Source organism: Lycorma delicatula, chromosome 5 (assembly GCF_047948215.1).
Source record: "Lycorma delicatula isolate Av1 chromosome 5, ASM4794821v1, whole genome shotgun sequence".
Lineage (NCBI taxonomy): Eukaryota > Metazoa > Arthropoda > Insecta > Hemiptera > Fulgoridae > Lycorma > Lycorma delicatula.
Window position 1 is genome coordinate 88023164 of NC_134459.1, and position 114267 is coordinate 88137430.

The following is a 114267-nucleotide window of genomic DNA, read 5'->3' on the forward strand; positions in this document are numbered from 1 at the left end:
GGGACCCACGATAAAACTTGGATTAGAGCAGCGTCACAAAAACACAATTTATTATAAAATAAAATATAAAAGTGGTTAAAGTTCATATTAATAATTTAAAATACAAATACATCAGGTAGCAGTGATTAAATATTTGAAAATAAAAAATAAATAATTTATAAGGCAGTAGAGCAAGTCAGGGCTCGCTTCGTTCGCCCTTCCCGTCCAACCAGGGGTCTCCACTCCCTGGACCCCGACTGTGCTCATTATCCTAATGCTTGGGAAGATAATGTTGATGAATAACAATTAAAGTTTGTTCAATTTATAGAAATTATCAGTATATTGTAAGTTCTTCAGAGTTACAGTTTGGTCAGCACAGAACTCGAAACTTTGAACGATCTGAACTGTGCGGGTTTGAGAATAGTCGGCCCGCATCTTAAGGCTACGGCCACACGAGCCTTTTTTCATACTATAAACGCAGCTTCTATTCACGCTGCTTGAAAATCCAACCCACAGCCGGTCACACGTACATGTTTTTTAATGCTCAGTCGTTTGTTTGGGCTCTCCAATACAACATGAATCCATTTTCAATAAATAAAAATGCTGGTAACACTTTAAGTGTTTATTAATTGTTCACCGACAACATTTTCGACGTCAAAGAACGTACTGGGTACGTTCCTAGTAACCAGACGTGCCTGTTTAAGTAACAGATCAGTAAAGGGAAAATTTACACTTCTACACAGTAAACTGAAAGGATAGCCAGACCAAAATCCAAAGACAAGTTCTTTGAGTATTATAAAATGTCCATATCATCATTTGAAACACTACTATCCAAGGTTGAAGATGCAATCAGAGAAGGTGATACTGTAATGCGGGACTGTATAAGTGCAGAAGAAAAGCTATCGGTAACTTTAAGGTGAGTGTTAGGTTTTTACAACACAGTATTTTTACAATACTGGCGACCACCGTCGTGTCTTCGCTTATGTATGCCGTTCCGGCCTGGTGGCACTCTATCGCCATCAGGCGCAACAAGGAGAGACCAGCGAAGACGCACAGGCGTGTGCTCCTAGGTGTCCTGTCCGCATACAGTACTGTGTCCTATGCCGCCCTGTGCGTGTTATCGGGTGCACCTCCTAATCGCAATTGACCTAATCGCAAAAAAGAGGGTGGAGAGGGCACAAGGCAAGCCAGAACAAGAAGTCAGAGGTGCTGTTTATAATATCTGGCAGGAAAGATGGTCGCAGGAAGGTGTGGGTCGATGGACGAGAACCCTCATCCCCAACATCAAACCATGGTTGTCGAGAAGATTTGGTGATGTTGATCATCACCTATCGCAGTTTTTTACAGGACATGGTTCCTTCAATAACCATCTGCACAAAATAGGCAAGAGAGAAGAGCCAATTTGCAACTACTGCAACGAGATAGATGATGCTGAGCACACCTTTTTTGAGTGCAATAGGTGGGACACACTTAGACATAGTAAGGCACTCACAGGTATAACTTCAGAGACAACAATTGAATACATGATAAAGAAGAGAGTTAAACTGGAATAATATTGCTAGATTTGTTAGACAAGTCGTACTACAGAAATACTCCGATGAGAGAAGACAAGGTGTTGGCTAGAATAGCCAGAGGACTGGGTGTGTCCACCCAGTCCTATTCTTGCCTTGCCGGTGAGGTCCAACATGCTGCGGTGTGTTGGCACTGATGAGCCACCAAGGACTCCATGGGTAACAGTCAGGTAACAGCACATTGAATACCGAAAAGACCCGGCATCATGTCACGCCACATTAGGTATGGCGTGATGTCCAAAAGGGCAATACTCTCAAAAAGAGCTAACCGGTAGGCCGACCTGCCATGCCGGTATATAGCCGGTAGGTGGGGAGGCCTATTTGAGTTTAAAGACACTCCCCTGAGTGGCGTAATACCAACAAGTCGGTCCAGCCCAGGGGAGCTGAGAAAAAAAAAAAAGAAAAAAAAAGTATTTTTACAATGTAGTTTATTTTTCATAAATTACAATTATCAGTTAATTCTAAAGATTAAGGAAGGACAAAACAGAATCCTCATCTTCTTCAAACAACTGTCTATCTGTTGTTGATGGTGCCCTCGACTTGGCCGATGATGATGGTATGCTGCTGTTAACAGAGGATGGAGTTGATGTGGAAGTACTACCGCACGAATTAGGATTCGGATTGCTGTACCTCTGAATAAGTTGCATGAATTGAATTTGAAGCTGAAGTTTGTCATCTGGTTTCATCTTTTTTATGCGTGGTAACTGATACATCAAACATTTCATCTGGGTCCACACAACCAACTGCGAATGAGTGGAAGGCAATCAGTGATCAATACGAAAAAGGTCAAATTTCCTTATTGCTAGGGGAAATTGATGGCAAACGTATAAGAATTATAAGACCGTGGGTTCAGGGATTGAATATTTTTAACTACAAGAAGTTTTTTTTATTCTGGTAATGGCTGAAGTAATGGTTTACGATATTATCGTAGGATCTTTTGGTCACAAAGGAGACTGAAATATATTGAAAACAACTGAGCTAGGTAAAAACTTTTACCAACAAACTTTAAACTTGCCACGTCTGTACCTTTACCTAACGATCCGTTTGGATAACCAGTGTCCTACGTTTTTGTAGCTGACGAAGCTTTTGCTATGTGTTAAAATGTCATGAGGTTATATCCTGCAAGAAAATTGACTTGGCAAAGAGTTTATAACTACAGGCTGTCCAGAGCACTGGGTTGCGTTGAATGTAGATTTGGCATATTAACAAATAAACGGAACATTCTTCACCGACCAATCGATGTTAGTATTGATATTTCCGATATCATTATCCAAGCATGGTGTGTGCTTCACAATTTTGTAAGACACCGAAATGGTTACAATTTTGAAGACCACTCTGTCATTCCCATTACAAAGTATTCCTGCAATTGGAACAAGAGGAAAGAGTACTGAAGTTGAAACTGGAGACAATTTTAAAAGTTGCTTCTGTTCTCCTGCAGGCTCAGTGCCCTGGAAATATCGTTCTTGTACCATTGCAGCATAGAAACTTTATTGGTACAGTACAAGCTACTACTAGTAAAAACAATAATTTTGTGTCAAATTAATAATAACTGATATTGTTTTTTAGAAAGGTTGCAGATTCATAATTTTAAGGAAATGGATATGAAAGAAGTTTTAGATTACTAAATATTAATTTACACAATTCATATTCGATGCGAAACAATAATCTGACAATCCACTTTTACATCTTGAATACTTCTTCTGATTTTTTGAGAGCGTTCCAAGAGATGATATATTTTAAACAGAAATGTATGTAGGCATAATTACTATTTAATAATGATGACAGACTTAGCGTTTTATTATGGCATTTCAAAGCTAAACAATATGATTAGTTTTTTGTCGAAATCAATTTGATTGCCCCATATTCCTACAAATCATCTAGAAATCTCCACTATATGCACAGAAATGTTATCATTAATGAAAATTCTATACTCGAGTTTAACAATATTATTTCTACCTAAGAAACACAATGTAACAGTTTTATTCAATTTATTTAGTTTTATTGTGTTACCAGAGGTTTAAATAATTTCAATTACCAGCTTTTAATCGACTAGTACGGTCCAACACTACAATCTGTGCATAAATACCAATTTAATTAGGTTTTTGTAAAGCTTCAAAACCATACCTCTTTCCTAATAAAATTAGTTATTTATAATGAATCCAGTGAATAGGTTTTTGACAACTACGTAGAATCTTCAGGTCTTTTTTTTAATGAATATTCTTTCAGCCATATTTATTACGTTATTTATTCACTTAGTTCATAAATTTGCATACCTTGGATGATATCCGTAGTATATTCAGTCAAAAGATATTGCAATTAGGTTAGAGAAATTTCATTTCGAGAAATTTATTTATAAATTTTGGAAAATCGTATTAGGAAAGAGGTACGGTTTTGAAGATATTCAAAAACTTAATTAAATGGGTATTTGTGTTATTAGTGTATTTGTGGGTATTAGAATGGAGTGTTGGACCAAACTGTTCGGCAACAGTCAAGATTAGAAGCTGGTGATTGAAATTATTGAAACCTTTGTTAAGACAATTCGTTAGATCACAAGAAAAATGTTAATAACCAGCAAGAATATAATGTACCAGGTTTGGAAGCGTCATTCAGAATTACATCTGGAATTAGTGCACTAATATTACGGATTTCTTGTTCACGTCGTCAATTGCATGGTGGAGAACGTAATACCTGGCCATCCCTGAAAAGTTGTCTTTGCAAATTACATAAGAAAGGAGTTCTTTAAAATGATTTAGGCTACTATGTTTTGAAATCTGAACAGCCCTAGAAGTCTAATCCGTGTTGACCTATAATAATAATTATTATTATAACTTCCGTTTTTATTTCTTATAGCCACACTAGTGGTTCCTTGCTGCTCCTCATCGTTAATATTACAAAATGTTACACATGTTTTAAAAAATCGGTTAAAAACGTATTCCATTTACAACACATCTTACCCCCAACCCCCTTTTTTCTCCCTTTCCTTTGTTACTACAGGTAAAATGCATGCTCAAAAACCTATTTCCAGTCCGTCCATATGTTCCACTGGACGGATCGGGCTGATTTTTTTTGTTCGGAATGGCCCGTAAATATGTTATCAAGCATTGACAGACCTTCAAAGAGATTTTCCTGAAAGTGATAACCTGGGAAAGTTGCTTAATTAATGAATAAATGAGATTTTTTTGAAAATTTCTCAGAGAAGACTCAAGTTTGGGGTCCGATGACGCTATATGGCACATCTGTGGATCATTCCGAGCAGAATAAAAAAAAATAAGACCAATCAGCCCAAATGAACTGGAAGTAGGTATTTAGTCCAATTTTTTTAATATACATGATGTTTTTTCTTTTGGGTTTTTCTCAGTATCAACGTTGAATTATTCTTTTTTAAATAATTTCAAGTGATGATCTTATATAAATTTGCTTTAAACTAACTTCTAACTCTCACATTTCTTTTTTATAAAGAAATTTTGATTCTGATCGGAATATAGAAATACTCTAAATAGATCACATCGATATAAGAGAAATTATAAATATAAAAACAAATTATATGATAAAAATAAGTGTAAGTAACGTCCACATTAATTATTTAAATACATATACATTGAGTAATGTTAAAAGTAAATATAAACAATTTAAAAAACCTACTATAAAGTAATTTACACTTCAAAATCCGCAATTGAAAACTAATTTGAACACACATATTTATGTACATATTGAAAGAAATGCAGATAAATCATGTTTTTTTGTTTGTTTTTAATTGTTATTAATTAAAAATTCATCAACAGAGTAATGTTGTTTCTGTAAAAGAAAATCTTTTAATTGTATTTGTTAATAAATTGGTAGGAAGATTTATTGAATGATTCAGAAATTTATTAAAATTAGCAGTAGAAACATAATAGGTCCTTTCTCATAAGTCGAAAGTTAAACAACGAAGCTTGGTTAAACGGCTACGTTAAATGATGAAAGTGAAACGAACAATTAGTTGCACATTGTCTGATGTGGTAAAGGTGAATCTTGTTGTTTTTTAACAAAAAGTGACAATTCTTTTAAGCAAAAATTGCGCATTCATAAATATAAACATAACGATAACTTAACATATTTAATTATCTAAATACAGGTCTACATGATTCATACATATGGGCACCAGATATTGTTCTGACAGCTCATTTTTATATTTTAAATTGTTCTGATTTTTTGTGAGCCCAAGAGATGACGTACTTTATACAGGAATATATATGTAGACATAATAAATATTTAATAATAATGACAACCTTAGCGTTTTAGTAAACCGCTTCAGAACAAAATAGTATGGCTTAATTTTGTTACAAACAAAATCAGTTTGATCATCCCACGAAAACTTGTCATCTAATAAAACAACCAGAAATCTCGTTTTTTTGGAAACACAAATACTATCGTTTTCATTAATGGGAAATCTACCCTTACGATCAAAATCTACCTGAGAAACACAATGCAGCGGTTTTATCCATATTTAGAGTTAGATGTTATAATTCACCTAATGAATAAGTTTTTGAGCTATTGTCATGCATTTTCAATACCTTTGACATTTTGTATTTGTTTACTTGTATTTATTGTTAAAACAGAATGCAATTTTAAACAGAGATAGAGTGAACACTTACAAACACTTATACACAACAAAAAACAATCTACACTAATTGATAAAAATAACATTATAATCATATATAACATCAAATACTTTTACAAGATTTTACGTTGAACAGAGTGGTTTTAGTTTTATTTATTAGGAAGGAAGAATTACAACAGATTTGTATCGTCAATTATAACAAATTTTCAAAAAGGTCACCATTAGTAAAAATGCAGGCAGTCGCTCTCCTGAAAACAACATTAACAGCTTTCAACAATGTGTTGTGATGGATTTTTTACAAAATTTCTACTAACTTAATGGTTATTTCTTCCATTGAAGCATACAGAGATGTGTACAATCGGTACTTCACATATCCTCACAGAAAATAATCTAACGAGGAAAGGTCTGGACTTTTCACTGTCCAAGCAGTAGCTCCATGGTTAGCAATCCACCTGTTTTGGAATGAGCATTTAAAATTCCTTTATCTCACCATAGTTAAGAACTGCAGCTTCATCGTATTGGAAATACATTTGCATTCGCAAATCTAAAGGAAAGTCAACAACAGAAGGCAGTAGAACGTCTTCAGCAACTGACGGTATGAACTACCGTAAGATTTCCTTTGTAGAAATGCAAGTTTGCTGATGTAGAAAATTTGATTGCTGATGATAGCACACCAGCAGTGTATGAAATACCTCACTTGATTGTATCCTTTTCGGACAATTAAACAATTAAATGCATTTTTTTTTTACCAGTAATTGTTGTGTTTTCTATTGTGCATTTCATTATTGAAAGAATTGGTTTCATCGCACCAAATAATATTAGACAAGGATAATTTACAACCTATTCTGCAACGCAGGTGGTTAATTCAAACCTTCTTCCTTAATCACCAAGCATCATAGTGTGAAGAACCACAGGTTTATATGGTAACTGCATTTCTGCAGTACACTTGCTATTGAGCCATAAAATTAAGCAATTGCGCTGCTTCCCGTATGGAAGCTGTAGGATATGCTTCAAAGAAAGTCAGAATATCAATCTCAATATGTTCAGTTACAACTCTGTTCTAGCAATGTCATTTTTTCTGAAATGACCCATTATTTGTAGATTTCTAACTAATCAAACAGTTTGCAGTAAGATGGATGTCTATCAGGGTATTGCTGTACACATATGTATTTTGTTATGACACAATTGAAATGTTAGTTACTAAACTATCGTTTTGGTTTATATCATCGATCGTATAACTGTCGATAGCGAGTGAGTGTCAATAGCAAGCATAGATAGAAAAAACAACATAAGTGAAAGCATGCTGTATATGAAAGTTTTTTTCAGTTATATTAAACTATATGTAAAGTAAACTGCTGGTCATCATTGTGTATTTATTTAAAGCACTCTACATACAACATATTTCACTTTAATGTTGAATTAATTTAATTAAAAAATAAATTTCCAGGATACCCACTTTTTCATTATTATCAAACTGCATTATTAAAATAAAATATATACCAACTGATAAATAAACATAAATAAAGATTAGTAAAACTAAATTATTTATTTAATTCTTGATAAGTCAAACGACTAATGAATAAGGATAAAATATTAACAATCAATGAGGAGGATATTGTTAAATTCAAGAAATTTTTCAACAACGTAGAACAGATAATTATTTAGCATTAAAATAAATTGTATTTATTATTTTTTAAGTTTACGTTATTTAAGTTTCCATTTGTAAAATTTTACAGTTTTAAGTTTGTTAGCTCATACAACCATAAGAGCTGCATTAAAAATATCAAACAATAAAATATCTTTAAAAAAATACAGAGCCTATTATTTCAGCCACTTCAATAACTGATAAATTTACTCTTTACATCTCTTTTATTTCCAAAAATCCTACACGTTAAAAGGTTGCAATTATTGGTCCTTTTGACTGTTCATTCTACTCAGAAATTAAAAGAAATAACAGTTTAATAGTATTTTTCATGTTCCAGTAAATTTATTGCAGAAAATAAAATTTAAAAATAAATGTTTATATAGAAATAAATAATATAACCTCCAACATACAAAATCAATGAAGTTTTTACTGCGAGGATGTTTTTTTCTCACTATTTTTCAGTAAGCTAGAGAGCTAGTATTTAAGCACATCTAGCTCTTGATGAGAATATATTTTTTAATGGTAAGTTTTACCCGCAACCTCATCTCTCCAGCAAGTGAAAGTATACCATCTGCATCACCAAGAAGAAGCAGCTTTAAAATCTGGCATTCTAATAGTTTAAAGTAGGTAAAGTTGCAAAAAAGTAAATAAACTAAATGTTAAGACTGACAGGGACTATGAGCATTTTGAACATACTTTCATTCTCTTGGAATAGAGAAAAATTTTCTAAAGTGAATTTAGAACGAAAATAAATTAGCCCCCAATAGGTCTGTTTTTTACAAGTTTTTTCAGTTCTTTTCCATCCTTTTTTTACAATTTTTCCAAAATATGTTATCCTTTAATTACAATATAGACCTATAAAAATAATTTAAATTTCTTTATTAAGTTCTCCATGAAATGTGTTTTTCAAGGTAGTTTAGTCATATAACAGGTTAAGAAATTAGACTGATAAAAAATCAAACTTATTAGTCATTTTTGGATATAGTATTATTTTGTCTGCACCATCAACATTTTTGTTTTTACTATTTTATGAAAGTATCTCCTAAAGCAAAAAGATTTTTTACCTTATCCATTCCCACATTTTAATTATCTCAAGATAAATTGACACTCAAGGTCAATTAATGTTAAGACAGTTAAAACATGAGAATGATTATTAAACTAATATATTCTGTTTAACATGTATAAATTCAATTAATACTACAGAACGTTCAACTTAAAGAGGCCCCATAACTGAGTAGTTTATACTAAATGCATATTTTTGTTAAAATGCATGTATTGGTGTGAGATGGGTAAAATAATGTGGAAAATGTCAGTATGACTGGAGCTAGAATTGGGAGGACAGTTTATATTGCCTGCACATTTGAGTATTGCCAGTCTGTGTCAAGCATTGGCTTTTGATAAGGTTGCATATTTGTGTGTTGTTGTTTGATAAAATACGATTAACTATTGAAAAACGATGTACTCATGATGGAATCTTATCTAGAGATGAAATCTGATGTGTGTCAGCAAAAGTTTGAAAAAATTTGAAAAAGAAGCAACAGTGAAAAGAGTTATTCAGAAGTTGGTTAAAAAGATTTTGTGAAACAAGTTCAGTATTAGACCAGAAACATGCCTGACACAGGTCAGTCACGTTTCTGGTATAAATAAACTGGGCAGAACAATCAGACTGAGGATGGAAAAATCCAGATTCCTCACTCAAACAATAGTAGAAAATCAATTTCTCAACTATACCACTATACAAATACTTCACATACTAAACATATTTTGGATGTTTTTATTTATTTCAGAGGTAAGTAGGTTATAATAATTTGTAAGAGTTATCAACTTTAAAAAAGAAAAAATGTGTAAATAATATTATATTTTTAAAATTTCCTTTTTGTTCTTTAAAATATAGTCAGATTCACATTGTATAGCTCAAAATGGTAAATTATAATACTATATAACTAACACTACTTTAATGACAAATTTATACAGTTCTTGATTCCAGTGAATAATGCCTTCTTATAATATTCCTTACACAATACATATATAATTATAATTTATTTTATTTACATCATAAGAATAATTACAGACATAAATATTAAAAATATACCTTGTTAATTATATTTTGAGTTAGAATGTCATGTTAGACTTATAAATTATAAAAATCAGTGTAAGAATATCATCATAGGGAAAAGAATAATTTAATTCTATAAAGAATGCTTATACTACTAAACTAATAACTTCCTGAGGTAATGGGTATAACAAGCAAGATTACAATTTGTACATACAATTTGTCCAGGAATACTTTTTTTTTAATTTCTCTGCTTAGGTTTATTATGTTATTTATCAAATTTCACAAGAGCTCAACTTTATAAAAGAAAAAGTAGGACTTGACTTAACATACAATGATATGTTTAAAATGCATTAATAGAGAGCATTACATAGTGCATTCTTACACAATCTTTTTAAATTAATTGGAAGCCATGGTTTTGAAGTATGTGTTTATTTATCTACTTATTTGTCAAACATCATTAGACATTTTATACTTCCCTACGTCTTTCTGCAATTTTACGCTGTAAATTCTGCACAAACCATCTGTTTTCATTATAGTTAATGTTGGTGAATAATGATACTTGATTTACAGTTGCCTTTACATTTGTGCTAACTATACCTTGGATAAAATACTTTCTACCAGATTTAAATACTAATCCTGCTCCACTGTCACCCTGCATTACAGTGGTACCTGAAAATTAATATTACAAGTTTAATTATTTTATCTGTTAATAATTATATGAAAAATATCATTGACTGACTATAAGGTAATATACTTTAAATGATTTAAAATTGTTTAAATTTTATAGTGAGATATAAAAAAAGGCAAACCCGAAATTCTTAATATCATACAATGTCATAAAATTCAATGGATAGTTTATTTTACTCTATAACCTCTGAACAACAACCTAGTGGTTCTTAACTAACAGCTCGGGCTAGCTGTTTGTATTTTAAACCAATTTTAAATACACTAAATAAAACTGACTCAATGGCTTTAAAAACTGAAATATTAAAACGATTCACCTAGATGTAGTGGTTATAGTTTTTTTTACTATATAATATTCAGTAACCATTAATAATAGTGTTCTTCAGTTCTGTTACATTTAAAATTAAGAAGACTACACTTTGCAACCTATCTACATAGTTTTTTCACTTCTGTAACAAAATCCTGAAATTTTAGAAAGTGAATTTGTGTTTAAATAAAGAAATTTTAATTAGAGAAAAAGATACAAATTTAACTGTGTAATACCTTAAGGCATACAGGATTACTCAATTTGTTTATAAAGGAAACAAGGGAAGTAAAAATTACAAAGCAAAACAAACATTAGATGGACAAAAGAGAAAATAATATAGCAGATGTGTATTATGTTAAAATATTGCTATATTAATATATGTTGACAGATTAGTGAAATATTAAACTAATCAAATGAAGGCTAGCAAAAAAAAGTTATAACTTACAAGAGCTCAACAAAGTAATAAGACTAGTATGACTCATGAAAATTAAACCGCTCATTAAAGTACAACACTTCTTAAAATTCTTCATGGATAGCTGATTCCATTTTTCTTACCCACTGCGCTCTTTCTTTTTTTATCAGTACTTGTTTTCAGGGGCTATGTACGACACCCACTTCCTGTCTATAGCAGAAGATGATAAAAATTATTGTTGACAGGTTGTCAAAATGTAACGTCAACATTTTAATTTTATTTTTAATTATTATTGATGTATCTTCAAAATGTACAAAGTAGTATTTCTAGAGAATCTTTTCGGAGCTTGTTTTTTACCATCCCTATATAGATGGACTCCCATCCAAATACTTTGAAAGGGTATTCTGGAAACATAATCCTATAATTATGTATTCTGTAAGCAAGTAATTTTAGATTAAAAAAATAAATTATTTTTTCTTTCCGCTGATGATGAACTAATGTCCAAATACTCTCAATCAATATTTCTGTCCAAAGTTATCAAGGAACTCCAATGACACTAAGAATTTTGCAACCAAGTTCCTACCTTACAAATTCATGAAAGAAGTATTCTAAATTATACAGTTTTCAAGTGAAGTAATCCAATATATACTCCCATTAATTTGTTGATCCAGTTTATCAATCTAAAAAGTGAATGACCCAAAAGTTCTTAATCTTGAACATTCAAGCATTCATTATTAAACATTTATAGTATTTTCTCACATTTACAATATCACCATATCTATATAATCATGATGTGCCTATAAAATACAATTTACAATAAGAGACACATCGTTAAACTTACTTTTGATATACATACACTTGGATTTAAGTTTTGTTTTTAGTGGTTTTAATGTAATATCCTTCTTTCTGCAGAAATCCATTAAATCTTGAGCTGGATTACTCTTTCATTCTGTTTATTTACATGAATTAATTTTGTATAATATTTAGTTATTTACAAATAGTTATTTAGTTTCATATGTATATATTACTGCAGATTTAACCTACAATCTAACACACAAATTTTATTTATTAAATTGTATGAAGTCTCTTCCAAAAATGTAGGGATCAAGGAGAAGTGAATTACTTCATTTGCTTTTGACAATGATTATATTTCATCTCATACATTTTCTTCTAGGTTTCCAAAGCTGTTGAAAATAGTGGTTAATATTCCCTTGAGAGTTGAAGTACAATCATGGCTCACTTAGAATTTTCAATGCTTTACTGCTGTCAAGTAAAATAAATTGTTTATAGTCTCCTTGTTCATCATCACCCACTTTTACTTTATCAGTTTTCACTTCCTCATCCTTGCAATGTACTTCCTAAACAAAATTTCCAATTGTTTTTCAAATAATTATGTTCAAGCTAAACAAATAAATTATATAGTACCTCTGAATTTGAGTGAATTTGAGTGTTAATATTCTCCCACCAATTTAACACACTGGTGTCACTATAAACCACATGGCAAGAACTCCTTATTGTTAATCCCAGTTAAATGTTACCAATATGGATTTTAATCCAAACATAATCTTAGAATTAATATTTCATTTGATGTAATACTCAAAAAGTTACAATCCAATATTAGTAAATTTATTTTTAATTATTGAAAGCATTATTATTATATATGAAGCATTATTATTTACAACTGTTGAATTAATAAATTCTATTTAATTTTTTCTTTTTTGAAAACACTTGTTTGAACAAATATATTAATAATTTTTAATAAGTGGTTTTTTACTGTTATTTTCTGTTCTTTGGTGGTTGGGTTTCAGTTAACCACATATCTCAGGAACGGTCGACCTGACACTGTACAAATACTTGTTTTACATTCATACATATCATCCTCATTCATCCTCTGAAGTAATACCTTATGGTGGTTCCAGAGGCTAAACAGATAAAGAGAGAGAGGATTCATTTACCACTTCTTTAGCTTTTGCATGATCTTACATATCATTTTAATTAAAATAATTTTGTGTTTTTCCTTTTGATAAGTTGCATTTTCTCACAAATATATATTTTTTAGAAGCAAACTGTAAAATTAATTCATACCTATTTTATGTTATTTGTTAGTAACCTAATGCAGCCAGTGCAAAAACTATAGCTCATTATGTACTAACACTATACACATACTGTTGAAATGAATACTATTCCCACTTTTATAAGTTCTATTACATACAACATATGAGGGTTATTTTTTTTTTCAAGGGCCGATCGGTCACGAAATTAGAAATTAAAACTACAGTGAAAATAAAAACTTTTTTATTTGTACAAAGTACTTACATAGATATGCTATTTCTCTACATAGTCGCCACTCCGATATTTATGGTTCCGAATATTTATGGTTTTAAATTAGGATTTAATTTTAAATGTAAAATATATTTTTTTCTTTAATTACTGCCATAAGTACTTTTAAGATAAATTATTTTGGTAATGACAATTAAAAAAAAAATATTTTTTAGAAGCAAACTGTAAAATTAATTCATACCTATTTTATGTTATTTGTTAGTAACCTAATGCAGCCAGTGCAAAAACTATAGCTCATTATGTACTAACACTATACACATACTGTTGAAATGAATACTATTCCCACTTTTATAAGTTCTATTACATACAACATATGAGGGTTATTTTTTTTTTCAAGGGCCGATCGGTCACGAAATTAGAAATTAAAACTACAGTGAAAATAAAAACTTTTTTATTTGTACAAAGTACTTACATAGATATGCTATTTCTCTACATAGTCGCCACTCCGATTTAGACATTTGTTGTAGCGTGGTACCAACTTTCCAATACCCCGTCATAGAACGGAGCTGCCTATGTTTTCAGCCATGTTTCTACGCTGGTCTGCAGCTCGATGTCTGTGCAAAAATGTTGTCCTCCTAGCCAACGTTTCATGTGAGCAAAGTGGTAAAAATCGGATGGAGCCAAGTCCGGTCTGTATGATGAGTGATCAAACACTTCCCAACAAAAACGCTGCAGAAGCTTCTTTGTTACAGCTGCAATGTGCGGCTGAGCATTGTCATGGAGAAAGACAATGCCTGATGACAACATTTCTTTGTGGCTTTTTCACAAAGTTGTCTTTGTGGTAGCGTTTCACTTTGTGAAACGCTAGCTAGGAGGACGATATTTTGGCACAGACATAGAGCTACAGACCAGCGTAGAAACATAGCTGAAAACACAGGCGGCTCCGTTCTATGACGAGGGTATTGGAAGGTTGGTACCACGCTACGACAAATGTTTAAATCAGAGTGGCGACTATGTAGAGAAATAGCGTAACTATGTAAGTACTTGTTACAAATAAAAAATGTTTTATTTTCACTGTGGTTTTAATTTTGTGACCGATCGGACCTTGAAAAAAAATAAACCTCGTACAACAACCAAGTGAAAAAATATCATCTATGACACTGTTACAACTTTTTTATACTTTTAAGTCATATTACACACCCAATCATCAAGTTATGTAGATAAATTTACACATAAAAACTTAAAACATTATTCAAAGTGGACTATCAGTTCTACATACTTAGATGAACATCATCAGTATATGTATCAAGCAAAGAAATGCTGGCTTTATATTACAGAGTACAGAGTATGCAAAAATAAATATTTATAAAGCTATAAGAATAGGTTTGATAGCTATTTAATATCCGTTAACTTTGACTTATAATTAATCACTAATGAAATAAAAGAATAACTGTTATAGTTTTTCCCCTAAAGGGTTCAATGTGAGCAGTTTCATTATGCTGCACACATCCAACCAAAAGAAGAGTTCATCCCATACTTTAACCAGTATGTGTAGAGTAATGAAAGCGACAGCTGCTTCAATATGTGCCTCAAATCGGTAGATCAGTAGATAGCAGAGGCATGTATACACAAAAAATGTTTAAATCAGAGTGGCGACTATGTAGAGAAATAGCGTAACTATGTAAGTACTAGTTACAAATAAAAAATTTTTTATTTTCACTGTGGTTTTAATTTCGTGACCGATCAGACCTTGAAAAAAATAACCCTCATACATACATGTTGTACATATATTATGAGTACACATAGGTCTACATAATATTATCTTGATATTATGCAAGAGTTCCAAGTTTCAATTTAAAAGCTTTTTCATCATAGCTTTCAGTATATAAAAAAAAAAATGTTAAGTCATTTCATTAAAAAGATGAAACAAAAACCAACAGCCTTGCTGTAAATACAAATCATTTCATGTTACTGCAAAGGAACAAACAATCAAACATGGTAATTCACAATAACCATCTTTTCACAAGTGCCAAGGTTCACACCACTTATTTCAGTGATGGGGAAACATTTTTGGAAATGACCAAAGAAAAAAAATAAGATAGGTGGGCCAACAAAATTTATTAAAAAAAGTAAACACATGTACAGCTATATTTTATCTTTATCTTATATTTTATGACATATTGTTATAAAACTCAATTAATGATTGAATGACTATGAAGTGTGTGATGAATAGAACTGTGACTGTAATTCAAAATGTTTTTTAAAATCTGATTGTAACTGGGATGTGCTGACTCTAAGAAGTGAAGCTAAATGGTCATCTGTCAGTCTGTTTCTAACACTACTTTTTCAAAGTTTCATAGTAGAAAACATTTGTTCACAGACATACGATGATGCTAACATGGCAGTTATCTTCTGGAAATGAGATTTCAAATTTGAGAAACTTAATCTCAAGAGGGATTTGTAGAACTCTAATTTTGGGACATTGAGAAACAGCTGCTTCAATTCAGTATTACATTGCAACTCAGTTTGTTCAGGCTGAAATTCCAACTTCACTGTGTCGCAGTCCAAATTAAATCGCATACTGAAAATATCCAAGTCTTGTTCAATAGTTTTGAAGTCTTGAAATCTGTGTTCAAATTCATCATGGAGTCTTCTCACACTTTCCTCGTAGCTCACAAGTTTGTCATCCATTGCTGGACAGGTCTTTCTTAACTAGCTGTTTGGCAGATAGAACTTGATACATTTTAATCTCTCTGAGATGACACCAGAAATCATGGATAAATTGATTTCTTCCTTGCAGCTTAATTAATCATTCAACTTATATGACACAAAAGATCTGTGAAAAATTCAAAGTCCGAAAGCCATGCGGTATTTTCCAGCACTTCACAGACATCAAACATCTGTTTTTCACGCATGAATGAAATTATTTCCTCTTTCAGCTCCCAAACTTGCTTGAAGACACATCCTGCACTAAGTCACCTTACTTTAGTATAGTAGAGTACATCAGTGTTTTCAGACTGCATTGAGTCAAGAAACTCTCGCAATTCTGTGAGAAAGCACTGAAGATCAAATAGTATTAACAAGTTTCATAATGACATCAAGCATGTGTTTCATATCTATTGCACATTTACACAGAATGTCTTGATGTATGATACAATGAAGAAATACGACTTTGTTCTCAGAGTATGCTTAGTTAAACATGCCAACAAAACTAGTTTTCTTCCCTGACATGTTAGGTGCTCCATCAGTTGTAATATTACATATACTGGTTATGGATATTTTCAAAGTTGATAGGCTTTCTTGAAATTCATGAAAAATATCTGATGCTGTCGACCTAACTTTTAATGATCGCATGCATGTTAGTTCTTCAGTAATACAAAATTTATCATCAATACCTCTTATAAATAGTAGTAATTGAACAGTAATATTTATGTCTAGTAACAGGACAGAATTTTAACTAATTCTTGATTCTAGCTGTGACAATAGGTGTTCATCTATTGTTTCAATTCTAGAGGTAATTTTTTTTTAGACAAACTCAGTCTTAAAATTTTATATTGTTTGTGATATTTTGTGTCCTGACACAAACTAGGCGCATGTAATGCTTCACAAACTCCCCATCAGAAAGTGCTTTGTTATTTTTAGCAATATTGTATGCTACAACATAAGTAGCATGTTGTTTTTTTGGTTTTTAAAAATATTTTGCTGACCTTAGAGCTTTTTACGTAGAACTTCTGTTTTTTGTTTCAATCCATTTTCAGTCATGGCTTCATAACTGACATTGTTATGCTTAAATGTAAAGTGCAGAAAAGTTAAATTCATTATAGATTACCACTGTTACATTACAAATAAGGCACAATGGTTCATCTTTAAAAGCTGTGAAAAAGTATTTCCAAGAATACTCATCTTTAAAAACACAGTACCCTGAATCAACTTTAAATTTTTTAGTTGTCAACTTGGCAAATCAGAAACACCTCACAAAAACTCACTGCAATATAGCAAACAATAATAACTGACAAGGATATGCAAGATCAGATTGAGAACTACTGTATAACTAACTAGCCATTTACTGAAAGAATTAGGCCATTAGGCGGCGGCTGGAGTGGTGGGAATAGCAGTCTGTCGAGCACTACTCTTATGAATGCTGTGGCGCCATTCTGTGACCTACCACTGTCCGCAACCCTGCATGTAGAATGCAGGTACAGAAATTCATATGTGATACGATATGAATGTGATTTACAACATGAAATGCATGTACATGTTTGGTTGAGAGTCAGAACATGGTAAAGAATGTGTGTAGGTGGTCACTCAGAACCATGTCATGGGCTCTGGATTAGACCAGTACAGGGGCCACATCTTGTCCCTGGGCCTACTTACCCCATCACTGACTTATTGTAAGTAATTTTTCAAAAAATAATTTAACATGCACCTTCTTTGCATTTCATAATCAAATCACAATTGTACTTATGAGACTTTTTAGTTAAAATTAGATGTAGTTAACTGACCAAGCACAACATAGAATTAATTTAACACTGAATTGGTAGCACTTATTCTCCCATTCAAGTGATATTCTCCCATAAAGATATTATTTTCCATATAAAAAATCTTAGATTTTTATTCATGAAATATCTAGAAATATTTTACCATTTGATAAAGAAGCACAGAATTTATCAACAGGGATATCTTCTGGAGTAATATTCTTTGTTTGAATACAATTTTCTCTTTCAATATAAGGCAAATTTGCTGCTTTCAGTACAACTGTATTGCCACCATTCTCATCTTTACCCCATCCTGCAACCTAAAACAAAAATGAATGTGAATATTTTAGAACATCAAAGTATTTATTAATAAAATCACTATTCACTGGTAACCATGTGAACAGCTTACTTCTTTCATTAGAATGCTGGTTAACAAGGGTAAAATTTGTTTCAAAATAAAAATATAGTTATGCATAAAATCTTCATAAAATAATTCTTATTATTTTCTAGATTGTTTATAATAAGGAAATTAGTTCCTGTATTCAGATTATGTAAATAGATTATGCAATTCTGACATCAGTACTCAGAAGTTAATTTACTAGCTTTTTTAAATTTATTAACCCGCATTATTAATAAATTTTTTAACTGGTGATTTAGAGGCCAGCAGAGAGTTTTGTGGGCCTCTATAATTTTCAGAGAGTTCTGTAAATTTATTTATTTAAAAGAAGGCTTCATATCCTATTTCTTTCTAATTTGTACAGTTACATTGAAAACTTTTCTTATTTTTATGTTATGTGTTAAAAGGTAATATACTGTATCTGTTTTTTCACATGACATAAAATCTGCAATCTGTTGTTCTCTTGACCTAAGAATGAGGTTATCATCCCTGAATGTAGTGGCACAATTTCACAACATGTCTCATTACAAAAGCTAAAGTAACAACCAAATAATACTTTTACTTGAACATTATGTATTTTCTATATTTCTTATTATGTAATTATTTAATTTATTTTATTTAACATTATTAATTAAAAATTAATTTTTTAAACTCTAAAAGAATTTATGAGTATATTGCAGATATTTTTAGTTAAGCAGAGTCAAACTCAACCCCTTGAACACCTTATTAGACATCCATTAAAATAAGTGTGCCAGACAGATGAAGGGAGTTTATAAATATCTGTTGGTCAGTTTTTAAATTCCAAGATGGAAACTACCCATTTAAGATTGTGAAGACACTTGACTACATGACATGATAAGTTTATGGGAAAAATATAAAGATTTTATTTCCTTTTTAATTAAATTAAATTTTTTTTGGGTGTTTTTTTCACTCTCATAAAATTTGAAACAATACCCTGGAGTCAGTTGTCAAAAAACACACACTATATATATATATATATATATATATAGAGGTGTGTGTGTGTGTGTCTATATATATATAGATGGATATAGATAGTAGGTTGTAAAGCTAGTTTGCCATCACATGGTGCACTCTGGGTAATGCTAAATGAGCTAGCAGATGTGGTGGTCAGACAAACCAAGAAGATAGGTTCTCTTGACCACACAGACACAAGCCTACAGAATTACGACCTGCAGACCATGTTGCCGATATACCCAACAGTCCTTTTGGGAACTTGCCTTTTGGGAAGGCATGATTTGTAAGGTCCTCCGTGTAATCTCATGCAAATTCAGCTGCTTAATAACGTGCTGAATGACAGAATGTTCCAAGTTATCATGGAATCCGATATAAGCTCACCAATGAAACTTGCCACAAGGATCGGTACTTGCACCTCTCCTTTTCAGCCTCTATGTTGCAGACACGCCAGAGACAAGATGTAAAAAGCACGGCTACGCCAATGACTGGGTGCTATCAACAAAATGTAGATCATTTGAAAAATTGGAGGAGGTCTTGATGGTCAACCTGGAGAACTGGGAAGGTACTTCTGAAAATGGTCCCTCCAACCATATGCTAGTAAAATAGAGATGTCATGCTTCCATCTAAATAACAAGTTTGTTAATAAGGAGCTTAAAATTCTATTTGAAAATACATGGATCTTTCATAATATGAAACCAAAATACCTAGGCATGACACTTGATAGAACGTTTTCATTTAAGGAGCAACTAATGAAAACTGCAGAGAAATTAAAAACGAGAAACAGCATTATACAAAAGCTATGCGGAACAACATGGGGAGCATCAGCTTCCACTTTGCGCACATCGGCTTTCAACCTCGTCTTCATGGCTGTGGAATATTGTGCACCATTGTGACTTAATTGCTCTTAAGTTCATAGAATTGATGTTCAACTTAATAAAACTATGAGAATGATTGCCGGGGTTATCAGGGGTACTCCTGTGGAATGAATCCCAGTATTGACCCACATACCACCCCCAAATCTACACCGTATGAACACTCTTACAGAAGAGTACAAGAAGATTATGAACAACCGAAACCTACCAGTACATGAGAACACTGAGGATGCCAATCATGGTCGTCTTCGATCTAGAAAGCCACCTATCAAAACAACCACAGAGGAAGAATTCAACCTGACTGACACCTGGCATCAAAAATGGACCACAAAACAGAATAACCAAATTCCATGTATTATTCAAAAGCTGCCGGGTCAATGTTAAATAGAATACGAACTCAGTATGGTAGGAGCGCCTATTTCATGTTTAAATGGGGTAAAACACCGATACCCCTTTGCAAGTGTGGTGAAAATTAAACCGTTAAACACATCACAGAAGTTTGCCCTAGGACAAACTTAGCTTACGAAGGGATTCCTAAAGATTTCCTGATGACGACTCCAGAATCAGTAGCTTATATTAATTTGTTAGATGTTTGTAATTTTTGACTTTAATTGGTGTTGTGTCTTGGTGCCATATGCTAAATTAAATAAGCAAATATATATATATATATATATTATTATTATTATATTATTATGCTTTTACGGCCAACATGGGACCACTTAAGTCAATTTTAGTTGGATCTTTTCTTAGAAAAGCGTGTTATTTTACTCTTTCGAGCTGCCCAGTATTTCTTCATCCGTTCAGATCTTGCTTTCTTTTCTTCATCCGTAAACACCCTCTTCGTTGTATTTTGTCGTTTGTCTGTCTTTTGTTTAAATCTAATGCTTTTATCTTTTAGCTTTGTAATTTTTCCAGTTTTATTCTGTAGGTCAGTCAGGGAAATTCCCAATTCTTTCATATCTTCTCTAATTTCTTTGATCCATCCTACTTCTAGCTTTTGGAACCAGAGCTTTTCAATGATATTTCTTGACAGTCTTGTTTGCGGTGTCCTTATGAGATGACCGAAGAAAGAGATTCTTTTTTTCCGCATAGTATCAGTAACAGGCTCTATTTCTCGATACACCACCTCATTTGGCACAATCCACCATTGGCCTTCTTTTTGGTGTTTTTTATTGATACACGTTCTGACAATTCTCCTCTCTATTTTCAGAATTTTTTCAATTCGGTTTTTCTGAGTGATTTTGAAAAGGGTCTCGCTTCCGTAGGTGACTTCTGGCTGTACTACAGTTTTATAATGTTTAAGTTTTGTTTTAGCAGAAAGGCATTTTTTGTTATATGTTGACCAAGTTAATTTTTGGGATTTAATCATTTTATTTGTCCTGTTTTGCCATGTCACTTTTTCATTTAAATTATAATTTATTATTTCCCCTAGATATTTAAATTGTTTTACTATTTTAATTTTCTGATTGTTTACCGTAATGTGCTCTATTACCAGAGGATCTATGGCCATTAGTTCAGTTTTTTCGAAAGAGATATGAAGCCCTATCTTTTGTGCTAGGTTTTGAAGGCTCATGATTTGTGTTTTGGCTTCTTGAATATTATTTGCTAAAAGAGCGAGGTCATCTGCAAATCCTAGGCAATTTAGTGTGATGGAGTTTTTCTTAGTACCCATTTTTATATTTTTGGGATTTATTTCATACCATTTTCTCATGACAAATTCGAGGGCGCAGTTAAAAAGGAGTGGTGAGAGGCCGTCTCCTTGCCTCAATCCAGTTTTTATGTAGAAGGGTTGAGAGAGTTCACCTCTGAATTTCACTCTGGACTGGGTATTGGTTAAAGTTAATTTTATCATGTTTACGAGTTTAGGGTGAAGGCCCAGGTTTCTCAGAATATTCAGCATGGATGGTCGGTGTACATATATATATATATATATATATATATATATATATATATATATGTATATACATTAAATATTAAATGAAATTTAAACCACCAAAATACAAAGTTTGTACTGGACAGCAGAATTTGCATAATCGTCCAAAATAAATTCAAAATTTATAAAACAGTAATAATTTCAACAAATTCAAAATTTTGAAATTATAAAAACAATTCATTTTAATGTAATTATTGAATTAAATGCCAACTGAAGATGCAGTATCTCATGAAAATTGATTACTGGAATAATATGGTAAGATTAACTTATCTATTTATTGTGTTTTGGTGGTTTAAATTTCATTTAATATTAAATTTTTATTAACACAGGTCAATATGTTAATATGAGGATGTATAATATATATATGTGAGCACTCCAGATTAAATTTTGGTTAAAGATATTGAAATTGGATTTAATTTAATAAGCATTTGGCACTGTTGGTATTAATGCAATTGTATAAATTAAAGTTCCACTTACCAAAAATTTTAAAAGTAAATATCTGAATACTTTCGGAGTCGTTACTCCGTCATCAGGAATTTCCCAAGAGATGTTAATTCAAATTAAAATGTATAATTGTATCTAAATTAAAATTGTTACATTCATAATAGTCGGTTGTCATGAAATAAAATAAAATTGTACGTCAATAAGACAATTATCTATTAGATAATAGTCGAAAACATCTTATCAACATGACATGACGATCTTATTGATGATTGTCATAATCTTATTGATGATGTGACGTCATTTTTTTACAGATATATATATATATATATCTGTAAAAAAATACAATGTATAAAAAATGTACATGTAAGTCTATGCTTGTGTGCAATATTCTATGCTTTTAAAAAGTTAAATTAGCTTCAGTTTGTAATTGTAAATTTTCAATTTTTTTCAGTTTTGCATAATTTATTTTATTACTATATTTACACCAATTAATGAATATTCATTTAATTTCTTAATCTATTTTTTCTTTTACGATTTCAGATAAATTATTAAGAAATATTTTCAGTTTAAGTTTGATTCAGATAAGAATATTTTTTGCCTGAGTTTAAAAAGATTTTTTTCTAAAATAGCATTATAAAAAATTAATTTAAGCTGGATCAGCATCTCAGCATCTAATATATAAATAAATTTATTCTGATCAGAATTTACTTTGTTTTAATTGATAAACTGTTCCTCCAGACATGTACTGGCATCTTCTTATGTTACTAGCAAAATAGTAAATTAAAGCGTTCCTGATTTGATACATAACATCAGGTTAGATATATGGAATAGTATATAGTAAATTGATCCATTTAAAACTGCAATTATTGGCAATTGTATCAAAATTAAAACAGTATGTTTAAGTAGGCTACCATATTTTTATTTGTTAAAAAGTCATCATTCAAAAGAAATACAAAAATGTTTATTATTAAAGTAGTTATACTGAATCTGATGTAAAGTATTGTGTAGTACTATAAACAGGGAGCTAGGAATTAACTGTACAAATAAAAACCAAGCTTATTACAGGTGTTTTTTATACTGGATCCAAGTCAAAAACATATTACAGTCACAGGAAAAATACTCAACTATTCATTTGTAAGTATTATATCTCTAAATACTATAATACTTGTTTATAATAAATATTTTATGGCTGTAGAACTACATATCAAATACAGGCTCTGTAAACTAAATATTTTGTAACATTTCATTGTAATTATTAACTTTTGTAATTTTTCACATTAAACTAATTTTAAACCTAAACAACGCTTTAAAATTTTAGTGAATAAAACCAAATACCATAAACAAGCTTTCACATACATCTACACAATTTGTAATGCCCCTGTAGAATTTTAATTCAATTTACAATAAAAAAATTGACAAATTCAAAAGCCTAAAACAGGCATCAAACAAAATTTAGACCCTACACCAATCAAAATAAATTTAAGTACAACTAATCTGGAATGTAAAAAAGAAATAATTCAGTTATTTCCTTATGAACCTATCAGAGTTTTGTTAGTAAATTTACTCAGAATTTGTAAGAACATATAGTAGCATGCAAATTAATTCAAACAAACGAAATTTTTTTTTTATTTCTACACTGTGGCTACAATGCTTGATGACACCCATTTCAATTGTCTGTGTGATGTGAGGTTATTGTTCTTTAGTTATTTAGAAATTTTAATGTTGTAGGATTTTGTGAAAGTTTATTTAATTTTTTAATAGAAAAAAATATTTTTCAAATGTCTTCTTCTGGGTGTCTTGCATGTATAATAACAGACATGACTTCAAGAAAGAGTTCGAAAATTGTTTCTTTTTCTGAGCATACGAGTATGAAATAATGGCAAATAGCTCCTGAGTGTGGTGTTGGAAGAGGTCAGTGAATGCTATTTTACCCATCGGGTTGGTCTAGTGGTTAACGCGTCTTCCCAAATCAGCTGATTTGGAAAGTCGAGAGTTACAGCGTTCAAGTCCTAGTAAAGCCAGTTATTTTTACACGGATTTGAATACTAGATCGTGAATACCGGTGTTCTTTGGTGGTTGGGTTTCAATTAACCACACATCTCAGGACTGGTCGAACTGAGAATGTACAAGACTACACTACATTTACACTCATACATATCATCCTCACTCATCCTCTGAAGAATTATCTAAACGGTAGTTACCGGAGGCTAAACAGGAAAAAAGAGAGAGAGAGAGAGTGAATGCTATTTTAAAAGAATTTAAAGAAGCTTTAAATTTCCCTTTTTCACTTCTTTTTTTCCTTTTCATCTCAGAGGATAGGCAAATAATGGCTGTAAAAAAGAAAAACTACTCCAACACAATATTAGTTATTAGTGAGAAAAAGTAAACTTGATCCAAAATTATCTTCTGTGGACTTAAATTGAGAATTAGCAGTCAGTCAAACATATTTACACATGACAACTATTTGACATCAACTTCTAACAGGTAGATGGAAAGCTCATTAGCCAGTTAAAAAGCAGCTTTTAACACCAGCAATGTGCAAAAAAGGCTCTTGTGGGCCAAAGCAGTTGCTAACTGGACTAATGTTCATCTTTTTTCAACATGGTATGTTGAAAAGTGATGGACACATCGAGATTCTGAAGGAAAGAGTTGTGATACAACTTCAAAACATCCCCACAAGTCAACATAGTGTTCCAATAAGATGTGGAGCCATGCTATGCTGTTAAAAAATGGAAAACGTTTTTGAAGAATGAAACATTAAAGTGCTCCCACGGCCAGACGATCCCCAGACTTAAACCCAATTGAAAATCTTTGGACAATAGTCAAAAAATGACACTCAAAAATGAATTGTACAACAAAAATTGACTTCATTAAAGCAGTAATATCAGTATGGTTTCCTGATGAAAAAATTAAATTATATTTGTATTACACTTGTTTCATCAATGCTAAATCATGTACATGAAGTGATTAAGAATAAAGGAGAACATATTAATTACCAGATATTTATAAATTGCACAGATATGATTTTTGTTCTATTAAAGTTTTTTTTTCTTAAAAAAGATCTGTGATCAGATTAATTTGCTACTGTAATATTTTTTTACATCACATTAAGAATAATTAATTAAATTCCATTTATTTCAATAATATTTATCTCTCTCAATATATATATATATATATAACATAAAAAAATAATCTCATATTACTCACTATTCCTAAATCATAATTTCTAGGGTTTGTATTCGTATCTGGAACGCAAACTGGCATAATAACTGCACTAAACTTAACAGCAACAGAGAGCTCAATTACAGCAATATCAAATTGATAATTTGTACCAAGTCCATTATATTGATCGTGAAGAAACATTTCGACAACCTGAGTTAAAAAAAAATCACAATATTACAAAATCTGTTAGTATTTTAATCTAATCACATTTTTGTAAAAGCATGGTAAGAACACTTATCAGTATATATAGTAACTTTCATAAATAATTTTGGCTAGACCAAAGCAGTTTAAAAAATGAGTTAATTAGTAGTAGACATGTAAATGGATTTTTTAGATACAGTTGGGTATAAAAATTTGAAAATTATGAACAGTTTACGTTCAAATTACTTGGAAATTGCTCTTTCAGAGGATTTTTTAAAACTAATTAATGAAGAATGATTAATTCATCACTAGCATTAAAAATGGGCACTGCTATTATATCTTAAAAAAGTAAGAAAACATATGTATATACAAGGTGTGATAAAAAAATACACTGAATAATTTTTTATTAAAAAAAGTAATAAGGTTACATAGAATTCAATTTAATCTCCTTCAAAATACTGTCCTTGGCCAGCAATGCACTTATCCCAACGTTGACTCCATGACTGGAGGCATTTCTGGAAGGCGTCTTTCAGAAGGGCTTTCAGCTGCTCGGTCGTGGCCCTCTCAATGTCAGCAATGGTGTCAAAACGTTTTCCTTTAAGCAGAGTTTTAATTTTTGGGAAGAGCCAAAAGTCACATGGTGCTAAATCCGGTGAGTATGGCGGATGTGGACAGACAGGAACACTTTTTTCTGCCAAAAACTCATGAATGAGAAGCGAGGTATGACACGGCACATTGTCATGGTAAAGAAGGAAGCCATTGGTCCATTTTTCTGGTCTGTTCTTCGTACGTCGTTTCACAAATTTTGCAGTACACCCTTATAAAATTCAGAGTTTACAGTTGTTCCCCTTGGAACGAACTCTGATCGCACTATGCACTCACTATCAAAAAAAACAACGAGCATGACCTTGATGTTGGATTTTGACTGACGTGCCTTTTTGGTCAAGGAGATGAACTGGTTTTCCATTGGGAACTCTGCATTTTGGTCTCAGGGTATAGCCATACGAGTAGACCCAACTTTCATCTCCAGTTACAATTTTGGCCATGAAGTCCGGATCTGCATGAAGACGACCCTTCAACTCCGTCCAAATTGACACACGATTTTCCTTCTGTTCATCACTCAAAAGTCTGGGAACAAATTTTGCACTCACTCGTCTCATTTGCAATTCATTAGTTAAATGCTTTGAACGGATCCGTACGAGATGTTAAAGTCTTCCGATAGCTCTCGAATAGTCATTCGCCTGTTTGAACGAACCATTGTTTCCACTTTTTGCACATTTTCAACTGTTTTTGAGGTTACTGGACGTCCCACATGCTGCTCGTCTTCAACAGACTCATTTCCGTTTTTTAAATCGGTCATACCACTTGTACACAGTCTTCAAAGTTACCACATTATCGCCGTACACCGATTCTAACATTTCATGAGCTTCTTTGGCACTCTTTTGCAACTTAAAACAAAACTTAATGTTAATGCGTTGTTCAAAATCCATATTGCACAAAAGACACAATAAACACAACCTCACTCTAGCGGCTCTGGCAGCTGACTGGCAAGCTCGAACGTGTTACAACTTGTCCCTGCCTGTCTCAGTTGATCACGCTATTGGACAAATTACAGCATATGGATGTAGCGTCGGCAGTTGCCGCTATAAAAATTCATTCACCATATTTTTTTATCACACCTCGTATATGTTACTATATATGGAAACATATACATATAACTCTGTTACCACATATGATAACAGAAGTACATGGTCAAATATATGTTCTGTTTCTTCGTTTCTTCATTTAATATACCTTTTCCTAAAATTTAATGAATTTGTAGGTATCACATTGTACAAGAATGTTGAGATTTCGGTTTAGTTATCCTATGTATAAAGTTTGTGGTTGTTATTACTGTCTTTGAAATTTATGGTTTACCTAAGGAAGCCAAAAATACCAGATGGAAATTTTCAAAATGCTAATGTTCATATGGATGTGTGTGTGTGTTTGTTGTTAGCCTCTAAATCACCTTTTTCTCCAGAACTACTGGATCGATTTTAACCAAACTTAGATTACTTCTATGTATGAGGCATTGATGCCATGAAATGGCATAGGCTGCAGAGGAAGTATAACAAGGCTATAGAGGTTCAGTATCTCGAGATTTCGCCTGATTAATGACATATTTTTCTTAGACACATTTGTTAACAATTAAAAAATAACAATATTTTCAAAACTTTTTTTTGCAAAATCGCACACTCACGCCAAAAAATGTTGTGGTCCTCTGCTATGTTGTGACGACACAGGTGAGGGGTACAATTAAATAAATTAATAATATTTAAAGTGTACAAAAGTAACTCAGTCTTCTAGCTGGGTCTCGAACTCGATCGCATGATTGATTCAGTATGTGGTGTGTTAAGACTTGTGGCTACACCATTCTGCTGATCATACAAGCGAAATTTGTTGTAAAATTAGATTAGTGTAGTTAGTGTCGATCGTCGCCATTAGTACCGCCAAACCCGTACAAACTAAATACTGTATGTGCATGCACTTTAGTTAGAATGATTGAATTAAATAAACGAAAAAATATTATACTTAAATAAAATGATAAATACTTTGAATTAAGTGGTGTGTGTAAGCCATGTATCAGAAACAACCCACAGTTGTGTGACTTTCCCAGAACGCCGCTTTAGCCACATGCTGGGAAAGTCCTATAACTGTGTTGTCAGCCTTTTTTTCTACAAGATGTATTATAAAATTTGATTCTGTTGTATTGTTTAATCCCACTGCTGGTTGTGGGCTGATAGCATTGTTGGCCAACTAATATGGTATAATTTTTCATCTGGCCTGAGTTAATGGCTACTCACCCACATATTTTGTAAATGTGTTGCATACATAACAATATCTAAATCATGCTTGTATAGAGATAACATTACTTATCAACATCATATACATATTACTTAACATCACTTATATACATATAATAAACATTATCAACCAGACAATTGTCAACATGTTAAGAAAAAACGCTACTGAGTCACAAATTCATAATGTACACGTAAAATGATCACGTAAAAAATTAATAAAATAAACACTGACAAGCATAGACTTAGAATATAAAAAATTAAATGCAGTGACTGGATTAAACACTATATTGGAAAGACTAAATGCATTGACCCATTGATAAAAAAGAATATCAGTAATCACTGATCAACTTTTTTCAAATCAGAAAAAGGACACACGCACATGGACACTAACCATTATAAGAAAATTTTACACAAAACCCATTAAACCCAAGATCTTAAAATATTTGAATGATATGAAATTTACAAATATAACAAATTTGACAAAAACACAACACAGTAAATAAACAAACACCATACAGATTGTATTTTTCAACAGATCTGAAGAAGTTTCTAATCTTTTTTTATAAAATAAATAAACTTTAAGACAAGACCATTAAAAACAGTGACACTTGTATTGCCACTGAAGAATTAATTGCAAACCTTTCCATAGAACAAGTTTCATGTAATATGAAAGTCTTTTATAATATGTAATAAAGAAAGCAACTTATAATATGTAATAATTAATAGTTTTACCACATTTAACCATGCTGTTCAAAAAATTTGCTTTTATCTTCACACTCTTAACTACTGTAAATATTAGCTAATTAGTTCAAATTTTTCCGCTCTAATACTTCCTAAAAAAAAAAAATATATTTAGAATGTTCAAATTGGTAGATTGAAATGTTAGATTTTTTTAATTTTCAGATTATATATATATATATATATATATATATACATAAATGACATGTGGACATGTGGTCTTGTACAGACTCAGGTAAACCATTTCTGAGTTGTGTAGTTAATTGAATCTCAATCACAGAAATAATTCATTGGTATCCTCTAATATTCAAGACTAGTACTTTAATACTTGTCTGGTATTCAAAATCCATATAAAAGTAACTTACCTTTACTAGTACCTAAACCTCAGAACCTTTGACTAAAAAGCTGCTATTAAACAGCTAATTTGCGAGAACAATTTTACTAATAGACCATTTTTTTTTTTTTTTTTTGGGGGGTTTCTGGGTGAAAAACACTTTTGCATTATCTTCACCCAGTCTACTAGACCAACTCATTGAGTACACATACCTGTAGATTAAAGCATTAAATAATTAAAATAAATTATAAAACTAAGATTTGTTTTCACAAATTATTTTCATAATGGTTTTATTTTCAATGTTTTTTTTTTTTATAATTAAATAAAGTTTATATTAATTGCTACCCCTCATTACAAAAGCAGAACTATGACATAATTGTTAGTGCTGCTCCCTAAAGTCATTATAAACTAAAGAACTAATATAATCATCCCATAGACCACCAACAAGCTACATTCTTGGTGTGAAATAAATAAAATATGTGTACTTCTGTTTGGATGAAAACAGTTTGCATAAACTATACTATAACTAATATTACTTACATCTCTTATTTGTGTTTCAGTTTCTTCTCTGTTCCAATCTCTGTAATATTTTCCTACAGCAAGTTTAATCTGAGACATTTCTAACGTTTTCTCTTTTTTGTCTCTAAGACAGTGAGCAGCTGAAAAATTTAAATACATAAATATTTTTATCTATTTGCTTGTAGGATAAAAAAGGGAAATAAAATACTAGTTTAATGATTCATTCATAAGTACCAAACAAAAAAGGGATATTTCACACTTTCATGTAATTTTTCTTAAGTCATTCAATAGTGTGACAAAACATGAAAGAATTAAAATACCTTCCTTCAATAATAAAAAAAAGATCAGTACCTTCTTCAGTTGATTAACTGGTAATTTTTTTTTAATGTACTCTTCTAAAAGTAATAAGGAAACCCTTAATTATCTAATCAAATAATACATCCCATCTACATTTGTTCATTTAATATATTGTTTTATTAAATTTTGTGTGTTTATGAATTTCATATTATTCAATTATAGTGCAATTTTGGTTTCTGTATATAAATTTTGAATCTTGCGATTAATATATTTTTTATTAATTTCTTTTTTTTCACTTTATTAATAGAAAAAATATTTAAATTCTGACTAAATGTTTCCTATAGTTTTAAAACTTCCATTCTTACAAATTTTTAAATCTCTTTCCCACCAAATCTCTCCAATTCCTTGGCTGTGCAATTCCATATTTGAAAGAGATTCATTTTCATTTATCTATAAAAAAAATTGGAACAAATACACTAAACTATATTACCTGAGTAATTCAATTTTTTTCTAGTTCATTAATAAAAATAAAGGTTTAATATTTTATTTAATCAAGCAATTATTTACCTGTGACAACCATATATGCTGAGATTAAAGAGCCACCACAAGCTTGTATCCATTCTCCATTTTGATTATGATATATGGCAACATTCCACGGGAACATGGAAACATCTGTTGAAACCCCAAATGCAATTTGTGGTTTAATACGTCCAGGTGTAAACAATTTTCCACATTCTGAAATTCGTAACAAAAATTTTTTTTTTAAATTTACATTTAATTTATGCTTACTTTTTTACCATGCACTTGTCCTCCAGTCACAATTGACATAACTACCAAAAACTAACCATCAAAAGGGTTTTAACCATAATTTTTATTAGTTTGAAAACAAAACTTATTTATGTTCAACTATTTACAGATTAGTAATTGCTGTACAATATGCATATTATTTACATACTGCTGGTTCTAGAATACAAAACTGTGAAATTAACTTACACAAGGTTGTAGGCTAGTTAGCCTCTCTTATAATAAGGCAGGTAGATCAATTCAATGTGCAAACCATTTTCCACCCTACCCCTCTCAGCACTAAATAATTGCTATTTGACTTTTATTCCAGCCATTTGATTTCCAAAGAGTTAGTTGCTGCAACAGCCCATCTATTAACCAGGAGGAAATATCAGTCTATGACAGAAAAATCTCGCTTGTGGAATAGATCATTAATTGAAATTTCCAGAAGTCACTATTAATTGAAGTCTTCCTTCTTCCAATATTAACCACTTTTAAGTATATCAACAACTCTTGACTCATTCTACTACCTACCAAAGCATTACTAAACATCCCTTTCCTTTCAGTACAATTTACTACAATAGTTTTGTAATATACATCAACAGGGTTCCATTATTAAATTTACTGATGTAAATTGGTTTAATTGTATAAAGCATTTAGTTTAGAAATATGCTAAGTGTGTTTAGATAACAAGAGTTATGCTAAAAATTAAATACACCTTTATCATATTTGATCAGTAATATTGATGTTAACAGGAACCAACTTAATGTATATAGCATTTACACATGGTAACGCCATAAATAACCTACAATTCTACTTTACACTTCTTTGCAGAAGTACTTTTTGTTTTGTATATTACTCAGTAAAATGTAATAATAAAGCATGGTAAAATATAAAATGTAATAATTGAGGTAATAATTATGTTGAATGCGCTTGCAGATATTTTTTGATCGTGAAGTGATTCAGTATGGAGAAACATTTTAGAGACAAACTTACATAAAATTAAAAATGTTCATATTTTTACTTCCTTATACAAAGGAAAGAAGTACTGTTATCGTGAAAAATTTCAGTTTTCAGATTTTAATGGAAATATACATTTTAACCATCCCTGAATCCATTTTGACTTGTTTCGGCGTGATGTCTGTACGTACATATGTATCTCGCATAACTCAAAAAGGATTAGCCGTAGGCTGTTGAAATTTTGGATTTAGGACTGTTTTGACTTCTACTTGTGCACCTCCCCTTTTGATTGCAATCAACTGAAACAAAAGTGTCCAAAAAAGCCTAAAATCCAAAAAAAAATTGGATTTTGGGCATTTTTTAAATGCAGTAATAGCCCTCATTGAGAGCTTTTCAACGATATATCATAAGTGGTACTTATTTTTATTGGTTCCAGAATTATAGCCAAATAAAATTTTAATTAATGAAATAATTGCATCTTACAAGGGAAAGGATCTTACAGTTCGAATAAGACTTCATCTTTTTTTTAACTTTTTTTTTAATTTGAATGTATTGATTTATTAATAAAATTATTAACCTGTGATTTTAAAGAAAAATTTACAATAAATAATAATTCAGTAACAACAATTAAAAAATTAAAAACTATCAAAAGTAATTAGTGAAATAAGATATTATGTACTTTTCATTTTAAAAAAATGTGTATATTAAATTTAATGGGCGAGCAAGGAATTCATGTGGTGGCCACAACAGATTTTTAATTAAAATATTAGTAATGAACTAAACATATAAAAATTATGAAAACTTGAAAATTGGGATGATTTTAAAATATATTGTCATTAACCTTTCAGCAGATAATAGTTCACAGTAATTTTTTAACATATTTATTGTAAATTTAGAGAAAACCGAACACACTACCTACAACGTCATAATAATATGAAACTGCTAATCATTATTTTTACATCTAATATGAATATATGGACAGCCGCAATATTTACACAAATTACTTCTTTTCCATTAGTACTATGTTGAATTCTTTTAATATTCTCTACAACTACATCTGCATTTATTTTTTCTTAATTGTTCATTCTTTTACAGTCTGCTTATTCAGACTGACTGATTGATGACTTTGTCATCATTCTTATGTTATTAACAATATAAAATTATGAAACACCTTCATCACTTATACCAGGAATTCTTTCTAAATAGTTTAGACTGAAAGGGATATAATTACTCCATTATTTCAATCAGTTTTTTTTTTTGTAATCATTTGTACAAACTGATATTAATCCTGATTACACTGATAATAGAGAAAAGAATACGTTATCGAAGGATTTTTTCCAAGAATCAAACACAAGATTAACAACTGATGTATGTGCAGACGCCGGTTTCTAGATTATTTTACTTGAATCAGGTTATAATAGAATTTTTTTATTCTAAAATAGAAGGTCCTTTGAAACATTCCTTAACCTGCAGTTTTTAGTTGTTCACCCTCTAAACAATCACGAACATGTAATAGCCATTATACCTGCTTTTGATATCTTTATTGCTTTTGACTCATTCAGTTTTTTTTTGTTGAGCTTATTTTTAAAAAATGCCCAACTGATAAGAGGTAATAACTAATTTTTATCCTAATACATTTTAATTTATCACTATATCCTCAGGCAAATTTTGGAATCTATTCATTTTAAAAAAAATGTTAAGAATAAATACAGTTTAAGCTCAACTCATTTGTTAAATTAATTCTAGATTCCTAGAGATTTCGATTGATTAATTAATAAGATGAACTTAACTATCAAAGAAGCACTATCACTTTCACAGTTTCTTTACTTCGTCATTCATGAAGCAGTAAGTAAATGATAAAAGCAATGGAATAACTATTCAACTGAATGAAGCTGCCACCAAGTCATAAAAAAGAAATGGCATTGCCGAGGAAATAATCGTAAGTAGTATTTAAAAAGTGAATAGTCACTTTGAAGATTCTTTGCTGTTTTCATTTAGAACATGCCAAGTAAAAGCCTGGATATTTTTATCTGGTAATGCCAAAAATATTTGTAATGTATAACTTTCATATTCTAGTACTCATATTATAGTACTATATTACTCATATTATAGTGTCATATTATAGTACCTCATGACCTAATTGATTGTATTATGTAGCATTTCAGTATAAACTTACACTGCCATGCAAAATCAGGAATACTTTAGGTAATATTAAGACCAAAGTAAACAAATTATAGAAATCTGCTAGACTATTATTATAATTTTAATCAATCGGTAATAGTGGTTGTTATTCTTCATTCAGGCAGAATTTCTATATTTATTGCTTAATCATGTTATGCATATATTTTTTCATAAGATATGTGATTTTATAAATAATATATGTGAGTTAAAAAATATTGCAGTGGTTGTACCACATTTCATCTACACCCTAATATTTTAGTTTGAAAGTTTTATTGTTTTTTTTTTAGTTTTTTAAGATTTTTTAAAAAATTATATAAAATATCCTTTCAGTATGATTAATCAATTTCTTCATTTTGGTATTGTAGATGCTCTTGTTTTGATGTAGTTAGGAAGTCCATATAGTATGTAGTTAAATAATAAAAATTTGCAATTTTTTATATTCTTGGGTTAGACTTCAATTTTTACATGTTCAATTTGCAAACGTGAGTTCTTCTGTTACAATAATTAATGTTTGTATGAGTTCTTTATACTGTTGGTGAATGTAAACTTGGTCTGCCAAATATAGAATTCAGTGTAATCATGAACTCCATTTGTTACCAGTAATTTCTTTGATTTTGTATGATCTTGGGCATATTTTTTATGGTTTTGAAAGCAGTAAAGAAACATATTTTATTTTGAAAATGTTAGCAGTATCGTACAAATATATTTTGATAAATGATGTCATTCGTTAGTGCTTGTTACTAGATATGTTTTCTGTTTTGTTCTTCATTTTATGTAAGCTTTGTTTACTAATGTACGTGTATAGATATTAACAGTTATTACGATAATATATTATTGTTTTGAGTTCTTCATTGTAGTTGTTAATTGATATGGTTACAAGTAACAAACCAAATAACATGTGGAAAAAAGTTTACACCTTCGTAATATGTGATAAGATTAGATTACAGATAAGTTGTCAGTTTTGTCTTTCTATAAATCTTAAATGCATTCAGATTTGTTGCGATCTAGGTAGTAAGTAATTTCTTTTTTCATATTATACAATAAACAGGAAGTTAACAATGAACAACATCCCAATTTTAGTGATCAGTTCAGTTGAAAAAATTTTATATCAATTTACATTCAACACATGTAAATCTGCAAGTTACATTTATAACTTGCAGATTCACAAGTTATAAATTAACTGCAAAGTCCATTTTTAAATAAAAAAAACTTAAAAAATTAACAAATTTATTTTAGCTAAATAAACTCAGAATAACATCAACTTACGACACCATTGATTTCAACACATTTTCAGATTATATTACTTGCTTCTTAATTCCATCTTAAAAAATTCTTCTGCCAGTGATTTCAGCAGCCCCATTTTGCCATTTTAAAAATCATTTCATCATTTCCAAAGCTTTTTTTGATACCTGGGCAATTCCTTTTAAATGCAGAAAAAAGGGGATATCATTTGAGAGACTGCCAAAGTAAGATCTGTAGCTTGAAGGGTGGTTGAAAATACAATGGGATCAGTATGTTTACCAGTTTATCAGTACACTATATGGTATGGCAGGGAAGTGAAGTGTCCAGTTTAAAATACTGGTATTGTAGCATAAAACAATTTACTTACCAACAATGTTAAAGCAGATGCTATTTTAAGAATTCTACATCATTCATATCATTATCTGATACATTTCATTGTTTAACATGTATTGCTGCATTCATTGCCATTTTATTTGCGTTTAAGTTTATTATATATTATCCTGTTGCTTCATATATCAGGTTCAAAGATTAAATACTTCTTTTCACTTCCTCTACATATTTACACCTTAATAAACAGATTTCTGTATTGAAAGAATATATCTTCTACCTTGCCGAATATATGCAATTATCAAAATTAAATATCATATTTTTTTGTGCTACTAATCCTTTCATGTTTGTCCACCATCCTTTCTTTCAATTATGGCTCATAGTTAGCCAAATCCCAAGAATACTGCCAAGCTTAAAACTTAACAAATATTTAAAAATCACAACCAATGGAAAAACCAAATGAGTGAAACAATTCTTACTAACTGTATGAATTACTTATACTTTTGTTATCAAGCAAACTGGAAGTCTTGCTTGTCCCATCTATTCAAAAATACAGCTTGTTATGAATAAGGATCTTGTGTGAATTTGTACATATATGCGTGTGTGTGTGTGTGTGTGTTTCTGTTTTGTCATTATAAATAACAGGACAGACTTCTTTAATGCTCGAAGATTTTAATGAGAAAATTGGTAGTTTTTTGTCATTTTTGTAATATTAAACTGTGCAATTATCTCACAAAGTATAATTCTTTTAATTACAACATAGAAACTGTTGAAATTACCATTCTTCAATCTTAAAATTAAAAAAAAAGTATTGTTTGTTATAGTTAGTTGCTTGCCGTCAATTAAGATAAACTCGTTAATGATTTGGCACAAAATACATTTTTTGAAATAATCAGAATTTTTTCCTTCTTGGACTGTTTACTTCTTTTTTCGTAAGTTTAAAGACATCATTCAAAATTTCTCAATTTGACTGTGAGGTATGTTTGCCACTAACTTCTTTAGTCTTTGGATAATACAACGGCAGGAAGATATAAGATATTGACTCATTTTTTTCATGAGGTTGAAGTTATAGAAAGGTAATCAAAGATTTCCCAGGAAAATCACTGCATCTCTCAAGCCATTCAATTTTTTGGGTAGGAAAAATATTTGCATAAACATAACTTCACTAAACACTATACCATACTTCTTGCTTTGTCTAGCAAGAACTGACTCAATAACTGAATTAAGAATTACATCATATTTCCATACATTAAACATTTTAAGTGAGTTTTTTAAATATTTTAACCATGCATAAATTACTTACTATATTTACAGATTGGGTTAGTTTTGCTATGTTTTTGTGCTTGGTAGTTGGCACTGAAAATAAATACAAATTATTGAAAGGACAAACTAAACTAAATTTTATAAATTCAAAATTTTTAACAGCTTCCTTGAAATAGTTACAATCAACAAACATAATGACCTTAATGAATAAAACTAAACTCCTCTAACTACATAATAATTACACTGATCACACAGAATCAGCTTCAAATTTTTTCACACACAAAAAAATTTATTCAGAATTAAATTTGTACTTAATAGCAACATAAATTCAATATCTGCCACCCATTTCATAGATGCAAATAACAAATACACTTCCATGAATAACAACCTTCATACTATATACATAAAATATCCAATACATTTTGACCAAATTCTAAATAAGTTCACCTTAATTTAAAAATCCTGCCAATCATAAGATCACCAGATACCCAAATGAATGCAGAAATGACCATTTGATAAAGATGGTTGAAAAGATTATTGAAAATATTTTGGAGTAAGTTATTAAAAATCAAATTTATAAAATTTAGTTTGGTTTGTCATTTCAAAAATTTAAAATTTTAAATGATTCTTAGTTTGCATCATGGTGATCAATAAACAAGTTTTTTCCTGAAGAATAGCAAGTTGTGTATTAATATAAACATACTGTGTTAATATATGCTATATAATAGGTAATCTAAAAAGTATTGAGTCTTTTGCGCACGAGATAATGTTAGCATATTCTGGCAGAATTCAAGGACGACCTGCATGTAAGCAGTCATGACATCGCCAATGACCTAAACATCCATCACCGAACAGTGTTAAACTATTTTGAGAAAGCTGGATACAAAAAGGTGCTTGAAATTTGGTTGCCAATGATCGGACTCAGAAAAATTTACTCAATCAAATTTCTATCTGAGAATCTACTGAAACGTAATGAAATAGAGCCATTTCTGAAGGGGTTGATCACTCACAAACGATAAAAAGTGGATAATCTACGATAACAATGTGCGAAAAAGATTTGCTCACTGTGAGGAGAAGCATCACAGTCTGTGGCATAGCCCACATTGACACCCAGAAAGGTTATGCTGTGCATTTGCCACCAATGTGGATGCCGCAACCGACATTTCCATTGGTGTAATTCTAACAAAGGTGGACACGTAGAAACAAACTAGATCTCAGCTAATCTTAAAGAAGACTGATCCGCAATCTTTGAGTGAAGGAACTGAAATCACCTACACATACCCAAGGAGGTAAAAGAGAGTCTGAACTTAAATTATCTGATTATACAGTCTAATCTCTATATAACGACATCGAGAATCCCGGGAAAATTCTTTAAACAAATGTTTTTGTTACACAGATGTAACAAGAATTGCCAGTCTAATTTTTTTACGAATGTTTTATCCCATTTTATGATGGATTAAAATTAAGTACGGTTATTTTTCTTAATTTTGCTATAGAAAAAAATGTAAATATATTTTTCTATGTCATTTGTTACATAATCATCTAGTACATTATACATACTGTATAAAAAGTATGTATCTCAGGTAAGGACTTACCTCGTACTTAGAATGGATGTAGGCTATACTTAAAAAAGTTTTTTGTACTCAGTTCTAGGTATTTTTATTTCTAGCAAAAAGTTTTTTCACAATGATAACCTAAAAAGTTTTACATTTATTTAAATACTCAAAAATACTTCATCATCCTTAAACTGTAGTCCAAGTCTAATTGTTCTAAATGACTGTAAAACATCATCATCGGTAAGTTTTCTTTCCTCCTGCTGGTCTTCACAATTTTCATCATCATCATCATCTTCTACCGGTTCAGAGGACTTACTAACACTATGAAGTATGTCGTCATCGTCCGAAAAATCAGAGACAACCTGTTCATCAGTAGTGATGAAATCTTCCAATCTAATTTCGTTAATGACATTTCCAGTTGTTTGGAGGAAATTCCAGTGGCTTTTTAACTGTACTAGTGTCATATCATCTTCTTCATTCCATTCTATAGAGGTAGTACTGAAACCAGCTTTACAAAAACAATGGAATATTGTTTCACTGCTAACATCATGGTCCATACTTTTGATAATTCAGAAATGCACTTCCATTATCAACAATATTAATAAGGACAGTTTCGTTGTTCTCTAAAATGATAAGAAATCTTTCAGGATTCTTTTCAGAAGTGCAATTTAAGACTTTTCATTACCCCTTGATCCACTGGTTGTATAATTTACATTAAGTTTGGTGAGAAAAATACGACTGTTACGTTATTTAATACAGAATTAATGTTTTGAGTAAGTGCTGTACAATTATCTATAAAATGTGCAATCTTTCTCTTTTGTCCAGTAGTCAGTTTGTCAACTTTTTCTGCCCAATCTGTAAAAATGTCAGTAGTCATCCATGCCTTTTTGTTAAATGTGTAGTCTACCTCTAGAGACTTACCTCCTCGATAACAACGCAGAGTGTAACTTCTGCCAATTACTAACATTTTACTAACATTACTAACATTACTAACATTTTAAGTCTTTCAGTCCCTAGCATATTTGCAGCCACTAACACCATAATTCTTAGTTTCCTTTGTTTACCACCAAAGCATGGATCATCTTTAAAAGTTAGCGATTTGTTGGGTGTAAACATTTGAAAAATAGACCCATCTCGTCCGCGCTGAATATGTCTTTTCACAGATATTCTTCAAAAATCGGTTTAAACACAGTCTGCTTCCAAGTATCACAGTCACTAGCACTTTCTCGAGAAATTATTTTATGAATAATACAATGTCTTTTTTTAAACTTCTCTAACCACCCATTGCTGGCCTGGAAATCTTTGTGTCCTAATGCGGATCCAAATTCCAGTATTTTTTCTTTAATTAATGTCCCAGATAACATTTTTTTTTCGCATCACTGTTATCTATTTTAAAATAGCTTCATGGATATCATCATATGTGCTAACTTTTAATTTTTTCTCATTAGATTTTCTTTTCATTGGTCTGGTCTAGTATCACATCCTGATCTTTTAAAATTGTTGACAATGAACTTGGTGGAATTTCAAATTTTTCCGCGATATCTTTTTTTAACAATTTTTTTTTAATACTAAGGCACTTCCGTTTTGACATTGCATACAACACACTAAAGAAATAGTACTGTATAACACAAGTAACGTAATCCAAAAACAGAGACCAACTGAATTAATCTCTGGAAAGATAATGCACTGAACAATAGAGGGAGTACATGTTGAATGTTTTCTAAGAATTCTATTTATTAAGTCTACGTACATAAATGTCTCATTTAGATAAACGAATAAAAGTTTGCATAGTAATTTAGTGCTCTGCGTTAGTAAATGGATTTCAGGAAATTCCGCTACTTTAGTGTATAAGCAGACAGTAACAGCAGAACACGTGTTTAAAGCTTTTGTTAAAATTTTATTGTTAATGGGTTATAAGAAAATCATTCTTATCATTCTTGACCGTTGTCAAGAATACTTTGTATTTATATACAGGTAAAATTTAGGTACAGAAATCAAAAGAATAACAACCTTAAACTCACAGAGATGTCAAAAATACTAAATTTAATGTCATTTTCTTCAAAAAAAATGTTGTAAAAATTACTGAATGTTACTAAATATAGTACTGCATATATATAGTGTGTACATATATACTGCACATTATGTTAATATGCAGTATGTCAACATTTTGTAATTAAAATATCACGATGTAGTAAAAAAATGGTAAAATCAAGGTTTCCATAATATAGAGGTTCGAATGTATTATCAAAAAACATTTTATTAGCAAATATTGTACGGAAAGTGAGTTTTTATCACAATAATATATGATGTATTATCCCATTCAAATATTTTAATCCCTATATGTTTTAAAACGTCAACCTCTGTAATTAGATTTAGGAATGGAATTCACAAAACACATATGAGTAAAAACACAGTTTAAATAATTTTTTTATTACAAAAAACACTATAGTACAATCATATACCTACCACATTAATAATTTTGTTTTGTTTAAAAATTTATTTAAAAAGCAGTGTAAAAAACTACTGGACTCAACAAATTAGGAACATTTTTTATTATTACACTTACTAAAAAGAGATAAAAAAATAAAAATACAGTCAAGGACTTAAAGCTTCTTGTAAAATTTTATAAATATTGTACTTCATGTGATAAAATCAAATTTTTTAAATAAAAAATTATGTGACAGATTTTCATAATGTGATATTTTATTAATTGTACTTTTTGGCTTTATCTCTAATAAATCGCTTAAAAGAAAATAACAATAAATACTGTCTTATTTACTGCTTAATCTTGTTAATGACTCCTTCATCTTAATTCTTTCATGATTTAAAAATATTAAAGCAAGTCTTGATTTGTAACTAAAAGGAACTTTATATGTAAAATAATTATCTGTAATTAACATATTACTTGATGATACTTAATACAACTAATACTACTATTTTTATCAATATTTCTACATCATTTTCTACAAAATAATATATATTATAAATTTTGTTTTTAAAACATAGCAAAAAAAGTTGAAAAAATATTTTTTAAGAAATAAGATTAAGAATTAAATTAAGATTTATATTAAGTTATATTTTTAGTAGGAGTAAAAAGATAGCATTAACAAATAACAATCTAAACTACATGTAATTCATTTTATCCTTTTATATTTTTCAGACATATAATCTACATGTTTTTAAGTCCATTATTTTTGTCATTTTTGTTACATATATATTTACTGAAATATTTCTAATTACTAAATATTGTAGCCTCCCATTTTTTGATTCTTTGGTATATCAGTACTTATATTGTATGTTCACTTTTGTACAAAGTACATGTTCTTTATCAATAAGTGAAAGTAGACATAAATAGGAAAAGGATTATTTATAAGGAAAAGAATTAAGTAATGTATTTTATATTTATTTGTTGAGTGATGTCGCATAAATATTGTTTATAAACGAACATATTGATGTTTATAAATAAACACATCTTTTATGAATAGTGAAATTTTATATTTATGACTATATCGAACTATATTTTTAATGATATGTAATTTAAATTTCATGTTAAATGAAAAGCGTGTTTTATATGCGTATTGTTTAAAATATCAAGGTCAGTGTATTTCCAAGACAAAAATAGCTAATGTTTTTTACATGCATATATTATCAGAGACTCAATTATTACATTAAAATATTGCTCTTTTTCTGTTTAGCCTCCAGAACCACTATAAGGTATTACTTCAGAAGATGAATGAAGATATGTATAAATGTAAATGAAGTGTAGTCTTGTGGTGATTGGGTTTCAATTAACCATGTGGTAAATTGAAACCCAACCACCAAAGAACACCAGTATCCATGATAAAAATTAAAATCAGAACTGGTCTTAATTAGTTAGATGGGCTATGCAGTTATGGTTTCAGCTCAAGACAAAAGGATGTTACTGTACCTCCTCTCATATAACTCTTCCCAATGTACTCTTTTAAATACTTAACTATTAACAAAATAAAAAATTCTAATTTTTATTTATTACAATGTTAATTATGATTTACATTATTCATATACAGTATCAGCTAAAGTTTTAATACTTAGTGTAGTAATTTTTTTTTTTAACATTTTACTTTTTCAATTTAGATAGTTGGTACATTAACAAAGGTACAAAAATCTTGATAAGGATTCTATTGCCCAGGGAAACTATAGATAAGTCACAAATATTTCTTAATAAATGCATCAACTTTGGGGAAACCCCAGAAAAGGTTTTGATGGTAATTATTACCTTTTTGTTGGTAACACATCCATGAAATTTCTGTTGAAAGCAAATAATAATAAAGATAGATTCTTTTTATTTTGCTGAAATATCTATTATAAATTTCAGGGAAAACAACTACTAAAAGTTTCAAATTTACTTCTGTAACTTTTTTTTAATCATAAAAAACTTAATATGCAGTGTACCTGCCATTTTACACAGAAAAAATCTCAAATTTAATTCAACATTTTTCAAACTGAAAGTTCTTGTTTCTGTTACAATTAAAACATACTGTTGAAAACTTTCAGATATTTTATTAAAAGATTTTATAAACATTTTTTTTTTTTATTCTAACTACCCTGTAGATCAGTAATGTGTAGATGATACTACTTATATCTTAGCTTTATTATTTTTCACTTAACTATTTTTTGGATACATATAATGGAGGAAATAAAAGAATGTGACAGAATTCCAGGTAATAATTACCAACAAAACCTTTTCTGGGTGTTCCCCAAAATTGATGCATTTTATCAAGAAATATCTATGTCTTATCTATAGTTTCACTGGGCAATAGAATCCTTATCAACATTCTTTATGCTTTCTAGAGCCATGATAATAAAGAAAACTGTCTTGAAAATATAAGCCAAGCCATAACATTTTATTTGACCAATGAAAAAAATATTTTGAAAAATCAAATTGTGGAGCATATTACAACATAATTTGTTTTTCTAAATAGCACTTTTCTCACCTCATCATGGCAATCTTAGTAACCCCTCCAAACTAACAACTGTTCCACACTCTGTACTGTTGTGTTGCACACAACACAACAGTACAGAGCCACTGGCAACAGTTCCACTTGCCAAATCCTAAGATTGGTTCTGTTTCTAGTTGTTTCATCAGCACTACTAATTTAAGTAAACCTTTGCATTCTTAATTAATACAGATACTTTCAAAAATAATAATATCATTTCATGGTTTGACTACATTCATTGAAAAATAAATCAATTAAAAATTGAATTAAATTTAACAAAAAATTAATTGAAGTTCAATTACAATGCTACTTTAAAATTTATTTACTAAAAATTTACTCTCAGAAAACAAATAAAATTGCTGCCAAATTTTAATAGCTGCCATTTTTGGTTGTTGGTGTATCTCAAACAAGCCACTTATGTTTATGCTGATATTTTTACAGTAATGATTTTTAACCTCCCTTGCTGTTTTTATTAAACATTTAGAACATATTGGAAGAATAGTGTGGATTTTTATCACAAGAAGAGAAGATTTTAATAAACCTAGAGTTAAAGATCTACATCAGTTTATCAATTATTTTTTTCTATGAATTATAAACCAGCAAGAGAAGGAACTATAAAATTATCCATGAAAGAACTTAGTGAGGATTCAGAGATGCCCCAACTACATTGCTTTTAGACTTTGGTATTCATAAATTAAATAATTTATGAATATGTTTATGTTTTAGTATCAATGTTAAATATTAAATACTAGTTACTATAAACGTTTTATAAATAAAATTTCCTCACTTATTTTTTTTTCATATTATGTTACTGCCTGAGTCAAGAGTTCCTCAATGACAGGGCGGAAGCAAGAAGATTTACCTCATATCACAATCATTGTACATAATGGGATAACTTCTTTTGTTACTTATAGTGTAATAGAAAACAATTAAACAAATAAATCCCATAATTTTTTTTTTAATTCAGATCTATACTTTGTAATTTTAATATTTTTATCTAGCAGTTAAAAAATTTTAATTTTTATTAATCATTAAAGCTTATACTCTAATTTTGCAACTTATGATGTACATCAGCGAGTAAAACCTAAAAATACATATTCAAAATAGATAATCAAAATTATGGGATTAACTAGTAACCAGTGTGCTTTATTCAATAACTTTAGTTAAGTACATTCATTTTTTTTTTTTTTTGTATTTTTGTGAAATATTCATGTTATTTCAGTAAGATGTATTTCATAAATAAAAATATGTTAATAATAAACATCATTAAACTACCTTTCCACATCAAGATGTAAAAGGGAAACTAATTTAAAAAAATAAATAAATCAATTTAAATACATATAATAGTTAGATAACAAATATGTAACTGTAATTTAAACACAAATTTCTTGTAAAACATAAAGAAAAATTCAAATGGTCAAATAGTAGAAGTAAATTTGTTCGTGATATATACTCCTTCCACAGCTCAATAGGGGGAAAAGCATAATTATAAAAAACACTTATTGCTTGTATTTAATTATTCATATTCGTGTTTAAATTATTTATCTAATGAAATCATCAGAAATTTTGTCACCTTTATATGGATATATTAATGTAACATTATTGAAGTTAAATATATAATAATTTTTAATTACAGTTACAGATTTGTTTGTCGTACCTTGAAAACATATTAACAGTGGATCACTCCAGCTTCCATTCTTTAAGCATGAGTTAGTTGTTGGTGACTTTTCATTAAAATATCCATATTCACATTTAGCTGTCATTTCTGTTCCAGGATTAACGTAACTACAATCTACTATTTTACCCTTATATTTGCATATATAATTTGCTGTAATAGTTTTTAATCCTCTGCATTTTGCTGAAATAAATAAATTATATATATTGAGTATTTCCATTTCTTATTATCAGGCAATCTCTCCAACAACATTTCCTCAATTCAAACTTTCACAACTACAAATAAGCACATCTACACAGACATCTACCGCAAATACACATAACTTACTGCAGAGGTCTACTGGAACCTCTGGAACCACCTAAGGTATTACTTCAGATGAATGAGGATGATATGTATGAATGTAAATGAAGTGTAGGCTTGTACAGTTACATGTCAACCATTCCTGAAGTGTGTGGTTAATTGAAACCTAATCACCAAAGAACACCGGTCCAGTATCCACGATGTAGTATTTAAATAAACCCTACCCACAGATTAGTGTTCTTTTCAATGAAATTAACCTCTTTGATATCTAAATTAAAAAAAGTGAACTGAAAACTCAGCCACATCAATCATAATACTGTAATTAAATAAATAAAACCAAAGTTTTACTATCATTATAAAATCATTAGATATTGTTTGCTATAGGTAATTGGAGCAACATACATTCTACTCAAAAATAAGATTTTAACATAAAATTAAATCTAAACCATTCAAAAATATTACATCAAAGTAAACACTATTTCTAATAGACAGTAATACTCAACCTGGATGATAATTATGAAATTTAACTGTTATAAAATTAACATTCTATAAACAAAGAGTGCCTTTTTATTCACAAATAAATATATTACAATAATATCCGTTGTACGTTAAATTAGACTGAGCAAAATAATAAATATATAAAAGCAATATTTATTTAATAAAAAATATTACTACTGGTGTATTTATTTTTATTAAAATAATGAGAACATTTAAGATTTTTTTTTCTTTTAAATTTGCTCTCTTTCTTTAGAACCAAAAAAAAAAAAATTACAGGCTACATTTAATTACAAATAGTATTAAAATTCTTCAGCTAGAACGCTCTCCTTGTCATCACTATCTGTAGTGTAACTGTCACTATTACCATTGTCATTACATAAAGAGACAATGAAAGATTCTGCCAGAGAATCTATTACAATTCTTGGCTCCAGTATTCACCTTCAATTTTTTTAACCATTTCACAGTAAGGTTTCTAGTGTTCATTGCTCATCAAATTCATTTTATTTTCACACAGTTTCTGTACTTCTGAAATCTTAAACATGTTGTGGCTCGCAATATGTCGTTTTACCTCACTATACCATCTCGACTGGGTTTAAATCAGAATGGTAAGGTGGAAGCAGCAGAACTTGATGCCCACTTTTTTCAAACAATTCGTCAAATTGGTATTGTTTCCTGTTACTTCTGTTCAATACAATTAGTTCATGTAATTGTTATTTAAACATTTAAGATGAAAATGGAATATGATGTTTATGTAACCAAACAGTCATGTCTTGTTTCTTGCTTGATGACAATGGAAGTTTTTCAGAAAGGGTATTATGATACGGAGCATTGTCAAAACTACTACTGACTAGTAGGAATTAATTTTTCTTCAGCCTATTTCAAATAATTTTTAGTATTCATACTATCATGGTAATCGCCACTTTTTGATTTGGCTGTCCAAGTTAACATTGCGTTTGAAATAAAGTCCATTTTCCCTCCGGCATGAATTATAATTAAGCATTCACCTGTATTTATTGGTAAATGAACTCCTGCTTCGCTACCATCAGCCCATGATTTTGTCATTAATGGAATGATAAAATATAGGATTCATCTAAGTATACGATCGCCCAGTTATATTTTCTAAAATCACTGATTGCCTGCAAATATGAAATCCTTTTCTACCTAATATCATGTTTTTCAAATAAAATTATCTTTTTGTTTTCTGTTTTGCGCCATTTAAACCTAATTCTTTCAAAATTCTTCTTAAATTAGTTTCACTGCCGTTAAAATTCCTTTTAATTTTCAATTCTTTCCCATTATTTTTGTAAACTGCTGGCAGCTCCCCTATCTGTCAGTGAGATTGATTCACAATTCGCCTAACCTCACCTTTATCAAAATCATCTAATCCAGTAACCGGTTTGGAACGTTTCTTTTTCAGGGTGATGAACGAATACTCTGGCCCCTCGAATCGTAGAAGTTCTATTTTTTTCTTTTCTTAGGCTTCGAACTTGAGTCTTGGAAATTCCAAATGTAGCTGCAGTTAACTCTTCACACTTCTGTATAGTAATTAAATACTTGTCATTTTTTTAATTTTCCTACAGCTAAAGAATCTTTCTGCATGAAATCATATACATTGTTTACAATTTCACGCACCTGTCTTGAAGTGTTTTACCTTTCACAACAGATTTAAATTCAGTCATAACCATTCGCACATGAACGAACTACTGTAAAAATTTTGAACCGTAAACCATGATAATGTTTTACAAAATATCATGTCGGACATTAATTGAATATGTAATAGAACACATGACACATGCCAAAATAACCGTACCAAAAGGCAGAACCACAGAATTCAACTTTATATACTTGGAAAAGCAAAAGATAAACAAATAAAATAAAAATAATTGTTGTGAATTTGAAATATGATTTCACTTTCTTAATACTGTAAACACACAAAATTGCATTGCTTCATAAACAACAGCTGCTTCATTATTATGCTACTAAGAGATGACTAACCACTGTATACAAATTTTTCAGAGAAAAATAGCAGAGACGTACAGTCTGATCATCCAAGCTCACCGTTATGTGGCGGCCACTGTAAACTGAAAAACCCTCTACAAATAAAGAACACTTAACAGATTTTCGCATGTAGTTTGTTAGTATTTATTATGGCTATGGCAAACAAGGTAACACTTAGGACACTTCCCTGTGGTATTCCGTTTTCTAGTGTAAAATTTTCAAATACCATCGTTCCAACTCAAACTTGAAAGGACCAACTACTTAGGAAACCTCTGACAAATGCAAGGATATTCATTATATACCTCATTCATGCAGAGTTTATTTAGGATTCCTCTCCTCAAAGCCATATCATACGTGTTTTGCATATTGAAAAATTCAGCAACCAGGCATTGGCGAACTAGGAAGGCGTTTTGAATGACAGATTCAAGAACAACTACATGATAACTAAGCATTTGATCACTACGCGTTTTTTTCAAGGTACCACACTAGACAACGGTTTACCATTCATTACATCACCTTGCACGGGTACTGGTCAAGGAGATAGGACAACACCTGGAGAAGCATGATTTATCTTTACCAGGTTTCATTCAGTACGGCAATCACCAACACTTCTGACCAAGAATCTGTAAAACCTGGTCAGAAAATATTCTATTATCGATACACAATAGATGTCGTAATGAAGTATCTGGGAGATGTGATAACATACTGAGCCTGAATTATCATTTCGTCCGGAAATGATAATTCAGGCTTGATGAGAATTATTCTAGGCATACCTTAGCTCATTAAAAGAAAAAGGTATGTATAATTCATTTCTCCAGTCTTCGATCACGAACGAGATATTTTCAATCTGCAACTTATATTTCACAACTCAGGACAGTACGATGATGTAAGTGAAACTAAGTAAACGACCTTCCAAACATGTTTGCCACATCAATTGGCATGGTGACAAGCATTCTGCTGCATTACAGTCCAATTGGTAGCGGTGACTGTACTGATCTGCACTTAGCCCAAACCTTTCTCCAAACAACCGATGATGGAATTATCCGAGAAATGGTATCGACATAGTTCAGCCATGACTTCCGTTTAGCATCCCGAAACATTCAACGGCATACAGCCTTCGCATTTTGGAAGGAGCATACCATACCTGTCGTAGGCCTTCGATTAAAATTACGTAACGCCCTACGACTATCCCTTAATGTACTTATGCAATCTTCGTCCCACCTAGGAACAAAAGGCCGCCTTAGTTTTCCAGATGTTAGCGGAATAAATTCATTTGCGCTCTCGAGTATCTGGTGTGTAAATATGGTAATTTAGTGAATCGCACCACCACTCCTGACGTATTGACCAAATGAATCTTTGTATCCTTTTCAATCAGTTTCTTAACCATCCACCTGCCAGGAAGACTCTGAGGCAAATCATTATTACCGACTGAGATAACAACTGGTTTATGATCGCATCCAAAGAAGTTTCTGGACACGCGCCAGGTAAGATGTAGAAGTAATACTGAACATAAGGATAGATCAATGCTCGAAAATATACCTGATGAAGACGACATAACCTATGAAGACGTGTACAGCCTATCATTCAATAAGCAGAGATCCAAGTTCTGCGTCAGCTGATCAACTATAGTACCTTGAAAAGAACATGATGACGAGCCCCACAAATTGTGATGGGCATTAAAATCGCCAATAATTAAGCAGGGAAAAGGTATCTGTTTAAAATAGATTGGACAGATCATCCTCACTGATATCTGAATTAGGAAGTTATAAGTTGCAGATATTCATTTTAAATGGTGCCATTATCTTCAATGAGACTACAGGGATGTTTTATCCAGCAGAATCAACTTGACTAATACGATTTCCTTTAGGAAAACAGCCAGTCTTTCACGTCCTCTACCCTCAGTTGGGTAGTAGCATCTCTTGCAGACAAAGTCACGAAAAGACACTTCATCCCGGGGATGGAGGAGAGTTTCCTGCAAACACAGTACTAAAGGATTTTCTTCCTTTAAAAAGATTTCGGTATCCTCATGCTGAGTAAAGAGACCGCCAATATTTCATTGAATAATATTTGTACTTATGAAAAATACTTTTTCTTGTTATAATCTTTGTGTGCAGTTTACTTATCAAATACAATCCAGTTTTTCTTTTTTAGTTTTATAACCTTTAGGAAGTGCATGCTTCTTCGGGCACTTCATCTGCTATGATACTTGAAACTGCCAACAGATATATCCCATGAACAAAAATTTGTACCACAGGGCTAGAGCGGTATGCCGTTGGGTCTTCTTGAATGCTAAGAGGAATTCATGGACGAAATATGTGAACACCATCTCACGTACTACTCCCACATCTACTGTGTGGAAAAAAATCCATGCAATTTTCAGATCACCAAGGCAATCTATCCTCGGTCTCATCGATGAAGGAGAACTCCTTTCATCATCTTTGGTTGTAGCAAATAGTTTAGCAAAATCTTTCCGCTCGATGTCTCTCACTTCGTCATATAGTAACGACTTTCAGAGGTACAAAGCACAGATGGAAATATTGGTTTTCGGTTGGTGAATTGAACACTCCATTCTTATTTAAAGAATTGTTGCACGCACTTAAGAATTCACGTGACACTTCCCCTGGACCAGACAACGTTCGCCTTTGTATGCTTTCACACCTTCCTAACTCAGCACTACAACATCTTTTAAATATTTATAATGGTTTATTCTCCGAACAAGTCTTTCCACCCGACTAGTCAGAAGCGTTTGTTATACCAGTACTAAAGCCTGGTAAAGACATAACCGATCCCTCAAGCTACCGCCCTATTTCTTTAACAAGCGTGTTGTGTAAAATAATGGAGAGAATGGTAAACCGCAGGCTTGCATGGTACTTGGAGAAACATGGCTTTCTTTCTTCGGAACAGTGTGGTTTCCAACAAGGAGGATCTTCCATTGACCATTTAGTGTCAATGAGACAGCCATACAAAATGCCTTCCTGAACCGCCAACACCTCGTTGCTATTTTCTTCGATATAAAAAAGGCATACGACACAGCCTGGCGGCGTGGCATTCTTAACACCCTTAGGAGATGGGGAATCAATGCTTGCTTTTATCCGGGAATTCTTAAATCACCCAACGTTTCGTGTTCGTGTAGACGATTCACTTTCAGACTGTCGTATTAAGTGCCACCTTGTTTTCTGTGGCCATAAACAGCATTACCAATTGTGTACAGGGTCCTGTCTCATGTTCTCTATTTGTTGACAATTTTGTTGTTTACGTTTCGAGCCGATCGACACCCACTGCCGCGCGACTGATACAAAATACTATATTTCGCCTTCAATCTTGGTTAAGAACTAGTGGTTTCACATTTTCACCCGACAAAACGAAATGTGTAGTTTTTTCTCGGCTACGAAACCCTTCTATTCCGCAAGTTTTTCTGAACGGAGAGACTATTTCTACTATTTCTACCTACGTCAAGTTTTTAGGTTTATTTTTTGATAGCCGACTTACTTGGGTCAAACATATAAAAGAATTAAAAACAAAATGTTCCAAACTTCTAGATATGATGCCAGTCCTTACTAACACCAACTGGGGAGCCGATAGGTCATGTATGATATGTTTTTACTATTCCTTTGTTTGCTCCCGTTTAGATTATGGTTGTGTCGCCTAATCTTCAGGTCGTCAAACCGTGCTTAAAATGCTGGACAATGTACATCATGCTTTTCTTCGGCTTGCCACAGGTGCATTTAGATCAAGCCCTATCACAAGCTTACTTGTAGACTGTGGCAAGCCATCACTTTGGGATAGACAAGATCAGCTTTTATTATCTTATTTTGCCCGTCTCAAGGGACAGCGAAATTACCCGGCTTTTGACCCAGTTCTTAGGAATCCTAATTTAAGGAAGGACCGTCCACGCTGTACTGTGCCTGTGGGTGTCCTTACCTGGCATCTGCTGCAGCATATAAATGTTGACACTCCCTCGTTCTTTCCATCATGTCCATGCTCATATCCTCTGTGGAGAATACACCTTGTAAATTTTACATTTGACCTTACAACATACAATAAACGATCAACACCACCTACTGTTTTCCGGCAAATGTTTCAGTATATTCTCACCAAGACGAACCCAGATGTGGTGATATACACTGATGGGTCGAAACAAGATGGTACTGTTGGTTGTGCTTTTGTTGTCAATGAAAGGACTTATATGTTTGGCCTACCCGGTATTACAAGTGTGTTCACCGCAGAACTATTTGCTACAAATAGGGCTCTAAATATCGTTAGCCCTAAATATAGAAACATTCTTATTTTCAGTGACTCGTGTAGTGCTCTCCAGGCGTTAGAAAACTTTTATTCCAAACACATCCTGTCGTCATTGGCATCTATGATGCAGTCGCTGAGTTAGGTAATCGCAATAAAAGGTACGTTTTTGCTGGATCCCTAGCCATGTGAGGATTTTAGGTAATGAAAGAGCAGATTGTGCTGCCAAAGAAGCGTGTATTCAACCTCCTTTCACCTTAGGTAGAGTTACTACCTTTGATTTTATCAATCGTATAAAACAATCACTGAGGGCAAGGCGGCAAGGTGAGAGCAAGGTGGGCGACTACCGTCGATAATAAACTCAGACGGATTAAAGATTCAGTGTTGCCATGGGACTCCTCTTGCAGAAAATCTTGTCGTGAGGAAGTGGTCCTCTGCGGGTTATGGTTAGGACATACGAGGATCACACATGAATGCCTAATGTCAGGAAAAGCCCCACCTCTATGCTCACGATGCAACTGCCACATGACTGTGCACCACATTCTCGTGGACTGCATAAGTTATGCGGCATTGTGTCGTAAGTTTAATCTACCTAGAAACATCCGTGATATCTTGTACAATAATAATGAAATTTTGGACCGGATGTTTCTCTTTTTGCATAGTACCAGGTTACTGGAAAAAATGTAATATTATCCTATATATTTTTATGCTAGAAGAGTTTTTTTAATAATTTTTAACCTTTACATTCCATTGTGTTTTTTTTTTGGTTCTATGTATTTAATTTTACTATCTGGGGAGGGAACCTTTCCACAACCCATCGGAATTCGGTAAGTTTTATATAGTTTCTTTATTCGATTATTTTAACTTTTATATTTTAGCGACTTCGTCTGTGGTATTAGTTTTGAGTTTTATTTTGCCTTCTTGACTTATTTTAATAAAATTATATGATTATATTACTTTTACACCTTATAGGCTTTATTATTTTGGAATTATTTTACCCTTTTATTAATAAAATTCCAAAACTTCATCTGCCACCATATCCTCGTAGAAACTTTGTGATGGTGGAGGCGACTTGGAAGCCTGGGAGAACAGAGATTCCGTGTCAGGCGATGAGTTTTTATTTATCCCTTTACAGCTATCTTAGTTATTTGCTGCCTAATCGGTGCAGCAGGAATCTTATGTGATGGTGTACTGACTGAACTGGTTTTTGGTAAACCACTATCGGTCTTACTAGCAGAATACCTTCTTGCCAGTACTCAATGCAGTAGCAGATGTGAGGGAATTACTTGTTCTGACAAAGCTTCTACTATGTATTTGGTCAGTACTTTATACAGAGAGCATTCTTTCTCTATTTGTAAGTTTTTTGAGAAATCCTGTACAAAACTAATTCCAGGTTGTACAGGATTCCGATGCTGAGAGATTTTCTGTATTTCCAACGTGGCACCGTAAAGGATACTTTCTGCTCAGTATAAGTCTTTAATATTGCTTTTTCTTTCTTAAAAAAGGGAGCATTCTTGAGACCTTTCTGAAAGTGAACATTTACAATTTACACACTTTTCAACATCAGTGCAAGCACTATCATCATGTACAACTATAATGAGCACAGATCTGTTCACATTTGCTATTTGCTGGTTCCGGTGGACCCCTGCAGCTACATTTCTACCATATTTCCAGTCGACAGAAAATGTGAAGATTAGATCTAACTATGAAAATTTGACACGTTCGTTGTACTGAATATGGAATATGCAAGTTTTTAGAAGTAACAGTCGCTGAGCTTCTCAAAACATTATCTGCCTAGATTGATACGCAAAGTCAAGCCAACATTTTAGTTCTTCACTATCGAAACCAGATGAATTTTCATGGACCCCCGCTTACGAATTGTGAACCCCATTTTTTTGTCACGCAAACGTAGAACCCCGTCAAGTCTCCCGTGGACCACTTTGGGACTCAATGGTGTAGTGGGAAGAAATGCTGCAGAGGCTACAGCCATGGGGACATCAATCACCAAAGTCTAAAAGAGTAAGATTCCCCATTGGGAAAATCTTATTAATACACATAAATAAAAAAGATAGCTTCTTAACATACTCAAACATTTTGTTTTTTTTTTTTGTCTTCAGTCATTTCACTGGTTTGATGCAGCTCTCCAAGATTCCCTATCTAGTGCTAGTCGTTTCATTTCAGTATACCTTCTACATCCTACATCCCTAACAATTTGTTTTACTCAAACATTATGACATGTATAAACATAACAACAAAATATTACAGAACACACTTTTTGCCACATTCTAAATATGTATCTGCCTAACTCGTAAAAAAAGCCTCCATAAATAACAACAGTGATGTGAGGTTGGAAAGAGCAGTTACTGAAGAATGGCTGTAAAAGCAACTGAAAAATTATGTTTGGAAAACATAAATTAAATTTTGAAAATAAATACGCTAATTTAAAAAACGTTGAACTTTTAAATTTCTTTCAGTTTGTCATTTAAAAAGATTACACACTGACCACAAACACAACAAAACAAATTCACATCCACACCAGTAAAAATAATTTTTTATTACAGCTATTTTTCTATATCTATTATCATTATATACCTTAAAAATACTTACGAATACATTTCTGGTTTGGTGGAGTCCATTTATTAAAAATACATGCTATTAAAGATGTATCACTAATGCTCAGAGCATAACCTTTTGCACAGATTACTTCAACAACATTTGAAGATCTTATCATATATGTTGTACCTGGTAAAGATTCTGGTGGATCACACTTTGAGGATATAGTTTTCGGAGTAGTCAAATCACTATAAAAAGAAAATTAATGAATTTATTGTAAATTTTGTATAACCTCTATTATTATATACAGTTTTACTATTACATTATGTTACTGAATCTTACATAGTAAACCCTTGCTTAACTAAGATGTAAGGTTACTGAGGATAGCAAAATTAAAAGAATGTAGTAATGGCTAAGCTACACTAACTTAACATTTTTGTCACCAAGGTTTAAAGCATAGCTGAAAATTTAAAAATATAAGAGTTAAATTTTAGATAAGGTTTCTTTTGAAATATCAAAAATTTGTTACTGGGATCCATATGACATAACGTATTTGACATAACTAACTTGTTAACAGCAATGGTCAGCTGTTGGACACAATATTGCAATTTTGTTATTATAAATACCATTTTTAATTTTTTATGTAAGATAAATTAAATACCTGCCAACATTAATTTTGAACAACAATTTGATTATTGTTGATAAAAAGCATTTCTAATGTGGAAATTCACCAACAAATTTGTGATATTTATTGGTCAGAAATGAAGACCAACAGTAAAGTTAACAATGTTGTCATTTGTTTCCAGAAGGATTAAAAAGTCAAACTAAAATTATAACCATTATTTTCTGCAATTTAAAAGAACTTTGTTACAGAATTTCTTGATTGCAAAAACATTGTTAGTGTTAGTATGTACTGTAAAACTTTAAATTTAAATAAACTTAGATAAGTTATTAAAAGCAGAACTCACAAATGGTATCAAGCAGTTCATGTTTTTTATGTAACACTATTCAATCTTACAAAAAAAAAAATCAAATTGAACAGTTAAACATCTCCACAGGTAAATCTCTGATCATTCTTTGCCAGAACAATACTTAAACCAAGTGACTACCACCTTTTTCTGCACCTTAAACAATGGTTCATAAGTCAAAGGTGTAAAAACAATAAAGAATTTAAAAATACCATTAAACTACTGCCAGGAGAATTTTTTGAAAATACGAAAAAGAACCCAGTGAAAAATAATGGAATAAATTTTGTACTCTATCTAAATAGAGACAATATTGTTTATACATAATTTGAATAAAAGTTAAAAATGAAAAACGCTATCCAAAAAAATTACAATGTAATTGTAAACCATACGGTAAGAGCAATTTTAGGCCTCAGATTAATAGTAGAAGGAAGATTAAAGAAAAACAAACCAACATACTTGGCGTTTATAGACCTAGAAAAGGCATTCGATAACGTAGACTGGAATAAAATGTTCAGCATTTTAAAAAAATTAGGGTTCAAATACAGAGATAGAAGAACAATTGCTAACATGTACAGGAACCAAACAGCAACAGTAACAATTGAAGAACATAAGAAAGAAGCCGTAATAAGAAAGGGAGTCCGACAAGGATATCTCTATCTCCGTTACTTTTTAATCTTTACATGGAACTAGCAGTTAATGATGTTAAAGAACAATTTAACATCATCAATTTTCGGAGTAACAGTACAAGGTGAAAAGATAAAGATGCTACGATTTGCTGATGATATAGTAATTCTAGCCGAGAGTAAAAAGGATTTAGAAGAAACAATGAACGGCATAGATGAAGTCCTACGCAAGAACTATCGCATGAAAATAAACAAGAACAAAACAAAAGTAATGAAATGTAGTAGAAATAACAAAGATGGACCACTGAATGTGAAAATAGGAGGAGAAAAGATTATGGAGGTAGAAGAATTTTGTTATTTGGGAAGTAGAATTACTAAAGATGGAAGAAGCAGGAGCGATATAAAATTCCGAATAGCACAAGCGAAACGAGCCTTCAGTAACAAATATAATTTGTTTAATAAAAAATTAATTTAAATGTCAGGAAAAGATTTTTGAAAGTGTATGTTTGGAGTGTCGCTTTATATGGAAGTGAAACTTGGACAATCGGAGTATCTGAGAAGAAAAGATTAGAAGCTTTTGAAATGTGGTGCTATAGGAGAATGTTAAAAATTAGATGGGTGGATAAAGTGACAAATGAAGAGGTATTGCGGCAAATAGATGAAGAAAGAAGCATTTGGAAAAATATAGTTAAAAGTAGAGACAGACTTATAGGCCACATACTAACGCATCCTGGAATAGTCGCTTTAATATTGGAAGGACAGGTAGAAGGGAAAAATTGTGTAGGCAGGCCATGTTTGGAATATGTAAAACAAATTGTTAGGGATGTAGGATGTAGAGGGTATACTGAAATGAAACGACTAGCACTAGATAGGGAATCTTGGAGAGCTGCATCAAACCAGTCAAATGACTGAAGACAAAAAAAAAAAAAAAAAACTGTAAGAGTGTCGCAGATATCATTTTTTCCGCTCAAAAAACAAAAATTTCTATAATATAAATAAAACTGTTTTTAACAAAACATCAAAAAAGGTAAGACACTATATTTCTATTATCAAAATCTTTTATTAATTTAGAATTTTGTTTAAAAAAAATACATGTTAAATATATGTAATAGACAATAGATATACAATAATAGATAATGAACAATGTTTAAGCATTCCGTATAAGAAAAAAAAGAAAAATGTGTTACAAAATTCTTACCGGCCAGATTTCAATTAAACAACAAATAATCATAAGAATTGTATTATTTCTGTAAATGTGATATGTATTACATATAAATGAAATCGGACCGGTAAGAGTTTTGTAACAATTTTTTTTTTCTTACGTGCAACGCTTAAACATTGTTTATTATTTACTGTTTATTACATATATTTAACAAGTATTTTTTTTTCAAGAATATTTTAAATTAATAACCGATTTTGATAATAGAAATATACTGACTTACCTTTTTTGATATCAGTATTGTTTTGTTAAAAACAGTTTTATTTATGTTACAGAAATTTTCGTTTTTGCGCAGAAGAAATATCTGCGAGACTTACCGTACGGTTTACAATTTCATTGTAATTTTTTTTGGATATCACTGTGTTTTGTTAGATTATTCTTTTATTTTGTTTATGAATTACTGATTGTTATCTTATAGATTTATTATTAAAGATTATTGACACACAACAAACAAACAAACTGAATTTCATGGCCAATTGTTTTTGTTGATATTCATACCATTCACTTCACACCATATTTTTCCTTTTATAATAAAATTAGTACAATGACCTTTACAAATCGAAAATCCATGATACAATATTGCACTTTACTTTGTAAGTGTAACTATTGATTTTTATCGTTAAATTCGATTTTACCAATCAAATTTATTTCAGTTTCATTTATTCCTTGTTTTAATAAAATTACTGTAATCTCTTGTAAACTATTACTTTTATTTTTTTTAAAGAAGTGATGGAAATTAAAAAAATTGTTTCATTTTCAGTTCTTTCATTTACATAACAGCATTTACTATTAAAACAAGCTGTAGTATATATTTGTTCTTATTTTATTATTTCAAGCACATTATCAAGTTTTTATAAGCTACCTAGTATTATCAAGTACTGCTATCTAACAACATAATTCGTAAAAGTACATTAAAAAATGAATAAAATGACATATTCGAGTCCTGCGGTTCATAAAATGGAAAAAAGTTATCTAAAAAAATTCCAGGTATTTTTTAAAAGTATTCTTTATTACTAACCTAATAGAACTGAAATATAATGTTTACACACTTATTCTTTTCCCCATTTTCATTTCATCTTTAGGTTAGGTCTGTTTAGAACTGTTAATGTAGTTCATTGACTTCATCGTTTCTTACCGACAAAGTTCTAACGAACTCCGTGATTATAAAATGTAATTTTAGAAAAGTAATATTCAGTATTATAATTCAAGTAATGAACTGAAACTATCCTAAGAAAAATATAATAGAAGAGTTGGGACGAATTATATTACTTATTCAAACCAAAATGCTAAATATTTTTTTTTATAAATTCATTTTACTAATAAATATTTTAAAAATTATTTACAAAATTAAGATACAACACAGTAACATTACACTACAATAATAATTGTTTACAAGAAAGGTATGTTTGTAAATTATTTAAACCTATTTTTTGTATCAAATTATACAGGAAAATTTCTGAAAATGCAAAATTTTATTATCTAATACACAATTTATATTTAATGTAATGACAGTAATTTAAATATCTGTTCACTGAAATAAAAATTTATTAAATGACAGTGGTTCCTTTAAAAATATTCTCAGCTACTGATTGAAAATATACTGTCTAAACTTACTGACTTTTTTTTATTAAAGAGTACATAACTAACAGCGTTCAATTTTGTGATAATTTTTCTATTTCATCTCATCCCCTACAATAAGTTAAATAAGAACTTCATAAATTACTGATATTTCTATGTCCTGTTCTTTGAAAAATTTCAAAAAATGTTGTTTCTTACAAATTTGACCATGTTCACAACTTTACAGTTATTTCAACATCTTTTTTTTAATTCATTCCTCTTTAGACTTCATTTGAAACTGCAATGATTTTTTTTTTTAATTTCTTTAGTCAGCAGTAATTTTCTTTGTTTACTAAAATAATTTAATTAATATACTTATAATAAATTAATACTAATTTAATTTATATACTTATAATAAATTAATAATAATTAATTTATATACTTAATCTATTTATGCTCCTTTACATGCTCATATTTCCTATTTTAATCCAGAAAAACAATTTTTTGTACTTTCTCACTTGATCCCCTTTTAAATAGAACCAGGGCATATAATTTTTCTATGGAAAGAGATATTCTAATATGTCAGTTTACACCATTTGTCTCAGGTTTCTTACACTTTGACGCTTGTAAAGCCCTTTAATGCATGAGGCACAATTCAAAGTTAGTTTTTATGATAGTAATGATGTTCCCTATACATTCAGTTCAATGCTGAACGGAGTGAAAATAATATTTATGGTTTTGAATATCACTTGAATCTCGTTGAATTTTATGCCATGCAACATTTGAGTCATTGAAACAGTAACTACTTCACTTCTTACTTACCCTAGTAAAGCTGCTTATTATTCTTGAAAATGGCTATACTGGTTTTGGAGGTGAGTTGTGATTGATAAAGGTTACCTATAACTGTTACAGTTATGGAACATAACAAACAATATATACAGTTAACCCATAACACACTGCAATAATTACTGATAAGATTTATAACATTCAGATTTTACATCTATTAAGGTTGAGATCAAACAGAAACTTACAATAAAACTTATGTGCTGAAGCTCTAGTTTCATTTAATTTAATAATAACTACATTTAATTATTCTGGAACTATTACCTAATTTTTTCAGTCGTAGATGTAGTTTGACTAGTTGAATTACACAGAAAGCTATCTTCATCAGATTCATCAGCACAGTCTGGAAAACCATTGCATACTTTTTTTTTCTCTATACATGCTCCATAGGCACATCGAAAGGAATTCTGTGAGCACCTTTACATCAATATAATTTTGTAATATCATTGTTACATGCAACAGATATTTAAATATAAACTGTCTTCAATAAATCATGCATACAGACATAGATTTGACTATTTAAAAGGCAATAGTGTCTGAATAAGTATCCATCCAGGACACATTATGTCCAGAATGCTGGACACATTATGTCCAGAATGCCATGTTCTGAACTGTGGTACTTCCCAATGAAAGCCCTTTTGTATCCGTTGTCTATGAGAGACTCCTGCACCAGTAACACACACCAGACAATCTATAATCATCTTGCTTATAAAATTGGAAACATTATTTTTGAATACTACAATTATCACATTTATTTTAACAAAACAACTAACTACAAATCTAGCATAATAAATAAATGAAAATACAAATATCACTTTCATATTTTTGTCATTGGGTTTCACAACATATTAAACAAGATGTATATTTTATTTATTTTTATTAAATTTCATTATAAGTTCTGTAGAGTCAAATAATAAACTAAAATATTACAACAAAATAAGTAAAATTGAAATAAAAACATAATTGAGATTTGGAATACAAAAAATGTTTTGGAAAAAATATTTGCAGAAAACAATTATTATTAATAAATTCATTAATATAATGTATATATTTTTTATTACAAAAGCACCGATTGTCTGGAATAAAAAAGATTTTAATAAATGTGACTGTAAGTTGTAAGTGACTAAAAACAGGCAGTATTTATACATGCAGCAAAACATATTGTACTAAAGAATATATAACAAGAATATAGCTTTTAAATAAAACTCTCCAGTGAGGTAGGCAGTCATTTTTTTTTATCATAAAATTGAATATTTATCATTACAGTTTCAATTTTTCCACCATATACATTTAAAGAGCATACTTTGTCTTCTAATAAATCTTTTGCTGTAATCTACCAGTTTCATTAAGGCAATTGTAAATTCACTGACTTTATCACTAATAAATAGAGTATAATTAACACACAAATTGGAATGTACTTACTCATATAAATTCCACACAGATGTTTATGTAAAAAAAAAGAAACCAACATATCTTTTACCTGTTAAATGCCTACCATATTTGTCATTCATGTTACAGTAAAAAGGGGAATTTCACTTGTAGCCAATGATAGATTAATAGCTTTACTAAAACATCCTGTTTCGCTCTGCAATCTTTCAGAATTTTTTGGTTGGATTTTGGTTCATTTTTTTTGATTTAGTGATATGGAACTGTTGCTGGAAGTTTACTATAAAATTTGGTGATAATTGGATGACAGACTACTGAGCTATTACGCATTTTGTGTTTTTCCTATATTAAACTATAGTGAATTGATCGGATTTAACCTGTAATACATGAAGAAAATTTCTAAGTGGATTGTCTTGATCATACAGGTGAGTGACGTCATTGTCAATTAGCATAAACTAGGACTTGAAAATTTTTCATATTTTCACTCTAGAACGAATACTTTGTTCGGCAAGTTTTTATAAGGGGATTTGTATTTCCTAGCTATCTCCGTATCCCTTTCCTTTACAATGCTTTCCTCGATCAGGGTTTTCCACCACCGATCAGGGTATCCCCGAAATTTTGTTGACCCCCACAAATTTTTCCCCTGACATTATTTTTGAACAGATACATTTTGGGACCCCACCCTAAAAGGGTACCGACAAAAAAAGGGACAAGTGGGGTGTTGTTGGAAGCGCGTTTGAGAGCGGATTCCAAATCCAGTTTCAGTTTTGAATTTGGAAGTACCAGCGAGAAGTTAGGGGGGTTTCAATACAGGTTTAATACAGGAGATTCCTCAAATACCAAAGGCAGTGGATTGGCATCATCCGGTGTACTGGTGGAAAATATTGCTCAACTTAAGAGGAACCTACAGCGGTTGTGACATATATAGCAGCGGTAGAGAGTGGCTGGTGGTGAAGAATATTAAGTGGCTGCCAGGAGTTATGTCACTGCGAGACGCATTCAGAACTACGAGATTAATAAGTCAAAAGAGAAGAAATAGCGGGAGTTATGTGGTGAACTCGACGCGGATCCGTGGGGACGAGACTATCGGATTGCAATGAAGCGGTTTGGTTCCGTCTTCACGGAAGATTCTGCTTCTAGACGGATATCTAAACTCTTTAATAGAGTGGCTACACCGAAATAATAGAATGTGATCGTAAGAGATTTACATAGGAGGAATCAGTCAAAGCAATTAATCTGCTGCATGATCGCAAGAGCCCCGAACCTGATCGAATACCAGCTGAGGTCTTAAAAGGTCTAGCAAGTAAAGTGCGCTGGGAGCTGATCGACATTGCTAATTTCGGTCTTGAGACCAAAAGCTCTCCCAAGTGCTGGAAAAATTAAAGGTTGGTCTTCCTTACGAAATCTGCTAAAACCATGCCTAATGTTAATTATAGACCACTATGTTTAGTTAACAACATGGGGAAGGCCGTGGAAAGGATGCTAGCGTCTCGTATGATTGAGGAGCTTATTGCGGGCGCTGGCATTAATACAATCCCAGTATAGCTTCTAGAAAGGGCGGTCCACGGTGCAGGCTATTCAAAAAGTTGTTAGCTGGGCTGTTACGGAAAGAAGGGGCACCTGGAAGACCAGGAAAATACCCAAGATTATTATGCTGGATGTTCGCAATGTGTTCGAGTCTGTTACCTGGGATTCAATAATGACAGCTCTTGCGAGGAAGTGAATTAGTCCCTACCAAATAAGATAAATAGCAGAATACTTGATTGAGATATGGATTGAGGCCGACACATTGGGAGGTAAATTAAGACTCCAAATCTTTGGCGGGGTGCCTCAGGTGTCAGTCCTGGGTCCCCTATTATGGTTATTGGTGTAAGATGGGGTTCTTAACCTTCCCATGCCGATACCCAATTAGTGGTGTATGATGACGATTTCAGTCATGGTGAGTGGCAGGACAGAAGAGATATAGAGGAACGTGGCAATATGGCGTTAACTAGTATAAGTAACTCGATGGTTAATCAAGGGCTGGAGCTTGCTCCACAGAAATATGTATGTTCACCACCCTAACGGAGAGAAGACGTATTGGGAGAATAGACTTGACAATTGGGTGACCAATCGCTACAATTCAGTGAAAACATTAAATAATTTGGGTATCAGGACTGATAAATTCTGTAAGTTTACCCAAAACATTCTTGACTCTTGCACGAGATCTGAGAAGACTTTTAAGTCGCTGAACAAGTCGTCTCGGAACAATCTGTTCCGAGAGCTTCCAAGAGAAGATTAACAGTGTATACAGTTATGCCTTCTGTTCTGTATGCTGCACCAGTTTTGGGCGCCTAGATGTTAGAAGAAATTTAACTCGTCTTACATCGCCGTACATTGTAAGCTGTGATATGTCAATATCATACCGTCTCATATGACGCAGCCTGTTTGCTAGCTTCAGTCCCGCTAATTGAGCTGCAAGTGAAAGAACGAATGAAACGATATGAAGGTATAGGGAAACGTGATGTGACAGAAGCTATGATAAATTCCTGGAAAATGAAATGAATGACAGGTGGAGGTTCTAATTGTATCAGGCGACTATTACAGACAAAGATCTTTGACTAAATAGGGGTCATGGCAAAATGAATTTCTTCATGACATAAATGTTAACAGGTCATGGGACTTTCGAATATTATTTGCATAGGTTCGGCCGAAGTAGTTCCCCCTGCTGAATGTATCGTAGTAGGGTGGATACTGCGGAAAGTAAAATCTTCGAGTATGAGGAATGAAGATGAATGAAAATTGGAGGGCTTATAATTCATTTGCCACTAAAGTACTACGCAACAAAGTCGAGGAGAGCCGCCGGCGTGGACTTCAGAGTTAGGGAAGGATGGATTGCCCCGGTTGTGAGGGCCGGCATGCCGAGGTGTGTGGGTTATAATGATCAACCGGGGACTCCGAGGTCCTTAGGCTGGGATGGGGCAAAATAAAAGACCTAGACCCGGCTGCTGGGTTCGGTAGCCGGGGGGGGCGACATGGTCAAGCCCGGTTCTCCCTGCTCAGTGGTTAGTGGCGTGAGGCATTAAAAGACCCTGTCTCAGGGAAGGGACCCGAGAACGACGTAGTCTGTACCGGTACACCTCTTCTCGGAGATTAGAGTCAGGCAATAAAAAATATCCACCGTGGGATTGCCTATGCAATCAAAGTTGAGTTAGGTGAAGTTGTCGAAAAACGGAGCCTTGATGTTGTTCTTCTATAACACCCGTACGTGGTCAAGGGTGATCTGCCAGGTTTTCCATGCTGGAAGAAGTTTTTCGTTGGTGATAGCAAATCCGCCGTATTTTGCAGGAAATCTATAGATAGCGTCTTTATACGGCAGGCCTCTGACACGCATCATGTCGTTGTTAAGCTTGACGTAGATGGTTTGGACCTTGTTGTCGTTAGTTCGTACTTTTAGTAAAGGGATCCCACTGCACAGCACTTGGAAATATGGGATGGGATTGTTAGCAGGTCGTCCTATTCTTAAAGGAGTTGATGCGAATGCCAAATCGCTTCTTTGGCAAAGTGGGATCACGGATGATGGTGGTGAATTAATCGAAGATTTCATCGCGCATCATCATTTTGATGTTTTTAATGTACCCGGCGAATTGTCTATCTTCGCCGGTGCAGTTGGTTTGCGGAGTGGCTTCCGTGGTGCCAACATCGATGTAATCATTGATAAGGATATCCCTGGCCGTTATTCGATGATTGCGAAAGCGATCATCAGCTAATACTTTTTGATTTGGTAGGTGGGCTGTGCGATGTTTTTAAGGGGAACGTTCCTGTTCAGCAGGGGCGCTTACTGCACAGGCGTACGAATTTGCCTAGGTTTTCAAACATTCTTGCGGGCAGGCTTCGAGTATTTGCTCGAGATGTCTGGACGAGGTCCCTTTAGATGACCTGGCAGTGAAATTTTCTTCTGCGGTAGTTGAGGCCGCTGAGCAAAAGCACGGGTCGAGAGAGAGTAGCTGGTTGGTGGACTCGGGACTTGACCGCGATGAAGAGGACTATGGGTCGGCTCAGGAGAGCCGCACAGCGTGAGGGTGAACCTGATCTGCATGCAGTTCTGACTGCGGATTATCATCGGAAGAGAATCGAGTATTTTCATAAGGTTAGGTCTTCTAAGCGTGATTCCTGACGCTCTTCTGTACAAGAGCAGGGAAACAAAGACCCATGGGGTGTTGTCTATAGAAATCGTCGTCCTTCGTGATTGTGATTAGGAAGTAGGAAAGACTCTGTCTAAAGGTTGTCCACAGGGCAATTTTCGTCTGGATCGTTGAGTTCGACTTTCTTATGCGACTGCGGATGCCTAGTGGCTGCCGCATCGTGGCTTATGTCGACGATGGGTTGCTGCTGGTCAAGGGCAATCCGCGTGCCGAGATAGAGCTCGAGCCACTCAGGCAAGTAAGGTTCTAAGGTTGTGGAGTCTTAAGCATAAGACGGTTTTCAGTGAAGAGAAAACGACTATGATGCTTCTTAAAGGCCGTCTAGCGGCAACCCGTCATACGCGAGTTGTCATGGACGGCCTTCCAAAGCGGCATGTTACCGTTCAGAAGTATCTGAGTGTCATCCTTGATGGGAGGCTTCAATTCAAGGAACACCTTCAGTTTGTTGCAAAGAAGGCCATCAATGCCTTCTTTGGTGTCTGTAGAGTCATCCATCCCGATTCGGGGTGAACTATCATACCATGCATATTCCTTACAAAGGTGTCTGTGAGGCCATAATGTTGTACGTTGCGCCCATCTGGGCATATCGTTTACATTTCCAATATTACAGGGATATTCTTTTGTGAGCCCAGCATCTTCTATTGTTAGCTGTTGTCGGTGGCTACAGAACTGTCTCGAGAGAGCCAGTTTCTGTGATCGCCTGCATTAAACCCCTTGATATTCTAGCTACGAAACGTAACAAGCAGTACATCTCCAAACGAAGGTCTTCTTACTTCTGGGCATATACGAGAAATCAAAGACCAAGGTTTTGACTCTTGGCAAGCTAGATGGGACAATTCTTCTACTGGTCGGTACACGCATACTATCTTTCCAAATGTCAGGGTGCTGCGAGCAATTAGGTGGGTCTCCCCAATCAGAACATAACTCAGATCCTTTCAGGACATGGTGCCTTTAGAAATAGTTTGGTTAGGTTTGGTTTGGTTGACTCCGGCTTATGTCCAGAATGTTGGGTCGATGATACTGTAGACCATGTCCTCTATGTTTGTCCCTGATATGAAGCTGGACCGTCTGGGCAGTTGATTGGCCAAAGGTTGGGGTGCTGGCATCGAGCCACAGTTACAATTAAATTTGTGGTGATTATTTTAACTGTTTAGCTGGCGGCAGAATGGCGACTGCACTGCCGAGGGCATGGGTTGCCATGCAACCGGGAGGTGTAGTGGCATCTCGATGATGGTTGAAATTAAGTAAATGTTACACGGGACTCTGCGATGGAGCTGAGTGGGAGTAGGAGGTCTGTCCACCATGGTAGACCAGACCAGAGTCCATAATGAAACAAAGTCGAACTTCAGTATGAACTGAAGTTGAGTTCACTAAGGGAACTAGGACTAAATTTCCTTGTGGCGAACAATATTTCTAGTGGTATGTTTTTGTTAAATTGTCTCATATTTCGAAACATTTACTAGAAATTGGCTCAAATTAAAGGCAGAACTAGCGCTCGTACTTCTGCGAACTTGGTTAGCTAGTTCAGAGGGCAATGATATAGGACATTCAAGGTGTCCAGACGAAGCCTACAGCAAAAACAAAAGCTGAGTTTAAGAATCACCGATGTAAATGCCTCGCCGGTGGCATCCCAACAAGGCCTGGTTTATTACTGTGAGATGTAAAAAGTTAGAGGCGAACGACAACTCCCGTTAAAGCCCAGCAGGGCTAGGAACAGGGGAGGTTGTGTAGCAACTGGAAGCTTCACAAGGCAGGTGTCTTCCCCTATGGGATTGGGATGCACTTTCAAAGACAACTGTTTATTAAGATATTTAAATCCTGTAGTATTTTTTTTGTTTTTTTTTTTCATGAAATGTTTCAGATAAAATAGACAAGTTCATATTATTGAGTATCAAATTAAAAGGATTCGAATGTTCGAAAAGGCATGGCATTTTCACACACTACAAATCATTCACCTTATCCTCTGAAGCAATACCAAACAGTGATCCCAGAAGTTAAAAAAAGAAATTAAACTTATCAAGTTACAGAATTACCCAAATCTCAATTTAAGTCCAATTTTATTTCAAACCCAATTCAATTTATACAAATTCAATTCAATCCAAGATGAAATTAACTTATCTTAAATATCTTACTTCTATTTTAACTGAAGGTGAAATTTCACTTACGTGTTCTTTACAGACATTCATGTGGTTAAAATGTTAAGATTATTATTTCTAAATGAGTGTATTATAATTAAATTTTTGAAAATAGCTTATCCAAAATGGTAACATAATTGAATAAATTATACTATTATATACTGCATTTTAAGAATGTTTTATAGTAAACACTGGGGTTAAGACTTTTGTGTTTTATTATTTTTTTCAAAATCAAGACCACTTAAGAACATAATACTTAAGAGTTTTTTAACATTAATTCAACTGTTTTTTTTTTAAAATTATCAATGGATTTTACTTTGAATATCTCATATTGAGAAACTGGAAACATAGATACCCTATCTATTGCTTTTGCTCACAGCAAACAAATAAAGGAAAAATTATGACTGAACGCATGTTGTAAAACTTACTGTATGACATAAATACATTTCATTAAGACTTTCTGAGTGAATCTGTAGGGTTCTTTGACGATTTACCTTGGTATGCATGCTGTTATTGTTCTTCCTTTTATTTTTATTGTAATATAAAACAATTCCAATATTTGTTGTTATAATAATAATAGAACAGCTATCAGGTCTTCTCAGGTAGATTCTTATTACTAAAAAATACTAAAGATAAATATGAAGTTATAAAATTGTACAGTCCCCTTCACTCTATTTTATTCTAAATATTAAACTACCCTTATTGCTGTATCTAAGTGGTAGCATTATTAATTTTTGTGGTTTTTCCTTTTTATGAATCTCAAAACTTACAAGAACATCAAAATATATCTGCAAACCCCCAAAAAAAATAAAAAATGACAAATGAAATAACATTTATTATCTGAAACAAATAAAAAGAGTCTTTACTACTAATATATTAGTTTACACATAATAGCTGTTAGTTTTAGGACCTCTAGGGCCTATCCTTGCTGCTTCAAATGAGTGTTAGCTAAAATCTGATATATATACATAATATTTAGATCTTTTGCTAGTATACATACTTGAAACTTGGATCATTGCAGTCTGTGACTGTTTCATCAGAACCATCAATGCAGTCTTTTACACCATCACAGACTGAGAAAGAACTAATGCACTGTCCACTGCGACATTGGAATTCATTAAATCTAAAAAGAAACAAAATTTGTTATTTGTTTTAATGCTCTTTTATACACTTTTTTTACAAGTATGAGAAGATATTTAGCATATTATATTTTTATAATTACAAAAAGATTGCTATTGTTGAATATCTTTTTAAAATTTATTATTACAGAAAATTCCATTTTATCATTTTCATTCTGAAGATCTCTGTGCTTTTCACTGGAATACTCTGAATTTTAATCCTGGTATGACTTGGCTATTTTCCTCATGCTATAGAACTCATCTCTCATTACAAAAAGCGTGCATTGTAATTAGGTGTTAACATGTAGTTTCTGGTATGAGTAATCAAAGAATACTTCAACTTTTGAAAGAAGACATTCTCAGGTAAAAATTGGACTATACAGTATTTCCATTTCTGAACAAAAATATTAATTCTGATTTAAATCCTCTACCAGGAAGAAGCCAACCTTAGTTGCCTTTCTTTAGCTATATAGCACAATTTTCTTCTATTTAGCTAAATAGCTGAATTTTTATCAGTCATATACTATAACAAGATGACAAGCTTTAAAGCTTGTCACCCTATTACTGTACACTTTTAAATGTGTTGGATAGTTGGTTATGTTTATCCCTCCTCTCTGCTCACACTACTAACTGATATATTCATTTCGGGCCACTATTAGACTAAGCAGTACATATAAAAATTAATTATGCATCTGTTTTATTTCAAGAAACATCATTTTGTCATAAAATAAGTGGTGAGAAAAAGTAAGAGAGTTGGTTTTATTTTTATTATGCCAAATTGTCAGTATTTTTAAGGTTTTGTTGAAATATTAATATTATCAGTTCTTGATATACATCTTTTTGTCTGTTCATTCATTCACCTGAACTGCCTACTCTAAAAGTTTGAAATTCATTATAAAAGTCTAGATATTTGCTGCAAAAAAGAGTTGCAATTTCAAAATTTTTGGGTTTCCAAAAAACTTTTTTTTATAAATTTATCTATTCTTTTAAAATAATGATTTCACTATCAAATTAAGATTTTAGCCTGCTTATTGTAAACATTATTATTTGTTATTTACAATAAAAATCCATTAATCCAGACTAGACAGGATCACATATGGCATAGATTTTACATCGATCTGTAAAATTAAACAGAAGTTATTTTAATATCCTAGTTTTGGGCTAATGACCATAGCTTTTGATGGCCGCTCTTTCATTACAATAATATCCTAACTTTTATTTATATTAATAGTATTCAGATTTTTAATCTCATTGATTTTTTTACTTATTAAACTACTTATATAAATTAAAATAAAACTTAGAATTTCTTAATTTCACCCAAGTTAATGCCTGACCCTAAGTACAGAATTCAATGAGACATTACTAATAGAAAATCCATTACTACTAAGACAATTGCATTACTCTCTAATAAACATGTTATAGTATACTACAAAACTGGATTTTAATAATTAAAGTGGTACACATCACACTGCCCTATGTTTATAACTTAATTCGTTATTTATTGGTCAACATTTTTGGTAGAAATTTCACAAACTGGCCCCCATGCCCATATGAGATTAACTGAAAATCAACAGTAACACAATCCAAATTTTTCAATGTTCTTGTAAACAAGTTAGTGATGATATCAATTTCAAAATATCCAAATTAATTGTTTATATTGTATTTGGAAGTTCCAGGCTGGTAGAAAAAATACTGGTTTCTCCTCTAACATTATTTCACCTTTAGAAATTCATGATTTTTGGTTTTATTATTGCAAATAGCAGTAGTATAATCAGAAATTTCTAACTAGGAAAGATAGAGGTAAAGGTAAAAAATATTTTTTATGCAAATATTATGTATTTTTACTTTAAAAAAAAAATTATTTCATTATGGATTTATTGTAATAACAGTAATATAAGGATAAAGATTTTATTTCATCCATTAATGTTGACAATTTTGAATGCAAGATTATTCAAATGAATTATATCAACGAAAAGACTACAGAAGGTAGAATATGGGAATTATCAGAATCATGTCAGTCTATTCAGTTAAATAATTCAAATCTGAAAATACTTTTTGAAAAATCTAATCTTGATGGATTTTATTTCTGAATAAGAAGAAATTTCCTTTTAAGAACTTTTACTTAGTTTCTTGTGAGATTTTGTTGATTTATATTGTCAGTACCTGCTATGAATTGATTAAGAAGCTCTTTAGAACTTGTAGCTTTTTGTGCTGAATTAAAATGTGTAAGTTGTAGTTAATATTTTAATGTATGCCTTGTTTCTGTTAGTGATTTACAAACAGTGATTCTATTTTTATGAGTAATCCTTAGACATACTCTGTAATGAAGTTGAATATGTCCATCTTGTCTGCCAAACTTAATGTACTTGAAGTAACTGCAACGTTGTATAGCCCTGATTTGTTGTGTTAACAGTATGCTTTGTAACAGTGTAGATATGGTCTGATATAATTTTTATGTAGTTTTGAAATCAACTTCATAACCTAATTTTTCTGAAAATTTTAACAAGTTTGTGTGATTATCACTTACTATTTGTTGGAAAATTTTCTGTTACTGATGAGTTTTGTCTGTATTTTAGATACTTTGCCACCAATTAAACTTTACTGCACATTTTGGGTTCATTTCTATTATATATATGTGTACAATGAATGATGTAACATGTAAGAAAATGCTGTGTAGTAATGCTATTCAGTTTTTTTTTAATATTTACACCAAGACCATCAAGTTGTAACAAGTTAATTTCTACTTAACAAAGTTTACTCTGTTCCTGGGAGCTCAGTTTTATTTTTCTATATTATATTTGTAGGCTTTTTATTTCATATTACTCTAACTATAATTCAAACTGATATAATTTAAATTAATGCAATTTACCATAATAGTTTGATTAATTCTTACCTACATTCAATAGAAAGATTATCATTCAGCCACTTAAAACCAGGACATGTCCGTAGTAATTCATCGGAATTATCTGCACAATCTTTAACTCCATTACATATACTACTTCCATCAACACATGCACCATAAGCACAGCGAAAGGTGTTTCGTGCACATACGACCTTATCACTGTAAGTTAATTATAAAAACATCCTAAAACTTAAGATAATTATATTTATTTTAAATACTGCTAATTAAGTAATACAGAAATATGAATAAATATTTGTCAAACTTATTCCAAAGTTTACTTCCAATTAGCTGATAAATTCCTTTTCTAATATTATAAAATAAATGCACCAGAAAGAATGTAATTGCATACATATATTTGCAATGTATTCAATTAAAACTTTAACATTATATTTAAGTATTCTAGTTCCAGGTTTGCCTTTTGTGTAGTCACTGGACAGGAAGCAAGACTGTCTGGAAGGAGAGATGTCCCTTCAAACCTTACAAATGACAAGGATCCAGTAACTCAAAGTTGCTTCCACAGCCTTAATTCAGTGAGTACTGACAAAAAAAAAACTGGGGTATTAGGGTAAGGTATGAATGATATAAAGAATGATCTACCCTAAGAACTGCTGAGAAACAAAACAAACAACTAAATCCAAAGGAGGTATACTTGTATTAGCTCCCCCTCCAGACAGTGGGCTTCCAACCTATCCAAAATCCTTCAGGTGACAGACTATCTTTACCCAGATTAAAAGCAGCACATGAATGCTCAGGAACTTACATTGAATGATAATTAGCAGAGGCTAGCTTAAAATACATGCTACAATAAATTGCTTTTCTCCAGATACTAAAGAGTCACTTGAGGCTTCCACAAAATAACTCTCACCGATCCTCAGAACTTTGTGTAGTCAGTGGCATATAAGAATCCAACTGAATTAAATAATATACATAAGTTATCTACAAATTTACATATTCACTATCCATACATAGTCGCCATCCACATTCAGACACTCTTCATACCACTAAAGCTGCTTTTGCAGACTCCTGCACCTAAGGTACATAACCAGTTATTAATATCATCTATGAACTCTTCTTTGGTTTCAAAGACTTAGAAATAAACCCACATTCAACTTCATCTTAGCGAAGAAATGAAGCCACTTGCATCATGTCCAGGCTGTTGGGGATGGTAAAAAATTTCCTGTTTGAGCTGCTTAAATAAAAGTGGGACAGTAGATTGTTATGCAAAAAAGTACATTTTGTGAGCACTTTAGACCGTTATCTATATCAACTTCTAAATCATTTTCAGCATTTCTCAAAGAATGACTGATATTAGAAGTTCTATGAGTTCTGTCAATAAAAGTAAAAATACCTTTTGGTTCCAAAACTCTGTTGGCATCATTTTTCACTTCAACAGTAATTGCTTGAATTTTTGTTGAGCTAAATAAGTATCCATCCACTGTTTGGACTGTTTCTTGTTGCCTACATTTATGAATTTGATCCACTCACAATTTCTCATCCTGTTACAATTTTGTCAAAATCTTCATTCCTTTAAATTACACCACATATTCATAGCTCGTACTTGGCAACTGCAGCAACAATAGATTCCATGTTTAATCAACCGTTGCTTTACTATCATTTAAAAGAATGAAAAACAAATAGGTTAACAACATTAGAAATTGCTGATAGCTTTCCATATGCCCCATGTTGCTAAGATGGAAGGTTCTTTTTATAGCCAACTGGAAGTCAGTTTGGAATAGCCTTGTGTTAATAAATAAGTATTCTATAATTAATTTTCTACTCTTGATTAAAAACAGTGGTAGAACAAATCTATCTTATTAAATAGATATATTAAATTTAAAAAATACGCCAAATTTAAATTTTAGTACTTAAAAAATAAAACTATGATTTAATTTACTGCTAGAACATGCTTGTAAAAATGTCAATAAGCAAATTTTGTTTAGCAAACATACATTGTTTTGTTAGCTAGACTATGTGTTGTTTGAATACACTAATTATGGCATAATGAAATTTGACATGTCAAATTTGAAATGCCATTTTAGAACCCAAAATTTTTGAATTCATGTATTCCATGATGGATGTACATGAAATTTTTTTTGTGAATGTGAATGGACCACATTCTGTACAGTCAGTTTTAGAAGGAATAGTTGAGATGCCTTCAATAAGGTCTGCTGGATTTTCTTGGCAAAATAGAACAATCTTTAAATAAGACTCCTTTCTAAAAGCCATACATTTAAATAAAATTTATATGCCTGGTAATCACTTTTAAACTGATTGTTTCTGGATACACTCAGTTTGTCCTGTTTCAGTGTGTCATATTTATGCTGAAAGCCTGTTGTGAGGCTGTATAATCTCAATATAAGATTAAAGTAAATACTTTGAAAAAGTATTATAAAAAGTACTTTATAATTATTATAAAAAGTACTTTATTATAAAAATACTATGCAAAAATATAATGAAATAAGAAAAAGTAAATACAGTCGTTAATAAAACTGTTTCCTTAGAGGTATATTTTATTTGAAATTTTTTCTATTTATCTCAAAGGTTAAAAAGAACCATCTCCTTCTGTTGGGTCATAACAATTTATAATATGGCAAAGCATATCATTTATCAATATAACTAGTAGCACTAGTTCTGCTTATGTTGAAGCCAATGCTGCTCATTTCTAGAGAGCAGCCAATGCCACTGTAGCCAGAGCTAGAGAGAGATAGTCTTACACAGCGTGAATCAATAAAATCTTTATCTGTCATATATATACAAATATTGATATTTGGGTAATTAAATTAACAAAAAACAATTAGTAGGTAATTCCCTCTTCTGATTAAGAAAAGAACTGATCTATCCCCCATGATTCTGTTAAAATTTTTCCACTGGTATCTAGATTACAGCCTCAGATAAATTTACATCCTATGCAGAAAAATTTTTTTTTTTTTGGTTGAATGGATAATTAACAATTATTATTATATTGTACTAAACTACATCATGAAAAGACAATGGATAATAGTGATGTTAGACTCATGTAAACAAGTTTAGTTCAACCCACCAGGTTGGTCTGGTTGGTCTAGTGGTGAAAGCGTCTTTGCAAAATCAGCTGATTTCGAAGTCGAGAGTTATAGGTTCAAATCCTAGTAAAGGCAGTTAGTTACTTTTATACAGATTTGAATACTAGAACGTGGATACGGGTGTTCTTTGGTGGTTGGGTTTCAATTAACCACACATCTCAGAAATGGTTGACCTGAGACTGTAAAAGACTAAACTTCATTTACTCATACATATCATTCTCTGAAGTAATCCTGATGGTGGTTCCGGAGGCTAAACAGAAAAAAAAAGAACAAGTATAGTTCACCAAACAGTAAGTTCGTCAGTTGGCTTCGCTGGTAAGAGTTGGTATGTATGTATAAGTGAGGATGGACCCAAAAATTACCAGAAGTTGAATGTGGGACATGAATTATACTAGTGAAGAGTAAGTATGAAGTTTAGTTTTCTTTTAGGAAATCAGCAGCTAAAACAGTTTTAATGCTAAAAGAAACTTGATGTAGACAAACGTATAGGAGTGGTTTACACATCCAAAAGTGAAATATATATTTGTATGAGTTTCAAATCTCTCACAAATCCCTCACCAATGTAACATTGTTCAGACAGAAAATAAAGTATTGAGCTTCATATTACATGTAACAGTAGAAAAGCATATTAAGCCCTGAGAATTTTAGAGTATTTTTTTGGCTACTTTTTTCTTAATTAAATACAAATATCACCAGCTAATCACTTTCTGTCAGTTTAATTAACCAAATAATAATGTGCACATAACAGATGACCTTACATTCAATATTAATCAACAGAATCATGACTGAGTTATATAAAAATGTTAAATAATAAAATATTTACATACAACTGGTATTTTAAACAAACACTGTGACTTTCATCAGATTTATCCCGACAATCAGCTTTCCCATCACATACATCAAATGATGATATACAACTTCCATCTCTGCATGTAAATGAATCCTTATCACTACAAAAGACAACATAATCATTTTATCTACACATATATGTTAAGCTATTCATTCAATATAACATAACGTATAAATTAAAATACACAAAGTTTATATCCTCTACAGTTTGGGAAATCGATCTTTTTCACATTAACTTCTAATTTCCTCAAAGTTTTACATTTTTTGTTTATAATTTTTTATGAGTTAGATATCTCTTTTATTATCTAAAAAATTGAATAATATGACACATATATGTCATATTATTCATATGTGAATTATACATATGTGTAATTTTATTCAATTTAAAAATTAGAACAAACATGTAATATGAATAAAAATGTTATTTTATAACACAGTGTAAAAGCAATCAACTTGGAATGTAGAAATGAAACTAGATTTATTTTAAACATTTTTTTTATCTCATATTTCATTTCAATCATCTTTAGAAGAATGGTGCAACTGCAAATGAAGATACATGATGAAGTTATAAAAAAATATCCTCAGTGACACTGCATGTGGTCCTAAAAGTGCTACAACATTATTATAGACAATATTACAAATTAATGACTATGAAACATCTGGAATGTCTCAGCCAATTCCATTTGTACACATGTGATACCCTATGCATATGTAGAGAGTGACATATTTAGAGGGGGTTGGAAAAATCTGTTATGTGAATTCACAAAATTAGTAAATTTCAGAACATATTGCACTTAGTCATCTATCATTATAATAGAATAAAAACTGGTATTGATTTAAAATCAAAAAAATAAACACATACACACTATTATTAATAATTTCTCTGATTGTAGCTGGAGTGTCTTGTATAGTAGGAGGGTAATGACATGTGAATTAACTCATATTCTAGTAGATGAGAAATGTATCTGCTGAATGTTCATAGTTCATCATGTTTTATCAGTACCTTAGAAAGAATTTAGCCAAACCTATCTTTGAAACTTAGAAATATAATTACTTAAAAGTAAAAGACCACATTAATCTGAGTGTGACAACAGACTGCATTTTATTCTGACCTGTAAATCAAGGTAAAAACTGTAAAGCTTCTACATTTTATGGGAGGAGTTTGTAAAGATGATATGCATATGAGTATACACATAATCTAAATTTAGGCTAGTCTCAGGGTGTTACATTTTTTAAATAAAAGAATCACATGAAATTCACATAAATAATTATTTAATTATTATTATTTATAAATTATAATTTATCATTATTAATAGCAATAATAAAATTATTGTATTTTTTTGAGGGGGGCACATAGGTATCGACTGCTATGGTAATTAACCCTTCAGTCTTTAAAAAAAGGTTTAAATCACCATCAGGTTTGTCATATGTAAGGGTGTACAAAGCCCTTACATTTATTTAAAAACACCAAAATAAATGACACAACATTTAAACACAAACACTAAAAACACTTTCAGGGTGTAAGCTTTGGTTACAGACATTTTAATAGTCCACTGTAGTGTAGATAAGCAACTACTTTCGTTTCCATTTTCCAAATCAGCAGCAATATTATTTATTAGTCCGAATCACTTTCTGAGGTCCTCATATATGGTACACTTTTCCATTAGATGCTTGACTGTAAGTGCTTTATTACAAACATCGCACATTGGTCTTTCTTCGCCGATAACAAATATGAATTGTTACTCGCGTGTGACCGACTCTAAGTCTGGTCACCGCCACCTGTTCTCGGCTAGTCAGCAGCACGTCGCTCTTCCATTTATATGTAGAAGTTTTAATTGCGTTTAGTTAATCTTATTATAGGTATTTAATCTTCTCCAATCACTACTCCACCTGTTTCTTATTGTATTAGAAAATTTTTAACATCTGCCACTCGTTCAGGAATTCCATCCAAGTTATCACAGACTGTTGCCTATCTGGCAGCTTCGACTGCTTTTCATTTCCTGCAATACCAGCATGCCCTGGAGTCCATACAAATATGCATCGCTGTCCTTGTCCATTTAAAACGTACAAAATGGACAGGATGTTTGCGATTAGGACGTCCTTAATATTCTTGTTCCGAATTGAAGTAAGTGATCTTAACGAATCGGAACATATAAGCACACTCTTCACCGAAATGTTCAGAGTGGCGAAGAGCTTGCTGTATGGCAACAAATTCATTTGCCATATCTGGCAGTTTCGAAAAATGGGCTTCACCATTTACATATATGAAGCATCCAACACCATGTTCGGTTTTCGAACCGTCAGTATAAATTTTAATATATTCTTCATAATCACTGACGGTTGATAAAAATTCCTGTTGGGTGATTACTGCTGGTTTCTCTTTTAGTTTTCTTCAGGAGATATCCAATCTTGTTTTTAGCTCTGGTAAAGCAATTTCATATTTTCTTGTCAATTCGTGGTATCTTATTCCGGCTGGTCTGGAATATTTAGCACGACGTACACATAATGCAACCAAAGGATGATTGTTGAATATTTTATAATTTATATGAGTAAGAAAGGCCCATATATTTGCCAAATATCTTAGCAACAGGATCTCTCTTCTATAATATAGTGGCATTATTCCGGCTTCCGACATTAGACTAGTCGCCGGACTTGTACGGAATGCGCCTGTGGCATATTTTATTCCGCTGTTACGTATTACGTCTAACTTTCGTAAATGCGACTTTCTGTGAATGACACATATTGCTGCCAGGATCGTTTTTTAGAATTTATCATAAGTCTTTTAGCATACGTCCTGTATTTTTTAAAGGCAATTAGATTTTCTAGTGTTGGACTTTTCTTAAAGAGTTATACGCTTTTTTTCTTTTAATAGCTTCATTTATTTCATCGTTATACAACAAAACGTGTCGCTTCTTGAGTTTTCTGTCGTCCCAGCTGTAAAGCTCGTCCAATCTGCCTTATCAAACAGCCGTCTTTTAAGGATGGGATATATTTTTTCTTGTAACGTCAGTTACAATTTGCACGGGAAATTGATCGTTTCCATGTAGATCTTCTACAATATGGAAAGTGTACCTCGGTGCCATCGATCCACTTGTAAGTGCTAGATCCATACAGGACGTCGATCCATCTCTGACATTGAAAAACGTTCCTGAACCATCATTTAAAATAATGAAATCATAATTCAGCAGGAACGTTTCCAATTCTCTTCGACCGGGATCTACTCGATCCAACCCCCAAAGAGAATTATGTGCATTGAAGTCACCTAGCAGTAGTATGGGTGGGGGAAACTGAGCAATTAAGTGTGCTATGTCATCCTCCTTCCAATTAAAATTCAGCAAGTATATATTGCAGATAGTGATCTGAAGCGGACGCTTATTCTGATTGCAACTGCTTGTAGATTTGTATTTAGATCAACAGCTACGGTGATTAACATCTAGTAAATGTTAATATGGCTACTCCACGTCTAACTCTTCTACTTGGCGGTTGATCTCGCCGAAATAAATTGTATCTTCTTTATTGGAAATTTTAATTTCAGCAGAAATGTGTTTCTTGCAGGCATATACAAATTGGGTCTATATCACGTACCAATCGTTGGAGCTCATGGATGTTTTGACAAACATCCATTAATGTTCCACTAAAGAATCGAATCGCGAATATTTAATTATTTTATTGTCTGGGTTTGCCTTTCCTCTTCTTTTCCATTCTACGAACAGTTTCATGTTCGTTCAAAATGTCGTCTCCTGCACAGTTCCCGGCCTATGAATTGGAGAGCATCGAAGCGGCCGACAACGGACATGGATCAGCGCTTGGTTTAGGCGACGATTGTGAGGTGGGGAACTGAGAGATCCCTGGCACAGAAGCCGCATCAGTCACCGCCTAAGGCAGGGGGGAAACAGGCCTCCCCTGTGTGGTTTTTGGTGGCCTCTGTGGTTTAGAGACAACCTCGGTTGCAGGAGGCTTAGGAGCCTCCATAGCAGACATAGCAGTCACTTACTTCGTAACATCATCCAATATTTCGCGCAAACGGACGTGAAATGTTGCCAAGCCAAATAACGCCAAGCCTCTGGCTTGGCGTCTGTTTTCTTCTGATCAAGAGCATTGTTGTTTTTCATCGAGATGTCATCAAGAGGCTGTATTGTTATCGATGGTTTTACAGTTTCTTTACAACAGAAAGACTTCATTTTGTTTTCTATTATCCTTTCAATTATACTAACCAAACTGGGCGCAAGTTTACTAAGAAACTGGTTTTCATCGACAGCAGCTGGAGCAGAAGCAGGAACACCAGCTGCAGCCTAAGCATAAGTGTTGTTGCTCTAGGCTTGCGTGCGTTTACAATTCTCTTTGCTTCACAGTAGCTGATTTTCTTCAGGGTTTTTACTTCTTGCACAGCTACTTTATCTTTGTAAACAGGACAGTTTCGGGATCTGCACGAATGCTGTCCTTTGCCAATTTACACATGAAAGAGGATCCTTAAATGGCTACCCCTCATCAACCTCTTCGCCACACACGCATATTTGTGGTTTCTCGCATCTGGCAGCGGTGTGACCAAAACGTTGGCATTTGAAGCACGGCATTGGTTGTGGCACAAATGACCGCACAACCAAACGGTGAATTCCTGCACGAACTTTCTCCGGCAGGATTGGTCGGTTAAATGTGAGGACATGAGAAGAAAAGGTAAAACTTCCCCTTTTCTTATCATGTTCAACCTGCGACACTATCACTTCTTGTGGTGTCAATTCCTCGACTATTTCCTGCTCTGTGCAGTTCGAAGATCTCGACAGACCACAACTTTACTTTGCTTTACTTTACTTTACTTTACTTTGAGGTATTTAGTGTGCCGTGCGGATCGACATGCACAGCAAAATCGCCAATATTATTGAGCCCTAAGATCTTCTGTAACTGTTCATCGTTCGTAGTCTCTACATTAAGTCCAATATATGTTTTTCTGATTTCCTTAACTGGTCCTTCAGCACATTTAGTTATTTCTCGAGCAATAAGAAAAGGGATTACCCTCGAGAAATTTCTGTCACCTTTCGTAATTACCAAATACTTGGTTTTGGTATATTACTCTTGAAAAAAGCTCTTTGCAAGCTCTTAGCCTCATTTTCTAGCCGTCTTGACTCTTTCTTCGTTTTGCCTCAGGTGAAACGGCTGGTTCTAAACGAGGGTGTTTCCGTGAACCCTCTGCTACGTATGATGTTTGTTCAGGTTGCATGACATTCCATGCCTTCTGTAGCAAGGCTAGCCGCCGGGGTACACCCCCACTCCAGGGCTACCAATTCTGGAGGTCCGGTCCGGTACTCCGGTGGAACCGGCATATGTCTAGGCAGAGAGCGGATGCGCAGTCTCTACACTGACTCCAGGCCCCTACACACCGACGTTTTCAGGCTCCCATGCGCCGACATATGTGGGCACCTTAACTACATGCTTGCCATCCTGGGGGGCATGTGGACAGCGGAAGGTCCTCCGTTACACCTACAATCACTTCGACCCTAGCCGCCACATCGCCAGCTCTAAAGTTGGTGTGAATCCATACCTTAATCATTATAGTTTTTCATACCTGCAGCTGGCCGAATATCCAGTCCTTTTATTACGGCCTGTAGGTGGCATTAGGCCGAAGAAAATTCAATCTCCGAGGAAAAAGATTCGGAGCCCCATTAACCAGCATTATGAATAGTACATATGTACAGCTCTTTCCGCCCTGAACGTGGAACGTAGATGTTATGATCCGGACGTGGGATTATCTACCTCAGGACATTATTTTTTTTTATTTATTTTTTTTTTTGTTTTAGGAAAATCAACTGCTATGGCCATTAGCCCCTTCCCATCAAAAAATAAAAAAGGAACAAAAATATCTTATTCTCCCTAGTAAATAGAATACAAGTGATATAGTCTTGACAAAAAGAGCATCTAAAAAATTGATATTGAAACCGCCGTAAACACAACATAACAAGGATGTAAAGGTCCTTATTATTTTATAATCTTTCTTACCATTTCTTACAAATTTAGTCAAAACTCTCAAACCAAAATAATTGTCCATGTTGAAAATTAAAACATACATTAAAAATCTATTAAACAACGTATGACAAGGATGTAAAAGGACCTTGGCTTTTTAACACCATACAAAACACTTATATTAAAACCTCAAAAAATTCATATAAATATAAATAAAAATTATATAATATAAAATACATATAAATTAAAAATACATTTAATTATAAAATGCTTGATTGAAATATCTGATCTTTCTCTTATTCAAATATATCGCCTTGATTTCCCTTTAGGCCATCCTTTTTTCTTCCGCTTCTCAATTTTTCTGAAGGCCTCGATGTCATTCTGTGGTGTCTGATACATCCGAGATCGATCCTTCAGTTCCTCCGGTAGAAATCGCGGAGGATCTCCTGCTGCCGGCATCAGATGATATCGGCTTCATTGGCGCAGTCAGAAGTACATCACAGACGAGACTGGATGTACTCACTGCAAGAACGTGTAGGGCAGCCGAGTGTCTCGCCTTCTCAGCTTAAGGCCTCTGTGATTTCGGAGGCTTCATTGTAGTCTTTTCTTAATCTTAATTTTCCAAAATGAAGATTTCGTGTTTCGCAGCTCCCGAAGTGGGATTTTTTTCAATCTGATTTTTAGCTGCAAGTTTGTACTGCATTTTTCTCTCAATTTCCTTCCCCATTAAGCTGGTTGAAGTCTCATTCGTTGATGGAGTAGGACACTTATGTTTTGTTACGTCTACCTTCCTCGACGACTTTGGGATACTGTCCCTAATTGTACAATTCTTCAAATTTCTATCGGTAATTTGTTCCACTAAGCTTGTTAAGGCTGGCGCCAATTCCGTTACCATATCCTTTGGTGTGAAGGAGGCGGCAGAAGCAGCAGCAAATTGTGCATAAGACGCGGACTTTGGCGTTCTGCCAACCACAGCTTTCCTTGTGTCAAGGCAGCTAACTTTCTGTGTTGTCTTGATCTCTTGAACAGCTACTTCCTGCTTATAAATAGGACAGTTCCTAGGCATTGCAGAATGGTGTCCTTGGCAGTTGACACAGACAGGAGGATCCCTGCACGGGTCATCCGGGTGTAATGATTCACTACACACACACATATCTGCTTTCTTGTACAACGAGTATGTCCGAATCACTGACATCCAAATATCCAACATATGAAAACCAGCTTTTATCTTCTCCGGACACTTTTGTTTAATAAAAGTTAACAAATATGATGCAAAGAGTTGTACTTCCCCGTTTCGACGCATGTTTAAGCGACAGCACGCAACAACACCATGTTCATGTATTTCATCTATAGTCTCCTCTTCTGTGCAGTTTAGCAAATCCTTGCACACGACAACGCCTTATGAGGTGTTTAAGCAATTATGGGGAGATATCTCAATGCCCATAACTCCGATCTTCTTTGAATTCAGTAGTCGCAAATATTGAGCATAGTTGACAATTTCCACAAAAAGTCCAACTGCAGTTTTCCGTGTTCTTTAACCGGTCCACCAGCAGCTTCCGTGATGCCACGAGCTATCATGAAAGCGCTTGTTTTTTTGAAAAGTCGCCGTCTTTCTTCTTTTTTAACCAAATATTATGGTACTTAACTAGTACTCTTCGGTCTAAACATACGAATTTCCTTCTTCCTTTCCAGATCTATAACCTTTTCTTTATCGCTCTTCCTTCTCTTCTCTTGCAAAAACAAAGGCTTTCCAGAACGAGGGTTTATACGTGGACTCTCTGCCACGGATGATGTGGATGTTAAGTTGTCCATAAACCATAATTATGCCAGTCATGACGTCACAATGTGTGGGCGGTGAGACGGTTGGGCGTGCCGCGGATCATTGATCCTGCCTGTGTTACCCCAGTTAGCCGCCTCCCACAAATTTAACCCGGATTGGGGAGTCAAGTACTGCCTGATCCACGATACTGACATCCCAGGATTCGAACTTCGCAGTAAGGGCTCCGATATCCTTACCTATGAGACAATCCCTGCCAAGGGCTGAAGTGACCGACTCATGTCGGACAGCACTAGACGTCGGCATAGCAAGCTCAAAGCAGCCCACCTTCAATTTGTCTCCACAACCGAGAAGAGAGATGGGCACTCCCCGTCCGCATTACGCCCAGCATCGGCAAACAGATCACGGTCATGCCTTCCACCCCCGCCGCAAATAGCGAAACCGAGAAGCACAACCAGCTTCACTAGACTAGGCTAAAGCGGAGCACGTTGTTAAAACGTTATTCCCGGCCCACTCGGTCCCTGCCAAGCGGGATTTCAGCGACTTCCCACTCTTCTCGATGGCGGAACGTGAGGGAGTTCTACGGTTGCTGAAGGCTAGAAAAGCCTCTGATCCCGACGTCATACCAGGCGAAAAGCTCAAGTTGATGGGACGCTGCAGACCCCGTCTGCTTCTAGACATGTATAATGCATGTCTGGAGGCTGGAGCTTTCAGCATCAAGTGGAAGACCGCGCGTCTTGCACTGATTCCCAAGGGCAAAGGAGATCCAGAGTCGCCGTCCTCCAACCGTTCATTGTGTATACTTGATACAGCTGGGAAGGTAATGCAGAAGCTGTTAAAGAAAAGACTGGTTGCGGAGATAAATCAGGCAGTTGGCCTGTCACCCAACCAGTACGGTTTCCGGCACAGTCGGTTGACCCTAGATACAGTCCAAGAGGTTGTTGAGGCAGTACGGCGAGCAGAGGACCACAATCATGTGCCATGTGGTCCTTCTCGTTACATTGGATGTAAAAAACGCTTTCAACTTTGTACGGTGGAGCGATATGATTCGTTCCTTGGAGCATTCATTCCACGCGCTTCGATACCTCCACAAAATGGTGGACGCATGCCTAAAGAACCGCGATCTTATCTAGGAGATCGCGACAGGTTGGCGTAGGACTGCATCACGTTAGGGGCGGCACAGGTGTCGATTTTTTGAACACAACTTATGACGGCTTGCTGAGGCTGGAGATGCCTGAAGAATCGGCCTTGGTTGGGTACGCTGACAGTGTTGCACTACTAGTTGCAGACCGCGACGTGGAACGCGCCCAAGTATGGCTCAGCCGAGCCATGCACAGAGTCAATGCCTGGCTGGATGACCATGGGTTGTATAGTCTTCATCCCAACCCCGAAAAGAAAGACACTCGCCTAGTGATGTTCCGGTCGCCACACCACCCCTTTAACGGGGCTTTAAAAAGGCTTTAACGGGAGTCGTCTATCGCCCTCTGACATTTTACTTCTCATAGGAATAAGCCTTTTTACATCACATAGGCGGTGGGGTTGAGATCCCACCGATGTAAATGCCTCGGTAGACATTTGCATCAGTGATTTATTAACTCAGCTGCAGACCTCATCCGGACATCTTGAATGTCGTACATCGTATCCCTCTGAACTAGCTAACCGAGCTCGCGGAAACGCGAACCCCGCGCCTAGTTCTACTTATTATGAGCCAATTTCGTGAATTTCTCGTGATTCGAAGGAAATTAAACACGACATACCACCAAAAATGTTGATCGCAACAACGAAATCTAGTTCTAATTTCCCTTACTGAATTCAACTTTAGTAGCTAGTCCCCAGTAAAACAGAGATCGTGGTTCTAACGAAGAAGCGTACCTTCCTTTCCCTGCGGGTCGGAGACGAGGTTGTCGAAATCAAGCCGGCCGCAAAGTACCTCGATGTAATGATTGACCGGAAACTCAGCTTTGCTAACAGCAAAGCTGCTAACAAAGATGCGAGAGCCATAACAGCTCTCAGCTGGCTCATGACGAATGTTGGCTGAGCCAGCAGATGGCGATTGTTGATTTCCACGGTCCATCCCGTCCTATTATACGAGGCGGAATTGTGGGACCAGGCATTAAGATTCGTAAGAAACCGGAAGGGAGACCATCGCCTAGGAGAAGCGGACTCGCACGTTTCTCGCATGGCAAGAAACCGGAAACCACGAGACCAGAGTACGATGGACCGCAAGGCTTGTCCCTCTAGTCAGACCGTGGATGGAAAGGCACATGAGGAGATGAAGTACTACGTGAACCAGTTTTTAAGGGAGTCACGGTTACTCTCGCGCTTATCTCCATGTCATAGGGGAAGCGCCGTCCCCCGAGTGCGTCTATTGCCCCGGTATACGGGACGACACCGAGCTCAACTTTTTCAAATGTGCCCAGTGGGTGCCAGATGGACACTAGATGCGGATCTCGGAGCCTCAGTCCCCACAACATGATTGCGATGATGCTCCGTGACCTGAGCAGCTAGGAGAGTGTGGCCCGATTCGTCGTCAGTAATCTCAGGATCAAGAAGGGAGATCTGGATAATGAAAATTAAGTAGCAGCCTTCTCAGGCTAGAATATGAGTACTTGTCCCAAAGTAATGTGTTAAACGGTTCCGGGTCGAGTCCTGGTAGAAAGGAGGGTGGTTTTAGTCTGTAGTCTGCTGATGATGATTTGATAATACCATCAGTGGGAGCCTGACACTTTTTGTGTAAATGCATTTTCAACTTCCTCCAAACCACCAAAAAAAAAATTCATATTTATTACCTATAAATATATTTGTAATTACCAGTATACAATTTAATTGTATAATTATTTTTTATAATAATAGTAATATTATTATTATTATTAGTTCATAATTACTATTAATTATATTATTAATTAAGTTTAATTCCTGTAAAATACTTATTCCTGTAGACTAATGTACACAAATTCATTATTCTTAAAAATATCTCTTCTTTCTGTAAATTTTTGAGTGTGCCCTTAGAAATATTATGTTGATTTTTATTTTTTTCAGTGACTTTATTTTAGAATTGATTTGGAATAATTTTTTGTATTAATTTAAGTGGTATCTACTGTCAAGATAATTTATTATTTTACTAATATTAATCTTTTCAAGATTCATATTATTTCTCTATACTGTTAATTATGACAAAATGCAAGATCCCATGAAAGTACTTTCCTGAAAAATTAAAGTAACATGTCTTATCTCAATATTCTTTACTACTTGGTTTATCTAATAGAATCTAAATATAATTTATTATTAATCAATTTCAACAGCATGAAGTGAAACTTCACCAAATGTCTATTACTTATAATAGCACTGAATGTCATTCTTAATGTTTTTATTCTTTCCTTGTTTGCAACATTTTCTTCGTGTTTTTTTTTTCTTGGTTTGGAACATTTTCTTTTTTATTATTCTTTCTTTGGTTTTAACATTTTCTTCCTCTTTATATTTATCATCTTCTCTTAATTTTTTTTGTTCTTCCCTGGTTCTTAACATTTTCTTCCTCTTCATATTCGGCTTCTTATCGTTTTTTTGAGATATATTTCTTCACATTATCTTTCTTTTTCCTGTAAGATTGTTTCTTTTTCATTTTTGATTATTCACCAAATAATCCAATAATAAAAATGGAATATTTTACATCATAAGGTCAAAATCAACATTTGTAACCAGTATATAAGAGTTCACTAAACAGAATAGTTTAATTATTAACTTTTATTTATATGACACACCAAAAATTTGAAACTTTTGTCAATCAGCAACTCACAAAGATATAAATAATACTTATCTAGTAATACAATTAATAAAGGGATGTTTACTCTATCCTAATACTTCATTGTAAGATTGTTGAATTAATAATTGTATAAACATTTGATGTTAATAAAAACGAACGTTTCAGAAATTGTGTAACTGTACACTTTATTAAAGAATTGGAGGATCGTACCTTACTTGTTTAATGAAATAAGTTTAAATGAAATGTAGCAAACAATGAGTATATGTAATTTAATAGACGTACAAGAAACTCATCTGGTGTCCACATCAGATTTTTTATAAATATATTTAGTAAACAAATCAGTTAAGCTGGAAATTTTATTCATTAACTCTAAAGATATACAGATTGAAAAATATTAGTGGATTCTTACCATATCTGTCTTTTTATCCTTTGACTTTCATTTGCATTTAAAGGAATATTATATGCAGTTGTTTCATGCATACCTGAAACAAATTTCTAATAAAAATAATATTCATTTAAACTTTTGATATACATATGAGTATGTACAACTGCATAGAATTATAATTGTTCTGCATTGTTGTTTTTTATCTCAATAGTCACATTTATATTCTCTTTTTTATAGCTCTTTTTTATTTATAGCTCTTTTTTATTATGTTTTTTGCGTAAATACTTTATATGAAATTTAATTTCTTCTACAACAATTACCCAGTGATACAAAGATTTTTCTAAACAAATCAATATTTCACATCTGCTTATTTTTAATGATTATTGATAATTATTTTAATGATAATTATTAATTTTTATGATTTGATTAATTTTAATGATAATTATTATATATCATCTTCAATGTTTGAATTAATTTTACTCACTTTATCTATAATACTGTTCGCTAAACCAGACAGATTAAAAATTAATTATTCTAAGCATAATATTTTGTTATTATTCTCAGTTTCCTTTTTTATTAAATTCCAACATGTCCTTCAGTAATATGTAGGTTAGCTTTTACTAATGTTCATGGTGGCAGTTACACCATATTGTTTATTTTTAATAATAATGTTTTATAGGAAAATCTATTCAGCTAATAAGGCTTTAATTTCATTTTAAAAACAGATAATTTATCATATAAAAGATAGCTTACCTATCTTATACTACCTTATACATTGTTTGTCAACAAATTGTGATTTTTTTAAATCATGTTACCCACAACATTGATCAGTAAAAATCATAGACACATATTATTTTTAAGATATACATAAAATAGTTAATGAATGGTAATGAAAGATTATTTACTATCATTAAACCACTCTATTAAACATGTGTAGCTTCCTTCAGTCACTGATAATGCATAGATGATGATTAGATATAAGTGTATCAGACTTAAAAAGAACTAGTTAAAAAAACTTTGGTATAAGTACATACCAAACAACTTAGTATAAGTATATAATTGTAAGGATTTAATTTAAACTAATAACAAATATATGAGATGACCTAAGACAAACTACCATAAATTTAGTTATTTACTATCATAAATGAACCAGTTATGGCCAACTTTTATAGAGAACCATCTTCAAAGATATTAGTACAAATCTAAAAGCATAAAATTTCTCATATCCAATTAAAAAAAGATGTATCTAAAAGATTGTGAGTGAAAGTGATTTGTTTTAATTACAAGTTGGATGATGTCTTCTTATTTTGTAGATCATCATTTAGGAAAAGAAATATTATGTGGGTAAAACACTTTTTGTATGCTCTCAGCCAAGATTACACAAGGAGAACACGATTTGTAAAAAAGTATCTTCTTATATTACAAAAAAATGGGAAAGCGTACTTCAACTCGGACACTGGCTAAAAATAATGTAGTTCGATTCTGCACTTCCACACACTATTTGATTTTAAAGATGGGATCTCCTTAAGGAAGAATGCCTGTTCACAAGTGACTCTTCTAATTCATATAATTTAACTGATCAAAACAAGATCGTTGATCAGTTATTTGCTTCTTCTATCTTTGGAAAGGGTAACATTAATTTAAAAACTACAAATTTTGACAAACAAAATCGTTAATGTCACTATAAATACACACACACACATATATATATATATATATATATATTAAATTCAAATAATTCATTAACATATTGACAACCGCTCTGCTAATAAAATTTAATATTAAATGAAATTTAAACTACCAAAAATAAAATTAATATTAAATTAAGTTTAAACTACCAAAACATAGTAAATATATAAGTTAAAATGCTACATTAATTTCAAGAATCAATTTGTGCAGGATCCAATATGTTCAGCTGGTACTCAAAATGAACAAATCCAAAATTCATAAATTATAAAAAACAATTTTATTTTAATGTAAGTGTAGAATTAAATTCCAACTGAGGATTCAGGAAAAGTCGATTGTTGGTATTAATATGGTAAGTTTAACTTAACTATTTACTGTGTTTAGGTGGTTTAAATTTCATTTAATATATATATATATATATTTATTTATGTACTTAAACTTTGGACTTAGTGTAATTTATAAGACGTTATTTTCTACTGATCCTACAAAATTTTTCACACGCTCAGTTACGGAATGTTTAATTCTTAACTTACTACTCTAGTTTATTTACTTGGACTACGTCAGTACAAGACTACGCGAATAGAATCTACTGTTCTTCTGATACGGGACGTATTCTAGAACATTTACTCAGAAATTAGAAAACGCATCAATGTGTTTTGTAATTGCTTTTTTTAGTCTGAATGGATTGTCGTAATAGGGGTCATTAACCGTACTTTGTTCTGAAACGTCGCTCCACGATAGTAACAAAGTTGTTTTAGCTAATTAGTGAAAATAAAAAGCTTTCTCTACTGGTGTAACAGCCATGTTTCCAGACTGGTTATATGACAAAATAATTGATTTTGACGCCATCAACATCAACTTAAACAAATTTCCTTGAAAAGCGCATTAGTTTTTGTCTTTACATGTATAAGTAAATATTTGTATAAACCATCAAAAGTTTCTACTTCATTCGTAATTACTGCGTTTCCTTCAATGACATCTAGTGTTCCATAGCGACCAGGACTGTATGGATACCAGAATGCCGTTCCGGTACTGTTGTTTCGGAGAAATTAATATTGTCCTTTCACATAAGATTAGTTTTAAATTAGAGTCTAGCCTACGTTTTATTTTAACATTAGATATTCATTGTTATATTTCTTAATGAAAGATATTTTCTTAAATGGTGTGGCAATCTCTCTTTTCTGTTTTTAGCCTCCGGAACCACCGTAAGGTATTATTTCCGATGACATGTATGAATGTAAATGAAGTGTAGTCTTGTTCAACCTCAGTTGACCGTTCCTGAGATGTGTGGTTAATTGAAACCCAACCACCAAAGAATACCGGGATCCACGATTTAATATTCAAATCCTTATAAAAGTAACTGCCTTTACTAGGATTTGAACCTTAGACTCGACTTCGAAATCAGCTGATTTGCGATGACCATTAGATCGGTGGACCTTTAGCCCGGTGGGTTTGACACTGGAAAATGGTCTAGGACACTAGTGTTGCCTAAACATATCCTACAATACAGAGCAATCGCTGTGAGTCAGTGACCCGTTTGCTTACATCTAGCAGATACAAACTTGGCCCAAACTTGACAGACTGGAACCCAGAACCATATGTAAAAACGTGGCTTCAGAAACACCTGACTGCAGAAGAAACCCGAACAAGACAAGCAAAACCAACCGCACTGGAGGTTGGTAAGTTTTTATAACTCTATGGATATCTGGGCGTAACAAAACTGGACTATCTCCTCGAATAAATTATTTTTTACTTTGATGTTTTACCTGTTAAACGTTAAATTGTTCAAATATACATGTATTAGATGTTTTTATTTATATTAAAATTATCTGGTTTAATCCTAGCCGTCACTTCTCTTTTATTTTTATTGATATATTATTAAAAATTATGAGCCGATAAAATTTATAACTTAAATTATAAAAATCAGTTCGTACGAAAATGCCCCTTACATTTTGAAATCCGTATTCAAAAGGCGACAAAATAAGTCGCTAAAAATTTAGTTCACCAAAAATTTTAAACATTTGACATGAAAAGATAAGTTTTGGCTCTTATCAAAATAAACATCGAAATGAATGTGCATTTTTCATAACTCTGTCATGTAGCCAGCCGCCTGCAGCCGTGGACCATATTCCTGTGCTCTCCTGTAATAAAAAACAATCGGGTACTGGAAAATTTACGAGGGCTACCCCCGTTACCGGCTTGTCAGATGGCACAGGTGAAGTGTAAAATTATCTGACGAATTATCAACAAAAAAATTACCTGACGAATCTCTTCTTTTCTTTTGTTTATTTTTAATTTTTTTGTAAATTTCATTTTGATCTCAACGATTTTATAGTTTTTAATTCTATAATATCAGAAAAAACAATTATAAAGGATTACATTTATTTTATCGTGCAGCACATTACAGTGTTGTTTAGTCATACCTGATGGTTCAATGAAGCAAATTTTTTGCTACAATTCAATGTTTCATCTTTTTATCAACTACTGAAAGGCAATGTATATTATGGTTGCTATGTCAACTGTACGTAATTAAATGGCACACATACAGTGGACAAGTTACAAATATTCTCCGTCCACTTCCCTACCAGTGTAATATATTAAATGTCGATTGTTCTTCGAAATTTAAGATACGATTCGTATTTAACGATATGCAAAAAAAATTACGATACGATAAATTTATGATACATATACATTGATATTTTTTAGTACTTTCTTCAAACGATCTGATACATATCTTAACAACTTCATTTGTGATACAGATTTATTAAAAAATTAATCTCGGGCTTCTTATGAAAATAAGGGAACTTGATATTCGTTGAAAGATTAATAACTACTTCGATATTGTATAAGATCTAAGATTTTGACTGTTAAAGTAGTGTACATATTTCTAACAACAAATATCGAAATCAAAATCAATTTATTTTTAATCTCTCTTGTATTCTCAGAATAATTGCTTTTTATATGATGTAAATATTTACAATTTTTAAAAGAAATCAATTGACGTTCATTTTTACAACTCGCAAATTAAAAATATTCAAAAAAAATTCTACTATAGAAAAAAATAAATTTATCACGAAAATTAAAATGTAAAACATATTTACTATTTACACAACCGTTGCTGGGTGTTTGATTAGGGTATTATATCACCACCCAGCTGTTGTCTACCAATCAAATCTCGAAACGCCACTACAAGAGCTAAATGGTTACCTAAAAACCATGTAATGACCATGTAAAATGAATGTAGGCCATTGTATCCTTACCCGTGGCAATTTATATTTTTAAGCTTATCTTTAACAGTGTGTAATAGTTAATTTTTCATTTTCTCTTTCCCGATCTCGATATGCTAAAGAATATGGAAGTTGAAAAAAATAGTAGGGTTACTGTCAAAAATCAAAAATGTGAGTAAAATCGACACAAAAAAAAAGATTTGAACTCGACTGCTGTGTCAGGGACTGAAAGATCGAATATTTTTGCGATGCGGTATCTTTGTAGTAGAGAACTATTTTTCTTAGATACTTTTTATAATTTTTTTATCTCGTTAAAAGATAATGGTTTCAATAATTTTCTTAAAAAAAGAAGCTAAACGAATATTAAAATAAATTCGAAAATAATAAAGCGCTCAAAATCTATTTAAAGAAATATATAAAGCCACTTCGAATATTAAACAGGAATATTTACTGAGGAATCGTATTTCTCACCTATCAATAAGCATAAATTTAAAAAATGACAAAGTAGATAATTATTAAATAAACAATATATGATAAATATATTTATTTAAAACTAATAGATATATAATCATACATTCATATTATAAGTTTGTATATATACTAGCTCCCCGTAGCGTTTCCAGTATACACTTGCGTTTCCTGTAGCGGTCAATCTTTTTATTTTATGTTTTTTAGTCAAGTAACCAGAGGCAGGTGCAGCCAGTCATACATATAGTAACGGTGTCAACGGCTGTATTGGTTGAGTGGTGATAGGGTTTAGGACGTAGTAAGCCACATAGAATGGTTATTGACGCTGAAAGACGCGACAGGATTGACATTCACTTGTCAGTCCGAGGATAGCCCCCGAAGAGGCCGGAGGCCTAGGTCAAGGATAGCTGAGGGGAGATATCTGAGCCCGGTATGTGTCTCTGGCACGTTTATGGCCGAGGGCATTACGAGGACCGCAGGTAAGGGCCTTGGCCTTATAACTGAGGGGTGGTGGGCTACCGAAATATCCCAACGTAGGAACTTCGTAAAGAAAATGCAGATGTATTGGCTGAGACGCAGCGCCATATAGTCGTACCTTCGCATTCCTTAAAAAAATCGGAATTAAAAAAAAACTCGAAAACTGTTTTTAAATATTTATCTGAAGAGTATTTCTGAAGAGTCGGGATTGGGAAAATTTCAAACATTGTTCAACATTTTTTTTACCTTTCTTCACCCTATTACAAGGTGTATTTCAAACCTCTAGAAACTGTTTTATTGACATGAAGATATTCACCAAAAATCTGGTTGATTTCTTAATTTGTACAGAGAAACTAAAAAAATAACAGGGTTTAAAAAAATTCAAAAATCTATTTTAACACTTGAAACTCGGAATGAAATTCAAAAATTCTAGAAATTGGTTTTTAGATGTTCATAAACAATCAGTTCAAACTCAGCTCACACAGTGATAAGATACTCACAGTTCACGATTCATTAATTCAATTCGTTAAAGTTTGATCTTCAACTGGCAAATCTCCAATACAACATATATTTTTTTCGAGATGAAATATATCCAAAAACCTTCTCATATATAACAAGAAACAAGGGTAAAACTTTAATAGCAATAAACCGAGTATTTTTCAGTTTATCCCGAACAAAAAAAAACCCTTCCTATTTATATAATAGTATAGATAAATTAATTAATTTAAGTCTATTATTATGTAATATTATTTATTCGATTGTTTCAAATCATTCAGTTAAAACTCTGTTCACAGATCATTAATTCGTTCGATTCATTAAAATTTTGCTTCAAACGGCGAACCACCATTGCTACATATATACATTTATATATCTATATTTTTTCAAGATGAAATATATCCAAAAATCTTCTCAGTTATGCCAAGAAACATGGGTAAAAATTTAGTAGCGATAGATCGAGTAGTTTTTTTTTTTGTTTAACCCGAACAAAAAACCCCATTCCTCTTTATATAATAGTATATATATATATATATATATAGTTTTTGTTTGCATTAAGATTTTTTTTAATATAAATAACTCTACTGACAATGACCTCATAATAATCTAATGGTCGTTTAGTTTTGGTTTTAATTTTTTTTTTTATAAGCCTATTCTATTTTCGAATTTATTTAAAATAATTTTAATTAAACAAAAAGGTACAAAACGATTTCGATAGTTTTAGGACGATTCAGGAATCACATCTTGCTATTTTATCTTATTTTAGAATTCCAATCAGTAATGATTTGGTAATAATCATAAAAAATTGATGATTGATATTATTTTATTAATTAATGAATTTTCCATTCAGTACATTTCTATAAAAAGTCATTTGTGTCTTTTCATTAAGTTATAATGACGGCTATAAAATTTTGAAGAACCTGGAAAACCACAAATCAGTATTTATAAAGTAATAATGTTCATAAAATTTAGTTCATCAAGTATTACAAAAAACGTGACGTATATATTTTACTGATCCCCTCTCCCAAAGTAATATCAGAAATAATTATTCATGGTAACCCCGTCCACGTAGCGGAGTCTTGGAGGTAAGAAAATTGTGAGGTATGATACAATGAAATCAGACACGGAAATCCAGGCTACGATTTCGAATTAAAGCTCCTTAGGTTTTGATAATGTCTGGTTTAAAATTTTTAGAGGGCTAGCGTTTCTGTTTTTCTTCCGGAAGGTTCAAGGTGCATATCGCGGTAACTATCAAGTTATAAACTTTCACAGTTCTTTATTATTTTTTTTATATTGGAAGGGCATCCACTCAACTCATCCACCGTAATCCCAGAAAAACTGAGAGAAATGAACGTTAACAAGACAAAAAAAATGTATCCAGTACAAGAAAATTACTTCTTTTTTATTAAAAAGGTAAAGATCTAGACTGCATGCTACTCAGAAGAAAGTTTACATTTTTTATCAAGAAATTTTATCTTTTTCCTTCAATAATTATTATTATTAATTCTTTATAGAATTCTTGCGATTGGCAAGACGACTTCATTTATAGAAAAGGAGGAAAACTTTAATTTATAATAAATAAAAATTAAAAAACAAGCAAAAACCTTTGAAATCGCTAGTATATAACTGTTCTTTGTAAGTAGACGTAACGCTTCAATAATAACTTTAAACTATTTATAAATTATGAAAAATTATTTTTATTTTTTTTATTCCTTATTCTCGCAAAAAAATACCCCAGAAAAATATAATCCATTCCGGTTTCAGACCATTTCAATCTGAGTTATTTAAAATTAGAATAAAAATAAAAAACAGATAAGGAAAGTTGTATGAAATAAAACGGGAATGTTAATTACATGTTATTCAGATAGGTTTATAGTGCTTTTCATGTAATTATCCGTATCATTTTAAGGTAAGAAGAATATAATTTTAATAAATGTAAATAGTGTTATTTACACATAAGCTTATTAATGGATATACTTTAGGAGGTTTCCACAGATTATTATGGTAATTAATTTACCAATTTACCAATAAATTTAATTATACTATTACTTTTGCAATTAAATTACAGTTATTTATACAATTTTAATACATACAACTTAGGATAAATTCTAGGACTTTTTTCAAACTTACCTGATAATATAAAATGAAACGTTGTGAAGATAAACAAATTATAAACAATAACCCACTCGTGGCCCATGACAAGCTCGTTCATTAATCCCTACCAATCATTACGTTCTAGTTCCTACTGAAAACAGGATGGACGGAGGGTTATTCATATAGTAAAGGTCATCTTTGCTACGTTTATAAAAATTCCCGTTTTCCATAAAAAAAATTCCCTCAAGTTTTCAGATTTATTTTAAAATGTTAAAATTTAATTTGATGTGATAAAATTTTATTCTTTTTATTAAATAAATAATATTAATTTAAAACAAAATTGTTAAATATGAAATTGATTACAATTATTTACACATAAATGGGAAACTTTCTTTCTGAATATTCCCAATACTTTACATTATTTCTATGACGTAATATCTTTTCCCGATATCAGATATCGTGAGCCAGCTAGGGTCACGATTAAGACTGTGTATTACTGCAATAGGATCGGGTTTTCCTTGTTTGAAATAACGATTCTTTACTTACGGTTTTTGACAAAAGTTGCTCCTGTTAAAAAATTACAATTGTTCAGAAATAAAGATGAATGTTTTTTACTCAAATTTTTACAATTTCATTCTTTATTTTACCGTACTGAATCACAAAAATAATATATTTGATTACACTAATATACAAAAAGAAATACATCGTTTAATGTACAAAAAGACGAATAAACGTATAAATAAATTATTTGTTAAACAAAATCCAATGTAATATCGAAATGAAAATTTCTCTGATGTCTGTTTGAAGAATTGTTTTTACCGACTTTTCGAAGAAAATTATGGTATTACTTTCGGTCGCATGGTGGGAGGGGGAGAGATGAAAATGAATTTTCTTTGCATTCTGAGGTATAAGTACAAAAATACCATTCACTTTAATTGGGGGGTTTCCTTTTGTATTTATACAAATATTAAACTATATTAAAAAAATATTAAAACCAAATTAAATAAACGAAAAGTCAGTCTTCTTCCGCAAGATTGCGGAAGAGGTTTTTTATATATATATATATTTGTCAAAAACCTTTGTTTATGGTTTCAGGTTTGAAACAGAATTTTATACACTTCTGGAGCTAACTTCAAAAAAAGAGGATTCTCGATCCAACCCGAATGTGTTTAATTTTATTAATTTTTGATTTTTGTTCAAGCCGTACTCTTCTTCATCAAATGATCGATTTTTATAATTCTTTTGCTATTTTGTAGAGGAAGTTGTTCTGGAAATCCTTTTGTAATGTTTTCATGTAGTTTAAATGGAAAAGTTGTTTATTAAATTCAATAAGGTCTATGAAACAAAAAATTCTCTACGTAACATAATTCTCTTTCATGAAATGAAAATATTTTCATTGTTTGCCTTCATCACTGTTCAATATTAAATTATTGTATCAATGATATACGCTGATATCATTCTGTTAATCGAACTATTTTCATGTAAAAAAAATCATGAAATTAGGACAAAACTTAGGTAACTTATGTTTATTATTAAATTTAAAGAAAAAATACATATTTATATTTCCCCTGCAGCGAACTAACTTACCTCGCTCAGACATGGCAGCAGATTATTTACGTCTTTTTCTGCACTCTTTTTTTACTTTTACAAAGATGGAGGTTTCATTTTTTCTGTTTCTTGGAATGGCTATTTCATATGGATAGCTGTGGACTAGCAATATTTTAAATTTAAAAAACTGTAAAATAAAATAACTGATAACCTCTCTGGTTTGCCCATTTTTTTTTTTTTTTTTTTTTTACGTACAAACCTAATTCCAAAACCACTTTCCCTTTTTTAAATAAATTCGCAGGTAGGTGTGATCTTATTTTTTTGGGGGGGAAGATCGTGATGACCCGCTTATTCCTGAAAATTCTAATTGTTTATTTTTAAAGGTCAATAACATTCTTTCAAAACCGTATGAATTATTTATTTTTCATTGAGTTCATTAATTCTCATATCTCAAGTGTGCGTCATTTACTTAACCGAGGCATATTGGATATTAATTATAACATTTCAAAAACTTATTTATATACTATAAACAAATATTTTTGGAAACTTGATGCAGCTAGTGTTATAGCTAGTGATTTAATATAGCAGTTAGCGCGATAGTTTATAGATCAGTTGATCTTGGGTTCGATTCACGGCAAAGATCTGTCCTTTTTTACTTCCCATTTTTCCAAAATGTTTATATTCACTTCAACAATATTGATAAATTATGTTTACAGTACTACCAAAAATAAAAATACTGAGTATTAGTTTAAATTATAATTTCATTTTAAAAAAAATTTGTACAAATTGCTCTTTTAGTGTGCGTTTCAGGAGAGAATTTTTTTTTACATCGTAGGCTATTAAAAGAAGATAACCAGTTTGTTTTTGGAGGGTTGCAAGTTTTATTGTGTAATCTCTTGTACAATGAAAATATCAATATATTTCTAGTGGATATGTCCCAATATCTTCGGCTTTGTCCATTTTTCTATATCTCCATTCCCCTTTGGTATGCCCCCAAAGCTTTGTCCATTCCCCTGTTTGGTATAAAGAATACGTGTATTATTAAATTAGAGAAATTTTAATATTTGAAAATGTTTTATTTACGGTACAAAAAAATTGAAGTAGTACACTAAAGACTAACAAAAAAAGTACTGAGTGAATAAATAAATTCTTGATTTCCTTAACCGGGTATAAAAATAAAAAGAAAGTAAGATGTGTCTATCTGATTACTGTAACTAGTAAATTAAGGACTTCACAATTCGTAATTCTTCTGAGAATTTGAAATGCGTTAGTAAATGTAGACGTACAGTGGCCCTGGGGGAAACCAAGGTGTTCGCTTAAGAGATTTCTTCTCAATTCTAAATCATGGCGTACGTAATGTTTTATATTTCTTCTACAAATTCAGTCATGTATTCATTGTAAATCACATGATGATCTCGTACTAAATATCGGAAGCACTATTGTGAACACTGATTAGTTAGAATTACAATAAATCCGGAATAGGATTTGATAGAACTAATACGTAATTTTTTTCCTTGTAGATAGTATAGGAAGTGTGATCACGAAAAATTTCGGTTTTCAGATTTTAACGGAAATATCCATTTTGACTAGTTACGGCGTGACGTCTGTACGTATCTTGCATAACTCATAAACAATTAGACGTAGGATGTTGAAATTTTGTATTTAGGACTGTTGTAACATCTATTTGTGCACCTCCCCTTTTGATTGAAATCGACTGAACCAAAAGTGTCAAAAAAAGCCCAAAATCCAAAAAATTTCATTTTGGACTTTTTCTTAACTGCAGTAATCAGCCATCATTAAGAGCTTTTCAACGATATATCGTAAGTGGTAATTATTTTCATTGGTTCCAGAGTTATAGCTAAATAAAATTTTAATTAATGAAATATTTGGATCATACAAGGGGAAGACATACCGGTTCGAATAAGACTTCATCTCCTTTTTTATAACTTTTTTTTAAGTATATTGATTTAATAATAATTATTAACCTCTCATTGTAAAAAAACTTTTCCGATAAATAGTAATTCAATAATAACAATAAAAAAAGGAAAAAATATCAGAAGTTATTAATGAAATAACTTTTTATACACTTTTCATTTAAAAAAAAAAAAAAATGTGTATATGTAATTTAATAGGAGTACAAAAAAGTAATGCGGTGTCCACATCATATATTTTTGTACGTATCTTATCTCACAACGTACAGTGTGATCTTTGTAAAAACTAACGAAAGTGATTCATGTCAAGTCACCTACAACCATTTAGCTATGGTATCTAATACAAATAAATGATCTTAAAACTGTTTTAGTCTCCTTTTTGCTAAATATAATTCAGTTAAATGGCAAGTCAAATTGGAATTAACTATTCGAATAATCTATAACTGTATTTATTATTAAATCTATAAACAATGAAGTTGATCCTAGTAATAAAAAAATATAGATGGACTCCAATCTCTGATCTCCTTAAAAATTACTACCTCATCTTATATATAAATGAAAATTACCATCAAGTACACAAATATTTTTTTTTGAAAGAGTGGGTCTCAACTTCCGGACTCTCATCGTCCGTTGGAAAGTGGTAGCGTATGAAAAGTTATAATGCCTGACCGGGATTCGAACCCGGAACCTCCGCACGAAATGCCGAGACGTACCTACTCAGCAACGAAGGTCTGCTGATTTTCGTTCATTTATCGTCATTTCACTGGTTTTATGCATTCCTCATGTCCTTTCTATTCTTTGCATTAAAATAATAATAGCTTACTTAAAATAACATCTTCATGTATGTTAATATTTATCATCAGTTTTTACGCAAATATTTTGTTTTTAGTTACAAATTAAAAACCGGAAATATTTTGACATATGTATTATTAATTGAAAAACATTTTTAAATAAATATTTTAAAAGAATATTTTAACCTGAATGGCGTGATTTCTCTGCCTTTCACCTCATAGGTACTGGATTTAAATCTCGGTCAAGCTTGGTATTTTTCACACGTTAAAGGAATTCATTTCTCATCATAAAAAATAGATATTTTTAAATATCAGCTTGTTCATTACGCTAATTAATTATGAATAAATAAATTTCTCGATAATCTAATTTTACTAGGATAGATGTTGGTTTTTTTTTGTATAAAAAAAGGCTCATAAAATACTAAATACAAAAATTAAAGTTAAGTACGTATAAGATTGACAATACTGAAACTCTAAATACGATATTTTTAAAGTTCCGTGTGTGTGTGTGTGTGTGTGTGTGTGTGTGTGTGTGTGTGTGTTTGTGTGTGTGTAAAAACAGTCATCTTGTGAATAAAAACGTGTTCGATTTTGTTAAATAATTTCAAATTCAGAACTGTAAATTTCACTTACTTAACTTTAAAATAAGTACTGAGAAATTAAGTATTCTTATTCTTCTCTGTTCCTATTAGTGTGGTGTTAGATATATGACTGATAGTTACCGTTATATGTTTGCTTAATTTTTTATTGTTCAACTTTTAATAAGTTACATTTTTATATGGAAAAAATAAAACTATTTAAAAACTGTATTTCGAAGATACTAAGATTTTTCATAAATTCGATGTATGGATTGCACTACTATGTCATAGTAGCTATCAGAAGTGTACTTATTCATTGTTTATTTATTCTTCTCTGCATATAATAGTGCTCGTGGAAGAAAATTTCAAGGAGGTTACCAGAAGCTTTAACTGCACTAAAAAGTGTTTAAGAAAAGGTGCGAAATAAAAATGAAGTAAAATAAGAATGGTGATATAACATGACGTCAACTAAAACAATTATTAAGTTAACTGTTGGGCAAAAAAATTGCACTCTATTCCATAAAAGAGGGCATTAACGCGTTAAATAACGTAAAAAAAACGTTAGAATATGAAAATCATCATTTCATGAATTAGATTCTACACTGATTCGGCTTTCTACCATCGTTTTCACGGTCTTCTTCTACTTTTCTTTTAACAACAAGTGTATGCAGTTAAGACGGCTTAGTAATTCTTTAATCAACCATTTGTCTAAGATGTTACTCCCATGTTTCTCTATAATAATAATAATGCATTCCTCGAACATGAGAGCCTCCTATGTCCTGACGTTACTCTTTCTAACACTATCGTAAAGCGTTACATACGCATTAAATACTTAGTTCATTTTACTTTTTTCTCAATTTCTGTAATCACAGTGATATCAATTCCTCTGGTATTTGTTTTTTTTTAGGACCTTATCTTCTTTAGTTCTAAGTCCCCAAACGTTCCAAGTTGCTATTTTCATGATATCCTTAAGTGTTCCCTCCAATTTATTGATATTATTTCTCCCAGACTCCTAATAACTGGCATTTCCAGATGAATTTTCCGTTCCTTTTTCGTGGCTAATCAGAAGCTTGCCAGTGAGAAGATCTCACTTATTTAGGTCGGAAGCCCTATATAGGAAACGTTTGGTGAATAGGCTGCCATTTCACTAGTTCCAAACCTGAAGGATTTTTCATTCGAGATTTACTTCCCTAGGCTCTTCCGCTTTCTCAGCCGTTAGGTGATTTCTTTCCCACCCGCCTTTGAAATAGGTATCCAGATTTCACTGTAAACCTAGGAAGGGATCCTACGACCGGGTGCTATCATTAAGAGTCAAATGGACCTAGGTTTTTTTAAGAGATTGCTACTCCTTTTCCACAACTCTTTCACATCTTATAGAACAATGGGTCCAAGCTCTGGAGCGGCTTTCGGCGATGGTAAAATCAAAATACTGGTTTACAAAAGGAAATACAGATAATTAAAAACTGGGCGATCATGAGAGTCGCTCCTGAAGAAACAGTATAACTTATAAGAAAATAAAAACTATAAAAAGAAAGAATTTACGAGTTATTTAGTCATTAAAGAGAAAATGCATGCAAATAGGGTACATGCTCTCACGAAGAAAAGCAGTGTACTAATAGTGTATCCCCTAAAGAGACAAGGTTTTACGGAACAAGATATTATTATAGTATTTTTTAAATACCGACTTTGTTGTCTACACCGGTTACAAGTGATAACTAGAGTTAAAAGTAATAAGCTTCTTTAAAACTAGATAAAAACATTTAGGGATAGGAAGATGAAAATAGGTCATAAACTTAAGTGTAAAGCGGGTTTATTAGTTAGATATGAGTTTGATGGTGTCATAAACCTTAAAAATTTGTTTTATTAGATTTTTACATTTTTTTTAGATTTTTAATACCATTTTTTTTAATTTTCTTGAGAGCATTGGAGAAGGAGAAACAACTATAAGGATTGGAGATCCTTAAATGTTAATACGCTTTCACAGGACCAAGAATTAATTGCAGATTGAATTACGACTGGTACTGCAGGGAATGTATTATAAGCTGATCCTGCGCGGCCAAGGCGCGTAATATTACAAAAATTTTAGAAAAGTAATATTAGATAAGGGTCCAAAAATCTGATGGTTGAATATAATTATGATTTAAGAGAAAAATTAATTAGTAATGATTTTATGGTATTTATCAAAGAATATGACATAATTAGGATAGAAGAACCATTTATGGTAAAGGAAGAAATGAAAGAATAAAGCAATATTTTTTTACGAATTTTACAGTATTGTGAAAATTTACTCGAAACAAAAATTTTCGCTTTTTAGGTTGAATGGTGATAATGCAATAGGGCAGAAATAATCTTTTATACATATATATATATATAATTGTACAAATCCTTATAAAATTTGTAAAACATTTGTGTGAAAGTGGTGAGTATTTGTTTTTATTAACCGCGAATTTAACTGGCTGTACTTGCTTATAACTTAATTATGTTGTACAATTCCTAACTGAAAAAACACAACTCTAGATACTGTGGTCATTGGGGACATTAATGTCCGAATTGGAAGGAAAAGTAGTTCAATATGAAAACCTATTACTTTTAAAGAATTCAAATGTTATTAATGTAAGGATTCTCAAGAGATATGGTTCTAAGTTCATATCATAAACCCTTATCAAAATATACATAACGATTTCAACTTACTTACCGGTAATGGTAGGATTCCCGGAGATGGGAAGGGAGAATTTATATTTATAGGATAAACTGGTACGACGATGAATGACATACTAACCATTTCGATTGACAAATTAAATATTGTTTGTAACTTCACCTGAATTCGTAACATTTTTCGACCATATGCTAATAATAATTGACGTAAATGTTAAGAAAATTCTCTGATTTTTTTTTTTACGTAACTTAAAATTGAAAAAAAAAATAATGAACAATTTTTTAAAGATAGTAAAATAAACCCTCTTTAGTTAGGTAATCGGTTGGATAACAATCAACTGACTCTCGATGACGTACACCATTCGTGAAGAAGGCTACAGCAACTAAAGGTAATTTTTTGTAGCGTCAAGTCTCTCTTAAACGTGAATGGGTTTAATGAATATTGGAATCCGCTTGGAAAAGTTTATTTAAAATTAATAAGAAAATAAACATGGAGTGAGTACGGTTAGACTATGTCGTTAATAGGAAATATTACAGTAAAGAGAGTGTAATGATAAAAGCAAACATCAGGATAAATTACAAAAAGCGACATCGAGTTTTAGGTTTAGCAGAAAATTCTGAAATTGAATTTGTGAGTGTAAAAGAAGACCTCTGGTTCAGTGGGATTACATGAATGAATGAATCATTTAAAAGAAACACTTATTAAAGTCTCTAATTTTAAGTAAGAGAGTTTTGCATGCGGAATCGTATATTCGTGACAGTTTCTTAGAGAGTTTGGTATCGATGTGGCAAAAAAGAGTGTTCTAAAAAAGGTACAAAACAAGACATAGTTGTGATAAATATGGGAAATATATCTTAAAAATATGGGAAGTGGCTTATAAAAATGTTTGTTATATTTAATCTATATAAATTTGTTATATTTAATCTCTTCGTAAAAGAGAAAATTTGAACAATATTGCTAACAAATTAAGAGATATCCCTTATCGATGAATAACTAATTTATTTACTGCTTTCATAATAAAATATCAGTAACTTTAATAGAAATAGTACAAGATTTGAACGAATATCATGTTGGTTTTCCCCAGAATTATTTAGCAACAAATAATACTTTTACTGTGACCTCTTTGATTAAATTGACGATTTCTAGGAAAATGTTTAAAATTGTCTGCGGTTTATATTACAACAGCATTTTATGGCAATAATAGGAACACATTGTTTTTTTAAGTTATCGCTCTTAGGTTACCTTTTTAGACAATTTTGAAAATGATAAAAAATTTACACGAAAATATAGAAGGCGTTTTTGGTATAAGAAAGAGGTTTCAAAGAACTTCTCTACAAACACAATTGCTAGGCAAGATTGTTTATTTAGTCTCCTTTTTCTTTCTCCTGTTTGTGAATGATATCTATAATTCTGTGGATGGTTGGTGCATTTTAGAGAACAGAATATCAAAGTAAGTAGATGGTACTGTACTGATAGTATCTGCAGGAACAATTCTCCAGTAATGTGATATAGAATGCGGAGTTTAGAAAATTACTGTAATGCACGGAACCTATCTTTTAATCTAAACGTTAAAAGATAATAGTTTTTCAAAACGGGATAGATTAGTAAAAAGTGATACAATCTTCAAATCATGTTATCTTTCTGGAAACTGGAATGTCTTTTACGTTTGAACATGTTTTAAGAATCCATTACAATTGAATTTAAAAATTATAACAAAAATGTATAACCAGCATTTACATAATGGCTCAGGAAGTAATATAGACTAATATATTTTGATATAGAGATTACTATTTTAATTAGGAATTAATAATTGATAAGTTAGCCCAACGGTATGAAAGACAATAATATAAATAGTTGGTCAATAGAAATAAAGAAGTTATTCATTAATCGTCTCATTTTTTCTAATTCAGATAATCTTTTTATATTGTAATCTTCAACATCTGTTTTAACAGAATAATTAATTTTCTGTTTTAACAGAATAATTAGTATTGTAATGATTGTCATATATTATTTGAAAAGGCACACGCTTGAGACTATTATGGTAAATGGATATTTCCATTGGTATAAGGATTTAATTTCAGATCTAAAAGAAAGAAATATATGTTGAAAAAAATTACATTTTTGACATTCAATGGATTTATAAAGGCGGAAGGAACTGATAGACTATTTTTATTACAAATCTTGGTTAATTAAACAAATTTAATTTTTCTCTTTGCAATACGGGCGACCCGAAAGATATTTTTCATTTTATTGCAAAGTTCTCGACTTTCAAAGCGTTTTGTGAGATATTATTCTGTTAAAACAGATGTCGAAGGCAATATTCGTAGATTGTTTGAATTAGAAAAACTGGGACAATTGACGAATTATTGAACAGAAAAGGTCTGTAGAAGTTAATAGTAGAATGAAACTGTTATTATAAAATATTATTATTACAGTTAAATATGAGATTGTTCCGTTAATTTTCCCATTATCAAAAGTAATACGCAGAATTGTTTTCTAAACTATATGTGCAATTAATAATGCAAATCACAACCGACTTTTACTTCCTTGTACGAAATAAAGCAAGTATTGCGATCACGAAAAATTTCGGTTTTCAGATTTCAACGGAAATATCCATTTTTACCATCCCTGAATCCATAAAAGCCCAAAATCCAAAAAAATTGGATTTTGGGCTTTTATGGACTTTTTCTTAACTGGAACAATAAGCCCTCATTGAGAGATTTTCAACGATATATCATAAGTGGTAATTATTTTCATTGGTTCCAGAGTTATAGCCAAATGAAATTTTAATTAATGAAATATTTTGATCTTCAAGGAAAGGCGCATCGGTTCGAATCCGACATCATACACATATTTTTTTTAAACTTGTTTTTTTAATTTAAATATATTGATTTATTAAATAATTATTAACCTCTGATTGTGAAAAATGTTTTACAATAAATGATAATTCAATAATTATAACAATAAAACAAAATCAGAAGTTATTAGTGAAATAAAATTTTATGTAGTTTTCATTTTAATTCAAAAATGTTTAAATAGGTTAACAATTAATTATTAATAAATCAATACTTTTAAATTAAAAAAAAGTTAACAAAATATATATACATATATTGTGTCCATATATGTGTCCATGGTAATGGATCCGACACGTTCTCACTTACACCACATCACTACATGAGCGAAGTGGAAACAAAATTAATACATAAAATGCTGATATGGATATCAAAAAAATGTGTTGCAATGTGGTGTCCATCACAATGCAATTGTGTAACTGTCCACTTTATTAAAGAATTGGAGGATCGTATCTCACTTTCAAATGAAATAAATTTAAATGAAGTGCAGCAAAAAATGTGTATATGTAATTTAATAGGCGTACAAGGAAGTCATGTGGTGTCCACATCAGGTTTTTTGACGTAAAATACTGAAGAAAAAACTAAACTGCACGAGTAACCTAAGCCTTATCCAATATTACCCTTAGTTATAACATTGCACCGTCATAATGCCAGTTTAACTGAGTGTGTTAACGTCTTACCCGTATAATTTATTTTATTAAGTTTATTTTAAGTTTACTAAAGATTTTTATAAGTTTATTTTCCCTAAGGAAAATAAATCGAAATAACCTAACACATATTTATTATTATTACTTTTACTCATTTGTTAAAAGTTTATTACACCCAGCAGTAGAGTTCATTCAAGATATTCCACCGTGCTCTTTAATGTATGTAATTTTTTACCGTTGTTTGATTCTTAAAACGTAAAATCTTATTTATCAAAAGAGAAAATAGGAGTAACAATTATTTTAACTGTTTTAGTTAAAATACGGCAAAAGGTTTATTGATTAACTTCAATTATTTAGTTAAATATTTTTGTAATAGTAGGAAATATTAGCAAACAAAATCCTTTGATATACCACGTAAAGTATGAGTTTTAGAGAGGATTTAGTTTTATTATTATTTTTATTTTATTCTGAAATTAAATTAACAGTCTTAATAATAAAAACTGTAAAGTTTTTCTTCTTATTAAACATTCTCATGAAATTCTAATTATAGTAACATATTAATAAGGAAAAGAAATATTAAGGGTTTTTGATGAATGATTTTAGAGTATTTAGTTAATGAAGTTTTATTTACAGTCAGAAAAAGATATATTTTTATTAAGCAATGAGTCGTTGTTAACTATGAAAAATTCGAGTTTACAGTACTTAATATTTCGGACTACTCTTTCCCATGCCGCCAAAAGTATTATTATCGTTCATCGATGTATTAAACATAGTAAAAAACTCTTTATATATGTGTATTTTAATTCTATATTGTAACTGGAATACATTGAAAAGTAAATGGTATCTATAAATTAACTGATATTGTACTTAGTGTAATAAAAATATTTTTTTATTAGTGGTATTAAAATGTTTGGCTATTATAAGCGATATCTACAGCCACTAATTTATTGTTATGTTGTGGAAATTAAAAAGATTGCATCGTAAATTCCGATAAAAACAATTTTTTTAGATCAATGTTTTTTTGTTGTTTTTAGGTCATTGTAAACGAAATCGTTGCAACCCATTTCAACTTTCATAATTTTTAACAAAATAATTTCTTATTTTACATCTTTTTATTAGATTTTTTTACTATCGAAATGAAGTTCGATCAAGTTACTATCTTTGAAACGCTTAATTTCATTAGAATAAGTAAAATTCATTATCTACACAGATTTTTTAGATGAACTGTTGTGAAACTGATAGCTATACATGTTTTTAGCAGATCTGCGTAGCAGATAATCCATTTCTGCCTGTCATTCAGTTGGTTCTAAATTCGAATATCTGTCAGGTTTTCATTTTTCCCACGTTACGTAATTCATCTCTCTGTATCAATTTGGTATCAGTTTGTATAGTATTTTCAAATTAGTATAAATGTTTTATTCAGATCGATAAAATAAAAGTAATAAATTAATGTAACTTACCTTTTTCATTAGCAAAACAGTGCTTTATACGTTGTAACTTCTAACAGAGTGCTCGCCTTTTTAGAAGGTGACGAGAGAAATTATAATTTACAACATATATTTCTCTTACGTACTATCAGAATTATTTGTAATTAAGAATTTTTATTGACTTTTTTTTATTTATGTATACCTTGTGTATACTTATGTAAAATTAAAGAAATTACACAGTGATATTCGCTTAAGTTACTAGTCACGTTTCACATAAAAATCAAATTAGTTTTTATTCAGTTTCTTACGTAGTTTGTGTAATTATACGATAATACTAGTAATTATTTAAACTTTTTTTGGTACTCACGTCATCATCAACTTATTTTTTTTATTTTTTTTTTATTTACATTATGCATTGAAGCTTAATGTTAAAATACGGTAAATTTTTGTAATTACGTCGACTTTCTTGTATTACTACTCTTTACCCGGTAGATGATGAGGAAAATAAATTATTTGTGATTATTTATTTATGCATGCCTTTATTTTGTGTACTTGAATAGAAAGAGATTTTTTTAAACATAATTAGTTTTTTCTTTTAATGTAAAATAATAAACAAAAATTTTATAAATTACCAGTTATATCCGTCTTGAAGAGCTTAGTTTGATACTTTCACACCGTGTAATTTCGTCGATATGTAAGATTGTTCCTTTCGAAAACCGAATTGGGAACGTCGAATCTTTCCTTCTGTGGCAAAATAACTTCTGAAGGAAAAGGATTTTGTTATAACTATATTTAAACTGGGCGGTACAAGAAATTTACTTCAAGTACCTTAAAAATTTCATAATTTTGACAATTATAAATGTAAAAAAAAGCATATAATTTTATTGCTTGAAGAATTTCATCGTTAAATAATTGTAGTTTTGTACTTCATTAAATCGAAACCCGTTAAAATCTATTTTGCTTAATCCGGATGATGAATCTACAAATCGATCCGATTTTTCTTCATGTTGACATGTATTTATAAACAAGGTTCTTACAAACGTTTTAATTATCGCTCAGTTACAATAATACTTTGCTAAAACTGTTCAAGCTATATTTTGATTCAATTCTATACATACGTAGTTGTATGCAAAAATGTAATCGTCAATCAAAACAACTTTACAAAAAGAAAAATGTATTTTTCTTTTAAAAAACGATCTGTGAAGTAAAGCAATTCACAACAGCAATTATAGAAAAAACTCCTGCACAATTTGCAGTCAGGTGATTTAAGATAGAGCAAGAAAATTGCGAAAAAATGCTGCTTAGAAGAAGAGATGCTACCTTTGAAGTCGTCTAAGTTTGGTTGGAAGCCGTTGATTAGACTTCCAGTACCATTATTTTACCGAGGAAGAAATTTAACATTACGAAGGAAAAGTATCTAATTCCGAGGACGAAAATAACCATGTTGCAAATGTGTTATCGAACTAGGTAAAGCCAAATAGTAGGTTTAAGCAACCCAGTAAAAAAGAAGAAATTTCACTTTATTATGAATTTATAACCTCTTCAAAATTTTGTTAATAATGAAACTCTAAATTTGTACAAAATATAAAATGAGCTGCTTTATTACCACCTTACTCTTATTAGCAATTTATAATAATAAGCACTGGTTCTACTTTTACAAGTTATACTACAACCGAACCCCGAGTAGTATGTCTTCATTAATGAAGGTTTGGTACCACCGACCGTCGTTATTAATCTCTTTAAACACATTCAACATAAATAGGTAAATTTTTTTTAGTTGCCGGCCAGCTATGAACTACGAAGCAATAACTTTTTCTTTCTAAGAAAAAAAATCTTTTTCTTTTGCTCTCTTTAATTTTTCTCTAGTTTTTCTCATAAGTTAGGATATTTTTTCCTTTCTTCTGACAATTTATTCTCCTTAGATGATCTTTGAGATTATTTTTCCTGAAAGCTTTAATTTGGTTAATTTTCATTCTGTAGTTGTTTTTGTCAAAAATGAAGTCTTGTTTAATTTCTATTTTTTTTTTTTTTTAGATCTTTTCTAGTTTATCCTCCTCAATCTTTAACTTGGTAAGTTTTCTTGTTTTCAGGAAAGTTACATTTTTTTAAAGTAATTTTTCTTCATCCATTCCCTGAAGGTAGCCATAAAAATTAAATAACTCTTCTTTTCCTAATTTCATTTGTTATATTTTACAAAAGTTGTACAGTTCAGAGTTTGATTTTATCCCATAATTTCCATCTTCTTAATGATTAGAACCAATGTTTTCCTAAGAACTCTTATTTTTTCTTTTGTAGTCTTCTACTGTATTTTTCGTACAATTAAAAGTAAGGTTTCTGAGCCATTAAAGAATTTCTGGTTTTACTACTAAATAGTGACTTAATTTAAAGTTTTTAAATAAACAGTATTGTTATATCAAAAAAAAATTACAATGAAATTGCAAACCGTACGGTAAGAGTCTCGCAGACATCATTTCGTCCGCTCAAAAAACAAAAATTTCTGTAATATAAATAAAAATATTTTCAATTAAACGTTACTGATATCAAAAAAGGTAAGACACTACATTTCTACCATCAAAATCACTTATTGAGAATTTCGTTTAAAAAAAATACATGTTAAATATATGTAATAGACAATAGATATACAATAATAGATAGATATACAATGTTTAAGCGTTCCATATAATAAGCAAAAAATAGAAATATTGTAACTCTTACCGCCCGATTTTATTTATTAAACAACGAATAATCATAAGAATTGTATTATTTCTGTAAATATGATATGTATTCCATATTAATGGAATCAAACCAGTAAGAGTTTTGTACCAATTTTTTTATTTATTTTTTTACTTATATTACAGAAATTTTTGTTTTTTGACGGAAATGATATCTTTTTTATGTATGTAGTCTCAGTTCGACCATTCCTGAGATGTTTGGATAATTGAAACCCAACCACCAAAGAACACCGGTATCCACGATCTAGTATTCAAATCCATATAAAAGTAACTGTCTTTACAAGGACTTGAACGCTGGAACTATCGACATATAATAAACTGATTTGAGAAGACGCGTTTACCACTAGACCAACCCGGTGGGTTTGAAATATCTGCAAGACTCTTACCATTCGGCTTTCAATTATATTGTAATTTTTTTGATATCACTGCGTTTTGTTTGATTATTCTTCTTTTTTTTATGAATAACTGATTGTTATCTTATGGATTTATTATTAAAATTTATTGCCTTTATAGAACAAGCAAATATACATTTGTTGAATTTCACGGCCAATTTTTTTTTGTTGATAGTCATATCATTCACTTCATACCATATTTTTCCTTTTTTAATAAAACTAGTTTGATGACCTTCACCAACCGAAGATCCGTGATGTACATTATTGTACATTAATACGTGATGTATTATTTTCACTTATTACTTTGTAAGTGTAACCCTCGATTTTTATCATACGTGGACACACTTTTTATATTATTATAATATTAACTTTTTTTTATTCCTCCATCAGTTAGTTCAAATAGTTCTAATTGTAGAATAAAAATGTTACCAATCGAATTTATTTCTGTTTTATTTATTCCTTTTTTTAATAAAATTATTATAATCTCTTGTAAACTAATACTTTTAAAATTTTTTAAAGAAGTGATGAGTCATTTTTAAAAAATGATTTTATCTTCAGTACTTTCAATTACTATTAAAACAAACTTCTTTTAAATTGTATTATTTCAAGTACATTATCAAGTTTTTGAAGGCTACTTAGCGTTAATGCTACCTAGTTCTATTATCTAGCGGCACGGTTCGTAAAGTTACCGTTAAAAAAAGAAAAGTGACACGAGTCCCGCGGTTCATCAAATGGAAAAAAATCGTTGTCTAACAAAATCGAGATATTTTTTGAAAGTATTCTTTATTATAAATCTAATTGAACTGAAATATAATGTTTTCATGCTTATTTTTTAATTTTTTCCCCCATTTCCATTTCACTTTTAGGTTAGGTCATGTTTAGAACTGTAAACATAATTCGCTGACTTCGCCGTGCCGTCCAGTTCTGCGAACTCTTACCGGCGAAGTTCTAAAGAACATCGTGATAAACTAAAATTCATAAAAGTTGTTTTTTTCCAATTTTTCGGCTCTTATCCTAATTGCCTAATTAGGATAAGAACTAACTGGCTAATTAGGATAAGATGCTGTACTGTATTTTTCATTACTATGCTATTAATTTATATTATCATAATTTTTTTCTACGTTTTACTCTTCCATCGTATATTTTAAACAAATAAATACGTACTTATTAATGAAAGATAAGAGATTTATTGAAAATCTTGCCTTTTAAAACTATTCTTTCAATCCGGATATCAGTTAATCCAGTTTAGTCCGGATATTAATGAAATTAAAAATTTCTATTACATTATTTATTTATTTACTTTTAGTATAAAGTAATATTTATGTATCGTAAACGGTTATTTTAATAAATTCAAAAATATGAAAATGTTTAGTTGAAAAATAAAAATTAAGATCTGAAAGGAGATGGTCAATTATCATCAGATGAAAAAATAATAATAATAAAATAAATAAATTCGTAATTTTTAACGATTTTTTAAGATTTTAATTTTTGAAAGAAATCTACTATAAGAATTTTTGTTTATTTTTTTATCCACCGATTTAGAAAAAAACGGAGCATATATCAAACGTTTATAAATTTTTGAATTAGTACATTTTTATTAAAGTAATGATGTTGCCGTTTTGATTCAATCTTTGCTGAACGGTATTTAAACTCTCATCAAAAATATAATCGAAGCAATTCCTTAATAAACTTTGAAATTCGTTGACGTCTCTAATAGATTGATTTCTGTTCTTCCCTCCTTATTAAAATGAATTTCAAGCGTACATCAGTAGTGGCCCTAGAGAATCTATCTATACTACTTTATATTAGAAAGAAAAAAAGATTTCAAGGAGCAAAATCGATTATCTATTTCTATATCAAGTTTTCTGATTAGAGTAGACGTGGTTGAGATGTTTTGGAACTGTTTTCTAAAATGTTAGTCTCCTCCATCTTGGTTATAGAAAAATGGCTTGGAAATAACTTCTAACATAAGCATATTCTTAATCTGCAGAATAAAATTATTTCATTTAAAATCAGAACAATTTTTCTAACTTGAAAACAGCACACTTTAAAAGAAGAAAAAAACACTGACAGTTTTAAAATGCAATACCTTTAATCTGTGTGTCCCGAATAATGTGAACTGAAATGCTACTGTAAGTTTATGGAGTGGTCGATTGGTAAAGAACAGGGAACAGTCTAATAAGACCTTCTTCGTAAATCAATGGTCCAAATTTCTTAATATCTTAGGGCATTATTAGTTTGTTTATCAACATACATTCTATTATAATTTGT

At 31.7% G+C, this 114267-nt stretch overlaps 1 protein-coding gene across 3 annotated transcripts; it reads right to left on the reverse strand.

Annotated features, from left to right (window-relative positions):
- Positions 1-9633: 9633 nt before the first annotated feature.
- Positions 9634-108973, reverse strand: LOC142325168 (modular serine protease-like). Of its 3 annotated transcripts, none has more exons than XM_075366583.1 (13): positions 108906-108973; positions 88020-88092; positions 76097-76219; positions 72202-72369; positions 69191-69313; positions 60750-60902; positions 55330-55523; positions 45670-45870; positions 31292-31459; positions 30449-30567; positions 25838-26002; positions 18176-18329; positions 9634-10520 (listed from the first exon to the last, which is right to left on the reverse strand). In XM_075366583.1, exons 2-13 carry the CDS (start codon positions 88088-88090, stop codon positions 10318-10320), a joined length of 1842 nt encoding a protein of 613 aa, XP_075222698.1. In that variant the 5' UTR covers positions 88091-88092; positions 108906-108973; the 3' UTR covers positions 9634-10317. The 3 variants fall into 3 exon arrangements, with proteins under 3 accessions (XP_075222698.1, XP_075222697.1, XP_075222699.1); XM_075366582.1 differs by lacking the exon at positions 108906-108973 and adding an exon at positions 96479-96626; XM_075366584.1 differs by lacking the exons at positions 25838-26002; positions 108906-108973 and adding an exon at positions 96479-96626.
- Between the last annotated feature and the right edge of the window lie 5294 nt (positions 108974-114267).

Bases quoted from the DNA above. Each gene is read 5' to 3' on its own strand.
- LOC142325168 (XM_075366582.1), bottom strand. From the start codon at position 96,560: ATGAACGAGCTTGTCATGGGCCACGAGTGGGTTATTGTTTATAATTTG. The intron at 60,903-69,190 runs GTATGTATACTA...ATTGATGTAAAG, and splicing joins TGCAATGATCCAAGTTTCAA to GTGCTCACAGAATTCCTTTC. The intron at 31,460-45,669 runs GTACGACAAACA...TACGAATTTCAG, and splicing joins ACTGTTAATATGTTTTCAAG to AATGTGGAAAATTGTTTACA.